We start from the raw sequence: 144179 nt of genomic DNA, 5'->3' as shown, positions 1-144179 counted from the left end.
AGCAACTAAAGCATCACGGAGTTGTTCAAATTCTGACTGAGCTTCCTCATCCCAACACCAATTAGATTTCTTTCCAGATAGTTCACATAAACGAGGTGTGGCCAAATCGTCCAATCTAACAAAGCGTCTAAGAAAATTACAGACACCAAGAAAACTACGAACATCACGTTTGGTAGTAGGAACAGCATAATTACGAATAGCGTCTAATTTTTTCTGGATCAGGAAGAATACCTTCTGTAGAAATAATGTGACCGAGAAATTTCACCTGAGAACGACCAAATTCAGATTTTTCTAAGTTCACAGTAATGCCAACTCTTGCAAAGATACGTAATAATGAATCCAAAATTTTGTTGTGTTCACTCCAAGAATGTTTAGCAATAAGAATGTCGTCAACATATGAAGTAATATTGTCACGAAGAGAAACAGGTAAAATTTCGTTTAAACTACAAATGAATGCTGCAGAAAATATAGTAAGTCCAAACGGTAAATTCCAAAGTCACTTTTGGGTAAAACAGTCATATCCGGTTATTGTTTACTTACAGTCTAGATAGATTGATAGTCGAAGAGTTGGTTTGACAGATGCAAAGAATAGTAAAAGAGTAGGCAGCGGTACAGAAAACTAAAAGAGAAATAGCACCACTACAGCTCGGGGCCCTATGCTCGCTACGACACATATTCACTTAGAGTAGTGAATCCCCTGAGGACCTTAATAGCCGCACATAATTTCCAGTTTGTGACTTAGTGGCACATCTGGCGGGAGTGCGTACATAAATTGATCTAACCATGCACATGGATATATGTCATTCTTAGAATTGCGGAAGATCTTAAATTTCCGAACAGTCAAAAAGTGTTTATAGTCAAAGTTTTCGCCTCGTGGCGACAAAGACCTACCGCGTCTGTCCCAGTCACAATGACGATTATTGTAAAGTTCGCGCGCCTGGCGCTCTCTTGTTGCATCCCGTAAATGAAACAAATTATTTTCTTCAAGCCCTTCTGGTATCTGTGATTCTAAATTTCCTTTGCCGTCTTTTCCTACGATTTCGCCTTCAATTTGTTTGACTTGCTTTTTTAAAACCTCAAATTCCCTTTTCACGCGTTCATTAAATTTTCCCTGATTTTCAACATGCTTATTTATATTCTGGTACTCTTCGGTTTCTGAAAATGGTAATGGAGCTGTATCATCCGAATCTCTGTCCCCATTTAAACTAAGATTTGTCAATTTATCTGAAATCTCCTCAACTCTTTCCGCTAAATCACCTATTTTTTCTTTCTGTTTATTTACGTCTTCCGTAAGTGTCGCGACTCGGGTTTCAGTATTGACACATTTGGTAGTTAACTGTTCATATTGTTGTGTTAGATTATTTATTCTGTCATTTGGTACGGATTCCTCGATTCTCTCAAATATTTCTTTCTTATCGTGTGCACGTTGTAAATTTAACTCTGAAAATTTCTGTACTATCACGCGATCTCTTTCCTCCTGTTCTCTATCCTGTTCCCTTTGTCTAATCTCTACTGCAACTAATCTATTATTATGAGAATTCCAAATCGGTTGTACTTCTTCTCTGATTTCTTTCTTTAACTCATCTTTCATATTTTTGAAACATGTCCCTATTCGTGAGTCTAACCGTGTTTCCAAAGTTCCCATCTCTGTTTTTAATTCAGATCGTAAAGTTCCCATCTCTGTTTTAATTGTTCCTATCTCTGTTTTAAATTCAGATCCTAACCGAGTTTCCATTGTTCCCATCCGTGAGTCTAACCGTGTTTCCATACGTGCTCCCAAATTTAATATAGCACTCATCAACTGCTCCATTTTAAATGGTTCAGAATTCTTTTCGCCCCTAACATTTCCCGTGAAACCAGCTTCCTTCGTCATAGCTGTAAAGCTATCTGTGTTCGATACTATTTCAGAATCTTCTATCGTTAATCTCGTATTCTGTGAATTTTCTGATTGAGAAAAATTTTGAAATGGTTCAGGACTGTCTTCCCGACTTATTAAATTGTTTTCAACTCCATTATTCATCATACTGTTGTCCTGTGTTGGCGAGTTCTCCATATCAACAATTTCGTCATTCTCACTATTCATCATTTTCGCCTTGTTCATTGATCGCGTAATCATTTACAAAATATACAAAAATTCGTCACTGTACGAAAATTACACACAATGACTTTTTATCTCCAACAGTACCATTTACATGAAATGTTTCCCTCAAACACGATTAATCGAACAATTGAAATAATTGCACTAAATTGTCAAACGCGTATACAAAACAACAAATCAAATTCTAAGAAAAAATACCATTAGAAGAATGACAATTACCAAATCTACACATGCAAAATAGACTACAATTACTAAACTAAAAATTACTACAACAATACTACTGTCTACTATTTTTACAATCAGAAGAATTCCAAGGGACGATCCGAAGCAGCGGTCGCCACGTGCATGGGGGCTTAATTAATTATGATTGAAAATATTTTTAGTAGCTGTATGTCCGATTACGCTGTTTCGTAATCGGTTGGCCCTGACCAGTATTATTACGCTATCTGACTGCAAAGAACAACAACAAAGAATGAAATGAAAATTTTCGTTGACACAATTAATTAATTAAGTCCCCAACAACTATAAAACCTACTAAACCAAAGCACAAGTGTAATTGTTCTGTGTGTGGGAGTGTGACTCAACGTACACATCTGGCACGGTTCTTCTTCACTAAGACAAGAAATTTTAACTATCATTTATACTGAAGTAATTAAAAAATAGAAATACTATAATTGCGTAAGGAAAGCAGAATTACACTCTAATACAAGAACACACGCCAGATGCTTTGTTGACTGAACCTGTAATGACGCATTATTTAGGACACTGAAATAATGAAAAAAAAGAAATGGAGTTTGTTACCTCATTTATATTGATGAAAATCACTCTAATCCTTACAATATATCTCACACCGACTCTCTACTATCACATCTCAACCAGAACTCTCCAATATCACATCTCAGCAAGCACTGCCTACAAACACTCTCTGCTACGAGTTCTTAACAAGTACTGACTACCACGAGACCTCGACAGGCACTGACTACTACAAGCTCTCGACAAGCACTGTGGAGGCGGCTTAATAATACTCTTTGGTGCAATCTCTGGCGCAGAGGCTCAGTGTAGCCACCTTTCAACGCATGTAACAGAATTCTCTTTCATTAAGAACATTTCTTCACAAAACGTATTTTCAGAGTTTCTTTACAATACAATCGTTTTGTATTTTAATAGGTAACTTGTATACATGTAGACATATCAGATGAACTCTATACACTACTGCATTTCCTGTTGGTTATTTACATACTTTTATAGAACGCATACAGTAAATGGGAAACTATACTAAGTGGTATGACTAGTTTCAGGTGAAAAAAGCCACAAACATGTACATAGTACACAACATACGCACACAAACACATACACACACACACACACACACACACACACACACACATTCATATGCATACACACACCCGTGACAAATGGTCCGTACCGCTATTCCAAACACATCCACTAATTTCAATTAATAAATACATCCACTCTCTCACTATCGTCCAAGCAAATAGTGTGAGAATGGGATGGTGCTCATAGTGTCCCCACAGACAAACTTTCTGTCATCATGGAGGTCGAGAAGGAGAACTTCAGACATTGCCAAGCACACACTCCCTGTAGTCTTCGTTCATTAAAGCTATTGAGATTAAGCTTAACTCGTCTTTGGGTGGCGTTTCTCTCTGTACAGTAGGCTTACATTTTACATCTGAGCCCCAAAAACATCACAATCTGCGACTCATTCGCCTCACCTTTCATTACACTGATAATTTTATTGTTACATGCGAATGCACCAGGACAGTCACTCATTACTTCCTTTACAATGAAACTTTTGATTGGCAAAGTGTGTTTTCGCAAACTCGTACTGATGTATGACATGTAGAGTTTGAAAAGGTCCAGTATTCAACTACCGACATACACATGTTTCATGAACTGCATCAAAACTTAAGCCATTTCCAGGACGACAAATCGTTCATGGAAAATAGTGTCCAGCTTATAATTTGGTCTGACAATGTAATCTCTGGAACCATAACACCCATGCGAACAGAAATCTACATGAATTTCACCACTTTCTCAATCTTTCTACAATTTTCTCGGAAGTTAGATTGTTCATTAATCAAAAAAATTCCTTTCTACATCACAATTCGTGAGAGCCCTCTTTCCGTTTTTTACGTCTATAACTCCATCTGCCAGCATACGTGAAGCAGATGGCGTAGGAGACTCTAGTAAGTTCCACTTCTTAAGTAAGCCGATGATGAAGAATTTTATAGCTCATTAAATTCCTCTGATTGTTCCAAAGCGTCGTCATCAGCTTGTGCATGGAACCATTGCATGTGACTAGCCGCTCCAGACACAGCGGCAGGTCACTGTGCGCGACATGAAAATGGGTTGTTGTTGTTGTTGTTGTTGTTGTTGTGGTCTGCTGCCCAGAGACTGGTTTGAAGCAGCTCTCCATGTTACTCTGTACCGTGCAAGCTTCATCATCTCCGAGTAACTACTGCAGCCTACATCCTTCTGAATCTGCTTAGTGTATTCATCTCTCGGTCTCCCTCTACGATTTTTGCCTTCCACAGTTCCCTCGAATGCTAAATTGGTGATCTCTTGATGCCTCATAACGTGTCCCAACAACCGATCAGCAATTCTATTCAGTACCTCCTCATTAGTTATGTAATATACCCATCTAATCTTCAGCATTCTTCGGTAGCACCATATTTCAAAAGCTTCTATTCTTTTCTTATCTAAACTGTTTATCGTCCATGTTTCACTTCCATACATGGCTACACTCCATACACATACTTTCAGAAAAGATTTGCTGACACTTAAATCTGCACTCGATGTTAAAAGATTTCTCTTCTTCAGAAACCCATTACTTGCAATAGTCAGTCTACATTTTTCTACTTCGACCATCATCAGTTATTTTGCTCCCCAAACATCAAAATTCATCTTCTACTTTAAGTGTCTCATTTTTTAATCTAATTCCCTCAGCTTCGCCTGGGTAGGTATGCCATTTAACATAGCATGACACATCCTTCAAGAGAATCAGCAGTTACATGTTTGAACTACCCCAGTGTGACGATTTGCTTTTTGGACAGTGATTGCATTCCTCCAACGGGCAGAGATTGCTGCATGGAGTGCCTGCGTCGGTTGGTTACAGCCGAATATAGGATTTAACTTCAATTGTCAGATGGCATGAAATCCTCCTTAGTCATTCGCAGGTTATTCACCTTGGTGTACTTACGCACTCACAGGAAAAGTCTCTCACAAAGTCGAGGTTCTTAAGAGAGCTGCATGTCGACACTGGATCATAGTTTGATGCTGAAACGTGTCCTGTTTAACGTTGCATCCCGCGAGTCCTGACATGGTGTGATAAAAGCTAGAATCCAGAGGATTTCTGTCCATGCATACACTCCGAAATTTCTCGCAAAAATCCACAAGGTGGTGTACAGTCATGTCCAAGTATGGGCGCAGAGTTTCTCTATCGTAGCGATGCTGAACTCCTGCCAAATGTGCATCACATGCCTATACATCGTCTCCGTTATGGCAGTGTCTGTAACTGTAATGGTGAATGCAGTTACGCCAGGCAGTGTGGTTCTCTGCAGCCTGTCCTTCGAATCATATTATTCGTGAGGAATGAGCCCCTTGCTCTTCACAAATCTAAACTTCGCTTTACCAAGATGTGGAGTTATATTGACGTGTATTTTGACCTGACGCATTGTCTCAGCTAATTTTTGAAGGTGTATGTGCATGAAACATTAGGATCTACGAAGTGGATAGTTACTTTTGGTGTGATTCATTTGAAAAATGGGATGTATTTTTAGAAGTTAATAAGCAGAGCGCATACATTGTCGCCTCTCGAATGAAATCACTCAAGTTCTCAACAATGAAATGAGCTTCGACCCATCTTTAATTTCAAAAGGAAACAGGTTTGTGTTGTGGCAGTTGCATGCATTGTGTATTGCACTGCAGAACTTCCCCATCACATGAGAATGGTCTCCACGTCATGTTTCTGCATTTCTATCCAATGACAGCTCACAAATACTACAATCAACTGGCTGCTTGTCAGAGGCACTATTCTCCCACAAGTTGGTCATGGGAATATCGTTGCGATAAATCACATCAACGTGCAGCACAAGCTTTTCGAGTTCAGTGAGCAATCATCTCGAAGATTTATACCTCATGCTTGCTTCCAGTTGCTTAAAAGTGGAATCATATGAGCAGGCAACTTGATACACAGCCACGTAAGGAAAATACACGGCGTTCTGTGAAGGTAGTCTGAGTCGCTGTGAGGTCATCTTCACAACGCACTAGAGGTTTTATCCCTAACGTATGATTCGAATTGCTTAAAGTAAATACATACCGTATTGTGAAGGTAGTACGAGCAAAAGTGAGGTCACAACACACAGTAGTACTAGCAAGCACTCGAAATCCTCAGAAACCTCAAAGATGCAGCGCTGCTGGAGATTGGAAGTCTTAAACATTAGAAATTAGTCCGGCAGATATTTCCACATGTAGCAGTTCGTGGATAGTGCAGTCAATAAGATGCTGTGCTAAGTACTCGCTCTTAGTAAATGAGTTTAGGTATCTATGAGAAATATGTTTTGCGCAGTTACATTTTGACACTTGGGCAATAAGTCGGCCAGTCATATGGTTGCGTCCAGCGTCAAAGAATATCAACCTATGTAAGTGGATGGTATGCTGGCCAGCTGCTTCTTGTTAATAGAAGTGTTTTACCCAGTATACCGTTGGTCTTCCTCTGGTTCGAAAATTACATGAATCTCCAGGCTGTTAACTTGCCTTATTTCTGATAGGTTCTGGTGTTAAATGGAGAATGAGATGCCAGTGAAATTTTAATGCTATTGTGAATTAGCCGTTAATGTGTTATGCTTCTGCTTACGTATCAAGCAACAAGGATTCTCAGCTATGGCGCTCACAGCATTTTTTTGAGTTAGATCAAATTTGAATACTAACTGCTGAGGGAGGAAGGAAGCGGTTTAAATGTTTTCTCATGCTCCCCCTCCGGTGTGGTGCGTTCATCTCTGCTGGCTCTGATGACCTAAATGTCTATGGCGTCATTATCAGTAGTGGCAGGGTGGATGACGGCCATGACACCGTGGTCTGGTGAATCGGCTCCAACGTTCGCAGAGTGGTCCATGGGCAAGATGCTGGGGCGGGGCGTTCTGAGCATAACAGCAACATCGGAATCTATTGTTGCTACAGTTAATCAGCAACAAAGTCATGGCTTCCACCCTCACTTTATTCTAATTTCCTGATGAAATAGCACGAATAACTAGGCTCTAGCTATAACATGCCCAAAGTAAATTGAAGTCAGACTTCAGTAACAAACTTTTGTGTTGTGTAGATGTTATACACATGAAACTCAATTGACTCTCTTGTTAATAACATGTCATAGAATATATTCAAATGGAGGCTTTATTGTAGCATTTATTAGTTAGTCTAAAGTTAGTGGGTTGGTTACCAACAACTACTATCGTTGTTGCTGAAAATAACATGAACTGGTAACCAAAGGCTTCCACTTCTAAAGGTCAGCCCCATCCCAATAGCTAGGTAATAGCGACAGGATGGTGACAGATGATCAGCAATCCGGATCGCCCTATGGTCAGGTATCTGGAGTTAGAGATAGAACGAAATGCAGTCACAAGGGTCTTCGAAATACATGAAGTAAATGAAACCAGGTAATTCATGATAAATGATGTATCCACGGCAAATTCGATCTTCTAGAACAATCACGTGAAGATTGTCGTATTTGCAGCAACTCCTTAAATGAACTAGTTCTCTGTTCAGATCATCTGTTCAGGTCACTACGTCACTACCTCATGTGATGTGGTTGATAATGGTGTTGTTGTGTCTTATCAATGACGTAATCAGATGACGTCATGCGACAACACTACAGGCGTCTCTTACCTATGATGTCATAAAAAAAAGGTATGCCTTTTGCTGACGTCGCAAGTTCTGGTCCCTGCATAATGTAGCTTATCGTCAGATATTTTTTATTGACGTTAGGAGACAAAATTTTGTACCCATCAGCAATGTGACGTAGTAGCGTTCTGGTTTCCTGTGTTGATACCATTTGTGTAGGCCGTTGAGTTCTTTAGCTCATATTATTGTTAAACAGATGGCTTTGACGCCATTGACAGTCCTCTCACCGCACTGTCTCACTGTAGGGTTTTGTTGCAAATCTTAGCAGGCCGCTGTGGCCGAATGGTTCTAGGCGCTACGCTACATTCCGGAACCGCGCGACTGCTACGGACACAGGTTCTAATCCTGCCTAGGGACCTGGATATGTGTCATGTCCTTAGGTTACTTAGATTTAAGTAGTTCTAGGTGACTGATGACCTCAGGCGTTAGGTCCCATAGTGTTCAGAGTAATTTGAACCATTTTTACATATATTACATCACGGTGACGTGCCTGTACGCCTTGTCGACATGTCCTTTCTCGCCTTGTTACCATGCCTCACATTTTATTTTTTCAATTACGTCGTCACATTTGGATTCTTTACGCCTGAAGTGTCTCGCTACCTTCTTTTAGTTTTGACGCTCTCTCTCTTCTCCCTCCCTCTCTTTCTGAAATACACACACACACACACACAGTTATGCTAGCAAAAAGGAACATGTTGTTTCTGTTTTGGTCTTCGCTCCAGAGACAGGTTTGATGTAGCTATCCATGCTACTCTATCCTGTGCAGGCTTCTTCATCCCCATGTACCTACTGCGACCCACATCCTTCTGTATCTGCTTAGTGTATTCATCTCTCGGTCTCCCTCTACGATTTTTACCCTCCACGCTTCTCTCCAATACTAAATCCGTGACTCCTTGATGCCTCAGAACGTGTCCTACCTACCGATCCCTTCTCCTAGTCAAGTTGTGCCACAAATTCCTCTTCACTCCAGTTCTATTCAGTACCTCCTTATTAGTTGTGTGATCTACCCATCTAATCTTTAGCATTCTTCTGTAGCACCACATTCCGAAAGTTTCTATTATATCGTCCATGTTTCACTTACATACATAGCTATAATACACACAAATACTTTCAGAAAAGCGTTCCTGACACTCAAATCTATACTCCATGTTAACAAAATTTCTCTTCTCCAGAACCGCTTTCATTGCCATTGCCAGTAGGCATTTTATATCGTCTCCCCTTCGACCATTTTCATTTATTTTGCTCCCCAAATAGCAAAACTGATCCACTACTTTATCTCCTTTCCTAATGTATTTCCCTCAGATTCATCTGATTTAATTCGACTACATTACATTTCCTCGTTTTGTATTTCTTCATGTTCATCTTATATCCTACTTTCAAGACACTGTCCATCCCGTTCAACTGCTCTTCCAGGTCCTTTGCTGTCTCTGCCAGAATTAGAATCTCATCGGTAAACCTCAAAGTTTTTACTTCTGCTCCGTGGATTTTAATTTCTATTCCGAATTTTTCTTTTGTTTCCTTTTGCTGCTTACTCAGTATTCAGATTGAATAACATCGGGGATAGGGTACAACCCTGCCTCACTCCATTCCTAACCACTGCTTGCCCTTCATCCACCGCGACTCTTATAACTGCCATCTGATTTCTGTACAAATTGTAAATACCCTTTCGCTCCCTGTATTTTACCCCTGCCACCTTCAGAATTTGTAAGAGAGTATTCCAGTCCACATTGTCAAAAGTTTTCTCTACAAATGCTAGAAACGTAGATTTGCCTTTCCTTAATCTATTTTCTAAGATAAGTCGTAGGGTCAGAATTCCCTCACGTGTTCCAACATTTCTACGGAATCCAAACCGATCTTTCCCGAGGTCAGCTTCTACCAGTTTTTCCATTCGACTGTGAAGAATTCGTGTTAGTATTTTGCAGCCGTGACTTATTATACTGATAGTTTATTTTCACATCTGTCAACACCTGCTTTCTTTGGGATTGGAATTATTATATTCTTCTTGAAGTCTGAGGGTATTTCACGTGTCTTGTACATCTTGCTCACCAGATGGAAGAGTTTTGTCAGGGCTGGCTCTCTCAAAGCTATCAGTTCTAATGGAATGTTGTCTACTCCCGGGGCCTTGTTTCGACCCAGGTCTTTCAATGCTCTTTCAAACTCTTCACGCAGTATCATATCTCTCGTTTCATCTTTATCTATGTCCTCTTCCCATTCCATAATGTTTCCTTCAAGTACATCGCTCTTGTATAGACCCTCTATGTACTCCTTCCGCCTTTGCTTTCCCTTCTTTGCTTAGAACTGGATTTACATCTGAGCTTTTGGTATTCATACATGTGGCTCTCTTTTTTCCAAAGGTCTCTTTAATTCTCCCGTAGGCAGTATCTATTTTACCACTAGCAATATATGCCTCTACATCCTTACATTTGTCCTCTAGCCATTCCGGCTTAGACGTTTTGCACTTCCTGTCGATCTCATTTTTGAGACGTTTGTATTCCTTTTCGCCTGCTTCATTTACTGCACTTTTATATTTTCTCCTTTCATCAATTTAATTCAATATCTCTCCTGTTACCCAAGGATTTCTACTAGACCTTGTCTTTTTACGTACTTGATCCTCTGCTGCCTTTACTATTTCATCTCTCAAAGTTACTCATTCTTCTTCTACTCTTTTTATTTCTTCCGTCCTTGTCAATCGTTCCCTAATGCTCTCTCTGAAACTCTCTACAACTTCTTGTTCTTTCAGTTTATTCAGGTCCCATTTCCTTAAATTCCCACCGTTATACAGTTTTTTTCAGTTTTAATCTACAGTTCATAACTAATAGAATGTGGTCAGAGTCCACATCTGCCCTTGGAAATATCTTACAATTTAAAACCTGATTCCTAAGTCTCTGTCTTATTGTTGTATAATCCATCTGAAATATTCCCGTGTCTCCAGGCCGCTTTCGCGTATACAACCTTCTTTCATGATTTTTAAACCAAGTGTTAGCTATGATTAAGTTACGCTCTGTGCAAAATTCTACCAGGCGGCTTCCTCTTTCATTCCTTACCCCCATTCCATATTCACCTACAACTCTTCATTATCTTTCTTTTCCAGCTGTAGAATTCCAGTCCCCCATGAGAATTAAATTTTCGTCCCCCTTCACTATCTGAATAATTTCTTTTATCTCCTTATACATTTATCATCTGCGGAGCTAGCTGCCATATAAACTTTTACTACTGTGGTAGGCGTGGGCTTCGTGTCTATCTTGGCTACAATAATGCGTTCACTATGCTATTGTATCATTCAACATTAAACCAACTTCTGCATTACCCATATTGGATTCTCTTTTTATAACCATGTATTCACAAGACCACAAGTCTTGTTCATCCTGCCACCAAACTACACTAATTCCCACTACAGCTAACTTTAACCTATGCATTTCCCTTTAATCGGGCAAGTAGGTTAGAAAATTTGCTTTCTAAAAAATGGTTCAAATGGCTCTGAGCACTACGGGACTTAACATCTATGGTCATCAGTCCCCTAGAACTTAGAACTACTTAAACCTAACTAACCTAAGGACATCACACAAAACCCAGTCATCACGAGGCAGAGAAAATCCCTGACCCCGCCGGGAATCGAACCCGGGAACCCGGGCGCGGGAAGCTAGAATGCTACCGCACGACCACGAGCTGCGGACGCTCCATAGTTTGACAATAATTGCAGTTGACAGTATCGTCATCATATCGGCCATGAGGTCTGTAGAAACCAGGGTGTGTTAGGTCTTCAGGTCTTAAACTATCTTTGCACAAGTTACTCCCTTAAAGGTATTTAGTTCTTAGGAAATATGAGGTCCATCATTGAGCTAGCTCCCAGTCGTGAATGAGCCTACACTGTTCAGGTGCTAGATCAGTGCTTGTAGTTTATATTTTACATGTACTCAGAAAACCTTCTCCTGGTATCTGATAACACGCACAATGCACAGTTACACAATTATTCCAGCACGTTGCAATTCTTCTTCAACAGAATTATTTTCGTTGTCATGAGGTAAAGTATCTGCAGCTCTTGAAATATTTCAAAAGTAAAATTCGACAAGTTGACTGCTATCATTTCAGTAAACGTAATCTACAACTAAAGTTTTTGTATATTTTCCATTGCTTTAAACTGTTTTCAGTGAACAGTGGGTTTACTTCATCACTCAGTTGACAACGTTTTCTAGCTATCGTTCTCTGGATGCTCCACCAACTCGTACTGTATCTGGTCCCATATATATATACAGCTCTTTCATTATTATTTTATACTTTTAACTGTCAATGGTATCTTTCTGAAGAGTATACTGTATATCCTCCGTCCTTTACCATTATACCTAACAGCTTGAATAACCATATAATTCTCATCAATTACCTCCTTCTTATTTCCAGTCATACGTCCATCAGCAGATTCATATCACATCCCAAACACATAATCACCTTCTCTATTAGAAATATTGATTAATATTAATGAACGAAGAGTTTCTGCTTTACAACAGCATTGGTTTTCACGTATCTTTCCTGGGACTCATTTAGTCCAGTTCATAGATGTGCATCATTCGAAAATATTTTTCTTTCGCTGAGAACCGCTTCCGGTTTAGAGAGAGGAAGATGAAATTTTCTTGAAGAAGCTATTAGGCAAAGTAAGTTTGCAGTCATGCGATACTCCTTACACTCGCATACCAAAAGACCTAAAGATTCATAAATTGGTCGTAAGTTTTTTATAGTTGTTCTTTTCTTTTATTTCCTTTATCGGTAGGGGACGAAAACTCTTCTGCGTCTATTTTCTACTGCACATAATTTTTTAACTTGACATTGTGATTAGCAACATTACATGGAAGCGTTTTATATCATCTGAGCTGGCCAAAAATACTGAGTAATTTGAAAAAGTTAATGAGGTTGTATCTTATCTGCGCAAGGTATCTTTAATCCTCTGCTTTTCCTCTAGTTCACACTCAGACCGTACATGAGGTTCGTACTTTCTCAGTTAAAATGGATGCTGTTGTTTGAAACTTGATTTATGCCCTTCCTTCGCACTAATTTGTATATGTGATGTAAGCTGATATTTTATTCAATTGTTTCTAACGTTTATTAGTTCTAAGTCAGATGTTACAGAGCACAGTGTCATACTACCTGTGTAACGTAGTTCACCTTCAAACCTTCGATTATGTAACAAGCACCTCATGTCATTAGGATTTGTGGATGGCATTCTGTCTCTCCACAAAAAGAAATTTTCATCGTATTTTGAGAATTCTTTTATCTAGATGCGCATAGTTGACTGCATCTGTTTCAGCTACCGGTTCTCATGTATAACAAGTATATTTTGCATACCAAACACTCTTCCTGTTACACAGAAAAGACCTAATAAACTCATATTCTACTGTGAATTTTCTTCGAATATCTTGTGTGCGAAAGGATCGGAAACATTTGCAATATGCGGTTGTTGTCGTTGTTGTGGTCTTCAGTCCTGAGACTGGTTTGATGCAGCTCTCCATGCTACCCTATCCTGTGCAAACTTCTTCATCTCCCAGTACCTACTGCAACCTACATCCTTCTGAATCTGCCTAGTGTATTCATCTCTTGGTCTCCCTCAACGATTTTTACCCTCCACGCTGCCCTCCAATGCTAAATTTGTGATCCCTTGATGCCTCAAAACATGTCCTACCAACCGATCCCTTCTTCTAGTCAAGTTGTGCCACAAACTTCTCTTCTCCCCAATCCTATTCAATACCTCCTCATTAGTTACGTGATCTACCCACCCTATCTTCAGCATTCTTCTGTAGCACCACATTTCGAAAGCTTCTATTATCTTCTTGTCCAAACTAGTTATCGTCCATGTTTCACTTCCATACATATGCGGTTATATTTTGTAAAATTGTGCGTCCTACTGTCATATGATTCGTAGCTGATGCTGCGAAATCCCTTGAGAATGTAGAGGACGTCGTAGTTTTAATTGTAATTGATTCCACAGACCATTTATATATTGTTGGTTGGCAGCATCACTCACAATTAATGGATCCACAACTCCATTCAGTTGCTTACCTTTTAGCTGTACTATGTTATTACCATTATTGGATCAATTTTCTGCTCAAGCTGGTTCTTAAGATTTTGACAGGGCTCATCCACATATTTATTTGCCCTCGCATGACTGTTTTCAGAAGGTGTAGCAATATTATTGATAAGTTTTGGATCAACGTTGAGAATACTATTACATATAAATCCAGAGTGTTCATTTCAACTGATGACATTGAAATATCTCGAAAACTAGACATGGGATCAAAAAACGATATAATTCCAATTTGTTCCTCTCGGAGAAATACCACACACGACCCACCAACCCCCGTGCGTAGGTGGCGGGGGGCATCTTTGAAATATTCAATACTAGGCCCTGCTTTTTATTGCGGATTATGATACTACGGCAAAATGTACATACGTTGTCGCTGAAGCATTTTCTAGGTTTCACCACAGATGGCGCTGTAATGGGAGGAATAGAAATTGGTACACAATCGTAATTTATGACATACTACTCAAAGCCCTTGAATATCTAATGACACGTGGGACCCCAGCTCCATGCTGCTTGGGTGGGACACGCCAGAATTTCATAACTTCTAATTGGAAATCCCATTCACAACGTTGTATTCCTCCGATATATCGAAAATGGGACCACCCGACTTTCCAATTAGAGTATGTGTTCATAGTTAGTACGGCCAACTTCAATACACTTAGTGATTCGTTTTTCAAATGACAGTACATTGGAGGAAGCAGATCTACGGGAATGTCAGCACAGGCGTTTTGCTGCGGTCGAGCAAGCTTCACGGCCTGTTGGCACTTCTTGGTACACCTTACGTTTTAAATGAAGAAATCCGGCAACCTAGCGAGCCATGTAATAGGCCTACCTCTTCCGATCCAAGGACCAGTGTAAACAGGGTCTAATACCTTCCTTGCTTCACTGAGTAACGCGCTTGGCAGCCATCATGCCGAAACGACGTAAGCTGTCGAACGTCCAGGGCAACATCCTGTAGTAGTACTGGTAGTTCCAAAAACGTTCGATATTTCTTCCATTCAACGTCCCATCGATAAAACACAGACCAATGAGTTCGTTCCCCATCATGCCACACAATACTGTAACCCACCAAGGACGCTGATGGTCAACTTGCAGTAATCAGTGCTGATTGCCTACACTCCAGTAATGCATGTTATGTCGGTTAACACTACCATGGTTTGTGAATGTAGACTCATTGGAAAATAGTTCCTCGGCAAAGGTGGTGGGAGTCGTTTATTGACTTCCCCATTTACCAAACACTACCCAGTTATGGATGCAGCGACACGTGCTATGGATGATATTTACGACGGTGCAGTACTGTGACTATGTAAATCAGCATCATTTGAGTTTCTTCTTCTTTGGTTGCAACATTCATGGTTCACTTGCACTCCTGTTCTCCAATTGATAATGTAACGCCCCAACGACCGCCCTAAAGCCAATTAAGAAAGAACATGAAGTAGGGAAAGTTATCTTGGCAGTTACGACATCTTTGCCGATGAGCTAACACCAAAGAGTTTTGTCAACAACTACATTGTACACCACTGAGCATATTTGTTAGCGAAAGAGAAAGAAGAAACATCGTATTTCAGCAATGGACAAATATCCATGTGACAAATGTAAAATTAATATATCAAAAGTTAAGTCCAAAGTAATATCATCAGAGATAACTTTTATGTGGAAGAGAGTTGTAAGCGCAACGAAGAAATTCAATGCGCCTACAATGCTCTTCCACAGAAGAAGTCGCTTGCTAGAACTCATCCAGTGCAGACGTACGAGAGCAGTTCTGATCTGAATTATTGAGATTGCGAATCGGGACGAGATTGTTTTCGAGTTTAGAAGTGTTTGTTGCGTGACGGGATTCACGGCTTAAGAAACTGATTTTATGAACTGATACAGGAACAGATAGACTCACTTAACCGTGCACTACGGGTTCATTGAAATCTAATAACGGAATTAGTGAATATTGGACTTGACTTTCAATTAGTTGGACCTTAAGGAGAAGTGAACATTCTGTGAAAGAATACACTCAATTAGTCTTGAGTAGGACCCAAGTACACTACATCACGAAGATAAAACAATTACGCTAAAGTGTTGAGTTGTGGTAATTGCCAAGAATCTATAACTCAATCGGACTGACTTAACTAAACTATTCCGTGTGCTTGTGGTGCGGGAGTTACATTATAAGTATTTAATGACAAAATAACAATAAACTGTTCGTTACCAGTTAAATACCCGGTGTGGACTACATCATTAAATAGTTTGATAAACGACTAAATCAACGACTAATCATGAAAGACTATTTCATTGAAGTGCAAATATTCACGTCATTAGTTGAGAACTGAACTTTAAAATATTTTCGTATTACGATGCAATCTTACAAAGACTGAATCAAAGAGTATCTCTGGATCTCGCTGCATACCTGCACAACAATTCCATAGCAACGAGACAACAGCGTAAGAAAAAACTGTTAACTAAAATATTTCCTCGCAATCTGTGGTGTGTGCTATGCGAACGAAAGAAGAACTAATAACTACTGCAAATCCGGGCAATTAACAATACAATATTAATAATAAAAAAGCATCAATTATACGAGTTCGCATAAGTGGAAACGCTGCGGACTTGTAATTGTGATACAACGACTACGGGAGGAACGCCTTTTCGGAAGTTTTTCAGGTTTTTTCACCCGCTAATCTACGGGTACTGCCGTTATATCGCATCGTGTCTCTACTCTGCCGCGAGAGCTGTGGCAGTAGCAGCTCTACGGCGTCGACTACATCAGCAGGCGGTTGGAGTCCAGGGCCCCCGCCACACACAGCATTTTGGCACCCAACGTGGGGCTCGAAGACGCCAGCTGTCGTCTCATCTGGGAGACAACGCAGCGCCTAACGACGTCAGTAGACGCCTCAACGAGAAGACGAAGCTAGACGGATCGTTGCAAGGACGAAGTGCTAGTTGTGAGCAACAGGACTTAACGACGCCGGACATCACACCGTCCGACGTTTCTTCTCAACGACAACTGCAGAGACGATGTGGGGGGTGACTCCTCCACAACGCAAACAACGCTCCACGACATCGATTGAGCTACAAGCAGAACGACGCAGCGCGTCGGACAACAGTCAACAGTGACCACACCCACGCCACGACAATCCATCACGACAGGGAAAAGTAAGCAATCCACAAAATAAGTGATCATTTGAGTATGTTAGAATAGATTTTGTACTATAGTGCTAATTGAAATTTCATTGTGGTTGTGTACAATAGTTACCATGATGCCTAAAAGAAGTTTAAAACTGCGCAGTGATGTAGATAAGAGAATTCCTGAATTAGAAGAGGAGATTAGTGATTTGCCAGAACAGGAAGAAAGGAATAGGAATATTGTCAATGTAGGAGGTGACACGTTTACTGAACAAGAGAAGGAAACGATACCAAGTGTATCGGGGATTAGAACAAGGGATAAAGTCGTAGAATTACCAGACAATAATTCTGATGTTAGAGAAGGTACCGATCGAGAATGTAGAATGCACGTCGCACCGAACGTCACTGGAGGTGTAGACATACTTAGTACTATATTGAAAGTTCCTGGCAGAATAAAACTGTGAGCCCGACCGAGACTCGAAGTCGGGACCTTTGCCTTTCGCGGGCAAGTGCTCTACCAACTGAGCTACCGAAGCACAACTTACGCCCGGTAGTCACAGCTTTACTTCTGCCAGTACCTCGTCTCCTACCTTCCTAACTTAGTACTATGTTATAAAAATTAAATATGATGAATGAGCAATTTTCAGAACAACAGGCATTTTTCAATAATAAAATTTCTGAAGTACTCGAACAGCAAGCTATTAAATTCTCAGAGCAGGAAACATCGTTTAATAGTAAATTTTCCGAATTAGCCGAAAAGGCAATATTACAGGCAACCGTAAATAGTAAAATTTCGGAAGTACAGAGTCGGGTGGAGGATGTTGAAGCTAGATTTGAGAATCAAAAAGTTGAAGTAGATAACAAATTTGAAGATGCTGAATGCAAGTTAACCAAACAAGAAAAACAGGATGTTAAAACTATCGATTGTATCGATAAATTGCAAGAAAACCTGAGTAATTCATCGGAGCAATGCGATGTGGTATCCTTATGGATAATTAACAGATAATTGTAATAATTAACAGGTAATTATAGTAATGTAGTAATATCACGGACCACCCGCATGAAATTGATTGAATAAAAGGCGGTTAAGAGGATCGATAATTATATAATCGCTCAAGGTAAACAATTTGAATAATTAACACAAATATGTTGATGAATTTGTTCAAATTAAAAATTCAACTAACAGGTAATTATAGTAATGTAATATCACGGACCACCCGCATGAAATTGATTGAATAAAAGGCGGTTAAGAGGATCGATAATTATGTAATCGCTCAGGGTAAACAAATTGAATAATTAACACAAATATGTTGATGAATTTGTTCAAATTAAAAATTCAAGTTCTTCATGTTTCTCATGTACAGCTGGCCTGCGTCAAACCTGCATTACGGTAAAGACGCAAGACCAGAAAAAGAACATATAGGTACTCAAATAAAATCCAACTGCGAAACAAAGCGTGCGTAAATGCAGTCTAACACCTTTACTAGTGATCCGTGGAAATTAAACTCACTTTGGGAAGTAGAGGATGACCCGTATGCCCAACATAGTTGTGTTTCTTCTTTAAAGATGGCACACAGCATATTTAAGAGCAAGCAATTTCCAACTTTCTCTACTGAGAAAAACAACATTAATCCCAAAGTGTTCATAAATTCATTTAAGAGAATATTTTCGCGCAGCTGGTCAGAATTTGATAAGATCCAATTTATCGTGTCTAAGATAACAGGAGAAGCTGCATTATGGGCCGTGGAAATTAGCGAAACGTGTAATACGTGTTCAGAATTTGAAAGGGTTTTCTTGGCGAAATATTGGTCCTTGAGTCGTCAAGAACGTTTACGGAAAGAAGTTTACCAACCCGAATTTTATAACCCTCCTGTTCTCCAATTGATAGGTGGTAGTGCAGGCAATAAGCTCAGCGCAAGTACTGTAATGTTTAGAGCCGCTATCTGTTCTAATTCTGTTCGGTACATCAGATCTGGTCACAGTGTACTGCCTGTTGTGGCAAGTCGCTGTTCGGTACAAGGCCACAGTTTAGCGTCGAATAGTCGGCTGTTCGATATGTCGGAGAAATATAACGTTACGAATCGAGTTTCCAATCAGAAGATATTAAATACTTGCCTGTCCTACCGTCGCAGCATGGAGGCCGGGTTCTACGTGCCATTAGATATTCAAGGCCATTTTATATTATGACGGAAATTGCGATTGTGAAAGAACTGTGGTTCCCACTGAAGAATTCAAAGTAGTCCCCTGCCTCCTTCACACGTGGTGGGATGGCGGATGGAGTGTGGTATCATTGGATGTCCCCCTCCGAAACAAACAAAATGGAATCAAAACTTCGTTTCATTCCATGTATAGTTTTCGAAATATTTCAATGTCTTCAGTTAAAATGGACACCCTATATATATATATATATATATATATATATATATATATATATATATATATATATATATATATAGACATATATGGAATTCACATGCTAAAGTAAGCTGTTATATTATCGTCATTGTCAGACCTGGCGTCATCAAACCAAAAACACCTGGTAAACCTTCCTCAGGGAAAGAACATGCGAAAATCTGGTTACCTTCCAGTCGAGATAAAATATGTGAATTTTGCTCTTATCGTGATACAATAATTTTGAATATACTTGTATGTAAAGATATTGAAATGTTAGATCATTTTCGAGGATCTTCAGATTTACAACGCCTCCTGTTTGTCTAGAGGTAAAAGGACAATAAGTAATTTGTCAAATGGAGTCTGTTAAAAACTGTCTTTTCTGTGTCTGTCATTTTCTAATATAATACTTTTAAGTGGTAGGTGGAAAGAACGTTTCTTGAAACGCGTGCTGATGAAAACTGCTGTATTTTTCCTCTTGGCTGAACGCATATCAAAGTCAATTTTCGCATCAAATTAGTCACTCACTCGATGGATGCAGACAGAGGAAGACTGGCAGACATTTATCCGACAAGACTATTAACAAACTGCCAATAGATTTCCACTTACATGGATATGGTTATTGTGGTCGTAGCACAGAACTTCAGAGGACACCTCCATGTGGTAGTTGTCATGATGCATTACATAATGTATGTAAAGTACGTGACAGATTTCCAGATGTTCTTCCTCAGAGAAATAAATTAGATGAAATACTAGTGAAAATAGCTTGGAAGTAAATGTAAGCTATAAAGGCTGAAACTGGACTGAAACTGTTAGCGTTAGTTATGGCTGGTAACATGGAGGCGTATGTTAAACTGGGAAAAGATGTTAAGAAGTGTGCAACAAAGGACATAAGTACATTGAAAAAAGTAATTATAAAAGTAGGAAGAGCCGTAAAAGGATTAAACAACAGAAGTAATCCTCCTAAAGCTACCAAATGGATATATTAACTGCCTATACACAGTGTTCAAAAGGCTTGAGTAAATGGTTTGAAGATAAAAGTCACTTCATCCCTATCCCAAAAAGTGGTGGTACGGCATATCATTAAACAAGTTGTACACTTTTGTGAGCCATCTGACGTCCTGTAGACGGAGCATTAGGAACAGGGTAGTATTTAACTGTGCAAAAAAGTACTTGAAATTCTTGGCAGGGATACCACTCCAGAATCAGATGACTAGGCTACAGTACTACACAGGGGCAAAGGGATGTATTTAACATCGCACAAGAGAAATTGTATGGGGAAAAATTTGAACAATAGCTCCAAATAAAAAGATTACCAAAACAGCCACATACTCACATGCCACATATACGTTTATTCAACAAAGCAGGAAAATACCGATTTTCATAGTGAGAACATATTTACCGAAAAGATCTAAGAAGGTGGAGTGCAGAATGGGAAACAGAAATAGATTAAATAAACCTTGCTCACACTGGGCTACAAGAAAAAAGGATAGTACTGCATATTATTGTAACAGATCCTGCAATCTACTGTCGCCTATTAGAATTTCGAAATATTTATGAAATTTTAATTTTAAATAAATCTGTCAATTTTCAAGCAATAAATGGATACCGTTGTGGTTATGTGTGTTCAAACTCTGTATCTTCAGTCTATTTGTCAGCACATAAATTTGTCTAATGGAACCGTAAAAAAGGCATACGTTAACTATAGCTGAGAAAAATTTAATTTTAGTATGGTGAGAAATTAGTTAGGTATCTAATTTAAACCGACATTTAAGCTATAAAATTGTGGATATGATATAGGGCTTCTAAACTATCTCTCATACACTTAAATTACTGTCGTCAGTCCATGAAACTGCAATATCTGTTTTTATCATCATCCTAAATACGCTTACATATTTCTGAAATTTAACTTGCCAACAGATTCTAATGAACAACATTATACTTTTGTTGAAATTTGGAGACAATATGATAAATATAATTGCAAACTTCCAAATAATCCTAAAGAGATTTTCCTTGAATTTGAGCATGGCAGAAAACTTCAACGTTGCAAAATTAAGCACAATGGCTCAGTTTTCGGATTTGGAAAGCAATTTACGGAACATACTGGTCTTATAATAGATACAACTACGATAGTAACAGAACATTGTGTTAATATTCAAACCATAAATGTTTTAACAGTAGAATGTGATATAACAGCATTTTCCTCCACTGGTGGTGAACGTACATGTGTTACACACTGAACAGCCAGAACATCATGACCACCGACCTACTATCGATATAAACCCGTCCAGACGACATCAGCGTCATCTCGCGAGGAGTAAACTGTCATTTAGACACACAGCATCTTTGAGCGTGGCGTCTGTGTGTAGAATGGGGAAGGGATGAAACCTATCCGAGTTTGACCGACGGCGCGTTGTGATGTCCCAGAGGCTCGGTACGAGCATTTCGGGAACTGCATGACTTGTCGGGTGTTCGAAGAATGCTATGGTGAGTGTCCTCAACGCGTGACGAAACCAAGGTGACACCATATCCAAAAGTCGTGTGTTTCTGGGTGATCACCCCTCATTGTAGATCTAGGACGTTCTTGGCAGAACGTTCAGGTAAAACAGAAAGGCAGCAAACTGTGGCGGAACTAACGTCAAACATTAATGCTGGGCTGAGGAGAAGTGTGTCTGAACACACAGTGTACTGAACACTCCTAACAAGAGGCCTTTGCAGCCGACGATCCATGCATGTGCCAATATTAACATTACGACATCGGCAACTAAGACTGGACGTTCCCACAGTGGCAGGGCTTTGTATGGTCTGATGAATGCCGATACCTTCTTCACCACGGCGATGGAAGGGCGCGAATCAGTAGACTTTCGTGGGAACAGTTTCTTGACACATGTACTGCAGGACGGAGACAAGCTGGTGGCGGCTCCATTACCCTCTCGAGATTATTCACGTGAGCATGCATGGGTCCATAGGAGCTCGTGCAAAGCACCATAGCGGCATCGGAGTATCGTACACTTGTTGCAGACCACGTAAGGCCCCTCATGAGGATCATGTTTCCCTACAGCAGTGAAGTTTTTCAACAAGATAATGTGTCATGTCACATGCCAGGACTGGTATGCAGTGGTTCGAAGAACACATTGGAGAGTTCCAACTGATGTTCTGGCCCACAAGTCTCCAGTTCTGGACCCGTTCGAAACATCTAGAATTTGATTGAAAGTGGCGTCAGAGTTCATTCCAACCCCCCCCCCCCCCCTCTCCGGATTTACGGGAGTAAGGCGACTTGTGTGTGCGGATGTGATGCCAGCTTCCGCCAGCGACATAAAATGGTCTCATTGTGTTCATCGTTTCCATGCCAACGTGCGTGGCGCGATAGGTAGCCGCGCGGTCTCGGGCATCTTGCCATGATCCGGACGGCTCCCCTTGTTGGAGGTTCGAGTCCTCCCTCGAGCATGGCTGTGTGTGTTGTCCTTAGCGTGAGTTAGTTTAAGTTAGATTAAGTAGTGCGTAAGTTTAGGGACCGATGACCTCAGCAATTTGGTCCCATAAGACATTATCAAAAATTTCCACTGCGCGTCGCTACTGTTATCTGTGCCGAAGGTGGATATAATCGCTGTTAGGTACGTGTTCATAATGTTGGGGTTCACCAGTGTACATTAATTCTAGCCAGCAGTAGCCCCTGGGTACAATATTGAGTAAACAGTTAATCATCCCATTTACATGTTAATAACTGCAGGATAAACAACGAATTTAGTAATATTTATGTGTTTCCAAGGTGGTCACATTTTACCACTAGATGAGGAAGAAGGGATTTGATTCACTATAAGTCTTGAAACTGCTGGGTACGTCATTCTAATATTTCAGGTTGTCTGATAAAAGTGAAAAAGACTCAATTCCATTCGATTTGAGAGACATTATTGATCAAAAAGTGTATCTGAAGTTCATCCAGTTTCCAGGAGAGAGGATCCTTTAATAGCTTATCTGTTTAACTCAGTACATGCAATGCATAACTGTCTGTGGATGAACGTTCCTAAAAGTTCCTTACATTCTGAGCTCAGTTTTGTGATTCACTGCCATCAAAAACAAGCTATAACTATAGAAAAATCCGTTGTGAGACAGTGGTTAGTGAGCTGAACGCAGACGAAAAGTTCTATCGCTCTACTAAGATCTTTACAAGTGACAAAATATAACGTTTCAACGCATTAGAAAGCATGGTTCAAATGGCTCTTAGCACTATGGGACTTAACACCTGAGGTCATCAGTCCCCTAGAATTTAGAACTACTTAAACCTAACTAACCTACGGACATCACACATATCCATGCCCGAGGCAGGATTCGAACCTGCGACCATAGCGGTCGCGTGGTTCCAGACTGTAGCGCCTAGAACCGCTCGGCCAAACGGCTGGCTAGAAAGCATGTTCATAACTAAAAAAATGTCAAATCCTTCATTATACAAGTACACTGTTACATTTGCTGATGAAATGTTTATCGCAGTAGTTAGATTTTCTGCACAGTTGATGAAATGCAATACTTCTCGAGAGTCAGATCCCTGTTTCAAATGAATGAGAATGGGTTATTATGCGGAGTGTACGCTGACGAAATGTGAGTCTGGGTCGTATTTACACGGTGATGCTGTGAGACACTATTTGATAAACGCTTAGTGCCGGTATCTACGTTCAGCGGAATGTATTCCATCATCTTCAGTTGTCAGAATTTTCATACCGCCAACAGTGTCTCCGTGATCGAGACGATTTCTTACTATGTGTTGTTTAACGGCAAATGTAATAGCATCACAATGCTATATGCATGATTGCAGAACATTACTTTTTAATTTGGATCTGGAAACAGCTGCGTGATTAACCAAGAATCATGATCACCTGACACCCACTCAGTTGACGTGCCGTTAGGAAGTGCTCTTTAGGTCATTAATTGGATACTACCCGTACACTCTACACTATGGTGACAAGTAATGCAAAGATATAAGGAGTAAGAAATCTCTTGCTAGAGTGCTGTATTTCGAGTGTGCAAAAGAAGCGTTGCCCCTCCCTTAATGCTGTTGGATGTAGGAAAAAATCATCGTACGACAGCAAAACTTAATGTCGAACTATTAAGGAAATGGTGAACACACTTCTACATGAAGGGTTTGCCTGACAGAACGTAGTCTGAGGATATCTGTTGCTTGACATGAATACTCTAACACCGCCTCATCGACGTCTGCTGCTCCTGAGTACTTTGCTGCAGATATTCTCCAGTGGCTTTTGCTGCTGTACGCTTTACTGTGTATAGCATCGTATTTTGAAGCGCAAAAGGAGTGAACACGGAGCTTCGTGTAAATTAGTATTGCAACTAGCACTTCACATTGAGAAATCTACAGGTATTTATAACTCATAGAGTGCAGCAATCAGATTTAATTATGTAAATCCAGATTTCAGCTAGTAGTTAGCCATTGTCAATGCACAATTTTCTATTCTCAATGCATGTAAGTCGCTGTTGTTCGGGCGTCAGTCACAGCTCTTTGAATTCTTTGTATTCAAAGAACTGTGACTCACGCCTGCTTCATGAGAGCGTTTACTACACGATATGTTTGTGGATAGTCGGTTTTCTGTAACTAGAGTTAGTAATGTTACGCAGTTGGATGATATCTATAATATATGTTCTTGTATTCATTTCTTGGACTTTTAATTACCTTAATTATTTGAAATAAGCTGTTTGGAGTTTAAAACTTATCAAATACTGCTTTGTACCTGCTTGTTCTTACAAACTATCCTCCTTAAATTTTTGTATTATATACCGCAAATAGTAGGTGATTATCATTTACCTCAAACGGACTCGTCTTAAAAGTAGAATACTTTGTCTCTTTATATTCTTCGATTAGATGTGGGAGGGATCAGACTATCGGGAAATTCTTTGAACATTCTTTGAACAAATATCCCTGAAAAGTTCTGTTAAATTGTTAAGCGAGAGAAGCCTTCTAGTTACAATACGCATAATAATAATAATAATAGGAATAATAAATAGTATTGTAATAATGGACATTCAGTTCATCCATTAAGGTTCTAAATTTAGAATTGTAAAATTCTTTACTCAAATCTGTTTCTAACTATTCAAGTAGTTCCTTATCATTTTTGTATAGATTTTTAGTACTTCATCTACATCTTCGTCTGCTTGCTGCCCAAGAGTATTCTGAATAAACAACTATTTCTGTAACTTTTATTGTGAGGCGTGTATAGAATATGATTTCATTCACTCAACAGCGCGTTGGAAGTCCTTTTGTAATAATTTTGTAGCACAACGATGCTGCTCCTTGGCGGTAAGCACGCTGGACCATAGCGACTGCCATAGTTTCGATATAGCAAACACCATCGTCGAGAAGGCTACAAATCAAATTGCAACAACATCAGAAGACAGCCAGTACAAGTCATAGCTTAAACAACATAAACTTAGAAATAATAAACAACAAATTGATACACAGAGTGACGGTAGTCAAACATTACATGAAAATGTACAGGGGAGGCTGAAATGACATAGTTTTAAGTGTGTGAATCCTGATCTCAAGATGCATGACATGATATTACTGAGATCACGTCGTCAGAGGCCAAACTTTAAAAAACGCAGTTCTTTTCACAGTTGCACATAACGTATCGTGTTCTCTAGAAGGATACAACTGATGCAGTATAACAGAAGATATTCGCTCTCTTCAAATCAAGGCAGCGTTCTGAACGGCTTAGAAAGAGAGTAAGAGTACAACCGCCAGTTCCACCACGACTTTATGTACTACCTAAGATCCATAAGGAAGGAGTTCCGCTTTCCCACATTGTGAACAATTTAGAAGCCCCAATATATTACCTAGAAAACATCTGGGGTCTTTCCTGAGTCCTTTGATAGGAAAATGTAAACTTCATGTACAGCAACTAAAGACATTTCGTCTCTAATGGGTTGACATATTAGAGAGATTCAATGTGGTCTCTTTGTTACACTAGTACCTCTTGTGGATTCATTAGAACTGATAGGCGTTTACTTGGAGGAGGACATCTTACATCTATTCAAATAGGTCCTGCCTAGAATTGCTTTTTGTTTAGTGAACAACATTTTGAGCAAACTGACAATGTTGCTATAGGCAGCTGATTATCTCCCATAGATGCTAAAGTTTTTATGGAATACTTCTAGGAAAAAGCACTTCAGTCAGAAGTGTTAATTCCTAAATGTTTCTGGAGATATATGGACGACCAAGTGAAGCAGCAACGGCTCCTGAATTTCTGGAACATCTTAACTCCCTCCACCGGAGCATTTGCTTCACATGGAAGAGCAGAAAAACGCAGACCTACCGTCCTCAGACGCCTTGCTCTACAGAAAAGATGTTTCCTTGAATCACAGTATTTTCCGTAAACCGACTCACACTGGCCTACATCTGCAAGTTACGAGCTGTCATCGACCATCTCAACACTGTGGCGTGTTACGGACTGTCGTTCGTAGGGTTAGAGTTATCCCAGCTGCAGGGAGCTTATGAGCAGAGCTTAGCCATCTGATTCGTAAAGGATTTGAACCTGCGCGCACTAAATCTCAAGAACAACCAGAAGAAATTCTACGCGTGATAAAATAGTTCCATGCTTACTTAGTCACAGGAGGAAGTTTCGTGATATGGAGTACACGGTGTTTTGCTCCTACGAGATATTACTGATATCACATCATCAGAGGCCAAACTTAAAAAACGCAGTTCTTTTCACAAATACACACAACGTATCGTCATAAACGATATAGCTAGTTCACCCATGAAGAAACCAGCACTTCAGCGCTCTCCCTCCACTTATGGTGCTAGAGGATTCATTACCCTGGGAGGCATCAGTGTCTGAATCAATAGCATCTTGCTGATGAAAAAGAGCTTCACTTTTAGATGACTCAGAAATAGTTGATTCAAATTTCTGACCACTAGTCGTAACTTCAAATAATTTTCTGTTGAAGATACAAAACCTATGTTCACCTGAAATAATTCTAGCATAAGGAAATATATTTACCTTCCAAAAGAATACTCAGCTGCAACTTTTTGCGCAACATCTGACTTTTCAGTACTGGATATGTGTCGAATTGTTAGTTGTTGTCAGTAATCTTCACATAAATTTGACATTCAGACAGAAGATTAACTAATTTTGTTCACTAAGGGGTCTAAAAGGCCCTCGTTATGTATTAGACATGTAGGACTGCAAAATTTAAAAAAAAATTAATTTGACTTCCATCAAATAATGTTTTTCCTAAAGAAAATCAATGAATTACTAAAGATTACACCGAATGTAAACCAAAATTGACAACTTTATAAGACAATGTATTGATGAAAGGCCTCTGTTATTCATCCAAAGTTTAAAAATTTTTCGCGTCACCAGTATGAAAAGCTGTGAAATGCAAACATATTTCTTGGATAGCGTTTCAGGAAGGTAACGAATCAGTGTGAACCTTATCCAAACAAACATTCTATGCTCACTGGTGAACGAAACATGTAACTGCAAATGTTTCAGAAGTAATAACACTAATTACAAAATTGTCCAAACCTAATAACCTCATCTCCCAGAAACAAATTGAAGAAACTGAAAGACCTGAATTCTGTTATCAGCAATCAGATATACCTGCAGGGATGTTGCATAGGGAAATCAAGAGTTATGTCGTTCCTCTGAGAAATCCTGTCGGTGTGTTCCAATATTATTGATGTTGGGTGATGCAGATATGTTACATGGGCATAATGAGAAAACATATAGCTTACTTACTACATATTTTTTATTGTGATTGCTAGTTTTTACTTGGTCCATATATCATCTCCAGATTGAAAATCAGAGTAACAAGATGCATTTTCAAATAGTAGACTGCGTAATTTGTCCATTTTGGAGAGCATTTTCGCTCTATTAAATGTGAAATGAAGTTGAAGTTATTTGAGGTATAGATGGCAAGCCGATGAACATGCTTGATAATATTTAGGAGAATCGTATAATGATATGAGTGACTGTAGTTCAACAACTTACCACTGGTAGTGTACAACGCACTTCGAAGTGAAATGACAGCAGTCTACAGCTGAAAGTTCAAACTTAGTGACAGAAAATATTTTCATTGTCTTTCATTGCTTTATTACTGCATTATTACATCAAAGATTTGTTTGTAAAGTCTACAAATTATATTCAAATACACAGGGTCTTTCAAAAAGAATGTAGGGGTTTAAAGTCTCTGTATCATTGATTACATTCAACTTACAATTGTAAATGATAAATCAAATGAAAGAGCAACTCAGACAGTTTTATTTTTATTCCTGTGCGCAAAGAGAAGTGTACAGAACGTCCAAGAGTTACTGAAGAGCGTACGGCTTTCTCGCGTAATGCCAAGAAATCAGTTTGGGAGGCTAGTCGTGAATTAGCAATTCCAGTGACATCTGTGAGAGATATTTAAGGGGTCGCTTACAACTCAGTTCTGGCAACCATTACAAGCTCTAAAGCTTACAGACTTCGGTTTCGAGCCAATTTTGCAAACTCATTGTTGCTGCACGACGATGAAGATTTTTGGATGGTGTCGGCTTCAGTGATGAATCTACATTTCACCTAAGTAGAAATGTTAACACACATCATGTACCCTAATGACGATCAACTAATCTCCTCAAGATGGTATAGTTGCCACGACACTAGCCTAAAGTTGATGTTTTTCGCCATATCCAGGCGGAATGTTTATTTTCAGTTCTTTTTCGGTGAAGCAACTGTAACTGATGTTTCTTATCTTGGTGCGCTAGAACTATGGCTCTTCCCTCAGTTGAAAGAAACTGAACCATAGAACTTTATTTGGCAGCAACATGGTGCGCCACCTCAGTGACATAACTCAGTACGAGATTGGTTAAATGGTGTTGTACCCTAAAGCGGGATTGGGTGCTAGGGGCCGAATGACAGAGCTTGTTTTGCATTACCTCCACGTTCACACACAGTTTCATTCCACTAGATTTTTACTTTTGGGTTTTCATAAAGGACCATCTGTATGTGACGCCGCCACCAGCTGATGTACCAGACATTATAAGCAGCATTGTTGCAAACATTACTCCAGTAACACTGACCGTGGTGTGTGAATAACTCGCCTGTCGACTTTGACATGTGACGATTGACTCACACTGGAAATTTGTAAAAAAATGCTCGAGTTACTCTTTCATTTGATACATTATTTATAATTGTAAGTTGAATGTAATGAAGGCTACAAAGCATTAAAATCCATATATGGATTTTGAAACACTCCGTGTACTAACAATAACGTGTAAAGCATTTCGTTAAAAGCAATATATACGTAACTTCACTGCGTGTGCCTAATTACAGTGGCATTACGCTGAAACGAACACAACTATGTATGCCTTGATTACCATAATTTGATTAAATACTTTATTTTGAAACAAAATATGCGATCATAATAACCAAATAACGGCATAACATGTGTGCTACGTGTGTACTCGCAGTGTCGCAGACTTCATTTGTTCATCTGGTTGAGCAGCGCGTAGTAAGAGTAGGACGCCTTCAACAGCTGAAACAAGAAAATTCAGATTCACCAACGAATGTAAAATATAACGACAAAAAGTATCCTAAATTAGGTTATAGCTGTGTGTGAAATTTCGTAATCTTTCCCTCGAAATTATTGTTAAGAGTATGATATGAGAAAAGTTCAGCTACAATAATTTTCATTTTAGTGCTTTGTATCGTCTAGTTACCATCTGACTTTAAACGTAGTAAGGCTTTGATAATTAAATTTATGTATCTTGGTTTAACAGTTGATGGCACACATGATGGGGGTTCATGGTGTCGCCAGGTTTGGCAGCTGAGGTACGAATGGGTGTGAACACTGCAGAGAAAAACCAAAGTGTGAATACAGCAACCAGGGTAAAAAGAATGTAGGTTCCAGCACTTATTCAGAGGGAAAGAGGTTTTATACAGGATAAAAGGAGCTTCAACAAACCAATCTTCTGACTGATGTCCACAACAAAAATAATGTTGTAATGCAACTAGCTAAGTGTAAACAACAGTAACAGGAAAGTATGTCTCTACCTGCCACTTTAGTTCATAACGACAGACACAGATATTACATTAACAGATTTTGAATCTATTTTATGTCCACTTCTATAAAATGAAATGACTCTTTTTAATCCCCAGTTCTTCAAAAAAGAATGATAACACGGAAAATGTGCAGTAATAAATGTAATCGAATATTTATAGATTTGTTATTATAGGTTAATATAGATGCTTCCTCTACATTCTCTACTTCAGAAATTTGTTTCGTTTCCTTTTTTTTGGAAACTGCCTGTGCTTGGAAAGGAAGTCAGTTGAAGTAACGCGGAGACTACCTGTGCCTGGAAAGGAAATCAGTTGAAGTAACGCATGGAATACATTTCGGTGTTAAAGTTATACTACGATACTTACATTACGAATAAAAGAAAAAAAATTTCCGGTTCGTAAATTTAGGGCGAACATTCCGCCTCCTTACTACAGGAAAGAAATTATGCAAACATGGGAAGACACAAGAGTGATAAGAGGCGAGGTCAGCTTCTTTATTTATCCACACCTAAATTTGGTAATATCAGCGTGTAGGAAGCTAGCAGAAACGCTACATTACGACAGATGTACGTGCAGGAAGAACATATGCTATATTGTAACAATGGCAATTCATGACCCCTTCGAAAAAGATAAGGCATAACAGATTTAATGTTATGTAAGTCATCTGAAAAATTACTGAACAGAGAGGCGAATAAGATGAACAGAGAGATGGGCTGATAATGGCAGCATATTTAGAGTTGAATGGAAGGTAACGAAAACTATACTTGTAATTCATGAAAACTGTGTTACTTTCAATGCGACTCGTATGGTTCCGATGAAACTTCATTCCAAAGCCAGAACAGTATCTTGTTGTTGTGGTCTTCAGTCCTGAGACTGGTTTGATGCCGCTCTCCATGCTACTCTATCCTGTGCAAGCTTCTTCATCTCCCAGTACCTACTGCAACCTACATCCTTCTGAATCAGCTTAGTGTATTCATCTCTTGGTCTCCCTCTTCGATTTTTACCATCCACGCTGCCCTCCAATACTAAATTGGTGATCCCTCGATGTCTCAGCACATGTCCTACCAACCGATCCCTTCTTCTAGTCAAGTTATGCCAAAAGCTCCTCTTCTCCCCAATTCTATTCAATACCTCCTCATTAGTTATGTGATCTACCCATCTACTCTTCAGCATTCTTCTATAGCATCACATTTCGAAAGCTTCTATTCTCTTCTTGTCTAAACTATTTATCGACCACGTTTCACTTCCATACATGGCTACACTCCATACAAATACTTTCAGAAACGACTTTCTGACATTTAAATCTATACTCGATGTTAACAAATTTTTCTTCTTCAGAAACGCTTTCCTTGGTATTGCCAGTCTACATTTTATATCCTCTCTACTTCGACCATCATCAGTTATATTGCTCCCCAAATAGCAATACTGTTTTACTACTTTAAGTGTCTCTTTTCCTAATCTAATTCCCTCAGCATCACCCGACTTAATTCGTCTACATTCCATTATCCTCGTTTTGCTTTCGTTGATGTTCATCTTATATCCTCATTTCAAGACAGTGTCCATTCCGTTCAACTGCTCTTCCAAGTCCTTTGCTGTCTCTGACAGAATTACAATGTCATCGGCGGACCTCAAAGTTTTTATTTCTTCTCCATGGAATTTAATACCTACTCCGAACATTTCTTTTGTTTTCTTTTTTGCTTGCTCAATATAAAGATTGAATAACATCGGGGAGAGGCTACAACCCTGTCTCACTCCCTTCCCAACCACTGCTTCCCTTTCATGCCCCTCGACTCTTATAACTGCCAGCTGCTATCTGTACAAATTGTAAATAGCCTTTCACTCCCTGTATTTTACCCCTGCCACCTTCACAATTTGAAAGAGAGTATTCCATTCTACATTGTCAAAAGCTTTCTCTAAATCTACAAATGCTGGAAACGTACTTTTGCCTTTCCTTAATCTTTCTCCTAAGATAGGTCGTAGGGTCAGTATTATCTCACGTGTTCCAATATTTCTACGGAATGCAAACTGATATTCCCCGAGGTCGGCTTCTATCAGTTTTTCCATTCGTCTGTAAAGAATTCGTGTTAGTATTTTGCAGCTGTGACTTATTAAACTGATAGTTCGGTAATTTTCACATCTATCAACACCTGCTTTCTTTGGAATCGGAATTATTAAGTTTTTCTTGAAGTCTGTCTCATACATCTTGCTCACCAGTTGCAGAGTTTTGTCAGGACTGGCTCTCCCAAGGCTGTCAGTAGTTCTAATGGAATGTTGTCTACTCTGGGGGCCTTGTTTCGACTCAGGTCTTTTAGTGCTCTGTCAAAGTCTTCACGCAGTATCGTATCTCTAATTTCGTCTTCATCTACATAATCTTCCATTTCCATAATATTGTCTTCAAGTACATCGCCCCTGTACAGACCCTCTATATACTCCTTCCACCTTTCTGCTTTCCCTGCTTTGCTTAGAACTGGGTTTCCATCAAAGCTCTTGATATTTATGCAAGTGGTTCTCCTTTCTCCAAAGGTCTCTTTAATTTTCCTGTAGGCAGTATCTATCTTACCCCTAGTGAGATAAGACTCTACGTCCTTACGTTTGTCCTCTAGCCATCCCTGCTTAGCCATTTTGCACTTCCTGTAGATCTCATTTTGAGTCGTTTGTATTCCTTTTTGCTTGCTTCATTTACTGCATTTTTATATTTTCTCCTTTCATCATTTAAATTCAATATTTATTCTGTTACTCAAGTGTTTCTACTAGCCCTCGTCTTTGTACCTATTTGATCCTCTGCAATATCTTATGAGTACAAAATAAAGCCATACAACATGTCAATAACGCAAACAGATGATGAAGAAGTAGAAGCGATGTAAGTCTAGTTTGTATCTAAATCACTTGAAACAAGAAACAAAACAAATGAACAACAAAGGAGACTGGATACACGTGTGATTGTTAAATGGTCTCCGTCTTTATTAGACTTTGATTTACATTCAAAACACTTCATAATTTGATGAGAGGGGATCTAAGTTTCTAAGACAAACTTGCAACGATTAACTATGTGAACAGTTTTTAAATTAGTAAATAAAAAGGGAAACGACTAAGCATGTAGTAGTTAAGAACAAATTATACGAAGAGAAAATAAACTGACGCTGTTAAAACTGCGATATGTACAGGTGTTCAGAGCTATTCCAGTGTAAGAGAGTGACTTATGACAAAGTATACAATAAATGTTAATTCTCATAGGTCAAGCATTAAAGTAATATTCCTTTGGGAATTTTAGTTCTCTGCTGTAAAATGCTAGTGAAATTACATGAATTGAATAAAAATACGACTGTATTAGAGCTTGTAAAAGGTGGAAGAAGTTTTATCGAAAACACATGATCGGTTTCAAACCTATGAATTGCAGATTTGAGCTCAGTGTCGGAAAGGTTTAATATTGTTTTAATAATATGATCACTGGAACAGAGCAGTGTACAAGATACGTAGCTACCGAGATATAACAACACAGTCGATCAGAAACTGGTACGCTAGCAATTTAGTCAAGGAATTAGATTTAGTTATGAGATCTCTGAAAGTCTCGATGTACATCTCTCTTGCAAGCTAGGTAATATATGTTAGTATCGTCCAATGAGATACTTTAATACATCTTATCTAATGAGAAAAATTTGATTTGAAAACATTATATATGATCTACAGACATGGTAAAGTCATCATCTGTTATATAAAAAGCAGTTAATCACAAGGATCTATAAAATCTTCGTCTGAGATGTTCTCGCTGTATTGAAAATGAGAAATCTAAGAGGCTGGAGTCCTTTATATGAACTCTTGTTCACCGGTGGATGTGAACTAACTATCAAAGAAGCGATAACACAGAAAAGAAATGTGGAAGGAATTGACAGAGGAGATTTGCAAGGGAAATGAATTTGAAGGAATATTATAGAAACGGAAGGGAGCGTACAGTTGGTGAAGATAAGAAGAGAGGTATATACTGCGAAAAGAATTTTGCAGAGCACTAAAAGACTTAAGTCTTTTAGTAGATGACAGTCTATCAGAACTACCAATATCCTTCGGGGAAGCAGCTATGAGATGAAGAAATATGTAATAACACAAATTTTGAAGAAATCAGGTGCTGATACTTGTGAATATTATCGAACTTTTAGTTTAACTAATCACGGCTGCAAAATACTGACTCGAATTATTTGAAGGAAAATGGAAAAACCGTTAGAAGCCTACCTCCGATAAGATCGGTTTGGCTTCCGTAGTGATGTAGTAACCCGCGACGAAATACTGATCCTACCACGTATCCTCGAAAATACGCTAAAGGAAGGAGAACTTGCGTTTATAGCATTTTTGCGTTTAGAGAAAGCTTCTGACAATGGCGACTGGAATAAATTCTCTGAATTTCTGAAGGCAGTGAGGATGAACCAAAGAGAGTGCAGTTTATTTACATCTTGTACAAAAATGAGACTGTTGTTTAAAGAGTCGACGAACATGACAGCCAGGGAGTGGTTGAGACATTACTGACATGCTATTCAATCTGCAAATCGAGCAAGTAGTAAAAAGAAGCAGAAATCTCGTAGGACTATTAAGGTGTAGAGAGAAGAAACAAAAAGCTTTGCGTTTTCCGATGACAATGTAATTCTGTCAGAGAAACCAAAGGACGTGGCAAAGCAGTTGGCCGGAATAGCGAACTGGAAGGAAGGCATAAGAGGAACAATAAAACAATAACTGAAGGAAAACAACGTTAATGAAGTGTACTCGAATTAAATTGGGTGTTGCAGTTTGGGTAGCAAAGCAATTGATGTAGCCCAAAATAGGGATCATAAAAATGCAAAGTTGCTTTAGGAATCAAAATATTTCTGTAAAACAGGAATTTGTTAAAACCTAAGTTATTTTACTGAAGGCAGTTGTCTGGAGCGTAAGCTTGTACGGATATGAAACGTAAATCATAATTTGTTCAGACAAGAACAGATTGGAAGCTTTTGGGTTTGCTGCTATCAATAACGCTTGTGATTAAATGGGTACATCGAATAACTGATGGAGACATACAATATGGGGAAAAAGGAATTTATGGTACAACATGAATAAAGGAATGGTCTGATTGATAGGAGGTACCGTGAAGTATGAAGCGATCATCATCTTGTTAATAGAGGAAAGAGTGTTTAGGATGGTGGGAAGGGGTGCGGAATTTAAAGTTTTTCCGTGCACTGTTCGAGAATGGAACCGTTGGTAAATAATATGAAGACACTGAAGTGTGAATTGAAGAGTAGTTATGTAGCTAAAGATATTTCTACGTCACACATTGCCTGCACTACGAATACACACTGATTGCTTGTTACAATATGGTACCCGTAGGACGGTTCTCTATGTACTAGTGACGGTACACAAAATATTAGTGAGCTTTATAATGTCACTGCAGGAACGCAGCACATCTGATAAACTGTGAGTTCATTAAGAATCCAGTCACACATATATGTGTTAGGAGAGCCTCAGGTACCACACTTGCGAAAGTTTCGTCCTCTTATCGCAACACCTACAGTCGGATTGTCGTCCCACCGTTAAGAGCAGTTTCTGAGATCACTACTGTGAGGTCCTGTTACATCGTGAGAAATTTCACCAAAGCTGACAAACAAAAAAATTATGCTCACATTCCCTACGCGAAGCTGCAGCGGAGCAAAGTGAGATGTCCTCAAATCTTTCAAGTCATTCGAGTGTCTCGGTCTCTGGAAGCTAATATGCTTACACTTCACGTGCATAGTGTCCGTTCACAGTAGCCCCCCAGTCACTACGCACCGGTGCTTGTGCTGCAGCCAAAGCGGCAACCATACACAAGCTTTTAGTCTTTCTTCTCGATGACACTTCACAAAACGGCTGCTACTTCACTGTGGAGAGGCATGTTAACCGACATGGCGTCTGAATGCCTATCTTAAACCAAGGTACTTTGCCCATTTTATACGAAACATTAAGTACTGACAATTAGTTTCCACCCACTTTCATCGAATATGCGAAAAGCACGTGGAAGTTCAACGAGTGGATACAGATACCTGTAAGGCCTTCCTAATTTAACCTTTCCGCAGTTTCCCTTACATCACTTTTGACAAATAGGGGGATGGTTGCTGTAAAAGTACTACCTTATCTCACCCTTGTCCAGTGAGACCTTATGCTCTGTCTAAAATGATGAAAATGTTGACTGGAACGTATCGAGCGAGGTGGCGTAGTGGTTAGCAAACTGGACTCGAGTTCGGTAGGACGACGATTCCAACAAGTGTCCGGCCATGCAGATTTATGTTTGCCGCGATTTCCCTAAACGGCTTCCTGCAAACGCCGGGATGATTTCTTTGAGAGGGCACGGTTGATTTTCTGCCGCATACTTAACACCATTGCAAGTTTGTGCTCCGCCTCTAATGACCACGGTGTCAGCTGGGTGTAAAACGTTAATCTTCCTTTTCTTTTTGAATGTTAAGTGAACTGACAGTTAGCTTTGAGGGTTGCGTGGCTCCCAATTCGACGCTGGTATTCCCCCAGAAAGCCTCAGTACACGCTACAGTTAACAGAAATCAGATACGGCACGAATGTTCGCTGTGCTAATGGCTTTCTGCTGTTGCCTTTTAGCTTTGTCCTGGCAGGCAAAAACTTCTGTTGGTAAGAACCATCCACCTACAGCAGTTCAGGAGATACGACCTCATAAACTGTGAGAAAAGTGAGAAACTCTCAACTCAGGCATGGTGTTTAAATTTATTACGTCTTTACTACTAACTCGATTCGCAACACGTTTCGTAGACAGTATCCATATATGCCGCTGAATGTGCCGACACATAATTTTTGAACGACAGAAAGCTCCAGACATATGACGTAAACACTGAGATGCATGATAAAGTGTCCCACACTGCATTTTGTTAAATGCATGTATTCTTTATTGTTAACACACTCCTATAGTGTAGTTAGCGTAAGGAAACTCGTTGAGAGTCTCCTGCAGAAACACTGAACCTTCTCCTAGCCCCCCCCCCCCCCTCACACCTGTCTCTACAGCGCGGAAGAGGTACCGGTGCAGGATTTTGTGCATGAACTAATCTCCCGATTATATCCCATACATGTTCGATGGGATTCATGTCGGACGATATAGGCGATCAAATCATTCTCTCGAACTGTCCAGAAGGTTTTTCAAACAAACCGTGAACAATTGTGGTCCGACGACATGGCGCACCACTTTTTAGAAACATGAAGTGCATGAATCGCTGTAAACGGTCTCCAAGAAGCTGAACAGAACCGTTTTCAGCCAATGATAAGTTCAATTTGAACAGAGTACATCGTAGATCCCATGTAAATACAGTCCGTACCATTTTGGAACCAACATCAGGTTACACAGTGCTTTGTTGATATTTGTGTCCACGGCTTCGTGTGGTCCGCGCCACACTCGAAAGCTACCATCAGCTCTTAGGAACTGAAATCGTTACTCATCCAACCAGGGTATGGTTTTCCAGTGGTTTAGGGTCCAACCGATACGGTCACGAGCCCACGACAGGTGCTGCAAGCGACGTCGAGCTGTTAGCAAAGACACTCACGTCGGTCGTCTGCTGTCGTAGACCATTAATGCCAAATTCATCCGCACTGTCCTAAGGAATACGTTCGTCGTAGGTCCGCGTTGATTTCTGCGGTTATTTCATGCAGTGTTGTTTGTTAGTGCTGACAACTCTACGCAAACGCCGCTTCTCTCGGTCCGTATGTGACGACTGTAGGCCATTGTGTTCTCCGTTGCGAAAAGTAAAGCCTGAAATTCGTTATTCTCACAACACTTTTGACATTGTGGATCTCGGAATATTGAGTTCCCTAAGTAGTTCCGAAATGGAATTTCCCTCGCATCTAGCTCTAACTACCATTCCATTTTCAAAATCTGTTATCCCCCGTAGTGCCGCCATAATCACATCGGAAAGCTTTTCACATTAATCAAAATAACAGCACCGCCAATTCATTGCCCTTTTATACCTTGTGTACCCGATACTACAGCCATGTGTATACAGGGTGGTCCATTGATCATGACCGTGCCAAATATCTCAAGAAATAAGCATCAAACGAAAAAACTGCAAAGAACGAAACTCGTCTAGCTTTCTAGCTTGAAGGGGGAAACCAGATGGCGCTATAGTTGGCCCGCTAGATGGCGCTGCCATAGGTCAAACGGACATCAACGTTTTTTTGAAATAGGAACCCTAATTTTTATTACATATTCGTGTAGTACGTAAAGAAATATTAATGTTTTAATTGGACAACTTTTTTCGTTTTGTGATAGATGGCGCTTTAATAGTCACAGACGAATAAGCACGTGGAATCACGTAACATACTACCAGTGTGGACGGTATTTGCTTCGTGATACATTACCCGTGTTAAAATGGACCGTTTACGAAATGCGGAAAAGGTCGATATCGTGTTGATGTATGGCTATTGTGATCAAAATACCCAAAGGGCGTGTGCTATGTATGGTGCTCGGTATCCTGGATGACATCATCCTAGTGTCAGGACCATCGCCGGATAGTTACGTTGTTTAAGGAAACAGGAAGACTTCAGCCACGTTAACCACGACCTGCAAAAAATGATGATGCCCAAGTAGGTGTTTAAGCTTCTGTCTCGGCTAATTTGCGCATCAGCAGTAGACAAATTGCACGAGAATCGGGAATCTCAAAAACGTCGGTGTTCAGAATGCTACATCAACATCGATTGCACCCGTACCATATTCCCATGCATCAGGAATTGCATGGCGACGAATTTGAACGTCGTGTACAGTTCTGCCACTGGGCACAAGAGAAATTATGGGACGAAGGCAGATTTTTTGCACTCTTTCAATTAAGCGACGAAGCCTCATTCACCAACAGTGGTAACGTAAACCGGTATAATAGCACTATAGGGCAACGGAAAATCCGCGATGGCTGCGACAAGTGGAACATCAGCGACGTTGGCGCGTTAATGTATGGTGCGGCATTATGGGAGGAAGGATAACTGGCCCCCATTTTATCGATGGTAATGTAAATGGTGCCATGTGTGCTGGTTTCCTACGTAAGGTTCTACTGAAGCTACTACAAGATGTTTCACAGCATGAGAGAATGGCGATGTACTTCGAACATGATGGATGTCCGGCACATAGCTCGCGTGCTGTTGAAGCGGTATTGAATAGCATATTTCATGACAGGTGGATTGGTCGTTGAAGCACTATACCATGGCCCACATGTTCACCGGATCTGACGTCCCCGGATTTCTTTCTGTGGGGAAAGTTGAACGATTTTTGCTATAGTAATCCACCGACAACACCTGACAACGTGCGTCAGCACATTGTCAATGCATGTGCGAACATTAAGGAAGGTGAACTATTCGCTGTTGTGAGGAATGTCGTTACACGTATTGCCAAATGCATTGAGGTTGACGGACATCATTTTGAGCATTTATTGCATTAATGTGGTATTTACAGGAAATCAAGCTGTAACAGCATGCGTTCTCGGAAATGATAAGTTCACAAAGGTACGTGTACCACAGTGGAACAACGTACCTACGTTCTGTATTTTAATTTGAAAAACCTACCTGTTACCAACAGTTCGTCTAAAGTTGTGAGCCATGTGTTTGTGACGATTACAGCGCCATCTATCACAAAGCAGAAAAAGTGGTCCAAGTAAAACATTCATATTTCTTTATGTACTACACGAATATGTAATAAGAATGGGGGTTCCTGTTTTAAAAAAACGTAGTTGATATCCGTTTGACCTATGGCAGCGCCATCTAGCGGGCCGACCATACCACCATCTGGTTTCCACCTTCAAGCTAGACAAGTTTCGTTCTTTGTAGTTTCTTCGTTTGACGTTTATTTCGTGAGATATTTAGCCCGGTCACGATCAGTGGACCACCATGTATGTGCATATCGCTATCCCAAGACTTTATCACCGCAGTGTAGAGTGCTATGGAAAGGGGTTGTCACAGAGACGTTTGCATTATCACACTGTAGACACGCTTATCAGATGCGCCCAAAGTACAGAACTGTTTGTTAGGTTCAAAGGTGTTTTCAGGAATATATGGAAATGAAATATTTTTGAAGTTGCACTGCCAAGAGTTTTATTTTCGTTTGTAATAAAAAAACTGACAAAATGATTACCCTGTAATGCCTGGTTTGTGAGCTAGTTAGCAAATAAAATAAAATCAATAGACAATAATGAAAGTTGATGATGGTGTTGGCCGCTTACTTATTTATCTCTCACTGTGCCACATTACTCTCAACTTGGCAGACAATTTGACCGTCCAGGAAATTCATTTCGTCGTTATTCTAGAAATATCTGGGACGCATTGGTATCTTTTTTCTGGAGAAACCGGAAGAAATCAGTTGGTATCATGTCAGGAGAAGACGTTAATGAGGCAATGTCTGATAGCACAGAGAAGCAGCATGTGTGGCAGTATCCGGGACGGGATGGGCGGCGGTGTTTCCTTGGACCAAACGCAACCCTCTGGACAGCTTCTTGGTGCTCTCCTTCTTGACAGGTTCCCGTAATCTCGTCAGGCGATTTCGGAAACACAGTTACCAGCACAATCTGATAGCACCACATTATGGCAATCTCATAAACCGCAGCATCATCTTGCCCGGTGATGATTGAGGTGTTCGTAAACTCAGGCAGTGGTGGATCCATATGTTTCTGTTTAGTTTTGTTTCCCCTGTTCTCACGGACGCAATGCTACACTCATCCATGGCGATTGAGCGACTAAATGTAAAGACAGCTGGTTTCACCCAACACACCTGCATCATTTCACCTGATACCTCGTTACTCTGAATAGGATCAAGCCTAGTAGAAAACGTGCTGATACAAAACTGAAGGCTTGCAGCAGTTTTAGCTCAATAAGAGTTGGAGGGCTGTCAAATGTGTAGAAAGGCTAATGACTTAATTTCGTCATACGTTACTGTTAACTTGAACAGGCAATACTGAAACAATGTTTTCGTCATAGCTTGTGAATGATACTCACGCTCACAAATGCCCTGCGTGAAACGTGGTAGAATTTTCCAGCCGTGACCCCAAGGGGCCTCTGAGCTCGCAGCAGAATAATTATGAGAGCCTTCTGCATCTTCTGTGGAGCGCCTGGCCACCCGCACATGTACACAGAATTCACCAGCCGGGAGTTCTGCAAATAAAAAGTCAGATTATGAAGGAGTTTTTCTCCACAGTAAATTAATACAGTCAATTTTTGTGATATCCGACTGAAAATCTGATTTAATGAAATTTGTCTCTTCTTTTGTTACATTAATCACGCAATTAATAACTGCCAGCTGCAAATGCTATGGCCCATATGGATTAAGAAATATCTCTGAAACTAAAAAAAAATCGGTGGAACCTGGAGATAAGTGCGTTCTTGTCGGTGTTACCTTCACGGAAGTTAAAGTTTGACAATTTGTGGGTGAATACCTCCAATTAATGTCAAATATTTACAGAAATCAGCAGAGTGATATTAGATGGAAAGAAGATTTTAAGAAGCAAGCAGACTGAGGCAGATTCCTGAGGATCACTGCAAGTGTAATGAAGAATATTCCACGAACTCAACGTGGCACCATTAGTGTACGATTAAATGCAAATTTCACATGGTCTTTTACATACATAAAACATTCAAACCTATAAGCATCAAATTAAGATATAAGATCACGAGGAGGAGACAGAATATTCATCGAGAGATTCCATGCTGAAGGTCATCAGCAAGAACGAAGATTTCAAGAAACCAAAAGAACGAGACGATCATTAGTTTCTGTCAAAGCAAATTGACAGTCCATAACAATAACAGTGATTGTGTGTAGACTGCACACTAACTCTAATTTTGACTAAGGGATGATGAGAGAGAAGGAGTTACAGTGGAGATGCATGTGGTGCAATATATCGTCATTATTTTTAGTACAGATGAACAAGAAACAAAATTGGCATGTAATAATTCCATGGAAACGTCTTGATCGTTAAAAACTATATTTATGATGCGTTAAAAGTCATCATCATCAGGTAAAATATGCTTAGAAAAGTTCATAAAAGTGAGCAATAGATGAGAAACGTACAGCAATGTAGGTTTTGTTTGTATTTCTCATTTAGATCTCCTATGTATATTTTATCTAATGATGATGACACGTCATAAAGTTCTTAGCGATCAAGACGTTTCCATGGAATTACTAAAGGCCAAGTCTGGATGAGCACATACCTTACAAATGAAAGACTACATCAATCAAATGGAAGAAATAACAAAGCATCAGAGAAGAAGAAAATGCGAACAAAAGACAAATAGGCAAAATTAGTTCTCAAAGAAACGCTCAAGGAACTACCCGAAGAAGCAGAAGAAACAGGCAAGCGAAAGAAAACAGGCACGTGGACAGAAAAATAGGGAGAGGAATATTTATTAAGAGAAGATGCATGCAGCACAGAAATTAATTGTAATTTTCAATCTTTAACAGAGATGAGTACAGACAACAGACGTCTTAGACAGCGGCAATGTAATTAGAGCAATATCAGAGATTCTGTTTTAGCACAAGACGCTGAAGAGCAAGATAGTGACAACGAGAGTATCAGAAAATGCAACTGAAAACCTCACAGGAATACTTAACTTATCCACTTACCAAGCAAACTTACGTAACTGTCAGTCTAGAAAACTGTGAAGTGGATCATGAAATTTCGGTAGAAATTGAAATTAATAAGGATTTTGTAGTTGGGGTAGACCTGCTAAGCAAGTGTGCAAACATAATTGACTGTGAAAAAGACTGTAATTTAGAAGAAATGTTAGGACAGAAAAAAACCTATTATGTCCTTTAAAACTCAAAGCATTGGAATGGAATGATTTACCAGTGGAAGAAACGTACCACAACTATCGGACAGCAGCCATGAGCAAGATGGTAGAGGAACAGATAACGGAGAAGTTGAACATCGGAATTGTTGTCAGTCAGCAAAAAGTGTTGTTGGAGTTATTTATAACCTAATATAAACACGTTTTCTCCAACCAACCAGGTCTCATACGCAGCTTTGGATATGAGTTCAAAGTAAAACTACACCAGTCTTTTGTAGCTTTCGCCTAGAATACAGCAGTAGAAGAAAGGTAAGATGAGTGGAGCAGTGGGATGTGAATGAGTGATCTAATTCAGCCTACAATAGTCCTTATCTAAATTCTTTTCTTTTTTCAATTTCTGTCTCAGTTGTATCCAAAAAAATGTATTTGTGGTGGGTAGTTTCGGACCATGTTGTCCATTTTCAAACAATAGCCAGCAAACAATATATCTTCGTTAATATAATTTAAAATAATTTTATTCTCAATTTTACAAATTAAGCAACTCTCACGCTGATTACTCTAATATTACATATCTTCGTCGTAAATGATAACTTACATATCCACCGACGCACACATATGGTGTAGCCATAGCTGGTATTTTTATAAATCTATAAAATAGTAATGCTGATACAAGATCAAATTTCTTCGCAAAGACAAGAAATGACAGCCTACTCCATTCGTATTTGGTATACTACTTGCGGCATCTTATGCGGTTTTAGGCAGTCTATTAAATAGTTTAAGTACTTTTAAAACTGTTCAAAGTAAGCACTCCGTCTTCAGGCCACGAGTGGCCTACCGGGACCATCCGACCGCCGTGTCATCCTCAGTGGAGGATGGGGATAGGAGGGGCGTGGGGTCAGCACACTGCTCTCCCTGGTGTTATGACGGTATTCTTGACCGAAGCCGCTACTATTCGGTCGAGTAGCTCCTCAATTGGCATCACGAGGCTGAGTGCACCCCGAAAAGTGGCAACAGCGCATGGCCTGGATGGTCACCCAACCAAGTGCCGATCACGGCCGACAGCGCTTAACTTCGGCGATCTCACGGGAACCGGTGTATCCACAGCGGCAAGGCTGTTCAAAGTAAGGAAGAATTAAAATCACAAAACGAGATCCTACGAAACATTTACAGTGGCTATATTCTGGGGTCAAAACCCAACTATAAGATAAATAACAAATTTAAAATGTCCCATGATCTGTAATGAATAACTGGCGTATTGCAATACGCTGTTATAATAGGATATTACTCATCTGCACCGAATAACAGCAATCGCTATATTATTTAATAAAATATTCAAAATCTAAATTGCGTAAGTGCGAATCATACGTAAAAAATATATATAAATATATATATTTTTTTAAATTTTGAATGCAACAGTTCCAGAAACAATAATAAACTAAGGTGTAGTAGTTCTAGTTGCTGGTCTTCGCTCCTACATTATGGTGGAACTTCACAAATTTGTGCCTTGTCAGGCGTTACAGGGCTCCCATGCGTACATGAGGAAGAAACAACTTATAAAAACGTGTGCCAGAATTAACTCGTAAGTATATTACAATGTCATACCGGCGTATGGAAGTGTTAAAATCTGTAACAGGCCGTGAAATGTAATAAATGTAAGGCGCGAAGTTGAGATACTGTGGGTTGAAAACGAGATAAGGGAGGCATATGGCTTCAAGGACGTGATAAATCGATGTATATATAAACTCCACTTGATACTACTTACTGCTATCACCATTTTACAGTTTTGAATTTTTAGTGAGATGACCGAAGTTAATAGTGTTTTACGTAATAAGTCGCATATGAAATATGACAGCGAAGTTAAACGTCCACGTAGGGATATTAATTTTGTGAAATGTAACAATATGAAGGTGGAGCAAAGTCACCGCTTTGTTGATAAAATTTTAAGTTCAATTAACACACAATATTCCAATGAGAAAACAACGTTACTGAACAAAGATTTAAGCTATATTCCCACAGTCCTATTGTCTAGTCCGAATTCAAAACACTTGGTAAGCGGCTAAATTTGGCTATCAAAGAAGAAGCCAGGACTGATGTTAAGAAATAAAGATTGCTATTTAGTGAAACACAGTGAGAGAGCACTGAAAATAGACAGTCAAGGCATATTGCCAGTATTAACCGAAAGTTACAAGAAAATAAAGCTTTGACAGTGAAAGGGATAAGGGAAACGCTAAATCTTGCACACGCCTGCACGTTCAGAGACCGTGAATAGTTACAATTGAAAGAAAATCAGCCCTCGGTCACTATTTTTAAACAGGTTAACCTGGGTTTGACACTGCTAGGAGTGTCTTCCACAGAATTTAAATCAAAGAATGGTTTATATTTTATAACATGGTTACAGGTTAATTTGTTAAAAATAGTGACCGAGGGCTGATTTTCTTTCAATTATAAGGGAAAGGGTTTGTTTGTAATACAAGAAAGTGAATACAGGACAAAGTCTCTGTAGGATTTTTGTGATGATGGCATAACTGAAGTTGATATTAGCGCCATCCATAAATTATGTCACACAAATTTCATGATTTTTGGATCCCTCCCTCTCCTTGTCACAGGTGGTAACGTTTGTGTGATCCGACCTTCCCCTGTTATGATGTACCATATTTTGCAGTTTTAAATTTAGAAAATATTACATTAAAACAGCACTTCCCAAATTATCAATGAAATCTTGCTTTCATGAAATCAAGAATGAATCAAATGTTTTAAAAAATTTATAAAAATAACAAGTCAAATGAAATATATAAATTTAATCGTCTTGTGTCCAACGACTTTGAAGCCATTGATTTATATTATTTATGACTGGCACAGGAATCACTTCGTTCTCGATCTGGATAATGTTAGTAACAGTCGATGTGTCCACACAATCTTCATCCAACCTTATAACATACTCATGATTTATCAAACACGGAACTTCCGTCTATTTGCAATTCTGTGTGGATGAAACTTTGTGGTGGTCAAAAAATTATTGTGTTGGCTCTTATGTAGTTGAATGTGTTCCTTAGTGGCTTGGTATGATCAAATTACAGGCCACAGATGGAATTTAAATAATATGCCTCGACACTGGGACAATAGACATCGTATAGAACTTGCTTCAAATGTGATGACGCTCGGAGATTCAAAGATAGCTGTAATAACACCGGAGCAACTTTGCCTTCTGAGTCATCATTACCTACGGGTACCGATCCGTCTGAAGTCTACTTGCTCAAAACAGGTGGTAGTAAACACGCCTCTCGTAGTAATCGCCCTAGGCTAGATCGTCGCAGACCGCAACACGCGACATCCTCGCATTTTACAATTTGTGAAAAATATTTTGAGTCACGTGGATGATTTGCGCACCAAGTAGCATCATTTTTCAATGCCTTAGCCTTTACGATACCCAGTTTGATACCTTTCGGTAGAATGTATTCGGCAACCCCAAGAAAATCGCCAATGACCAGCTGGTTCCAAGTATTAGGCAGCGAGAGGCATACTCTCTCGAAGTTCCGTTTTTCTAGCTCCTATTCAATACTTCAATTACTGGAATCGATATGTGAATCGAAACTATCATGTTCGTGACAAACAGGCGCCATTCTTCGCTCCACTCTGTTAAATGCACATCTTCTTGGACCATTTGTGGCATTGTAAATAGCAACTAAATGAAAATGTTTGTAGTGTTGTACAGTTGAAGTTACAGCTCACCCGATCGTGTATTTGCGTCGGGAAAATAAACACGTCCTTTACAAAACCATCTAGAGCTCTCATTAACTTTTCGTAAGCTGTAAATCGCAACGACTATGTATGTATGTATGTCACGTTAGAGGCAGAATGTGTTCCATTGTGAATCGTTATAAATGTGGGCCCAAGGTTTGTCGCAGCTACATGTTTCTTTTCACTATCTTCCTTTAATACAGTATCTGCATAAACGCATGAAATTAGTTTATGTCTTTCAGCGACCACCACATCATAATCCGGTAGTTTTACACGGTAGTCAAGACGCATTAATATTGGTTCTTGAGCATTTGCTGATGTAATACCTAACGGCATACTTGCTTTGTCATCCATAAATAAAAAGAGTACTTGACTAGGGCCAAAAACTCATGTTAAAAATTCAAGGTTTCTTATAGTAGTTGTACAGAATTAACCATCTTTGCGCTTTGCATGACGTGTATATTCTGGTTTGCATAGTTCATCAAGAACAGTTACCATGTTTCCAGAATGAGATTTTCACTCTGCAGCGGATTGTGCGCTGGTATGAAACTTCCTCTGCCAGTACCTCGTCTCCTACCTTCCAAACTTTACAGAAGCTCTCCTGCGAACCTAGCACAACTAGCGCTCCTGAAAGAAAGGATATTGCGGAGACATGTCTTAGCCACAGCCTGGCAGAAGTAAAGCTGTGAGGACGGGGCGTGAGTCGTGCTTGGGTAGCTCAGATGGTAGAGCACTTGCCCGCGAAAGGCAAAGGTCCCGAGTTCGAGTCTCGGTCCGGCACACAGTTTTAATCTGCCAGGAAGTTTCAGTTAAAATGTGTTTCTTTTTTCTTTCCTCTGTACTGACTCTTCTGGGAAAGAGTCTTAAATATGACTTGATCGTCTGATAGTCTAGCGTTGTTTACATTGTTCGGATTTGTAAGTCGTCCCATGTTTTGCAACAACTTATGATTTCAGTACGGCATCGATCATCACCTGCACCACAAGAAACTGAAATCTTCTTTATGACTTCAAGTAAACAGGGGAACTTTTCTTCTACTCTAGGTCAACCAATAGTATTTTTAATTTGAAGAGCTGCTACTAAATCGGTATAGAATGGCGACTTTTTTCTGTTGTTCGGCTATGCTGGTCTTTCACTGTAGTATGTTTCTTTCCTGTTGAAAGTCCTTTCCTAATGCTGTTACTCTTTTTCTTACTTCATCTGTCGCCATGCCAGGAACTCACGCTAACAACAAGCTGTTGAGCTCAGATTCTAGTACTACAATTTGGTTCCTGAAGTGCTCTTAATTGGAGTTGATTGAGGTGCTGCTTGAGGTACTTTGCTTCCAGTTGGTTTTATACTAATATCGTTAGTGTCTTCTGGCACTTCCTGTTCTGTTTCTTCCTGCAATTAAAGATAAGGATGTAACAAATTGAATACGGGCATTTCACACGATATGCGTGCAAAATCACCCTGAAGAATCCAGCTACACGACTGTGAGAACCTTTCGAGATTTCCTCGAACAGACAGTCAGAAAGATGCGGTTGGCGATTTTTCGTTATAATAAATAGTGAATAACAACTAAACATAAGTAACTGGGTTGCTGTGTTTTTCAGATTTCCACAGAACACACACTAAATTTTTTCGGCGATGAAGAACGAAATGTACAAATAATATAATACTGAAACCTAATTTTTATGCCCACCGATTCTAGTTTTTTTGGGTGTGTGGATCTGAGGACATATACATTCTCGAAAAAATCCATGTGTTGCTTCCTTTTCCGTCAGTTTTATTTGCTGTTCTTCGATTTGCGAATCCACTTCACTTTCAATACTGTCTCTTCTTTTCAAACCTCGCCATAAGAAGTTAACATCGAATCATTTATTTTGCTTATTTTATCACCATAAGCTCTACTGCTTACTTCGTATAGCTTGCGGTAAAGAGTACCTAAATCACTTTTTTGTAATCTTTTTAAATTTCTAGGACACACTGAAATTCAAAAAATAGTAGAAGCAAGAAAAGCACTTCCATAACTCAGCGGAAGTTAAATTTCGGCTTAATAATACAAACAATTCAACTTTGACGAAATCAGAGAGGTGGCGGTTTTGTCAAAGCCTCTAAGGCGGTATGGGCCTATCGCCGTATGTCAAAGCCGGCCCACGCGCCACACCGTACATACAGCGAGCGTGAACAACAGTCACATAGCGCAGCTGCCGCGCGCCACAAAGTGATACAAACTGATTCAAACCTTGGTAAATAACGATGATAGAATAGGTAATGATTGAAAGTTTCTCATTACATCTGACGTTAAGAGTCGTCACACGGTGACACATTTTATTGACCTCCTTCTTCCTCCTTAATGTGTGATGTAATTTATGGATGGTCGCTAAGGATCCAGTAAAACTCTTTCAGACACACCTCGAAGATTGGAAGTGAGCAGTTTTTGTTTCTCCCTTTCGAAAAACGTAAAGTAGTCAGTACGAAAGCCATGTTGCCAACTTTGAATGCATTAATTAAACTTCAGAAAGAAAGCAAAAGCATACTCGTAACTGTAAGTGGTAGAATTTTCTTATGGCTTATTTGAATAGATTGTTGTATAACAAACTAAATAATACATATGGATTTCCTGATAACTGTGGTGTGTCAAGCTGCATTGTTTCTGCAAATGAGCTTCAAGAAACTTAGATCACTGATGGTATGACGTTGGGGTCTTTCGATGCAAGGAACTAATACACTCCTGGAAATCGAAATAAGAACACCGTGAATTCATTGTCCCAGGAAGGGGAAACTTTATTGACACATTCCTGGGGTCAGATACATCACATGATCACACTGACAGAACCACAGGCACATAGACACAGGCAACAGAGCATGCACAATGTCGGCACTAGTACAGTGGATATCCACCTTTCGCAGCAATGCAGGCTGCTATTCTCCCATGGAGACGATCGTAGAGATGCTGGATGTAGTCCTGTGGAACGGCTTGCCATGCCATTTCCACCTGGCGCCTCAGTTGGACCAGCGTTAGTGCTGAACGTGCAGACCGCGTGAGACGACGCTTCATCCAGTCCCAAACATGCTCAATGGGGGACAGATCCGGAGATCTTGCTGGCCAGGGTAGTTGACTTACACCTTCTAGAGCACGTTGGGTGGCACGGGATACATGCGGACGTGCATTGTCCTGTTGGTACAGCAAGTTCCCTTGCCGGTCTAGGAATGGTAGAACGATGGGTTCGATGACGGTTTGGATGTACCGTGCACCATTCAATGTCCCCTCGACGATCACCAGTGGTGTACGGCCAGTGTAGGAGATCGCTCCCCACACCATGATGCCGGGTGTTGGCCCTGTGTGCCTCGGTCGTATGCAGTCCTGATTGTGGTGCTCACCTGCACGGCGCCAAACACGCATACGACCATCATTGGCACCAAGGCAGAAGCGACTCTCATCGCTGAAGACGACACGTCTCCATTCGTCCCTCCATTCACGCCTGTCGCGACACCACTGGAGGCGGGCTGCACGATGTTGGGGCGTGAGCGGAAGACGGCCTAACGGTGTGCGGGACCGTAGCCCAGCTTCATGGAGACGGTTGCGAATGGTCCTCGCCGATACCCCAGGAGCAACAGTGTCCCTAATTTGCTGGGAAGTGGCGGTGCGGTCCCCTACGGCACTGCGTAGGATCCTATGGTCTTGGCGTGCATCCGTGCGTCGCTGCGGTCCGGTCCCAGGTCGACGGGCACGTGCACCTTCCACCGACCACTGGCGACAACATCGATGTACTGTGGAGACCTCACGCCCCATGTGTTGAGCAATTCGGCTGTACGTCCACCCGGCCTCCCGCATGCCCACTATACGCCCTCGCTCAAAGTCCGTCAACTGCACATACGGTTCACGTCCACGCTGTCGCGGCATGCTACCAGTGTTAAAGACTGCGATGGAGCTCCGTATGCCACGGCAAACTGGCTGACACTGACGGCGGCGGTGCACAAATGCTGCGCAGCTAGCGCCATTCGACGGCCAACACCGCGGTTCCTGGTGTGTCCGCTGTGCCGTGCGTGTGATCATTGCTTGTACAGCCCTCTCGCAGTGTCCGGAGCAAGTATGGTGGGTCTGACACACCGGTGTCAATGTGTTCTTTTTTCCATTTCCAGGAGTGTACATGTATGTGACAACTCCTCATATTTTAAAAGTTACTGAGGATAATCTGATACATAACAAAACAGTAGAAAAGGATGATCTGATTGAGTTTTTCGAATTTTTAAATTTGAATTTGAATTTTAACAAGCTTGAGTTCGATGGTAAGGTGTAGCAATGAAACAAAAAAGTTGCTATGGGCAGTTGCCTATCAGGGGTACTAGCGGACATTTTCATAAATAACTTACAAAGGAAGGTGCACATAAATAACCTCAAGCTGGCACAGAGAATTATAGTTTATAAACGTTATGTCGATGATAATACGTTAATGATAATCAGGGGCCGGAAGGGAGGTGGGAAGAAACATATTTAGCAGTCGTTCAGCCTTTATTTAATCAACGACATGAGAATATAAGTCTTTGTAAATTACCGCTGGAAGACACAGAGATACAGCGAGTGTTTAGTATCCTCAAAACGTTGGCAGTAGCTAATTTTTATAACAGTAAAAAGGGTTATACTAATTCTTCGAATACATAAAAGTAGCAAATCACCGACAAAGACAGGAAATTTATTACTTTTCAGTATCGTGATCCGTTTACCGGGATATTATCACTTGCTGCATCTAAGAATTTCAGAAAATTTTTTAGACTGCAGGCCATTTCGGATATAGGTTCAAATATAATATTAGTGAAAGGAATAATGTAAATAACGTTAAGAAAAACGGTGCATCAGATATATATAAAGAGAAATGTATTTCATGTGATCGGTTGTACAGCAGCCAAAACGGACACAACATTGCGACAAGGTTTCTAAGGAGCATGTTGACGTTAATAACAGAACAGTTTTTGCTGGCACATGACACAAATCATGCTCCCGTTGAGCATGTATTTCGGCAGAATTAGAAGTTTATTAAAGTTAAGGAAACTAACTAAAGATCAAATAAGCAGTTAAATTATAATGGTGAGTTTGGCCTGTTCAAGAAAGGAATTTGCTATAACGCACGTTCTGTGGATGCATTTGATTCGCTTATGGTAAACTATTGCCTATACAGACATTCTCTCGAGTTTTTGGTGCATTAATACTGATATTGGTGGAAAAAGTACAGGAGAATAAAACAAATTCAGTACATGACAGTACAAGTTCATTGTAAACTTTTCTGTTCTCAGGCATTTTCTCCGGCAAGTAATTGTGGGTCACTGTGGCCGTGGTATGGACTTCGTGTAAGGTATTCGCTGGTACGGTTGAAATTATTGATTTTCGTTATGCATACGCCTGACTGCCTGAATAATACTGGAATACCACTGAATTACACGGGAATACTGTTCTTCTACTGTGCAGTGGCCAAGGATGGAGAGCTCCTACGCGGCGGTGAGTCTTCTATGAAGCGACGAGCACGCCCCGTTTAGCGCATGTCGTGGACGACCCTCGGTAGCCTGCTGAGGCCAAGTATTGGCCAGGACGCCAGTCTTGACGTCCGTGCCAGGAACACTATAAGACCCAGGAGGCAGTTAGGCGGTGGGAGCACCAGTTAGGTGCAGCGTGGCTGCTTGCGGTAGGTTCCCGTGGCGGGCAAGTCTGCCGCGATCCTTGCACGGGATGATAGCGTCCAGCAGTGCACTCGATGCTACAAACAGAAGAGGGTGGCGCCGGGACAGCAGCACAACCTGAGAAGGGCGAGCTCCTGTACTTCCCTCATCACTGCCTGTTGTTACAGAGGCTAGTGATGGGGCTGCTGCCGGAGTGAACCTGGAGGCGGCTAACCTGTATAAAACCACCAAGTACACGGGGGGAGCACTCAGCGGCAGAAGATAGTCCACCAGCGGTAGGAGCAAAAACTTGTGGCGGCAGCTTGCTGACCCATATCAGTCCGGCTCCTCGCGCAGCCCTCTCGTCTTGGTACACAGTGTCGTGAAAAATACTTAAGATAAAACAATGCGCTGTCTATTTCCGTTAAACAAAGTCAGTGATTTACCAAAAGTGAATCACTTGCATCCATAAATGCAGGTTAAACACTTTCATGGTACTATTGCAAGTACAAATGTCAAGGCATATAATTCAGTCCGCTAGGAAATAATGTATGAAGGATTTCTATGCACACTCAGAAAAATTACGATTACATTGCCATAATGATGTCTGATCAAACACTTTGACTATAAGCTGTGGTCAAAACCTAACCATAAAGGGCAAACCAACAAATATAAAATGACACATGATCGGTAACGAGTGAATGACGTGTCGCGATAATCGTGCTAATAGCATATTAATCATGTAATTGGATGCATGGGATAACAGAGTTGCAATTAGTATTTGAAAAAATTAAATTTAAAATTACAGTCATATAAAAAGAAATATGACATAAAATGCACAATCTGTTTCCAGTCTGTATAGGTAATAGTTTAACATAAGCGAATCAAATGCATCCACAGAACGTGCGTTATAGCAAATTCCTTTCTTGAACAGGCCAAACTCACCATTATAATTTAACTGCTTATTTGATCTTTAGTTAGTTTCCTTAACTTTAATAAACTTCTAATTCTGCCGAAATACATGCTCAACGGGACCATGATTTGTGTCATGTGCCAGCAAAAACTGTTCTGTTATTAACGTCAACATGCTCCTTAGAAACCTTGTCGCAATGTTGTGTCCGTTTTGGCTGCTGTACAACCGATCACATGAAACACATTTCCCATTATATATATCTGATGCACCGTTTTTCTTAACGTTATTTACATTATTCCTTTTACTAATATTATATTTGAACCTATATCCGAAATGGCCTGCAGTCTAAAAAATTTTCTGAAATTCTTAGATGCAGCAAGTGATAATTTCCCGGTAAACGGATCACGATACTGAAAAGTAATAAATTTCCTGTCTTTGTCGGTGATTTGCTACTTTTATGTATACGAAGAATTAGTATAACCCTTGTTACTCTTATAAAAATTAGCTACTGCCAACGTTTTGAGGATACTAAATCTTCCAGCGGTAATCTACAAAGACTTATATTCTCATGTCGTTGATTAAATAAAGGCTGAACGACTGCTAAATATGTTTCTTCCCACCTCCCTCCCGGCCCCTGATTATCATTAACGTATTATCATCGACATAACGTTTATAAACTATAATTCTCTGTGCCAGCTTGAGGTTATTTATGTGCACCTTCCTTTGTAAGTTATTTATGAAAATGTCCGCTAGTACCCCTGATAGGCAACTGCCCATAGCAACTTTTTTGTTTCATTGCTACACCTTACCATCGAACTCAAGCTTGTTAAAATTCAAATTCAAATTTAAAAATTCGAAAAACTCAATCAGATCATCCTTTTCTACTGTTTTGTTATGTATCAGATTATCCTCAGTAACTTTTAAAATATGAGGAGTTGTCACATACATGTATTAGTTCCTTGCATCGAAAGACCCCAACGTCATACCATCAGTGATCTAAGTTTCTTGAAGCTCATTTGCAGAAACAATGCAGCTTGACACACCACAGTTATCAGGAAATCCATATGTATTATTTAGTTTGTTATACAACAATCTATTCAAATAAGCCATAAGAAAATTCTACCACTTACAGTTACGAGTATGCTTTTGCTTTCTTTCTGAAGTTTAAATAATGCATTCAAAGTTGGCAACATGGCTTTCGTACTGACTACTTTACGTTTTTCGAAAGGGAGAAACAAAAACTGCTCACTTCCAATCTTCGAGGTGTGTCTGAAAAAGTTTTACTGGATCCTTAGCGGCCATCCATAAATTACATCGCACATTAAGGAGGAAGAAGGAGGTCAATAAAATGTGTCACCGTGTGACGACTCTTAACGTCAGATGTAATGAGAAACTTTCAATCGTTACCTATTCTATCATCGTTATTTACCAAGGTTTGAATCAGTTTGTATCACTTTATGGCGCGCGGCAGCTGCGCTATGTGACTTGTTCACGCTCGCTGTATGTGCGGTGTGGCGCGTGGGCCGGCTTTGACATACGGCGATAGGCCCATACCGCCTTAGAGGCTTTGACAAAACCGCCACCTCTCTGATTTCGTCAAAGTTGAATTGTTTGTATTATTAAGCCGAAATTTAACTTTCGCTGAGTTATGGACGTGCTTTTCTTGCTTCTACTATTTTTTGAATTTCAGTGTGTCCTAGAAATTTAAAAAGATTACAAAAAACTATAGTGGAAACTTTTCAATGAAAATACTTGAACGTTATTCAGCTCCAAAAACTTTATTTTCTGTTTCATTAGATGAAGATGCTATTCATTAATGAAACCCGCAACGTACGATCGTGCTGAGATGTTCTCAAATATTCATAAATGCACTCATTCGTTAGTGCTCTGAGCACTATGTGACTTAAATTCTGAGGTCATCAGTCGCTTAGAACTTAGAACTACTTAAAGCTAACTAACCTAAGGACATCACACACAACCATGCCCGAGGCAGGATTCGAACCTGCGACCATAGCGGTCGCTCGGCTCCAGACTGTAGTGACTAGAACCGCACGGCTACTCCGGCCGGCCCATTATTTCCAAACCTTCGGAATATGAAGTACAAATGGTATCACAGGCTGCCAGGTGCACTCTGTTAGAGACAGATAATCCAACAATTGCCATTGTTATCGTGAACGACTGTATTTTCTTCATCGTTGCTTCAAAATTCGGCAGACTGCTCACTTTCGCCATTATCCACATCTACTGCAGCAGCATCACCTTTAGAATCACTTTCATCACGAAAGTCACTTACACTTTTACCATTCAGTTCTTCTAACAGTGCTTTCGGTCTAACAACTTCCGTTAAGAAAATGTCGTTTCCACGTATCATTAAGGCATAAATGAACTTCGCACTCAGCTACTGATCAATGTATTCCAGGGCCACAGAGAACTTTCAAAAAAAATTTCTCTCAAATTAGTTAAACAACAATGTCTCACTACCTCGAACGTCCATCCTCTACAAGGTCTTACTCAGTGCTGAATTTACTTTGGAGGCAGCCGTCTGTGCAAGTGGCGCATGCACAGTAACAAACAGAAAGCACCAGGGTCATAGTGTCGCTGGTATACACTTCTAGGTTTAAGCTAATGAAAGCCCACAAATACGAGACGGTGCAAGCTCGCCCACTGGCGTGGCACACAAAAGAGTACATCTCCACCTGACTGTAACAACGTTCCTTGCAACCCTTTTCTTAGGCCTTCATAATACTAGTACAAAAGGCGCACACAGCACTCAAGAGAAAAGAATGGACAGAAGTAAGGAAAGCATGCCTATTCACAATGAATCGCATGTGGTTCTTAATTTCGTCAACATCATTTGTTTTTCCTGTTTCGATGCAAATGAAAAACAATATAAACATACCCTTATTTAAGCCGTAAAGGGTAATGTGACTTACTTCATATGTGGTGTCATGTCACTCCGGAAATCAGGAGTCTGTATGACTCACGCTTTCATTGATTGTGTAGGAATACTAGCAAATGTTGGGTCTAAAAAACAAACGCAACCCTGATGCTCCCGCTACGGTCGCAGGTTCGAATCCTACCTTGGGCATGGATGTGTGTGATGTCCTTTGGTTAGTTAGGTTCAAGTAGTTCTAAACTCTAGGGGACTGATGACCTCAGATGTTAAGTCCCATAGTGCTCAGAGCTGGTTCGAGGTCCTTGCCCATAGTACTCAAAACATTCCCAATTGGGGAGAGATCTGGCAACCTTGGTGGCCAAGATAAGGTCTGACAAGCAGGAAGGCCAGCACTCTGCTAACCCACTGCCGTCCAGGGCGTTTCCAGACACGACTCCACTGATCATCAAGACTCAGTTCGAAGCACTACTCTATCGCTAAAGATAATTCCTCTTCAGTTTATGAGATACCAGACTGAAGACGTGTCTGGAGACCCCCTAGACAGCGGTGAGGATATTGTTCGATAACCACGCATGATGTTACGGAGTGAAATTTCATTTGGTTATCATCTGCGGCACCCTTAGAGCACAGTGGAGCATTGATAATATTATACGGCCCGTTCTGTTGCTTTCCATGGAAGACCATCCATTGCTTTCATTTGAGCTAGATAATTCCCGCTCGCACAAGGCGAGTTTCTACTGGTTCTCCTCGTGCTTGCCAAATCCTGCTTTGTCCAGAAATGTCATTGCACCTCTCCGCAATTAACGTTCAAGCATTATGGATAGGGCTCTCCAATTATCTCGGGATTTTGGCCATCTAACGCGGCAGTTGGGCAGAATTTGGCACAATGTCCCTCAGGAGAACATCCAATAACTTTATAAATTAATATCAATCCGAAAAACTGCTTGCAGGAGGATCAGAGTTGGACTAAGACATTGCCTGCTCGCTCAATTGCTCTTTGTCTTGAATAAATCCTCTAATTTGTTTGAAACTGTAACCATTTGTCTGTACATGTATATCTCCGCTACTGATTTATGATCCACTCGGATAATTCCTTAGTGGTGCACTTTGTTTCTTCTTAGAGTCTATTACATTGAATCGGTAGCTGCCTTTTTGGAGTGTAGCTACTTGTTATTTTCTGATTGAAACAGGTTGCCATTTCTACATGGAGCCCAATATGTAGAGCATACTGGACTCGCATGCGGGAGGACGACGGTTCAATCCCACGTCCGGCCATCCTGATTTAGGTTTTCCGTGATTTCCCCAAATCGCTGCGGTCAAATTCCGGGATGGTTCCTTTCAAAGGGCACGGCCGACTTCCTTCCCTAATCCGATGACACCGATGACCTCGCTGTCTGGTCTCCTCCCCCAAAACAACTCAACCCCGCCCTCCCCCCTCCCCCCTCAACATCTAGCTTATATGGCTCGACGAAGATGACACGTATTTTATTAAAATGTTATAGGGACAAATCAAATGAAAAACGATCACCCATCACATCGGGACCTTGGAACGGTTCTATTCAAATGTAATCACCACAAGTGTAAAGACATTTATCCGACTTGCTTTCTGTCAGATGAGAAAGTTCAAGAACAGATGGGGTTGTCGATCCGTCAGTGTGCGACCGTGTCCTGTTTAACAGGAATTTATCATCTCTTCGCACCGTGGCATAAGTGTCTTAACGTCTTAACCAGTGTGGTGATTACTGTTGAACTGAATCATTCCAAGGTCTCATTGTGACAGGTGCTAGGTTTCCGTTTGACTGCCCTTTACATTTGAATGTGTCTGAGAATAAGTTCTGTTACATATTAAAGATGCCTACTTTGACTGAGAAGGGCAATAACTGCGTCTGAGTGTAACGCTGTTTTATTTCTAGTACAACCAGTTTCTTGAATCCATTGTTTGTGTTACTGAGCGCCGAAGTTTTAATTTACTTACCGAGTTAGACATTATAATATATTGTTTAACAGAAAAGATATTTGCTACATGCATATTCTCACACAACCCCCAGCCAAACTATGCTCCATCACAAACCAACACCACAGCTACAACAATATACAAAGCACTTGACACAAAGAAAGAAGCAGCCTATTTGATTGTTGTATAATTTTCAACTAGAGGAGGAGTGCAGTTAATTTGTAATTTGCACTTGACGTCTAGAAGATTATTGTGGCCAATCAAATGAAGTGCCACAATAATGTTTCGGCTCTAAATTGTTCTATACGAAGACACTTTACTCTGATTACATCATATATGCTGCTGTTAACTATCGACCAATCCATGTTAAGAAAGCTCCCTGTTGCTGCATCGGGAGATTATACTGAACACATTTTGTAAAGTGTGAGGATATCGAAAATGTGCCATTCCAACCCTTATCATGTGTTTGATCATTTCTCCCTTTTCGTGTATCCACACCAGAATCTGTCTCCCTATGGCGCCCCTCCCACCGTAGGTTCGAGACCTCCCTTGGGCATGGGTGTGCGCGTAGGTGTATTTGTGTTGTTCTTAGCATACGTTAGTTTACGTTGGTTTAAGTAGTGTGTAAGTGTAGGGACCGATGAGCAGTTTGGTCCCTTAGGAATTCACACTCACATTTGAACATTTGAACCTGTTGTTGTTGTGGCCATCAGCCCAGAGACTGGTTTGATGCAGCTCTCCATGCTACTCTACCCTGTGCAAGCTTTTCATCCCCAATTATCTACTGCAACCTAAATCCTTCTGAATCTGCCTAATGTATTCATCTCTTGGTCTCCTTCTACGATTTTTACTCTCCACACTGTCCTCCAATACTAAATTGATGATCTCTTGATGCCTCAGAACGTGTCTTCTTCTAGTCAAGTAGCGCCACAAGTTCCTCTTCTCCCCAATTCCTCACTAGCTACGCGATCTACCCATCTAATCTTCAGCATTCTTCTGTAGCATAACAATACGAAAGCTTCTATTCTCTTCTTGTTTACACTATGTAACGTCCATATTCCTCTTCCATACAGGGCTACACTCCGTACAAATACTTTCAGAAAAGACTTCCTGATTCTTAAATCTATACTCGATGTTAACAAATTTCTCTTCTTCAAAAACGCTTTCATTGCCATTGACAGTCTACATTTTATATCCTCTCTACTTCGACCTTCATCAGTTATTTTGCTCCCGAAATAACAAAACTCGTCTATTACTTTCAGTTCCTAATCTAATTCCTACAGCATCACCTGATTTAATTCGACTACATTTCCTTTTGCTGATGTTCATCTTATATTCTCCTTTCAAGACGCTGTCTTTCTGTTTAACTGCTCTTCCATGTACTTTGCTGTCTCTGACAGAGTTATAATGTCACCGGCAAACCTCAAAGTTTTTATTTCTTTTCCGTGGATTTTAATTCCTACGTCAAATTTTCTTTTGTTTCCTTTACTGCTTGCTCAATATACAGATTGAACAATATCTGGGAAGGATACAACCCTGTCTCACTCCCTTCCCAACCACTACTTCTCTTTCATGCCCCTCGACTCGTATAACTGCACCTGGTTTCTGTAGAAATTGTAAATAATCTTTCGCTACCTGTATTTCACGCGTGCCACCTTCAGAATTTGAAGGAGAGTATTCCAGTCAACATTGTCAAATGCTTCCTCTAAGTCTACAAATGCTAGAAACGTAGATTTGCCTTCCCTTAATCTAAGATAAGTGGTGGGGTCAGTATTGCCACACGTGTTCCAACATTTCTATAGAAGCCAAACTGACCTTCCCCGAGGTCGCCTTCTACCAGTTTTTCCACTCATCTGTAAAGAATTCGAGTTAGTATTTTGCAGCCGTGACTTATTAAACTGATAGTTCGGTAATTTTTACACAGTCAACACCTGCTTTATTTGGGATTGGAACTGTTACGTTCTTCTTGAAGTATGAAGGTATTTCTGCCTGTCTCCTACAGATGCTCACCAGATGGAACAGTTTTGTCATGGCTGACTCCCCCAATGCTATCAGTAGCTCTAACGGATTGTTGTCTACTCCCAGGGCCTTGTTTCGACTTAGCGCTTTCAGGCACTGCCAAACTCTTCACGCAGTATCACATCTCCCATTTCATCTTCATCTACGGTCTCTTCCATTTCCATAATACTGCCCTCAAGTACATCGCCGGTGTATAAACCCTCTATATATTCTTTCCACCTTTCTGCTTTCCCTTCTTTGCTTGGAACTGGTTTTCCATCCGACCTCTTGATATTCATACAGTTGGTTCTCTTTTCTTCAATGGTCTCTTTAATTTTCCTGTAGGCAGTAGCTACCTTACCCTTAATGATAGATGCCTCTACATGCTTACATTTGTCCTCTAGCCGTCCCCTCTAAGCCATTTTGCACTTCCTGTCGATTTCATTTTTGAGACATTTGTACTCCTTTTTGCCTGTTTCATTTGTTGTATTTTTATATTTTGTCCTTTCATCAATTAAATTCAGTATCTCTCCTGTTACCCAAGGATTTCTACTAGCCTTCGTTTTTTACCTCCTTGATACTCTGCTGCCTTCGCTATTTCATCTCTTAAAGCTACCCATTCTTATTCTACTGTATTTCTTTCCCCCATATTTGTCAATTGTTCCATAATGCTCTATCTGAAACTCTCTACAACCTCTGGTTCTTACAGTTTATCCAAGTCCCATCTCCTTAAATTACGGCCTTTTGCAGTACCTCATCCCACATTGCGTCACCTTTATGCTTCTTGCATCTCCACTGCCCTGGGAATAGGTTCCTGGAGCCAAATATGATGGCTGAATAAGCCAGAAATATTACAAACTACCTCTTTCATTCCTTTCCCCAGTTCCACATTTCTAAGGATTGGATAGTACTTAGAACTACTTAAGCTTAACTAACCTAGGGACACCACTCACATCCATGCTCGAGGCAGGATTCGAACCTGTGACCGTAGCGGTCGCACGGTTCCAGACTGAAGTGCCTAGAACCGCTTGGTCACACCGGCCGGCAGAAAATATTAAAAAACTGAACAAGTCAATAACGCAATGGTCAAACTCTGGTCCGTGTGCAAGCCGTCATTCGGATTGCCATTGATTGACAGAGTTGTTGGACGTCATCCTGAGAGATATCGTGTCAAATTATGTCCAATTGGCGCATTAGATTGTCAAAATCCCAAGATTGTTCGAGGGCCCTGTCAATAATGCTCGACACGTTGTCATTTGGAGGAAAGATCCGGCGACATTTCTGGCCAAGGTGTGATTTGGCAAGCAGGAAGACAACTAGTAGAAAACTCTCTCCTTGTGAGAGCGGGAATTTTTTGCTGAAATGTAAGCCCAGGATGACTTGCATTCAAGGGCAGCAAAGCGGGGTACACAAAATCATCGATGTACTGCTGTGCTGTATGGGTGCTGTGTATGACAGTGCGTATGGTCCTGCTGTGGAAAGAAATGACTCCTCAGACCATCATTTCTGCTTGTCAGACTGTATAGAAAGCTACAGCCATACTGGTTTCTAACCGTTGTCTGAGGCGTTCTCAGACGAGTCTTCGGCATGAAATGTCGTTAACTGAAGTAGAATTGTCTTCAGTGACCAGTTCCGTTTCGTAATGAGCTCTGATGACCAGCTAAGATGTGTCTAGAGAAGCGTTTCGTCTAATGTATGGCCCGTTAACCGGAGTGGTGGTCTGGAGTGACATTTCTTTTCGTAGCAGCCCGTTGGATTGTTATCCGCAGCACCGTTACTGTATAGCAATACATTCTACGCAGTTTTGTTGTCCTCCATCGCAAGCCATTGTGAGCCTCATTTCAGCAAGATTATGCCCACCGGCACACGGCCATTGATACTACAATGTGTCTTCGTGCTTGCCAAACCTTACGCTGACCACCTCGGTCGTCCGTTATCTCCCTAATTTCGAGCATTATGAGCGGGAGACCTCTAACTGTCTCCGTATTTTGACCGTCTAACATGGCAGCTGGACATAATTTGACACGATAACCCTCCAAATGACATCCAGCAATGCTATCAATCAATGACAAGCCGAATGACTGTTTGCGTAAGGACCAGAGGTGAATCAATCCGTTATTGGGTAGGTCAATATGCGATGTTTTTCTCTTGACTCAATAATCCAGTTTTTCTTAAATTGTAGACATATGTTTGTCTTTACGTTTACATAAAATCTGTCTGTTTATCCCCATTCGGACAATTCCTTCGTGGTGTCACGTTTTCGTTCTTTTTTTCTTTAATCTTATGGAATAGTTAAATTGTGACAATACAGTGTTGTGTGTTTCAAACTCTAAGTTTTTACGTTTTTTTTTAATAATGCAGACATTTTGTTTTGGTGCAAATACCTAAATGTCGCATGTGATGAGAGATCTGTAGTTAGTCTTGCGTATTGTGATACAGAACCTGCAAGAGTTTTGCATTTAGAGGCTTTATGTACTTTGATAAACAATTTTACTATTGTGGAAACGTCGCCTTTTGGAGCTGTTGACCTTTTCCCTCTTTGTGGACCATTTCCATATCTTCCTTCGATTATATGATGTTTACATTTCGTATCTGGAACTTTACGAAATTACACTTGTGTATTAAGAATATATGTAGTTTCAGCGGTACAATGCACTGATAATCTCGTCAAACGGCCCCATCTGTGTTATGGTTTGATGTGCTAAATGATCAGAAAAAATTCCTGTACTTAAAGATGCTACCTCACAAGTCCAAAAGAAAAGGAAACAAAATTACATTATTTATTCAGTAACGCTTATTATAGTTTTCTTGATGCATTACCTTCCTTCCTGCTGTAATGGTACTTGATCTGTTGGTATTTGTTTACAAGTAACATAGTCTCTTTTAGGTTTGGATGAACTGTCAAATATTATTTCATTGTCCGCTATAAGCATTTCAGAATGCAATGAAACAATTTATAGATGAAAATAATGTTATTGCATCTAATTTGAGAATCTACAGTGATGTTTTAGGCGTCAAGTCTAAGTTACACATTAATAGCACTCTTCCAGAGTCTGAATCATTATTTTAGCTAATATGTGTTTTATAGAACACTGCAACAACTTATAGATTCTAATAATATTGACTTGACCTCGTGTGTTTGCTCACATACTTTTGATAAATAATACATGATTTTTGTACTGACAGTAACACAGAATTATTTAGGCCTAGGTGGAACTCCGAAGTATTACTGTATTACATGGTTATAAAACTGGTGTCAGTAATGTTTGTGCTTACATTATCTGCACTTTTTGACATGAAAATCGTTAATTTTAACGTCGATTGTGTCTTGCAACAAGTGTGATTCGATGACTGAACTATTCTCATTGAGAAATGGGAGATGCGGTGAATAAAACGGGGGATACGTTGTTTCGTTTTAATGACAAGTAAAATACTGGAATGTTTCAATTTATTGCATTTTAAAAACCTGGGCTGGTATTGGTTGTCTCATTTTAATTGCTAATAAGACAATGGTCCGTGACTGACTGTTTCACGGGATTTTTAAAAATTTACTGCCAGTAATTTCCTGTAGTATATATGAATCTCCCACAGCAGGAACAAACATTTAGAGTTTCTCACCAGAGCCTTCTCCCACTTTTGAATATGATGCCAGCACTACTGGTATACTGATGTATCCCAGTGTCAAACCACTTTAAATACAAAGAAAATGGTTCAAATGGTTCTGAGCACTATGGGACTTAACATCTGTAGTCATCAGTCTCCTAGAACTTAGAACTACTTAAAACTAACTAACCTGAGGACATCACACACATCTATGCCTGACGCAGGATTCGAACCTGCGACCGTAGCGGTTCCAGACTGAAGCGCCTAGAACCGCACGGCCACACCGTCCTGCCTTTAAATACATATTCCTATCATTCTGTCCCTTCTTCTTATCAGTGTTTTCCACATATTCCTTTCCTCTCCGATTCTGCGTAGAACCTCCTCATTCCTTACCTTATCAGTCCACCTAATTTTCAACATTCGTCTATAGCACCACATCTCAAATGCTTCGATTCTCTTCTGTTCCGGTTTTCCCACAGTCCATGTTTCACTACCATACTATGCTGTACTCCAGACGTACATCCTCAGAAATTTCTTCCTCAAATTAAGGCCGGTATTTGATATTAGTAGACTTCTCTTGGCCAGAAATGCCTTTTTTGCCATAGCGAGTCTGCTTTTGATGTCCTCCTTGCTCCGTACGTCATTGGTTATTTTACTGCCTAGGTAGCAGAATTCCTTAACTTCATTAACTTTGTGACCGTCAATCCTGATGTTAAGTTTCTCGCTGTTCTCATTTCTACTACTTCTAATTACCTTCGTCTTTCTCCGATTTACTCTCAAACCATACTGTGTACTCATTAGACTATTCATTCCGTTCAGCAGATCATTTAATTCTTCTTCACTTTCAGTCAGGATAGCAATGTCATCAGCGAATCGTATCATTGATATCCTTTCACCTTGTATTTTAATTCCACTCCTGAACCTTTCTTTTATTTCCATCATTGCTTCCTCGATGTACAGATTGAAGAGTAGGGGCGAAAGGTTACAGCCTTGTCTTACACCCTTCTTAATACGAGCACTTCGTTCTTGATCGTTCACTCTTATTATTCCTTCTTGGTTGTTGTACATATTGTATATGACCCGTCTCTCCCTATAGCTTACCCCTACTTTTTTCAGAATCTCGAACAGCTTGCACCATTTTATATTGTCGAACGCTTTTTCTAGGTCGACAAATCCTATGAAAGTGTTTTGATTTTTCTTTAGCCTTGCTTCCATAATTAGCCGTAACGTCAGAATTGCCTCTCTCGTCCCTTTACTTTTCCTAAAGCCAAACTGATCGTCACCTAGCGCATTCTCAATTTTCTTTTCCATTCTTCTGTATATTATTCTTGTAAGCAGCTTCGATGCACGAGCTGTTAAGCTGATTGTGCCATAATTCTGGCACTTGTCAGCTCTTGCCGTCTTCGGAATTGTGTGGATGATGCTTTTCCGAAAGTCAGATTGTATCTCGCCAGACTCATATATTCTACACACCAACGTGAATAGACGTATTGTTGCCACTTCCCCCAATGATTTTAGAAATTCTAACTGAATGTTATCTATCCCTTCTGCCTTATTTGACCGTATGTCCTCCTAAGCTCTTTTAAATTCCGATTCTAATACTGGATTCTCTATCTCTTCTAAATCGACTCCTGTTTCTTCTTCTATCACATTAGACAAATCTTCACCCTCATAGAGGCTTTCAGTGTATTCTTTCCACCTACCTGCTCTCTCCTCTGCATTTAACAGTGGAATTCCCGTTGCACTCTTCATGTTACCACTGTTGCTTTTAATGTCACCAAAGGTTGTTTTGACTTTCCTGTATGCTGAGTCTGTCCTTCCGACAATCATATCTTTTTCGATCTCTTCACATTTTTCCTGCAGCCATTTCGTCTTAGCTTCTCTGCACTTCCTATTTATTTCATTCCTCAGCGACTTGTATTTCTGTATTCCTGATTTTCCCGGAACGTGTTTGTACTTCCTTCTTTCATCAATCAACTGAAGTACTTCTTCTGTTACCCATGGTTTCTTGGCAGCTACCTTCTTTGTACCTATGTTTTCCTTCCCAACTTCTGTGATGGCCCTTTTTAGAGAGGTCCATTCCTCTTCAACCTTACTGCCTACTGCGCTATTCCTTATTGCTGTATCTATAGCGTTAGAGAACTTCAAACGTATCTCGTCATTCCTTAGTACTTCCGTATCCCACTTCTTTGCGTATTGTTTCTTCTGGACTAATGTCTTGAACTTCAGCCTACTCTTCATCACTACTATATTGTGATCTGAGTGTATATCTGCTCCTGGGTACGCCTTACAGTCCAGTACCTGATTTCGGAATCTCTGTCTGACCGTGATGTAGTCTAATTGAAATCTTCCCGCATCTCCCGGCCTTTTCCAAGTATACCTCCTCCTCTTGTGATTCTTGAACGGGGTATTCGCTATTACCAGCTGAAACTTGTTACAGAACTCAATTAGTCTTTCTCCTCTTTCATTCCTTGTCCCAAGCAGATATTCTCCTGTAACCTTTTCTTCTACTCCTTCCCCTACAACTGCATTCCATTTCGTTTTACGTGATCAAAATACTGTACCGTCATGGGCGTCCACAAAGGATGGGGCCGGAAGGGGGGTGTGTGTGTCTCCACTCCCCCCCCTCCCCCCCTATGATGTGGAGCACAGTCCGTATTCACATCTGGATAACCATCGACTGCCTAGCATATAATAAGTTTCTTGTGTCAACTATAAAATTTACTTCCTGTAGAAACACAAATCTCGTCACTAACCAACTCATTTATTTTAAAAAATGGCCAGTGTTTAGTTTTGGACTTTCACCCACACCAATCCCAGGAAAAAGTTTGCCGATGCTTACGTTCTCTGCAGATGAATGTCCAAACAGAAAGAGTGAGAAATGGTCAATGTCTGTAAGAAAATGTCAGTTGCATAAGAGGTTACTTTGTAGCAGTATTTACATTTAAAGTTTATTACATATGTGAAGTAATATCCACTTTCACATCACAGAGATATCGGAAATATGACTCATGGAAGATATACACATCTGAACTAAGCCTAGATAATTGAAGGATAACGCTTATTTTTACATTTTTACATTTTCTGCGCAACATTTTCTGTGTCACAGTCATAGTTATCACAGTTCGTGCATTCTTGGGTTACAAGTGAAAAACATTCTGTCACATTCTGTTACTCGTCTTTCTTCGACACATTTTATCTGTTGCACCTAGTTTTCGTTGCAGTAATTTCGTTTTATAAAGTGGTCATTTGTAGCCAAACATTTTCTTCCTGTATTTTTAGTAGGAGATCCCACATACAGAAAAAATAGTCGATGTAGCTGAGTTTTTTCATAGTTTCCTGCATACGACTGTGTTCAGTAAGACTATAGCTAATATCAAGCCTTCATATTACACCAACGATTGCCAGTATTAAATCATATCAAACACCTTGATTACATCATGAGGGAAAGAGGAGAAAAATGCACTTTTACATCAGTTAGCAGTGCATACTTCAGCCTCCACTTAAGATTTAGTGTGTTTGTTGTTTGCTTGATTTTAGATATTGTTTCCAGTAAAAATTCAACAGTTACAGTGGGTGCACACCGGAAGCGGAGTGAATTCATTCTTCAGAGACAAACTGATCAGCTACTTCAGTAAAATAGTTAAGTCGTGCAACACTAATCTTAGAATAACTAGGGTTTCCCATGATATGGGATGAAAAGGGAACTTTTTGTAGCTGTTCAGATTGAAAAATCATAAGTGATCATTATAAGACGACAAATTGTTCGCCAAAATTTGCTGTAATGGATGTACTATCAGCAGTAAGTCCAAACACATAAATGTGACAAAAAGTATACGAGCAGTTCTACCTGGTACATAATATCGTCACCGAACCAGCAGTACATGAATATTTCGTACACGACCACCACAAGGTACCCGTCTAGTTTCACCAGGGCAGCGAAGTGTTGTTTGCTCTGCACAGACAGAAATTTACAATATATAATCATAGTAAGGACAAAAGAAAGTTAGAAAGGTTGCTGTTGTGTTTGCACCTCTACATGATCGTTATGTAAAAGATACAGTATCTACACCTACAAGAAAATGAGAACACTTACGGCTGTAATTACGAATAATGTCACACAGATGATAATTGTGGCTCCCATGAATTGGGAAAGAATAACAATATTTGCTAAGCCCTCCAAGTCGCCTACTAACCTGCAAGAGAATTAAAACAGAAGCTTAAGTCAAGAAGGTACAGTATACAAACACACATGTAAGTATAACAATCATTTTCCTAAACAATAGGATAACACCATTTACTCTACGGGAAGATAAAATTATCTCCCCACAAAGGCAGTTTATCTTTAAAGCAATTTAGTGCATTTTGTAACAGTTTATTATACTATACTCCGGTAATCGTTGTATAACTTTTAATTATAGTACCAGTATGCATTTATTTTTCAGATATATAATCAGTTCTGTATTTATGAAAGCCTGTGCAACCATGTGGAACAAATTATTCACATCGTTCCCGCATTAATAAGAGTAATAAATATAAATACGAACAATGCTGGCAGAATACTGTTCTTCATACAGGGTGTTTCAAAAATGACCGGTATATTTGAAACGGCAATAAAAACTAAACGAGCAGCGATAGAAATTCACCGTTTGTTGCAATATGCTTGGGACAACAGTACATTTTCAGGCACACAAACTTTCGAAATTACAGTAGTTACAATTTTCAACAACAGATGGCGCTGCGGTCTGGGAAACTCTATAGTACGATATTTTCCACATATCCACCATGCGTAGCAATAATATGGCGTAGTCTCTGAATGAAATTACCCGAAACCTTTGACAACGTGTCTGGCGGAATGGCTTCACATGCAGATGATATGTACTGCTTCAGCTGTTCAATTGTTTCTGGATTCTGGCGGTACACCTGGTCTTTCAAGTGTCCCCACAGAAAGAAGTCACAGGGGTTCATGTCTGGCGAATAGGGAGGCCAATCCACGCCGCCTCCTGTACGTTTCGGATAGCCCAAAGCAATCACACGATCATCGAAATATTCATTCAGGAAATTAAAGACGTCGGCCGTGCGATGTGGCCGGGCACCATCTTGCATAAACCACGAGGTGTTCGCAGTGTCGTCTAAGGCAGTTTGTACCGCCACAAATTCACGAAGAATGTCCAGATAGCGTGATGCAGTAATCGTTTCGGATCTGAAAAATGGGCCAATGATTCCTTTGGAAGAAATGGCGGCCCAGACCAGTACTTTTTGAGGATGCAGGGATGATGGGACTGCAACATGGGGCTTTTCGGTTCCCCATATGCGCCAGTTCTGTTTATTGACGAAGCCGTCCAGGTAAAAATAAGCTTCGTCAGTAAACCAAATGCTGCCCACATGCATATGGCCGTCATCAATCCTGTGCACTATATCGTTAGCGAATGTCTCTCGTGCAGCAATGGTAGCGGCGCTGAGGGATTGCCGCGTTTGAATTTTGTATGGATAGAGGTGTAAACTCTGGTGCATGAGACGATACGTGGACATTGGCGTCATTTGGACCGCAGCTGCAACACGGCGAATGGAAACCCGAGGCCGCTGTTGGATCACCTGCTGCACTAGCTGCGCGTTGCCCTCTGTGGTTGCCGTATGCAGTCGCCCTACCTTTCCAGCACGTTCATCCGTCACGTTCCCAGTCCATTGAAATTTTTCAAACAGATCCTTTATTGTATCGCTTTTCGGTCCTTTGGTTACATTAAACCTCCGTTGAAAACTTCGTCTTGTTGCAACAACACTGATTTCTAGGCGGTGGAATTCCAACACCAGAAAAATCCTCTGTTCTAAGGAATAAACCATGTTGTCTACAGCACACTTGCACGTTGTGAACAGCACACGCTTACAGCAGAAAGACGACGTACAGAATGGCGCACCCACAGACTGCGTTGTCTTCTATATCTTTCACATCACTTGCAGCGCCATCTGTTGTTGAAAATTGTAACTACTGTAATTTCGAAAGTTTGTCCGCCTGAAAATGTACTGTTGTCCCAAGCATATTGCAACAAACGGTGTATTTCTATCGCTGCTCGTTTAGTTTTTATTGCCGTTTCAAATATACCGGTCATTTTGGAAACACCCTGTATTATAAATCTTCGAGAACACTTTGCTAATCAATCAGAGTATGAAGGAAAACCCCCAGTGTAGCTTCATACACTTGATAAAGGCTACTGCGGGACTTAGGATCGGCGTAAATTGTGATTTGGGACTGACAAAACGCAAGTTCAGTTGGGCCGAGAACGGAAACGGTAACCGACACTTCCGTTTCAAAAGAACGATCTAGGAATTTGTCTCGAATGATCTAGAAGAACCACGTAATTTTCGTGGCTGGATAAGGATTAGCACTATGCTGTTCTCAAATTCGACCCCAGTCATTTGAACACTGGTGATATCTCTCTGGGAAATGAGGAAAAATTGGGGCTATACTTCTGGCTATGAAGTATCTTCGGATGGTTCTGTTGGTGGACCACTATCTTGAGAAGACGAAAGGCCGTGGTCATATTATCGTCCAGAAGTGAGGTTTCTCCGATTAAACATTCGGCACACAGTTTTAATCTGCCAGGAAGTTTCATATCACCGCACACTCCGCTGCAGAGTGAAAATCTCATTCCGAAAGCCGTCAGTTACTTGTCGGATTTAATCCAGTCTCAGTCTACAGGTTTACCCTGTACACCTCCCTCTTGACTTAACACATATCTCATTCTCCTGTTCCTTCTTCTTGTCAGTGTTTACACGTATGTTTGTACCTTCTCCGAATCTGCGGTGAACCTCGAAATTTCTTGTCTTATCTGTCCACCTAGTTTTCCGCATCCTGCTATCACCACACGTCAAAAGCTTGTATTCTCTTCTTCTCAGCGTCCTCCACAGTCCACGATTCACTTCCATAAAATTATTTGCTCCACACTAACACTGATCGAAAATTCTTCTTTGGCTATGTTTGAAACTAGTCGACTTGTATTGGCCGTCTTTTACTGTGCTTTCTATGCCGTCCTTGCTTCGTCCGCCGTACGCATTTTGCTTCCAACGTAACCGCATTCCATAACTTCGCCTACATTGCAGTCCCCAAATATGATGTTAATTTTATTATTAATCTCATTTCTGTTACTCCTCATCACTGTTACATTTTTGCTTTACCATCAGTCCACATTCTGCGTTCATTGGAATGTCCATTTCGTTCGTAAAATCCGGTTTTGCAGGACAGAGCGGATCAGGTTGTGGAAAGGGGCCAAGATCAGTTACTGTTACTTACACAAGAACACACAACTTTATTCCTCCAAAACACAATGCACAGTTTTCTCCTTAAAACATCAAGGACCAATTCATGGCTGAGGGCCCAAATAACTTCTCGATAATAAAGTTTAAATAATTACTTTTAATACACAAAGATTTAGACAAACGGCTGAAGGCCTTAAGTAAAATAAAATATCTTCTCCTCAAAAGGCCCAAAAAATAATATTTCAGATCATCAGAGGAAAATTCTTTAAACGGCGAGCATTTACAAATTTCGGCTAAACACCATATTAAGGAAAACTAAAGTTAATTCCTCGGCTGAAAGGCCAATAATATTTCAACCTAATAAAAGGGAACCTTAAAGACAAGCATTTACACAGTACAACAGAAAACCATGTTAAGAAGACTTCAGATATCTTGACGGCTGAAGGCCCAAACAATTATTCCAAAAATTAAAGACAAACCTTAAGATAAGCATTTTAAGAACTCAACATAATTAAAGATAAACTTTACAGACAGGGATTTACATATTACGGCTGAACGCCACAGATTTTAAAACAAATGCGGCTGAAGGCTTAAATACGTAGCAAACAACAATTTTAAATAAAACACGAATGAAGGCCTAATCTTAAAATACTTCACATGAGATTCGGCTGAAAGCCGTGTACTAAACATAGAGCAGACAAAATTAATACACAGTACCTGCAACCAAAGAAAATGCCAATTACTAACAACAAACAGTGGTGCTCAGAAGTGCCCCAATGGTCGGCCTGTGGAGGAAACTCTAACAACAGTTCAGATGAGACCGGCAGCCAAGCGTAACACTAAATAATCGGATGGAAACACGACCTAGTGACGCCTGAAGAATCAACGAACAAACTAATCAATTTCGTCTGTCGCAAGCGACCAACTGCCTACTCCAGTACGCAGACAGCATTCATCTGCTCAGTGGAAATTACAGAAGCTATACACAGTTCCACGTAAACACCCTTCCTCAAGGACTCGAACAGTCGTAAAAGCAATCACTGTGGAACAACGAGGACGGTCCATTCGACACACAGAGTTTCCACAAGCGGTCGGCGACCAAATACACGTCGTCCGATGAGACGACCGACAGAACGACCAACCCGGGTCGTTCCCACTCAAGTTACGCGTGTCGGCAACGGTCGGGTGAGTCTTGGCCGTCCGAACCTGACTGCAGCTCCAACCCGCCTCAACTCCATGTCCGTTCGGAACTCGGAGACACGGCGACCCGGGCCCACTGGCTCGAACCCACCCATGCAGAGGTAACTCCTCCCCATCGGCGACGACATCTCTGCACGAGGAAGGAACCGATACACGTCCTTCAAGATGACCAACTGACGAGGCCCAGAAACGGTCAAAAGACCAAATACACGTCGCCCGATGAGACGACCAACCGAACGTCCAACTAACTGGCGTCCCGCTCAAATCTCCTTCCTTCGGACAGATGACGTGTGTCGCCAGCGGTCGGCGAGCACTGGCTACACGCACCTCCCTGGCGCTCCGTCCCGACTGAAGTCCCGACGCACGACGACCTGGAAATACTAGCGGTCGTTCCAGACACAGTGCGACAGTGCACGTATCGATAAGCGCTGCTGCTGCCACACACGGGCAAGAAAAGTAGCAACCTAGTGACGCCAGTAAATCGAATTAAAAGAAAAACGAGGCGACAGAAGCATAAAAACGAGATGACGAGCAATAAACGGCACGACTGCAAGCCGCGCACGGCTCAGTTCGATATGCCCTGTAGTACTTTTTTCGCTTTCACTGTGTGTAGCAGTGTTTTAGTAGTGGTTTTCGTTGATATTCTGGCACCCTGAATTTTAGTCCCACTCTCCAAACATTTTTTTTATTTCTATTACGGCTTTTTAGAATTAGAGATTAAACAATGGGGGAAAATGCTGGATCCTGGCCCTATAACCTTTTTCATCCGTTATTGGTCTTCAATCATTATTATTGTTATTATTATTGCTATTACTATTCCTACTCTGTCTTTATACATATTGTATATTAAACATCTTTCCCTATAGTTTACACTTATAATTCTAAAAATTTCGAATATCTTGCTCCGTTTTTCACTGTCTAAAGTTTTTTATAGGTTGCAAAATCTTATGAAGGCGTCTTGATTTTTCTTCACTCTTGCTTCCGTTATCAAGTGTAACGTAAAATCTGCCTCTCTGGTGCCTATAGCTTTCATAAAGCCAGACTGATCATCATCCTGTAGATCTTCACTTTTTTTCGTTCTTCTGTATATTATTCTTGACAGAAACTTTGATGAATGAGCTGCTGAGCTGGCTGGACTACAGCTCTCTCAAGTATCCCACTTGCTCTCTTCGGGATTGCATGGATGATATTTTTCATACAGACTCATAGTACCTCTCCATTCTTCACACGAACTTCAATAGCCGTATGGTTGGTTGACACCTCGCCCACTGACTTTAGAAGTATAGGACGTATTGTATCTATTATCTTCTGCAATACTTCATCGCAAGACTTCCCAACCTTTGTTAATCTCTTTATTTAGTACCGAGTCGACAGTGTCTTCCATTTATACTCCCATTTCTTTCTCAGACAGTTCCTCCCCCCCCCCCCCCCTATCCTCCCCCCCAAGAGGTGTTCAGTGTACTGTTTCCAACTCTCCGCTCTCTTCTCTGCATTTAACAGTGGAATTCTTGAAAACTTATTGTTGAATCCTTTACTTTTCATTTCACCGGAGGTGGCTTTGGGTCTCCTATAAGTTGAGTCTGTCCTTCCGACGGTTATTTCTCTTTTTTTCTCTTCACGTTTTTCTTTCAGTCTCGTCGCCTTGGCTAATTTACACTTCCTATTTATATCGTTCCTAAGTGCCGTTCATTGCTGCATTTTTGTGCTTTCTTGGGGATGTGTGTACTTCCAACTTTCGTCGACTAGTTGAAGTACATCTTCTGTCAGCCAACGTTTCTTCGAAGTTATCTTCCTTACACCTATATTTGTCTCTCCAAGTTAGAAATAGCCACTCCTCTAAAGCTAAGCTGCGGTTTTAATTATCGCAGTATCTACACAATTAGTGAACTCCACTCGTACGTCATCATTCCTCTACTTTAGTATCCCAATTCTTGCAATATTGATTCTTCCCAAAGTGTTCCTTATACGCCGGCCTACTCATCGCTATTAAATTGTAATTCGAGTCTCTATCTGGTCCAGGACGCGTCTTACAGTGCAGTATCTGATTTCGGTACCTTAGTCTCACAATGATGTAGACCAGCTGGTAGCTTCCTGTGGCTCTAGGTATTTCCCAAGCGTATTTCCACCTCCTCCGCTTATTGTGAACAGTGTATATCCCATTTCCAGGTGAGGTATACTGCAGAGCGCTATTAGTCTTTATCTAATCTAATTTCTACTACCAAGTCCCCGTACACCTTCCTTGTGTTCCATCACCTACAACAGTGTTGCAATCACTCATAATTAGTAGATGTTCATCGCCCTTTACATACTGAATTACATGTTCCGAATCCTCATCTACTTGCTCAGTCTATTCATCTTGTGGTTGAGGTATCGGCATGTAAACTTCAGTTATTGTTGTTGGTGTTTCTTACCTTTCGATTATGATGACATTAATCCCATCCCTGAATGGTTCAAAGTAATTCACTCTCTGCGCTACCATCCTGTTCATAACGGGTCCTGCACCAGTTGTAGCTGCTTTTGACATTACTCAATATTTTCTGACCATATATTTTTCTATTTCACTTCACTGACCTCCTCAGTATCTAGATTGGAACTTTGCATTGGTCTTTCCGGGTTTCCACACTTCCCCACCACATTCAAACATCTGACATTCTACACTTGGTCTCGTACAATATTATTCTTTCAATTCTTATTGAATCTTCTTCTCACACCTCCCATCGCACCCCTCCCCACCCAACACCGCCCACTGTGGCGGAGGGGACTAATTCAGAACCTTTAGACAATGGCGATAGAAGGGTGACACTTTTACAATTACAGGACATCATTAAGTGATTTTAATGCAGTAGTTTTCTTTGCCGTCTGGTTCCTCATGCCGTTGATCATTGCTGATTCTTCCACCTTTCACAGTCAGATTCCCACTCCGAGGGTAAGAGGATGGCCTTGGTGTCTTTCAAAGTGATAATGCCGTTGCCATAACAAAGGTGTCATCTTACGCCAGAAGTTCTCCACCTCTGTTGTACACAGTTTGTACTCAAATTTAAGCAATAGCTCAAGTCGAACATGGGAACAAGAATCTTTTGCTTACATATTAAAGACGCTGTCCCTAGACCGCGCCGGTTGGTGTGACCGAGCGGTTCTAGGCGCTTCAGTCTCGAACCGCGCTACCGCTACGGTCGCAGGTTCGAATCCTGCCTCGGGCATGGATGTGTGTGTTGTCCTTAGGTTAGTTAGGTTTAAGTAGTTCTAAGTTCTAGGGGACTGATGACCTCAGCTGTTAAGTCCCATAGTGCTCGGAGCCATGTGAACCATTTGAACCCTAGACCGCAACAGGAACTGAAACTACTACACTCGTCCAATTTAATTACTACCAGCGCACTTCAGAGTGACAGGTATTTGGCTGGGCCATGTTTGTGTCAATGCACACACTTCCAGGCGCATTTCGCTGATTGTCTGCATAACAGCGAGGTCTAAAATCTTCTACGAGTTCGTTGAACTTGAAAACATCATCACTGAAACGGAAGAGAAAATAAAATAAGACGACATGGGATATACAATGTAATTAGGCTGTTTATGTTTTCTTATTGGCAATGTTACATAGCGCTCTGTGAGAGAATCACTGGCTGTGCTGTGTGCAGTCTGTGGCTAGTTTGCATTGTTGTCTGCCATTGTAGTGTTGGGCAGCGGCAGCTGGATGTGAACAGCGCATAGCGTTGCGCAGTTGGAGGTGAGCCGCCAGCAGTGGTGGATGTGGGGAGAGAGATGGCGGAGTTTTGTAATTTGTCATGAACTGCTACATATATTATGACTATTAAGGTAAATACATTGTTTGTTCTCTATTAATATCTTTCATTTGCTAACTATCCCTATCAGTAGTTAGTGCCTTCCCTAGTTTGAATCTTTTATTTAGCTGGCAGTAGTGGCGCTCGCTGTATTGCAGTAGTTCGAGTAATGAAGATTTTTGTGAGGTAAGTGATTTCTGGAAGGTATAGTTTAATGTTAGCCAGGGCCATTCTTTTGTAGGGATTTTTGAAAGTCAGATTGCGTTGCGCTAAAAATATTGTATGTCAGTTTAAGCACAGTCATGTATAATTTTTCAAAGGGGACGTTTCATATTGCATCGCAAATACGACACGCTCATAACTTGGAAACATTCTTACATCTGCACACCTGATTATAACAAGTGTCTATCTACGAGAATTGAGAGAATTTCTGCTAACTTATGAAATGCCTCCTGACTACTGAATGATTATTTTATGCTTTACTTTGTACATAGTTGCTTATTTAATTTGGTATCTGGTTTCCAGCTGTCTTGCAGCATTGGTTTCATAAAATAAAATTAAATGTATTTGCTAATGTGAACACTTTCTGTCAACAGATCTATTAAATAATTATTTTATGACCCACATTCTTCGAAAAAGGAGCTCTTGGAATGGAAAGAACAATAAGAAGGGACTTATAACAGTAACTGCATATATCATTTTCTTTTCAAGTACTTGGTAACTTTTTTGGTAGAATAACTTCTTGTGGTGCACCACTTTAATTACATAGACATTAAGATGTGAATATACATTTCTCTTATCTGCATTGTTATCTTTAGTGTACTATTTTTTCTACTTGAGCTATGTCATGTTTAGGTATTTCATTTTCTGCTGCTGTTTGCCAGGCATAGTGTTACTGAATTTGAATTTGTGTTACTCTGCTAAGCCAGTTTACTACTGATTTATTTTTCTTGTTTGCTGCGCATTGCCTCATATTAGTTGTAATGTTTAATTGCTTGGTAATTTAGATTTACTGTAGCTTGCTTTGCAAATTTGAATTTTTTTGTTCTTGCTGTTTGTGTTACTTGTTTTGTGCTGCTGCAATGCCTCGTCCCTTAGTTTAGTATCTGAGCTCAGTAGATTTAAATTAGCTTAAGAGGGGGTAGCCCATAAGAGAATGAGTTGCCATGAATTTGAAGAAATGCACTGAGAGGCTATATGAGAAAAGTACAGAAATCAGGTATAGATAGGACTTTTGGGAATAATGATGAACCAAGGGAGATCTCCATCCAAAATACTGCAGTAAAACAAACCCTGTCCTTTCCTTTTGTATTATTTTGCTATGTGTGTATGTACCATTGTGTATTTGTCTTTTTCCTGTCTTTAAGTGTTTAGCTAATAAGATTTATGTTGTAGAATTTTTCTAATACTATGTCATTTACTTTGTAAAGATGTTTAGACATTACTTGTTCTGTTTTATTTTAATGCTCATGTGTGAAATTGATGTTTCGAAAGTTATTCTGATCTTTTATGTATGTACTTATGTCATAATTCCTGTAACACTGATGTATATGTTTATTTCTATTCTTTTGTAAAGGCTGTGTTACTACAATTGTTATCTATATTGCTATGTTCTTTAATGATGTATTTTGTACCTTTGTAATTGTATTCTCATGTTATAATATTGTAATTGACACCAGTTCATCTAATTAAGTAACTTGTAAGCATTCATTTCACTGCACACATTTCTGTTGGTCATAGTAATGCACAATATGTAAGAAGTTGGGATTGATAGTGTTTGCACGTGTGTTAATAATTCAGCAAGGGACTGGCTAACAGCATTGCTGGTTCTAAGGACAATTCCAAAAACTTGGTGAGTGCACAAGTGGTGGTTATGGACTTGCGACATTATCCGCAAGACTCTTCAGTGGGTCTGCATCTTTGATGACCCATCAATACCATTATCTCTACAAGGACTACATTGGGGCTGCATCTTTGATGGCCCACCAATACCATTATTTCTACAAGGACTACAGTGGGTCTGCACCTCTGGTGGCCCACCAATATCGTAATCTCTACCAGGAATACAATGGGTATGCTCTGTGATGACCTACCTACCAATACTCTTCAAAACTTCGACTGACTCTGCTGTGGGTTTGCTCTGTTGTGGCCCATTACCTGTCTGCATGTCAAGAGTCAGCACTGCCTTTCCGTTGGAAGGACAACACTACATCTTCAAGATTGCATGGAAATCCTCTACTTCTGTGTGCAATTTCTTTTACTAATGAGACTTTGTGAAAAAAAAACTGTAATTGCTATTATGATGAATGATCAGGACTGTCTTTATGGACTGTGACAAAATTTTCGCTTTTGACCAACATTGTATCAATAATCGTGTGCCTTTAATTTCTTTGTTATTGTAATTATGAAAATTTTATCAAATCATTATTGGCCACTGCCCAAAACCATTTGTAAAATTTTTGTGGGGAGCATGGGGGCTATGTAAGTAGGCTGTTTATGTTTTCTTATTGCCAATGTTAAATAGCGCTCTGTGAGAGAATCACTGGCTGTGCTGTGTGCAGTCTGTGGCTAGTTTGCATTGTTGTCTGCCATTGTAGTGTTGGGCAGCGGCAGCTGAATGTGAACAGCGTGTAGCGTTGCGCAGTTGGAGGTGAGCCGCCAGCAGTGGTGGATGTGGGGAGAGAGATGGCGGAGTTTTGTAATTTGTCATGAACTGCTACATATATTGTGACTATTAAGGTAAATACATTGTTTGTTCTCTATTAATATCTTTCATTTGCTAACTATCCCTATCAGTAGTTAGTGCCTTCCCTAGTTTGAATCTTTTATTTAGCTGGCAGTAGTGGCGCTCGCTGTATTACAGTAGTTCGAGTAATGAAAATTTTTGTGAGGTAAGTGATTTCTGGAAGGTATAGTTTAATGTTAGTCAGGGCCATTCTTTTGTAGGGATTTTTGAAAGTCAGATTGCGTTGCGCTAAAAATATTGTATGTCAGTTTAAGCACAGTCATGTATAATTTTTCAAAGGGGACGTTTCAACAATACTGCGAGAATTATTTTACTGAACAGTTACCTGCAACTGGCACAGAAACGAGACTTCAGTTATACGGCACGGGGGCATGGAAAAAAGCAGTTGTTGCGAAGGGTGTGAGATGAAGAATTCAGGAAGAAGTAATATAAACCTTAAGTTTTCTATCAGAAAGGGCAAAGTACTTCAAAGAGAGGTTGGAAGAAATGGTCTTAAAAAGAGGTAAATCACCAAATGTAGACTAAAGGTAGTGGAATGTAGACGAAATAAATGAAGCGATCCTGAGGAAATTAAATTAAGAAATGAGGAAGATGTCCTAACAGAGGAGTTTTTGTATCTTGGCAGCACAATAACTCACTGTGATTGAGTTAGACGTGATATGCATACAGTCAAAAGCAAGGAACACACATTGACAAACAGTTCAGACAAGAGGAGCAAAGAAGCTTTTGAAATACAATATTACACGCGAGTTTGTGAGTATTAGAGCGACAGTTCGAGTAACTAGTGAGGACATACTCAACTGAATTGCGGAAAGAGAAATTTGTTGCAACACCTGACTAACAGAAGGCAGTTATTGACAGAAAATATCCTGCGGTATCCAATAATACACCATTCGGATATGGAGGAGAGAAAATTATTCCACGGGATGGAGAGCTTGGGGAGCTCAGCAGACTAGTTACGTAATGAAGGCCACAACAACTGCGTTTTGGAAAAGTTTTGTTTGATTCACGACTCTCCATACTGCGCTATTCGTATTATCTGTTATCCATTCTGTTGTCTAATCGCGGTCTGGAAAACAGGCTATTGTCTGCCGATAATGCGTCACCCCACTTCGTCGCTAACAAAGCAATGTTGTCTGTTAGTCAGTAGCTGGTCAGCCGTCACAGCCCGTTACTTTCAGGTGGTTGGTTCCGCTTTGTTCCGTGAATTTTCTGCTTTCGACACTCTGCCTCAGAAAAAAAAGTGAAGCATACAAAGGGCGTTAAGAAACGGAATAAAACTTCAAGGTTTTGGAGGAAATGTGACATTATTTCAACGGTTACAAAATCGAGTCAAAAGTAGAAAGAACTTGGCAGAACGAGTCCGCTTACCAATATGGCATTGCGCCCCCCTATAGCCTGAATATGTGAACTCCTTTGCGTTGTATCCTTCCATGAGGCGTGTTGGGGTTGGGTTGTTTGGGGAAGGAGACTAGACAGCAAAGTCATCGGTCTCTTCGGATTAGGGAAGGATTGGGAAGGAAGTCGGCCATGCCCTTTCAAAGGAACCATCCCGGCATTTGCCTGGAGAGATATAGGGAAATCACGGAAAACCTCAGTCAGGATAGCTGGACGCGGGGTTGAACCGTCGTCCTCCCGAATGCACGAGGCGAGGTGTAAGTTGTCCTTCATATGCTGTATACTGGCAATGAAACAGAGTTGCATGCGAGCTGGTCCAACATATGATATCTCGGGGACAGACGTGTGGATCTTGCTGCCAATGGGAGTACCTCATCTTCACACTGTTAATTGATACAGACACGTGTTATGCGTGGTGGAGCATTGCTGTGCTGAAAAATGGCAACAGAATTGCTTCGCATGAGGGATAAAACATGAGGATTCAGCATACCTGTGACGTACCTTTATACCGTCAGGGTTCCCTCAATCACTACCAACATTCATCTGAAGTCATACAAGGCGGCCTCCTATTCCAAGACGACAGAAGTAAAACTGCTTAGCCACGCAAAATCGAGCCGCGATCATTCTTGCCAACGATGGCTATTTGGGGTAGCGCAGAATTGCAGCAGTCACTGAACACAATGCAGTGCCATCGATCGACAGTCCATGCACATATGACAGAAATACTACAAATGCGGCCGCTTGTGTAGTGGTGTTAACAGCAGTCTACGCATAGGACGGTTATTTCCCAGTACGGCTGTTGCTAGTCTCTGACCTAAAGTGCAGGAAGACACAGAATATAGTAGAGAGTCTCTTAGCTGTTTTTGGGCGACAGGAACATATTTAAAGATATGCTTCCTAAATAAGACATTGATCTTTTCTTGTAGTTGCTCAGGCGTGGTCGAGTGAATCCTTCACTAGAAGTATGTCCACGGTCACGTTATCATGTGCAGAACAAAATCGAGCCACTGTAACATCCGAATGCCCTACGAGTCTGGATGTTATGCGATTAGACTAGCCGGCCTAACGGAGATCCACAATGGCGCCACTTTCAAATTCTGTCAGATCTCATAACAATGTCTTACCCGAGAACACGGCATCTCCGTATCCTTCACAAGCATCACACATCATCTGACTGTATTCATGTCGCTTACACTCCCTACCTGGCTGCGAACAACATTAAACGCGAGCAGTGCTAACGCTTTATAGTGGATCTTCTACCTCTCATAGCATCAGCTCTAATCACGTGCATACTATGTGAGAGAGCGCATATGCACGAAATCACATTGACATTACACCATATTTTCTGGATGCTTCATTTCTTTGTCGATCAACGTACTTGTGAGCGATACAGAAGAGCAAGGTTACATAGTATAGGTGGTAGCAACGTCCTCTTCGAGTTCATCAGCCCTGAAATGACGGTAGTCAACAAACAAAGTATGTAATATATAACAACTTAAAGATTTTCAACAAACCTTGTCATGATGAAGAAGCTAGGCTGAACACTAACTTTGAAGACGCGCGGAAATTGGCTGCAGAATGCTATAGAGTCTGAGAAAGAACAGTTCATTGTGTTCGTTGTATCGAAACTTTGTCAGAGGCTGTAGGTGCGTGTGTGCGTGTCGTCCTCGATTCATCATGGAAACGATGTAAACGGGAACGCAGTTTAACTGGAACGGACTATTTTAGTAAAGAAGTTGTCTTGAGAACTGTGTTAGAATACTACAACTAAGAAAGTTATATTGTGGACAGTAACGTCTCTGCGTACCGTAATGCAAGTGGTCAATAATTCACCATGTGCTACACATATACATTATGAAAAGAAATTTCTCATTCATTGTACTCCATAAATTTCCTAAATGATAAAAACAAGTTGGAAATTGTAATTTCACGTTCGGTATATCTTTAGCAACATCAGTAAAGTAGTTTTGTGTACTTCCACACAGAATATGCATTCTTGTACATGGATCCAACACACAAAAATATTAATTTTATAATTTTTCAAAACACTTAATTCCTTTTTATTGTTACATCTATTTCCAATTTATTTTTTCAAAATTAATTCCATTTGAAGTCGTTGACATTCAAAGATTATTCATGAGAAATTCATTCGTTATGTGAAAGAATTTCTTTGACACATGCTTTACATTTGTTCTCCTTGGCAGGCGGTTGCGAGAAATTGTTGCTGTATGAATCTGGCGATAAGTAGTTGTACTGTATGTATTTTGAGGCTGCGAGATATCTGAATGTTGAAATTGTAATGCCTCATAATAAGAAAATTAATTGTTCTATGTGAAACATAAAGCCCTCCAAAAAATTTTTCAACGTGTTCTTCTACCTGTTGAGCCAACAAAGAAGTCGAACTACATCGAATGGAGAAAACAAGTAATGAAAATTAGTAAATCTATTTTACCATATTTATTGTATTACGAATAATTTGATTGGTGGTGATATTTGTTCTCTGTTGCAGAACATATAACGCGAACAGATGCAAGGTTTGTTGCAAAATTAAGATGCTGTTTCTTGGAAAGTGGTTTGACCAACTACAACACGAAATTGAGTGCGAAGTCTCGGAAACGCCTCTCGAAGACATCAGTTGCACTGGTCAACAAAAATTTACTTTTTTCTGTAACTGGGATGAAAGCAACTAATATTTATGTTTTCGGGTGTGCTAATAACGAAATTGTTACTGAAAATTCAAGATTAGCTCTCGTTTTGAAGTTATGATATCTTTATGTTATTGCCCATATAAGCTTATACATGTATTTACCTTGTTGTTATCCCTCAGAGGAAGGTCAGTAAGGCCTAACCGCTCTGCCTCGAGTTCGTATTTTTCTGCTTGTGATTCCCTGATTAGTGGCCAGCAGTAGTCGGCTAACATCGACGCACTCCACTATCCCTGGTGTCTCATATCCATGACCGAAATTTGCTGGTGAAACAGTCGTCCGTGCTCGTCGGCTACAGCACCCGAGTTGTCAGGAGGTAAGTCCAAATGAGAATCTAGGAAATGTAACTTAAAGACATGTTGCAGCCCAGTCTGTAGAATCAGTGCAGAAGGTTTGCCACTAGATATTTACAGTTTTCTGCCCTCTTACTTCCTAGAATGTTTTTTGATACTGAACAAACGCATCCCAGGCTAACTTTCCGTCACCTGTGAGGATGGCGCTGAAATGCTGATCTTCATACAATATGCTTACCTGAGAACTAACGAAAATCCACTCTTTTATTTTCGCATCACAGAGACGTGGAAATTTCTCACACAAATAGAAAATGCTTCCCCAGTTTTGTCCAAGGCCTTAACGAGATTTTTCATTAGGTCCAAGTTTATAAGAAGTGCAGGGAGAATTATCTTCTGGGATTCGACATGTGTCTCGTGCGTTACATTGTGAGAACCTGGTTGATGTAGTTGACACTGAGACTAATCTTTCCTTTGTAATGAAGTGCTTTCGCGTGGCTATCCCAAAGTCACTAGAAGCAAAGGAATTTGATGTAGCCGTGTTGCAGCCCAAGTAATATGCCTATGACTTTCAGATCCCCTGTAATCTGCCTTTTAAAGTTGTCATAGTTTAATCGCCATAACAATTGCTTCGTGTTGTCATATGTTTCTTTCATGTAAGGTGCAGACCCAATCGGATTCGATGGTAGCACGTTGTCATTACGCAGTAGCACAAATTTGAGACTTACTCTGGAGTAGTCAATAAAGAACCTCGACTGATTACTTTTCTGCTCTATGCCCACAGTTGCCATTAGTCCCCGTACATCGCTATAAAATACCAATTTCTCTTCACATTCGAAACAATGGAAGAAATGGCATCGGGCTGTTATGGAATGCACTAACTAGACATCAGTAACACGTCTTGCAGCACACAAACAGAACACAACTCGTAACAGAATCAAACTACGCGTAAATGGAACATGCTCCTCTCCCCCCTTTTGCTCCCGTTTCTCCTTATTGCTACGACCCCGGGCTAAAATTAGTGTCAAAATACAGACAGATATTGTTGTTTTAAATTTCATTGGTCTATCTTCCATTAGCGGGATTTCCAAACCTATGTGGGAGGGTATCGACAATGAATGCTAACAAAATACGGTTAAATACACCTCCCTCAACATTGAAACGAGAGCTAATTCGAGTTTTTCATTGTCGTTTTCGTTATCAGCGTGGTCGATATAGTTGCCAAGCATTTAATTCATAAAAATTACATTTTAACCGTTGGCTGGTGTTATTGGTTGAGGCAGTGTAAAGATGGACATAAATTTATTAAGAAATTTAGGGATATTGCCCCTCTAGAGCTCCGTCTTTGCAAACTATGCATTTATAGCATATCTGTACCGAGTACAAAAGGCCTGTAGTTTATCTAGATGGATTTGGCGAAATCATAGGAAGAAGTCCTTTTGATGTGACTCCAAGGTAAGTGTTTTAGGTGATGGGTGCAGTGATGAAGAGTCTTTGAAAGATGGAAATACACTGCCTGAAAAAAAGAGAAGCACTAAGAAGACATTTCGGATGTACCGTAGCTTTCCCCAGGTATGTGAATGATATGGTTTCAATGCGCTCTGCAAAACAGAACAGCTTGATAGAGTGAATTGAAATCCTAATCATTTGCATACCAAGAATGCAATAGTGACGCTGCAGTTGTCGACTGGTCTAATCGTGCAATACTAAGATTCTTGGTGCATCGGATGTAACAGTAGCCTGATGTTGTACCGCATGGGAACGTGATACCAAGCATATAAAGGCTTCACTAGACCACGTCTGAGCAGCTCAAGAGAGCATCACCATTTTTGTGCACCGACCACGCCTCTGCGCGTGCCTTCTGACGATATATAATGGACTGGCCGCAACAGTCTACATCATTCCACGCAATCAGTCAGAGAGTAACTGCAGATGGACGCGGGAATTACCACCCCATTCATACGCTGCCGTTAGCATCGCAACACAAAGAGCTTCGCTTGGAGCTGTGCGATGACTGGGACGCATGGACTACTGATGGATGTTTCGCATTGTGTTCAGTGATGAATCACAGTTCTGCCATACCCAGTATGACTTCGCCAGGGGGTACCGAGACGACAGGAGGAGAAGTGCCGTTCTTCCAATGATTTGGAGAGACATATCAGTGTTCCTCCTGGGATCACGACGTAGGAGTCATCGGATATAGTTTCAGGTCGTGGGCAGTAGTGATTGATGGGACCTGACAGTACAACAGTGTGTCACGATCATCCTTCATCCTCATGTGATACTGTTCATGACACTATCACGGTGCCACGAATTAAATGTGCTTCTATGGACAGTGTACGTGATGCTGAGGCATTCCTATGTCCTGGGAGACCCTCAGACCTGTCCTGTTTGAAAACGAGTCGGAACAGCTCGGACGTCAAATCCATCCGCATGCTATTATCGAAGCTACTGGAACCAGGAGCCTTTACTGATATTAGTAAAGCACGTGGAGAAATCACGGCAGCTGCACAGTCCATAACCAAAAAAGTGAATTGAAATAAAAATCACACTTCCAGTCACAAATTCGTATTGCGTGTATAATGATAAGTTCAGTGACGCTAATAACTGACCTATAAATGAATTAATTAAAAAATCAATGAAAGTAATCGTTCATGGACGAAAACCAACTTTCTCCGATCCCATCTGACACCACTTATGGTGTACCTGTCTAGGAGATTCTCGAACGGTGGCAAAGGAGCAATTTTCATGCTCACCAATCAGTTTATTCAGAAAATTCATAGGACTGAAAAATTCTGTTGAAGCGGAGAGCCGTTATTTTCAAATTCAAGCTGTCGTCTCGCCGAGGCGTGTAGCTCCACCCATCAAGTTCGCAGAACTGGCAACCGTCACATGGTTACCTTCATGACCACAAGGAGGCCGAGCTGCATAGACTGACCCAGGCCTCCCTCCCTTCCTGCCCGACAGCAGTGGCAACCTTTCCCATTGCCACATTGCGCGGTGTTAGCTACAAGGACCTTTTCTATCAGAGGAGGCACACTGTGCCAAACTGCGATGTGACACTCTCCCAGTCCAGTTTCTTTGCAGCTTTTGGTCGCGTCCAGTTAGATGTCAGTAGTAGTGTGGGAAATGCCGCCATGTAGTTAAACCAGACGTAGAAGTATGAAACCGGAATTTGGTTGCAATAATTACACGTCTGCTGCTTGAAACTGATAAACAATATTTTATTCAAAATAATCTGCGTTACGAATACCACGCCAGAAAGAAGTTTTTTTTTTTTTTTTTTTTTTTTTTTTTTTTTTTTTTTTTTTTAAGCGAACCAGTCAGCGAGCCATTTTCGTACATCGTCATAGGAATCGAAGCATTGTTCCGCGAGAGTGTCTCCCAGTGATGCAAACAGATGATAATCGAACGGAACCAAGTCCGGAGAATAAGCCGCATGCCCTAGTATTTCCCAACTGAACGCCCCGATCGTTTCCCCGACCCATTTTTCTATGTGTGACCATGGGGAAATATGACTTTGTGTTGCCTTTTTCCATGTTCCATTGGTTTTTCAAGTAATGCTCGATTTAAATCGATCATTTGCCGTTGGCAGCACTCAGTGTTAACTGTTTAACCAGGTTTTAGCATCTCATAATAGAAGACACCTTTCTGATCCCACCAAACACAGAGCATTGTCTTCTTCCAAAGCGATTTGGTCGTGCAGTGGATGTCGACGGTTTGCCTGGATTCACCCTTGATTTACGACCCTTAGAATTCTAAAAATATATCCATTTTTCATCACCTGTCACTATTCGGCAGAGAGGCAACTTTCTTCTGTATCTGACGAGCAGCATTTCATAATTGGTTTTTCGATTTGCTTGCTGTCTTTCATTCAGTTGATGCGGAACCCATTTTCATACATTCTGCACCTTTCCCATAGCTTTCAACCAAATAGAAACGACTTTTGCGTCACATTCAGCTGTTCGGCGGATTCCTCTTGTGTCTGAGTATTATCTTTAGCCAATAAGGCCTGCAATTCGTTGCCTTCAAACTTCTTCGGTGGTTTTCCGCGCTCGTCGTTTCTCACGTCAAAATCACCGTGTTCGAATTATTTGAACCACTCGAAACCCTGTGTTTTCCCAAGAGCATTTTTGCCGAAAGCCCCGACAAGCATTCTATGTAATCCTGCAATAATTTTATTCAAATGATAACAGAAAAACCAATGCAGTCAGCACATAGTAGTTTGTAGGCACAAAACTCGACATATTTACGGGTTTGAAAGAGATGCAGATATATGGAACTGGGGTTACTGTGTGTTGACATTCATCACCAGCCGTTACAGGAAGCAGATGGCGCTGCAGACGCGGTCTCACGGGCCCTACACCGACGCCTAGCAAAAAATGGTTCAAATGGCTCTGAGCACTATGGGACTCAACTTCTGAGGTCATTAGTCCCCTAGAACTTAGAACTAGTTAAACCTAACTAACCTAAGGACATCACAAACATCCATGCCCGAGGCAGGATTCGAACCTGCGACCGTAGCGGTCTTGCGGTTCCAGACTGCAGCGCCTTTAACCGCACGGCCACTTCGGCCGGCGACGCCTAGCACCATCTGTAGGGAAATACTGGTTCCATACTTCTACACCTGGTACATTTAATCGCTTTAGTCAAGATGTTTCGCTGTAGAATGCTCGTATGAACTTCGGCCTTGATTAAGATGTAAATACGCTATTTGGACCACAAAGAAACAGAATTATGAATCTACCGGAGTTAAGGCGTTAAGCTTTGTCGCGTTGCCGCTGTCCATGTGTCCGCATTACGTGATTCCTGATGACTAACTACTTTCCGTGGTGATTCCCAGTTTCCAAAATTTACCTCAGGTTTTCTGATTATCACTCTCTCTAGGGACAGGAAAATGATTCGTTGATACTGTTTCAATCCCCGGCCGCGCGGGATTAGGCGCTGCAGTCATGGGCTGTGCGGCTGGTTCCGGTGATGGTTCGAGTCCTCCCTCGGGCATGGGTGTGTGTGTTTACCCGTACGATAATTATTTAGATTAAGTAGTGTGTAAGCTTAGGGACTGACGAACTTAGCAGTTAAGTCCTATAAGGTTTCACACACATTTGAACATTTTTTCAATCGCCGTTATTTGTCTTGTACGTTTTACGTCATTCAGTTAAACCAGTTTCACACTTCTTGCGTTATTTTATGTTTCATGGTGGATTAAATTTATGTTTTCAAGATCAAATTTATGTGACATGTATGTATTAAATATTTTAGTGTTTTTGGAATTTTCCACAGTTTGAAGAAAAAATTTTTCTTTAAAATACACTCCTGGAAATGGAAAAAAGAACACATTGACACCGGTGTGTCAGACCCACCATACTTGCTCCGGACACTGCGAGAGGGCTGTACAAGCAATGATCACACGCACGGCACAGCGGACACACCAGGAACCGCGGTGTTGGCCGTCGAATGGCGCTAGCTGCGCAGCATTTATGCACCGCCGCCGTCAGTGTCAGCCAGTTTGCCGTGGCATACGGAGCTCCATCGCAGTCTTTAACACTGGTAGCATGCCGCGACAGCGTGGACGTGAACCGTATGTGCAGTTGACGGACTTTGAGCGAGGGCGTATAGTGGGCATGCGGGAGGCCGGGTGGACGTACCGCCGAATTGCTCAACACGTGGGGCGTGAGGTCTCCACAGTACATCGATGTTGTCGCCAGTGGTCGGCGGAAGGTGCACGTGCCCGTCGACCTGGGACCGGACCGCAGCGACGCACGGATGCACGCCAAGACCGTAGGATCCTACGCAGTGCCGTAGGGGACCGCACCGTCACTTCCTAGCAAATTAGGGACACTGTTGCTCCTGGGGTATCGGTGAGGACCATTCGCAACCGTCTCCATGAAGCTGGGCTACGGTCCCGCACACCGTTAGGCCGTCTTCCGCTCACGTCCCAACATCGTGCAGCCCGCCTCCAGTGGTGTCGCGACAGGCGTGAATGGAGGGACGAATGGAGACGTGTCGTCTTCAGCGATGAGAGTCGCTTCTGCCTTGGTGCCAATGATGGTCGTATGCATGTTTGGCGCCGTGCAGGTGAGCGCCACAATCAGGACTGCATACGACCGAGGCACACAGGGCCAACACCCGGCATCATGGTGTGGGGAGCGATCTCCTACACTGGCCGTACACCACTGGTGATCGTCGAGGGGACACTGAATAGTGCACGGTACATCCAAACCGTCATCGAACCCATCGTTCTACCATTCCTAGACCGGCAAGGGAACTTGCTGTTCCAACAGGACAATGCACGTCCGCATGTATCCCGTGCCACCCAACGTGCTCTAGAAGGTGTAAGTCAACTACCCTGGCCAGCAAGATCTCCGGATCTGTCCCCCATTGAGCATGTTTGGGACTGGATGAAGCGTCGTCTCACGCGGTCTGCACGTCCAGCACGAACGCTGGTCCAACTGAGGCGCCAGGTGGAAATGGCATGGCAAGCCGTTCCACAGGACTACATCCAGCATCTCTACGATCGTCTCCATGGGAGAATAGCAGCCTGCATTGCTGCGAAAGGTGGATATACACTGTACTAGTGCCGACATTGTGATGCTCTGTTGCCTGTGTCTATGTGCCTGTGGTTCTGTCAGTGTGATCATGTGATGTATCTGACCCCAGTAATGTGTCAATAAAGTTTCCCCTTCCTGGGACAATGAATTCACGGTGTTCTTATTTCAATTTCCAGGAGTGTATCTTGTACCGTTAACTTTTACTTTCATTTTTAGCGACTGAAAAGAATACTCTTCTGGAAACAACTCCTTCATTTACTAGGCAGTTTACTGACATACATCATACGATTTCCGAAATTTTTACTGACATTAGAATCCGTTACGCGCTAACAATACTGTAAGTCGAAGAGATGACCAAAACCCGTCTAATAATTTTTTCATAATGTGGGACCACAGTCACAATGTATTTCTTTAAAGTCAGTACCGCCATTAGGCTGTTCTTTTATCTGCAGTTTCACATTCAGACGATCATGATTCCAGCTTTAAGTTGTCATTATCAAGTGTTTTAATGTTATACAGTGCCTAAGATGTCATACTATCCTACTTAAGCCGGCGGGGTGGCCGAGCGGTTCTAGGCACTTCAGCCTGGAACCGTGCGACCGTAAGGGTCCCAGGCTCGAATCCTGCCTCCGGCATGTATGTTTTTGATGTCCTTAGGATAGTTAGGTTTAAGTAGTTCTAAGTTCTAGGTGACTGATTGAGGTGCCACCGCCAGACACCACACTTTCTAGGTGGTAGCCTTTAAATCGGCCGCGGTCCGTTAGTATACACCGGACCCGCGTGTCGCCACTGTCAGTGATTGCTGACAGAGCGCCGCTACACGGCAGGTCTAAAGAGACTTACTAGCACTCAGCCCAGTTGTACAACCGACTTTGCTAGCGATGGTTCACTGACAAAATACGCTCTCATTTGCCGAGACGATAGTTTAGCATAGCCTTCAGCTACGTTATTTGCTGCGACCTAGCAAGGCGCCATATTCAGTTAGTATGTCTTCTAAAACAGATAATATTGTGAGTCATGTACCGTCAAGAGCGACGTTCATCATTAATGGATTAAAGTCAAATATCCAACTAATTACATCCGCGTTCTGAATTGCAATTCCTTGTCATGTTCCAGAGCTCACGTGAGTATAGTCCTTCCCTCCTCACGCCAGACTGTGTGAGCTAAAACGCGTGCATTTCGGCCTCCCCTCGTAAAACGGTGTTGGCTCTTCATCCAACCCAAAACTGATGACTTCAGCAGTTAAGTCCCATAGTGTCCAGAGCCATGTCGTATTTAAAATATACTATTAGACACATTGTATAATGGTCAATACGTCTGGTAAAAGCCTACTGCTTTGTTTTATCACCGAGTATACCATCTTGAGTCAAGATGAATAGAGTCAGATGAGTCTAATGGCGGTACTGAGTTTAAAGAAAAACCCGTCTAGTTTCGTGGCAACGAGTGTAGAATGCAGATTACAGCAGTAGACAACAACAGAAAGAAGGCCAACAAAGGTTATACTCACTTTATGACGTCTTTGTGGTGCTCCACGCACTCACACAGTTCTCTCCATGCGGAATCTTCCTCTGTTCCCTCATCCCTGGTGCCTGCTGGTGACTCACTTACATGTCCGTTACGGTAGATGTCCTCCCGAATTTGGGTGATCCTGACGTTGAGGACTTCCAACTGGGCAGCAACGTGGATGATGAGGCACGCGAAGAAGAGGTCGATGCACATGGCGGCGAAGTGCGAGTACTGCATGCTGAAGTACTGCAGCACGGAGAGCAGCTCGTAGATGGGGGTGACGGAGTCGCGGCCCGTGTACCACGCCGTGGCGGGCAGCTCGCGCTCCGGCGGGCCGACGCCGAAGGCTCGGATGATGGACGGCGTGATGGCGAAGACGACGGGCAGCCAGCCGCCGATGAGGGCCATGTGCACCGTGATCCTCGTGGCCGACCTGTACGACCTGGCCAGGATGGCCGCTATGCGGGGGTTCCCCAGCGCGCTCTGCTCGCGCCTGCGGTCGTCGATGGTGCGCACGATCTTGAAGACGTCCTCCTGCCTGACGACGAAGATGATGAACTTGATGATGCCCAGGATGGTCGTGACCAGTAGGCACACGTCCTGGATCACCTTGTTGGCGTCGCCCCAGAAGTAAAACACCCCTTGCACCTGGCCGTAGAGGAAGCTGAACTGCGTGAAGAGCACCCAGATCCGGTACAGGGTGAAGCCGGGAACCCCGGGTGGCCGCCAGGAACCACCCAGGGCCAGCACGCGGGCCACCAGCCACAGGGCCGTGTCTGACCAGGGGATGTCCTTGTCCTTCATACTCGTTGCCTCAAGCTGCACAAAAAGAGACACGTTCAAAATTTTACTACATGACTGGTCATGAAAAGGAGACATCCACAGTACCCAAGATGATCAGATTCTAACGTACTTGAATTCAAAAGCAGTCACATGATTATATCAACGGCAGACCGACGGATTCAGTGTCACCTGCAATCTTTTTGTGCACGTGAAGCAATAAGGAAAGTATACAGAGTCCTCCACAAAACCTCTTACAAACTTCTAGTAAATATAGAGAGGGCTGAGTAGACAGTACACTGATAAGATGAAACGTTATGACCTCCTGCCCAATACCCTACTGGCAATTAAAATTGCTACACCACAAAGATGACGTGCTACAGACGCGAAATTTAACTGACAGAAAGAGGATGCTGTGATATGCAAATGATTAGCTTGTCAGAGCATTCACACAAGGTTGGCGCCGGTGGCGACCCCTACAACGTGCTGACATGAGAAAAGTTTCCAACCGATTTCTCATACACAAATAGCAGTTGACCGGCGTTGCCTGGCGAAACGTTCTTGTGATGCCTCGGTTAAGGAGGAGAAACGCGTACCATCACGTTTACGACTTTGACAAAGGTCGGATTGTAGCCTATCACGATTGCGGTTTATCGTATCGCGACATTGCTGCTCGCGTTGGGCAAGATCCAATGGCTGTTAGCAGAATATGGAATCAGTGGGTTCAGGAGGGTAATACGGAACGCCGTTCTGGATCCCAACGGCCTCGTATCACTAGCAGTCGGGATGACAGGCATCTGGCTGTAACGGATCGTGCAGCAACGTCTCGATCTCTGAGTCAACAGATGGGGACGTTTGCGAGACAACAACCATCTGCACGAACAGTTCGACGACGTTTGCAGCAGCATGGACTATCAGCTCGGAGACCGTGGCTGCGGTTACCCTTGACGCTGCATCATAGACAGGAGCGCCTGCGGTGGTGTACTCAACGACGAACCTGGGTGCACGAATGGCAAAGCGTCATTTTTTCGGATGAATCCAGGTCCTGTTTACAGCATCCCGATGGTCGCATCCGTGTTTGGCGACATCGCGGTGAACGCACATTGGAAGCGTGTATTCGTCATAGCCATACTGGCGTATCACCCGGCGTGATGGTATGGGGTGCAATTGGTTACACGTCTCGGTCACCTCTTGTTCGCATTGACGGCACTTTGAACAGTGGAAGTTACATTTCAGATGTGTTACGACCCGTGGCTCTACCCTTCGTTCGATCCCTGCGAAACCCTACATTTCAGCAGGATAATGCACGACCGCTTGTTGCAGGTCCTGTACGGGCTTTTCTGGACACAGAAAATGTTCGACTTCTGCCCTGGCCAGCATATGCTCCAGATCTCTCACCAACTGAAAACGTCTGCTCACGGTGCCGAGCAACTGGCTCGTCACAGTACGCCAGTCACTATTGATATCGTGTTGAAGCTGCACGGGCAGCTGTAACTGTACACGCCATCCAAGCTCTGCAGGACTCAATGCCCAGACTTACCAAGGCCGTTATTACGGCCAAAGGTGGTTGTTCTGGATACTGATTTCTCAGGATATTTGCACCCAAATTGCGTGAAAAAGTAATCACATGACAGTTCTAGTATAATGTATTTGTCCATTTCTTCTTGGTGCAGCAATTTTAATGACCAGTAGTGTATTTCGAGCACACAGTTCAGCGCACATTTTTTAAAATGGGGCCCGGTAGCAGACTTACTTCTCCTCATGTTGACTCGATGGTATCGCGTATTACGATTACAGTGGGTGCGGTTTCGTCTACATGTGACCATAGATCAATGGAAACGTGACACCTGGATGGATGAATCGTGGTTCCTGTAGTACCAGGCAGATAATCGTGTCTGGATACGCCATCATCCAGGCGAACGGTGGCACGAAACAAGTACCACAACACGGACACTGGTCGGATGGGAACAGCGTTATGCTACAGACGACGTTCGCTTAAGTTTGTGTGGCACCAGTGGTACCCATCGTAACCACCAAAACATCTGCGGTATAGATGTACATTATTGAGGATCACCTGTATCCCTTCTTGTCTTCCCTGGCGGCAACGCCATCTTCCAGCAACATGACTATTGATATCACAAAACCATAATCACGATGCAGTGGTCTGAAGAACATGAGAAAGAAGTCACAGTCAAGTCTTCACCAAGAAATTCTCCCGAGCTAAACGCAATGGAACACACACGAGACATACGTGGCTGCCAGCTATGCGCCAAAAATGCACGAGCCTGTAATTTAGGGGAGTTAGTGCCACAAAAATCAAGAAATCTGTTACGCTGACTCGCTGGTGCATTGCATGCCAAAAGTGGTCCAACGTGTTATACGCAAGTTCAAATGGTTCAAATGGATCTAAGCACTATGGGACTTAACATCTGAGGTCATTAGTCCCCGAGACTAAGAACTACTTAAACCTAACTACCCTAAGGACACCACACACATCCATGCCCGATGCAGGATTCTAACCTGCGACCGTAGCAGCAGCGCGGTTCCGAATTGAAGCGCCTAGAACCTCTCGGTCACAGCGGCCGGCCTTATACGCAAGTGGTCAGAGTATTTTTACGACATTAACCTTCCCAAACAATTAGTAGCAGTAGTATCTAAAGCGTCAGCTGTCTTACCCTAATCACATAACATAGTTGATCCCCCTGTTTAATTACGGTTTTTAATTTAAATTTTAATCACTTAGATTTCTTAAGAGATATGCAAGCCGACTGAGAACAAAAGTGAATGAAACTGATATCGTAAAATTTAAGTTACGCCCTACAAAACATGAATTTGTAAAATAGTACCAACATAAATCACACTGCAGCATTCAGTATCTTAAAAATCGTGTACACCACTAACGTGTAGAGCAGTAGCTCGCTTCGGGAAAAGTCTACTTATGAAACACGAAATACCGTACAACATCTGTAAAACTGTTTGTATAATCATTTGTTAAGACATTGTTCAGATGAAAACAAACCGTCCATGATATATACTAATACTATGAATCAACGTTAATGCAGTGGAGTCATTCCACAAAACGAAGTAACTGCAGCACAAAGAAAGAAAAACACAGAAAAAACTATTTTAACAATGTACGTATTACTTCATTTGAAACTGCTGCAAAAGTTACTCAGAACAGAGCAGCGGGATTGTGTAGGGACAAAATAATGATTGTAAGGAATTTTAAATGAAAATAATTTGCATTTTTCTTTAATTTATTGTAAACAGTATTTCCCTATTCTTCAGGGAATAGAACTCCAGATATATGATTATGTTACAAATGAGTTAAATTGTTAAATGTCTCACGTTAAACATGTAACAGAGAAAATCACTAGGAAAGATTTTTAATTATCTTTAGAGTTCGTTAGAAGTTACTAAGTGCTCTCATTATCCAACAGTGGATGAGTATATTTTGGGTAACTTGGGCGTCATTTTGTGCAGAAGCTAGTTTCTCACGCATCCCACAGTTTATGACGTCCTATCGCCTGAACAATGAGTGATGCATTGATATAATTTTGCAGGTACATGCAGTGCTTTATTTGGATACTGTCTGCAGAATTGGTTCCGATTACAATTGGTAATAAAGAAGAAATAAATTCAAACGTAATGTCTCATATGGTAGTTTTAATGCAATAAAAATTGTAGTAAACGATATTTTCTTTTTCTTTCGTCATTTTGTGGGTGGCGTCAGAGGGAAAAACTTTCGTAAGCTTTGAATCTATGTTTCGTTCTTGTTGAAAGGCAGTAAGTGCTCTCACTATCAAATACTGGATGAATATAGTCAGGGTATTCGCACGCAGTGAGTTGAGGCTCCTCAAGATATAGACACAATTTATTAATGTGATGCTTGTCTGTGTGGAATTTTCATATAAGATTACACCTCTTAATGAGTAGAATACTTCGTTTGAAATTGGTAAATTCGGTCACTATATGTATGAAGTACTGAAATTCACGCCTTTGTTGCCTGTGGAAGCCGTTAGACCGACAACGTGCAAGTGCTTCCAGGTTCCTTGTAACAGGATAGTCGCTTAGTAAGGTAGATAGTGGTTTTCTGTTCAGATCATCCGGCGCCAACGAAGGCGGCATGTAATGTCGCTGACCTATTAACGCACTGCCACGAGATGGTACAGGCTGGTTTATTGATAACTGGAAAATGTAACAATGTTACAAATTCACTAACGCCCTCAGCCTGGATATTCACAGAACCAGCTGATTATTCATACGTGACATTTTACGTTCCTTTCGAAACCGGTGAGTAACTGTCAAAGATAATAAGAAAGTAAAATCACATTTTCTAGTCATAAGACAGATTACGTCTACTTACATATTTATGTGGAATTATATGGGGAACAATGGGAATGGAATTAAAGAGACATACACAACTGAAGAACTGCTCTATGGATGCGAAAACTACGTCTTTAAGAAGACAGATGAAAGGAGAATAGAAGCATCTGAAAAGAACTTCATTAAATTCGTGACTGGACGCACCGTAACGAATAAAGAGGGAATGATGACATCAGAGCTGAACTGAATTCGCAAAACACAAGTGATAAAATAAAAGAACATGAGATAAGACGAAAAGAACATAAATTCTAAGCCAAATGCAAGAATTACTGAAATAATATAGACCAAGAAACAAAAGATCTTTAGGGAGACCAATGAAGAGATGGCTTGACCAATTCTAGAGGAGACAGAACGGGCCAAAAGGCCAACGTCTGACGCAGATGATGGTAATTACCTTAGAAAATTACCCGCTTGTTTAGATTTTCGAGCATGTGACTTGGATCACGTGCAGTCAACTAACACTACAACTCAGATTAGTAATGGATCTAAATATGCTTGTTCCGATTTGTGCAAAACAAGTTGTATAGACTGTGACAATTGTTACTTCTGTGAAACGGGACAGATTACAGGAATCAGATTCAACGGACGTTATAAAGTTTATGAGGATGATTGGCGAGAAAGTAACTCAGACGTAAAATACTACAGAAATAATTCTTTGGACATTTTAGAAAAGGATCCTACTGTTCTCCATGAGATTCATGAGAGTATATGTACACCTCGTGGTGTTTGTTGTTATCCTCATTGCGTGTTTCCAAACTGCGAAATGACGCGCGTCTCCTGAAAGAAATGTATCGGGGCAGTCAGATGAATTCTGTATTTCTTGGCATCCGAAAAAGTGTTTGACTCGTTATCACACCGTCGGTGTTTATCGATACTGCGTACGATTAAATTGAGTATCAAACAAAATGTTTCATTGGTTTGTAAATTTCTTGATAGCGATAACACAACATGTTACAGCTGCAGAAGTAACTTACGGCGTGCCTCAGGAAAGTGTCCATCGACACTTGTTGGTCATGTTTTATACGAGCAATATGACGGGCAATACAAAATGATCCTCAGATTTCCGCTGATGAAGCAGTCATATATAATAAAGACCTGTCTCTAAAAAGGTTCAGAAATGTTCAATACATATACAGCTGATTTTAAAATGACGCAAGGATTTGAATCTTGCTTTGAATTTACAGAATGTCGAATTACGCGAGTACGTTGGCATTTTCAACCTGGAGGTACGCAACATATTGTAGTTTCTTTCTTTAACGTTACGTCTTGAGAACCCATGAAGCCAAAATCACACACGAAACCTTGTTCATGTGGACCAATTACTAGATTCGACTAACAGTCTAGCTATCTTCAGATCATAAAACATTCCCGGTTAGTCTTGGTACCATTACGCTTTCACACATCATTAAAACCTTTCTTAGAACGACAACAGCCATAGATAAGAATCAAAAAGAGCTTTTCATCGCTGTTGGCCAGTGTAACTAAACGATAGTCATAAAACAAAGGCTTTATTCCATTAGAACTTCGTAACTGTGGCAATCAATAGTTACATCATTTCTTAACAGAGATCATCATATCTATGTAGCTATACAACATTCAGTACATACATGGTAAACATATGTATGGCCGGTACTGTGTCGAAATTGATACCTACGACACCAGCATTAATCAAGATTTTGTCTTAATCTGAAGATGGCTAGATTGTTAGGCAACTAATAATCATTGCAAAGGTAGAAAAGCTCAAGTTCAATCTTGACTTCATAGATTTTCAATACCTACCATAAATAAAAGTAAATACATTAAATTATGCACTTCACAAAAGGGAAAAGCATCGTAATTTTTCCTGTGCCTACAATATCAGTTGTTCACAAACAGAAATAGCCAACTCAAACAAATATGTGACTATAACAACTTGTATAGATAAGAAGGGATGGTCACGAAGGCTCAAACGTAGATGGGGTGGATTGCACACATCCGTTCTTCGGTAGAGTAAGAGGAAAAAGTTGTCCCCATGCAAAAAAGACTGCTTATAAACCATTTCCGCATCCCATCCAAGAATCGATTTTCCTTGACTCAACTGAGAGCTTCGCTGAAATATTTGAAAACGGAATTGGCGGAATACTGAAGACAAATGGAAATTATGCTGTGAAAGAGTGATTATAAAATTTCAAGAACCAGAATTTCCCACTTTTCCTCGAGCACCGTTTGTATCTCTACCACAGGCCCCTAGATAACCGAACAACACTAATTACCGCTCCCATACACTTACTGTAGCCGTCATTCTTCCATACGTCACTGAAACCACAGAGTAAGCTCTCCCACGCAATTTACTTTTCACAATGGTTGGCAGACTATCTATGCAGACGTCTTCAATATTCAAGAAATATCTGGACATAATGCTTATCCCCAAACATTTTTCTGAAGAGTCATACGTTCTTGCATTCCTACACTGTGCATACTGAAGTGAGTGATACCGAATAAATATTGTATGCTGCAGCTGACACAAAATATATCAGAGTCCTTGTAGGATGCACTGGCCACTAAGATTACGAGACGGACATCACGCTCTGGAGGACAGACCTCCAAATCTCTTTCCAGACTGGAAGCTTTGTCCCTCCCATGGTCTCCTCAATTAATGTTGGACAAGTTGTTTGAACAGAACGCGGATGCCTTACATTGCTACTCTTGATCATTTAAACCAGTGTGGTTACTGAAATGTGTGGTTGAATACATGCTAAGAATAACGATACGCAGATATTTTTCTTGGCTAAGTAACGAGGCCAAAAGTCGATAAAGAAAAAAAAGAAAGAAAACGAAAGGATGTAATACACTGTTTCATCCCTCGTAGACTTTTTGTAACTACCTAAGTAACATTACACGAGATATGATGATAGATATTCGTATAGCAAATAGCGACGTATGCTTCTTTCACAGTGGTTATGCACAACATGACCAGTTGGCGACCTAGTAACGTCATTTTGTGTCTATACAGATAAGACAGCAAAGAATGAAACGAAAATACGCATGTGATTCAGTGTAAGAAGTGTAAAGAGACAATAAAACTATTTCGAGTCCCTGCTTCGTATCTTCTGAATCTAGGATTTTTAACGCTTACGGACACACGTTTCCAGAAAAAGAAATACCAGGAAATCTTTTGCAAGGGACCACTGTTCTTGTTACGTTGGGAACGAACACTCATTCTATCACCTTTGATAAATTGCGAAGCGAATACGTACTTTCTGAAGAGGGTCAGTCGAAGCGCTGGTTGAGACAGACAGGGCGTCCAGCAGTCGACTAACCGCCGTGAGGACGAGGACCAATCTATTTAGGAAAGCAAAACCGTCTGATTTATTTTATTTAAAGATTTTCTCTGCCTCTGACAGAGGAAAGGCTGCACAGGCGATTTAATTAATCAGTGGCAGCGCGTTTCTTCGTCGTCTAAAACAAATATGAGTATTTCTCCTGTCCTTGTCCGCATACTAACGGATATCAAAGACTGTAACCACTAGTTCCAATAAAAAAGGGAGTCACGCACTTCATATCTTGCCGTGTTCGAATGTTTTCCAGAGTATTTCTTCGTCTGCAGCAAAAGTGTGGTGGAGCTGGTCCCACGGGACTCTTTAATTTTCGTCGCAGGAAATATTTACAAAACTCGTGGAACATTTCCGTTACTTACGATCCTTGTCATTTATGTGCGATATCGTGAACGATGAGTGCGGTGGAATAAACTCCTAGTGCGACGGGCATCAGAAAGGAACAGACCGCTGTTGGCATTATGATAGTCTCTTCTGGCGCACCTGCACTCTAGATTATGATTCATGTATGCTGTAGGAGAAATGAAAGATCTGAGCGTTCAGTAAACAGAGATACAATCCTCAGACCTCTCGCTCTCGTCATCGATCATATCGACGGAATTTTTAGGTACTGAGTACAGTGTTGGCTTAAGTATCAACTGTGTCACGATTTTTGTACATCAGTGTCCTATTTCAGCTGGATAACAACAGAAATTTCACGGACGTACTGTAGTTGTCAGCTATTACAACACGATAATTTCTAATAAATCATACAAATAGTATGAGATTTACGAAAGTTTAATGTAGACACTTGAAATTTTTTACGTATATTGTGAAAAATGCTGTTAGTACAGTACAGCATTAACGTAGATATGGTAACGTCATCTGTTATTTATACTTACCGAATGGTTGTTACCCATGAAATATAACTCAGTAGCATGATTTTAAATAATAAATTGGTGCTCGTTACAACACAGCACATTCATAGTAAATTTAAGTCTTAGTGAATGAAATTTTCACTCTGTAGCGGAGTGTGCGCTGATATGAAACTTCCTAGCAGATTAAAACTGTGTGCCGGACCGAGACTTGAATTGAGGTCCTTTGCCTTTGGCGGACAAGTGCCCTGCTAGGAAGTTTCTTATCAGTTGACACTCCGCTGCACAGTGAAAATTTCATTCTGGAAACATCCCCCAGGCTATGGCAAAGACATGTCTCCACACTATCCCCTCTTTCAGGATTGCTAGTTCTGGAAGTTTCGCAGGAGAGCTTCTGTGAAGTTTAGAATGTGGGAGAAAAGGTACGGGTTGAAGCAAAGCTGTTAGTAGGGGTCGTGTGTCGTACTTAGGTAAATAAGTGGTAGATCACTTGGCCGCGAAAGGCAGAGGTCCCGAATTCGAGTATCGGCCCGGCACATAGTTTTAATCTGCTAGGAAGTTTCAATTTAAGTCATATTTTGCTAACAAACTTTTACGTTACCGATGTAAGATGTACAGAGAACTCATTAGAAGTTACTGCTGCTGGAATAACACCGAAAGTTATACAAGATGTGATCGAAAAGTAAGGAACCTATTGCCATTAGAACTACATTTATTGTTTTTGAGGTGCAGACACTCAGCCCACTTCCGAAAACATTTCTGAACCGAGGCTTTTGGAATAGTGATCAACAGTGGCATTGAATTCCCACAGCGTCACATCTTGATTCAAACTGTGTTCCTTTCACGGGCATTTTCAACTTGGGGAACAGCCAAAAGTCACATGGAGCAGTGCTGTGGATGTAGAGAGCCCGACTAACCCTGAATAAGATGCGCAGAATGGACGAGTGAGTTACCCTGATGGAGTTGCGAGCTTTTTCTGCTCAAGCATCCGGTCGTTTGCACAGCACGGCGCCACGAACGCGGCGAAGGACCTCCTGGTACTGGTTGGGTCGTGTGGTGCCCACTAGTGATGCACCATCCCATCAGAATTTAAGAGACTGAAAATCATAACTTCAAAACCTACTAAAAATAAACATAAGGTACATTTATTTAAAAAAAGCAAATAAAAGATGACGTGTCGCGCTTGTAACAGACAGTCTTTCAAATTGACTATGTAAGCGTAGACCAGTTGAGGCTTGCATTCAAGGAAATGATACTGACAGCTGTAGAGAGATTTATCCCAAATGGTTCAAATGGCTGTGAGCAGTATGGCACTTAACAGCTGAGGTCATCAGTCCCATGGAACTTAGAACTACTTAAACCAACTAACCTAAGGACATCACACACATCCATGCCCGAGGCAGGATTCAAACCTGCGTCTGTAGCAGTCGTGGGGTTCCGGACTGAAGCGCCTAGAACCGCCCGTCCACAGTGGCCGGCGATTTATCCCAAATATATAAATAAGAGAAAAAACTGATCCTGCATGGCACACAAAACTGGTCAGAAAACTGTTGGAGACTCAACGAAAGTAAAGCATCCCAAATTTAAAACAAGTAACGCGCAAACCGTGGCAAGGCGCCCGAGGCCACGCGGATACCCTGCGCGGCTTTAAAGTCTTCCTGACCAGACTGTATACCAGTTAAGTTCCTTTCTGATATACTTGGCAGTCCAATACAACCGCTCGCTGGACGATAGATCCGTACCTAAAGACACGGAAGTTGCACACTTCACACAAATACACGGGAAACGAAAATACAAGTTGGCCACTGAACTACAGTAGTGTTGGAACATATACTATATCACAACAATCTGAATTACCTCGAAGAAAACGACCTAGTGACATATTTTACGGATTCAGAAAAAATCGTTTTTATACAACAGGGATCGCACTATATTCTCATGAAGTGTATCTCAAAGTGGTTCCATATTTCTCGATTTCTAGAAGGTTTTTGACACCGTACCTGACAAGCGGCTTCTAACAAATTTCGTGTCTTTCATCGTAGTTGACTGATTGTTCTTGTGAGTTCCCGTCGGGAAGGTAAAAGTTACTGGTAACTGACAGAAAGCCACCGATTCAGACAGAAGTTATATCTGGCGTTCGTCAAGGAGTTTTATGGGCCCTCTGCTGTTTCTAATCTATATGAATTATTTAGTAGATAATCTGAGAAGATGTCTCAGACTGGTTGCACATAATGCTGACCTTTACCGTCTAGTGATGTCATCAGATGATCAAAACCAATAGCAAAATGCTTTAGACAAGACATCCGCATGGTACAAAATGTGGCACCCAACACTAAATAACGACAAGTGCAAAATCATTCAAGCACCTGAAACTAAATAATGACATGTGTAAAGTCATCCACATGAGTGCCACAAGGAATCCGTTTTCTTCCAGGCGAAACTATTTATGTACGCTGCAAATCCTTAACTAATAATAAATGGGCTATCGTTAACTATATGTGTGTATAATGATGTGTATTCTGTTGTACACTGACGTTTGAGTGCACCGTATAACGGACTCATTGCATGAGGAAGACTGGTAGTAGCATTTTATAGACTTTCTTGGGCCTGTTCTCTGATCAATCACGTGCCTGAATGCTTGACTTGGGAGACATACAGGAGGGCCATAATTTCATATACTGGTACAACACACATTCCATGAGTCAACAATCGAAAAGAGTAAATTATCACATAGGTATCTTCAATGCTCCACTGGGAATGTTCCAAATTCTCGTAGTTTCTCCCCGATGTGTGAGGCCAACTCAATTTGCCGTGTTATTTCAGTCGCCCAGTGTTGCTTTGCTGAATGTCCTTCACGAGGTTGCCCCAGTGAAGAAAGTAGAAACCGGGCGATCAACCCTAGTCATCTATTTCATGACTATGTACCATACGTCCAGAGCGCGCAGTTCTAGAAAGTACAGACGGCTAGAAGTGATCCTTATTGTCCTCAACCACTTGGAATTCTCACTCCTGTTCTTCAAGTCAAATGTAATATAGAAAAATGACTGTCCCAGACACTACTACCAAATAAAAGTGCGGAGAAGGGAAAACCATAGACCAATCCTTTTAGTTCTAGTTCCGACCCGCCTTCTCCACGAAGGCACGAAGGAAGATTGACTGCAGGTGGCTAAAGAAGCTCAAGTAGTTTACGATTTTCATCGACCATGACTCAATCTTCCATTCCATTAGACATCGACGAGTTCACTATGTGAAGATATCTGGATATGGATATTTCTTTCTAGCTGTTCATCAAACTTAAACACATTTCAAAATAATTGGAGACACTTGGTAATGAATGAAAAGTGTTGTTTTTTTCTATTCTGGAAAGTTAGTTCACGACCCCTAAAATCTGATCAAGAGGTGAAGAGGTGTGTAACCACTCTTATATGGCAGGAAAGATCAGCAGCAACGTCATCACAGAGCACGCCTCCCAGAGAGACGGCCCATTATACACAGAGTGGCGATGAATCTTCTTCCGAAACTCCGTGAAACTGAACCTGTACGGGCAAATATAGGATGTCAGGGGTCTAAGTGCAGATACGAGGGTCACTCCAAATGAAATGCACACTATTTTTTTTTAAATCCATCTTTTATTCTACATGTTTGAAAGTTTTACAGATACATCCTCTAGGAACAATATTTTCATTTCTCCACATAATTTCCATTCCTCTCAACTGCCTTACGCCATCATGGAACCAGCGCTTGTAACCCGCACGGTAAAATTCTGGACCAACCTGTTGGTGCTACTGTTTGGCAGTCAACATCTTCAAACCTTGTTCCACGAAGAGAGTATTTCAGTTTCCCAAAGAGATGATAGTCACATGGAGCCAGGTCAGGACTGTAAGGCGGGTGTTTCAGTGTTGTCCATGCGAGTTTTGTGATCACTTCCGTAGTTTTTTGACTGACATGTGGCCGCGCATTGTTGTGCAACAGCAAAACATCCTGCTTTTGCCAACGTGGTCGAACACGACTCAGTCAAACTTGAAGTTTCTTCAGTGTCGTCACATATGCATCAGAATTTATGATGGTTCCACTTGGCATGATGTCCACAAGCAAGAGTCGTTTGGAATCGAAAAACACCGTAGCCATAACTTTTCCAGCAGAAGGTATGGTTTTGAATTTTTTTCTTGGGTGAATTTGCATTATGTAACTCCATTGATTGCCTCTTTGTCTCTGGTGAAAAATGATGGAGCCATGTTTCATCACCTGTCACAATTCTTCCAAGAACTTCAACTCCACCATTCCCATACTGTTCCAAAAGTTCACTGCATTCAGTTTTTCTTGTTTCTTTGTGGGCCACTGTCAACATCCAGGGAACCCACCTGGCACAAAGCTTTCTTAACGCCAACACTTTCAGTATTCTGCAAACACTTTCTTCCCCTATCCCAACGTAGCGTGACAATTCGTTCACTGTGATGCGTCTGTCAGCAGTCACCAGTTCGTTAACTCTGAGCACATTGTCTGGACTGTTTGCAGTACGAGGCCTGCCGCTGCGAGGACAATCCTCAATATTGCCGTGCCCGCTTTCATCATGTAACCTGCTTGCCCATCGACAGCAGCATCTCCATACACCTTTTTCAACCTCTTGTGGATGTTTCCCACTGTCTCGTTTTCACAGCACAGGAATTCTATGACACCACGTTGCTTCTGACAAACGTCAAGTGAAGCAGCCATCTTGAAGACATGGTGCGACGGCGCCTCTCACGGGAACAGGTTGAACTAAGTTTGAAAACAAGCGGGAAGGATGTATCTACATACTGTAAAACTTTCACACATGCAGACTGAAAACAGGCGTGAATGGAGGGACGAATGGAGACGTGTCGTCTTCAGCGATGAGAGTCGCTTCTGCCTTGGTGCCAATGATGGTCGTATGCGTGTTTGGCGCCGTGCAGGTGAGCGCCACAATCAGGACTGCATACGACCGAGGCACACAGGGCCAACACCCGGCATCATGGTGTGGGGAGCGATCTCCTACACTGGCCGTACACCACTGGTGATCGTCGAGGGGACACTGAATAGTGCACGGTACATCCAAACCGTCATCGAACCCATCGTTCTACCATTCCTAGACCGGCAAGGGAACTTGCTGTTCCAACAGGACAATGCACGTCCGCATGTATCCCGTGCCACCCAACATGCTCTAGAAGGTGTAAGTCAACTACCCTGGCCAGCAAGATCTTCGGATCTGTCCCCCATTGAGCATGTTTGGGACTGGATGAAGCGTCGTCTCACGCGGTCTGCACGTCCAGCACGAACGCTGGTCCAACTGAGGCGCCAGGTGGAAATGGCATGGCAAGCCGTTCCACAGGACTACATCCAGCATCTCTACGATCGTCTCCATGGGAGAATAGCAGCCTGCATTGCTGCGAAAGGTGGATATACACTGTACTAGTGCCGACATTGTGCATGCTCTGTTGTCTGTGTCTATGTGCCTGTGGTTCTGTCAGTGTGATCATATGATGTACCTGACCCCAGGAATGTGTCAATAAAGTTTCCCCTTCCTGGGACAATGAATTCACGGTGTTCTTATTTCAATTTCCAGGAGTGTATTAAGAATACCATGTTTTTAGGTTGGCTAGTACCTCCTAGTAAATGTGACAGGAGCAAGCCACCAACGCTTATATCCCCCGCGACAGCACATCAGGTATCAAAGACTGGATACATAGACGCAAGACGGTTAGTCTGTGGTGACAAGTGTAGTCCACTTAGAGCTGCAGTTACGACCATGCAGAAATCATCAGGTAGTAAATTATGTGACGTGTTTGTGGGAAGACTGTTAGATGCACAGAGAAAAATAAACGAACAGTCTGAAGTGTGTATATATGATGAAACCAATGATCTCAACATCTGCGGTTATATCCCTAGCACCCTACATAGAAAGGTGATCATAAACAGTGTAAAAGCTTGTGTGGTGTTCCAGGGAATAGATGTTAAGAAAACAGTACGATTCGTTGCTCCGTATCCGACTTATTTAGCGCTGAAGTTAGCCAATCAGGCCATTGTGCGTGCAAATTTAAGTGGCTTGCAAGACTTAATAAGCGTCAGTTGTTTTCATAGCCTAGATGATAGCGCACGGGACTGTTCAGCCTTTGACTCTGGTTCGATTCTTACTACTGTCCAGTGTCCAATTCTTGCATCGTCCTACCTTCTGTTTTCAGGGAACCGTAAGAAGAATACGTTTGGTAACACAGCCTCTTGCAGGCAGCTTGATCTCGCTCCCGCAACGTGCTAATTGGCTAACTTCTAATTCTACTCACATCAGAAGTGGCGTGAACTATTAAATTTTATTTCTTAGCAATAGTTTCCACAACCTACCGTGCAACAAACTTAAAAGAGTTTGAGACAGTTTCCAAGAATCCGGTACATAAAACTGGTGGTTAAATAGATATCTAATGCCACGTAGTATGACATGGTGTGAGGAAGAAACCTGTGTCGCAATGCTACCAACATTGTTATTTTAGAGGTCGCAATCGTGGATGCAACTCGTAATTTTGGAATGAAAATGTGGTCATATACCATTTAAAAAAAAGAAAAACATATTTACACTAGAACAGATGCTGTCGTTCATATGACCGTAGCTTGTTTCATTCTTGAGTTACTTTGCATTATGTACAGAACAAGGCAAAGGGTGGTGATAACACTCTAAGGCGATGTAATGTGCTTGGCGTGTTGTCCAGCACGTTGTAGACTTCTTATTATCTACTTAAGCCATTTCGCACGGACTGTAGTTAACACATGTACGGGAATGAGAGCACAATCACCAGCCATCAAGTACTTCAGATGTTCAAGGTTTCTTGTCTTCGCTACACACAAATCCCATCAAAAATTACCTACTTTTAAAAGCAATCCCGACCGTCTGGATGGTCGTCGCTGAGATATTTAAACATGTGCGTTTTGTTTAAGTTATGTGTGCGCAAATACTTCATTTGTGGAAGCCTGATCCAGGCTTCCGGCAAAATATGGCGGACGAGTAATCCTTTATAAACGACACTTGAACAGAACTTGATGTTGTTTCATCTGAAACTGCTTTCGCTCGTCCAGCTGTCTGTTTGCCTGTACAGAGCGAGTTTCAAAGAGTTCTGGAAGAAGATTCACCGCCACTCTGTGAGCAATCGCTCCTCTCTCTGGGTGGCCTTGGCTTAAATCCCCTGTGGTAACGTAGCTCCGCAGATCTCTCCTGCTATCTAAAGGTCCTTAATACGTTCTGCTTATGTTAACGCCAGTAACTTCCCGCTCTACTGCAAAGGTCATGTTTCGATAATCAAATACTGAAATGAATGGCACCACTGTTGTTCTCGTGTAAGTCAACGTCAGTTTCAAATGTAGCATTACTCGTATTCCATTCGGAAATTAAGAGTTTCATCCAAGATGGCAGCTTCCAAAATGGCCACCACACTGATAAAATAGGCTCAAATATCCTTGCCCATCCATCCTCTACCAACTCATATGACATTCCTTTAATTTTCTGTTCACCCACTAAATTCTTGCTTCAGAAAAATGACTCCATAGCTATGGACTATCCTATAGTTAATGGCTTAGCAATCCTTAATGATCATAACATCAGATTTCATTCGGAAATCTCCACATCTGCTGATTAGCAGGTGTAAACCCTCCACCTCTTTCTCATGGACGTTGTAATAGTTCTTTATTTACGTGACCTTACGGAACTCCAACCCCAGTTCTCGATACCAGTAATATCGTACTACTTTTGTGCGAAGTAACATACACTCCTGGAAATTGAAATAAGAACACCGTGAATTCATTGTCCCAGGAAGGGGAACCTTTATTGACACATTCCTGGGGTCAGATACATCACATGATCACACTGACAGAACCACAGGCACATAGACACAGGCAACAGAGCATGCACAATGTCGGAACTAGTACAGTGTATATCCACCTTTCGCAGCAATGCAGGCTGCTATTCTCCCATGGAGACGATCGCAGAGATGCTGGATGTAGTCCTGTGGAACGGCTTGCCATGCCATTTCCACCTGGCGCCTCAGTTGGACCAGCGTTCGTGCTGGACGTGCAGACCGCGTGAGACGACGCTTCATCCAGTCCCAAACATGCTCAATGGGGGACAGATCCGAAGATCTTGCTGGCCAGGGTAGTTGACTTACACCTTCTAGAGCACGTTGGGTGGCACGGGATACATGCGGACGTGCATTGTCCTGTTGGAACAGCAAGTTCCCTTGCCGGTCTAGGAATGGTAGAACGATGGGTTCGATGACGGTTTGGATGTACCGTGCACTATTCAGTGTCCCCTCGATGATCACCAGTGGTGTAAGGCCAGTGTAGGAGATCGCTCCCCACACCATGATGCCGGGCGTTGGCCCTGTGTGCCTCGGTCGTATGCAGTCCTGATTGTGGCGCTCACCTGCACAGCGCCAAACACGCATACGACCATCATTGGCTCCAAGGCAGAAGCGACTCTCATCGCTGAAGACGACACGTCTCCATTCGTCCCTCCATTCACGCCTGTCGCGACACCACTGGAGGCGGGCTGCACGATGTTGGGGCGTGAGCGGAAGACGGCCTAACGGTGTGCGGGACCGTAGCCCCGCTTCATGGAGACTGTTGCGATGGTCCTCGCCGATACCCCAGGAGCAACAGTGTCCCTAATTTGCTGGGAAGTGGCGGTGGGGTCCCCTACGGCACTGCGTAGGATCCTACGGTCTTGGCGTGCATCCGTGCGTCGCTGCGGTCCGGTCCCAGGTCGACGGGCACGTGCACCTTCCGCCGACCACTGGCGACAACATCGCTGTACTGTGGAGACCTCACGCCCCACGTGTTGAGCAATTCGGCGGTACGTCCACCCTGCCTCCCGCATGCCCACTATACGCCCTCGCTCAAAGTCCGTCAACTGCACATACGGTTCACGTCCACGCTGTCGCGGCATGCTACCAGTGTTAAAGACTGCGATGGAGCTCCGTATGCCACGGCAAACTGGCTGACACTGACGGCGGCGGTGCACAAATGCTGCGCAGCTAGCTCCATTCGACGGCCAACACCGCGGTTCCTGGTGTGTCCGCTGTGCCGTGCGTGTGATCATTGCTTGTACAGCCCTCTCGCAGTGTCCGGAGCAAGTATGGTGGGTCTGACACACCGGTGTCAATGTGTTCTTTTTTCCATTTCCAGGAGTGTGCATATTTTTGTGACAATATTCACGTTTGGTATTATTAATGTATAGGTACTACTATGTATCGATATATTGCAGTGATATGGTTCTTGTGTGTATTCATTTCTGTGAGACTGTCATAATCATTGACTTACTTGTAAGAGTTTTGGCGCGAATGCTCACAGGGCAGTCTTTGTTTCACTTTGCAGAAGTTAAGTTGTTATTTCGCTTTGTAAAAGGACAGTCAAGTCTTGTGTTTGGTTAAAGTGGAAATTAAATATAAGAAGATTGATACAAAATTGATTTCTTGATGATGTGGCAATTAAGAAGTAGTATATATGAATTTACAAGAAGTTTAATAAAAATGTGGTTCGTGAACACCAAGTCAAAAATTATTTCTACCCTACCATTGTTCTGATCTGGGATTGTTTCATCATTAAGAAATTCCTGAAAAACGCGTTTGTTAGGTCTTCAAATATTGCTAAAATACAGATGTGGACTTTCTAGCAGTCAAAGTGGAATCACCCTAGAATCAACAAGATGAGTCATAACAACTTCGACAAAATCTACGTGGGAATCCATTCAAGATAAGTGCCAAAATTAATGACTTTTTTACAGTGACTTCATTATTTCCATTCTGACGATACCATCCACAGTCAAAAACATTGTTGTTGCCCGATAAAGCGAACATATGCTGCGTGAGCAACATTATTAATCTGATTCCTAACCTACTTTGCAAGTAGTGGTGTTGTTAGAACCTCCAAACACAGGCGAATATAATTTCATCCACTACCCTGATCCAAAGAGTCACGGAGACTCGGCTGACGGAGCGACTGCGATGGCTGCGTTAGAGCAGAAAAATACTGCAGTGGCCGCTGTGTGGAGAGCGCGGCCGGGCGCTCGCCCTCTCAGGCCAACTGCCGGAGCTCTGGGAGGAACGTTCACGTGAACGTGAACGGGCGAGCGGCGGCCCTTGGAGCTCGTCTGTATGCGCCGGCCGACCCGGGGCGGCGATATATGTGCGGCGGGCAGGCCGACTGCGGCCGCTGCAGGGGCGGCGATAATGCGGCCACCGCGGCGTCAGCCTCGTGTACCAACAGTGCGGGAGAGAGAGAAGGAGAAGTAACGCCCAGGTGCGGCCGGCCAAGTTACCCACTGTTGCCTCTACACCTGTACCGCACACTTATTACGCCTATGTCTCCCTCTCACACACCAAAGCCACCCTTTGGTGCGTGACGGTGGGTACCTTGTGCATTACTGACCCAGTTCTCTGTTAATTTCGTAACTTATCTCCGAAATGAACAACTACTGTCCTTTAATTCCTCTAATTTTACTTTAATGCTCCTTATCTATTTATTTAATCCGATCTGATAAGGGCCATCAGACCGTCTCTTACATCACACCAGAGTTCCACACGAGGGAGAGCCCAAAAGAAAACGAACTTATTTTTTCAAACTTGTTTATTAACATTTTAAGCACAAACCTGCACTTCCCTTCAAAGTACTCTCCACTTGCACTTACACACCTGTTTAATCTTTAATTACATTTTTTCAATCCGTGGTTTCAATTCGCTCTCTGTAACGCTTGACGGCGCCTCTTTAGCTTTCTTCTTCAGCTGAGCATAAACCGTAAAATGTTTTCCTTACATGTATCTTTCGACTTTAAGAAACAAGAAAAAGGTTGCATGTGATACGGTCGGGCGAGAGGATGAGGAACATGGATTATACCGTTTTGGGTCAAGAACAGTCGCACAGTCATGGTAATGTGAGCAGAGGCATTGTCATGATTGTCAGTCACCAAACTGTCACACACTGATGCTCAGTCTTTCAAAACTCCCGAGCAGAAAGTCTGATTAAATATCTGTCTCTGCAGAACAAACCCTGAATGGAACAATCCGATCACATCGGGAAAAAAACAAATAAACATTGTTTACTGTTGGATTTCACCTGACGGGCTCTCTTGGGACAAGGTGAATCTCAACTCTTCCACTGGCTTCATTGTTGCTATGATTCTGGATCGTAAGCGTGGCACCAAGTTTCGTCGCATGTGATAATTTTTGAGAAAAACTTTTAGATCATTTCGGGACTCTTATTTCAAAGCACAGCATGCTTCCAGACGACATTGTTTTTGTTCATCAGCCAACAATCGTCACCCGAATATGGCGGCCACCCTAAAAGTGGCTCAAATGGCTCTGAGCACCATGGGACTTAATATCTGAGGTCCCCTAGACTTGGAACTACTTAAACCTGACTAACCTAAAGACATCACACACATCCATGCCCGAGGCAGGATTCGAACCTGCGACCGTAGCAGCAGCGGACTGAGGCACCTAGAACCACTCGGGCACAGCGGCCGGAGCGGTCACCCTCTTCATTTCCAAAATCTCAGTTACAATCGCTGCACTGACCTCAGAGTTACGCCCGCCTGCTTTCTTCAGTGGCTCGTCATCTATGTTAGCTCATGACAGCCACGAATGTTTTCAACATTTTCATGTGTCCTATCCATTGAAGGACGACCAGAACCAGGTTTCTCTTCAATTGATGTTTCACCATTTTTGAAACGGCAAAACCACTCCAACACTTGAGCTTTCCTCATAGCATCACCCTTATACGCCGTTTTTGACATTCCAAGAGTTTCTGTTCCACATTTTCAGAGCAAAAATCTGAACTTCGCTGCCGCACGTTGTTCACGAAAATCAGCCAGTGCAAAAACCATAATCACACAAAACATTTGTCACTATAAACGCTGCCGAAACTAGTCCTGACATTGTTCAGCGATGGCAGTCGGCTTGCTGACTGGAATTATCCCTCATGCGCACCTATCGGCAAACGGCAGTACTACAAAAGCTCCACCCACCAAAAAATGAGTTCGGTTTATTTTGGATGCCTCCTCGTAACAGCACCTTTTTACATCACAGTTTCCCAAGAAATAACTATTTTAATATCACAAATAATCTTAAAATGACTTGAGTATCTAATGTGGCACTGTGAGTAAACGAAGCAGACTATGAACTTATTAATATTGGCAGTATTAATACTGCAGCTACTGCCATTAATACCGATAATAGTATCACTTATAATTATTGATAATATTATTGGCAATAATAACGATAATGATATTGGCAATAAAAAACAGTTCATAGGTGTGCACAGTAGATGTTTTCTTATACAGCGGCCGCCCGGGGTAGCTGCGCGGTCTAGCCGTCTTGCAGGGTGCGCGGGGCTCGCCCCGTCAGAGGTTCGAGTCTTCCCTCGGGCATGAGTATGTGTGCCGTCCTTAGCGTAAGTTAGATTAAGTAGTGTGTAAGCTTAGGGTCCGATGACCTCAGTAATTTGGTCCCATTAAGACCTTACCCCAAAAATCTTATACAGCGAGTTACGGGAAAGGAAGACTAAACCAGCTAAGATTACTAGGAAATGAAGATGATCTGGTTGGAAATAAAGATGTGCAAAGGTAAAGAGTGCTAAAGGTTCAACGGTAATACTCATTGTTGCTTTATCAGATCCGTTATTAACTGTCTTCCGAAACTCGAGATGTTATTCTGTTCTGTAATTTAATGCCGGAGGATATTTCCAGACCCGGATTCTAACCATTGAGAAGGACTTCCAGGGAGTGAATGAATAACGGACTGGGACAGAATGGATTTCGCTCTGATAGGAACCAGTGTTTCGGCCAAGTTGTTCGTAAAAGAGAGTAAAGGTCGAGGAGATATATTAGGGTCGATGCACATTGATAAGACAGTAGAGGAGACAGAGGATATGGAAATATCTGCTATTGTCTGTACATAGCATAGCTTTGCATATTATGGTGAAATGTGATCCAAGAGTCGAGCATCACAGATAAAACAAACACAGGTGTTCATAACCAGTTCTGCGCGCTGTAAACGTTCCTAAAAAACGGCTTCGAGGACAATACCGTTGTAATCAATAATTTTTAAGTATAAGCGTTCATAGAAATTTCTTTCTGAGGTCGAAATGGAACAGTTTTTTATACTTTTTAGGGCATATAGAGATGTTGATGCCTTCTTGCTAATTGCAGTCACGCGCTCATTCCAGTTGAGGTTTTCATCTACCTTCTAGCCTTTTGATAAAGTAGAGTAGTTGATGTTTTGTCCCACTTGAGGTTAATGATGTAGGGATTCCATATATATCGGCCTAATGATCCTAGAATGACCAACCAATAATGTTTTTATATACGTGGGTGGATAGCTGTGTGTCTCATCCCTCCAGTATGAAACAAGGGTGCAGTAGACCCCACGGACCATACTTTCGTGTATAACACCGAGATGGAAGCACGGGCACTGCTGAGGTCCTGAACAGCTGTCAATGGCATATACCGAAGTGCGCTTCACGCGTTTTCATCATTCGTGCGCTAGACCTTGACGAGCAAACATCTTTCTCTCCGTTGGGGTTTACTATACGCTACCTTTCTATGCTTGTTGCCTGGATTTTGAACACTACTGCGTCAGACGCTTTGTAGACAAGTAATACTGTACCATAATACATTATTATAACAGTCTCATACTGTCAGAAGTAAACAACAATTGCTGTTTTATAACTAGAGCATTGGTATTCGTCTGTTGCATTATAATTATTTGCGTATAGGACGAGGGTTGCCCAGAAAGTAATGCACCCCAGTTTTTTATTCAACAATTCTTTATTACACATAATGAGAATCACACACAGAAAAGAATGGTGTTTTATCTACACACCCAATTTTCCACGTAATCTCTACCCAGTTCTATCGCCTTCCTCCACCGCGAAAGAATGGCATGTATCCCCTGTCAGTACCAATCCTTGTCCTGGTGGCGTAGCCAGTGATTCATTGTGTGAATCACCTCCTCGTCGTCCTGAAAATGCCTTCTAGAGTCGTAATGGGCCTGTTCTCGCGAATCACATCAACTCACTGCAATATGTCAAGTGTGACAGCCGCAGATGGTCTCCTAGAACGCTGTAAAATTTGGAGCTCCGTCGAGCGGCCTTCTGATGACCTCACCCTCCATGCCCAGTGACTAACTGTAATTCCGTTGACAGCAGATGCTTCATAGACTTTGGATAAGGGTTGGTAATATTCCGCACAGTTTCTTTCTCTGCTGTGAGAAATTCAATGACGGCACGTTGCTTGTGACGTACGTCGCCTAAAGACGCCATTTTGAAACTGTCCTGCAGTTACGCTATCTGTCGGAAGGGACTGAATCCTGTCCCACTCACTCAAGAGACTTCAGATAATACATACGTAAAGTTTAGAGTTCGTCGCATTGCTTTCAGCTGAGAAAAAAAATGCGGTGCATTACTTTCTAGGAAACCCTCGTATATCGCAGTTATGGATACTGTATCATATTTCACAAGTCGTCATATTGATGGGAAAGTGCTAGGCTGAAGGAGCTACTGAAAAACTAGGAGGAACAGAAGGAGGAAGCCGAGAATGTGGAGGATCGCTAACCGCTCCCTGCTGATGATGGGGACAAGGAGTCTGGCGGTAAACCCGCTGAAAGTGAACACGACATCGACTCAAATAAAGATGCCAGCAATGATGGTGTCAATAGCCATATCAAATGTGAAGACTTATATCTTCGGAAAGGATGACGTCACAAAGTGGATGAGGAATCCCCCAGACCTGCAGAAGGTTAGGAGCAGGTGTTGGAATATCATCAATAATTCTCTTGGACCTGAGAGACACGCAAGCAATGCAAAGACTCCAGAGGGAGCCCTTACTCTTTTCTTGTACAAGAGATTGTCCATATCATCGTCGACAGCACCAACATGAAGATGCAGACATGCATCGAAAACTACAAGAATAAGGCAGATAGCTTGTATCGGAGGACGGAGAAACCTGAGATCATGGCTATTCTCGGACTTCTCTAACGGTGATTCGAAGCGGGACGAATGAGAGTGACAAGCTTCTGGGCCACCGGTGGGACTGGTGTTGACATCTTCCTCCTGATGATCATGAATGGAGTCAGATTCCTCCTAAGGTTGGACGATCTCAATATCCGACAGGCCCGGCGTGCACAGAATAAATTCTGCCCAATCCTTGAAGTCTTCAAGCAGTTCAAGAAGAACGGCAGGACACTTACATCCGCGGTAGCAACGTTACGATTGACGATAAAATCGAGATTTTCCGTGGCCCGTTCTCTTTCATTCAATATATCCCGAAAAAGTCGCTCAAATACGGCACCAATATCTTTGCCATGCGTGACACCGAGATGTTACACACTTCGATGCAGGAGCATGGGAAGCAACCTAACTGAGCTTTCCACAAGAGCAACTCCCCATCTGGTGTGATAGAAGCCTCGCAGCCAAGATATCTGGATCGGGAAGAAACCTAACAATGAACAACTGCTACATTAGCGTTCCACGGGCCACTACACTCCTAAACAAGCACAAAATTAACCTGGTAGGAACGGTTTGAAAAAAAACAAAAAGGACATTCCCAAGGCATTCACTGAGACCACTGGTCACCCAGTCTACAGCAGCATGTTCGGATTGAGTAATCAGATCACCTTGGCATCCTATGTTCCAGAAACGAAGAATCCACCTTTCACCACAACGATCAAACTGACGAATCGACTGGGGAACAGATGAAGCCTGAGGTGATTACCTTCTGCAAAAAGACCAAAAGCAGTAAAACTTTCGACGTGAGCCGAATGTGCAGAACAGGGCCACTCAGGATCTTCTTTTCGCTGCTCACCGTCGCTGTAATCAATGCGCAAGTCATCCACTTCTGCAAAAGGCCTCGGGCAACCCTTACACGTCCACAAATCCTCAAAATCCTCGCCATAGCCCTTCTTCGCAATCAGCTGTACATGCCCCACGAGGCATCCAGGCACCTTCCTAAACGGTTGCAGCAGCACATCAAGGACTTCGTCCCTAGCCGGCCTCGGTGGCCGAGCGGTTCTAAGCGCGTCAGTCCGGAACCGCGCGACTGCTAAGGTCGCAGGTTCGAATCCTACCTGGAGCGTGGATGTATGTGATGCCCTTAGGTTAGTTAGGTTTAAGTAGTTCTAGGGGACTGATGACCTCAGATGTTAAGTCCCATAATGCTCAGAGCCATTTGAACTTCCTCCCTAGTTCCAGTAGCCAAGCCGTGACAGCTCCTCCGCCAAGAAAGGAGAAAAAGACTTCAAGGTGTGGGCTGTGCTACCGCAAGAAGCACAGAGAGACGAACTACGTTATGCAAACCCTGCTGGCAGAACATTTTTCTCGCCGAATATGCGAATATGCGCCCCTCCTCTGTCCCGACTGGGTCCCTGAAGGTGAAGCACTTGCCAACTGACTCCACGACCGTTGTGACGGATGAATACAGGCACAGAGACAGAATTTAGACCTTTACTGTATGTTGGATTTGTTATGTAAGCGATAAGGCATTCATTGTCAATTGCTATAAAGATAAATGAGTTTTCATTGCAAAATGTTATCAAGATGCGTAATTTGTTTATTGTAAATGTACTAATGCGTTAATTATATGTGAAAAGGAAACGAAACGAAAAAAAAAATAGTGGAGGTCATACATCGACAATCACTGAGGCAGGGTAGTTGTGGTCATTGAGGAATACTGCACCCCACCTTTGTGTTGGTGGTATTGGATCCATTTTTCTAATGGATGATTAAAGCGTCGGCTGCCAGAACGGGCAGGCTCCCTGACTCCATTTCGAATCCTCCCGTCGGAAAAACGATGAGGGCCAGTGCGCCGACTGGCCTAGATGTGTTTTTTCCGATTTTCCAGACCATACTAAGTAAATACCAGGCTAGTGCCCGTGTCGCACCGCAGGTAGACGCTATGCAAACATTTGGAGATCTTCTCCACACTGGTAAATGGAATTTACTCTGGGAGCAGAAAATAGTGAACACTGATTCCGTCCTGGGGGAGTCGGGGGAGGGGGGGCTGATGGATTCCTGAGTAGGAGGCTGATTATCTTGGATGTTTAGTCTCCCTACATCAGCAATTCTTTTCGCGGACATGCGTATGAAGAAGCAATATATTAGCTGGAACTGTTAGTAACGTACAAATTGAGAAATTTATCAGCAAACTGTGGTGATTTATGTGTGTCTCGTAGCGCCTAACATGCTAGTAGATAGAGATGTAGATTGATGAGTATTTGCTTGGTGCTTACTAAATGCACCTGAGAGGAAAGTCACTTCTCTTCTTTGCACCTTCACTATTTCCTCGATGAATGCTATCTGGTACAGCTCCCACACCAAAAAAAAAAAAATGGCTCTGAGCACTATGGGACTTAACTACTGAGGTCATCAGTCCCCTAGAACTTAGAACTACTTAAACCTAACTAACCTAAGGACATCACACACATCCATGCCCGAGGCAGGATTCGAACCTGCGACCGTAGCGGTCCCGCGGTTCCTAACTGACGCGCTTAGAACCGCACGGCCACACCGGCCGGCCAGCTCCCACACAGATGAGCAGCACTCAAGAATAGGTCGAAGAAGGATTTTGTAAGCTAACTCCACTGTGGACAGACCCCACTTCCCGATAATTATTCTAATGAATCTCATTCTCGCACCTGCCTCATGGAACTTCCAACATTATCCACAAGGTCAGTTACACAGGAAAAAATAATATCAAGGTTGGCAACGCAACTTACATCGTCCGGCCCAGATGCATATGATGTAAATTTGGTTGCCTCTTTTAAGATTCATGAAATATTTTGCTCGCCAGTTCATGTTGTCTACCTTCCTCACTAGCTGATCCTAAGTGTTCGGACACCCCTATGTAATGCAGAATTCACCCTTAGATGTCTTGAGAGGCAGACCTGCCCGTCAGGGACTGTCGATAGTTGTGGAGGGTAGCTACAAGTAATCTCATGAGATTATGGAGACGAATCAGTCGTGACTTCCAAGAGTTACCAACAGTACATGTAGCACAATGACTGTGCATAAGCAACTAGTTATCAAGGTATTATCCAGCACACGTTGCACTTAAATGACTTTGTAAAGTGGAAATTAGATATATTCATCATAGCTCTACTACCGATGACGTCATATAGATGGAGGAATCTTAAATGCAGGAAAACTCAAAATAAAGCACTTATGAGAAATTAAAAAATGCCTAATGTCTGATTGTACACAATGGTACTTCCAATTAAATATTTTCATATTAAAATTTTCTGTGTAATTTATTAAAATACAAGGAAATCACTTATTGACTCTACTGAAATAAAAAATGTAATCATCCAAATGTGATTTGTACGATGGTCCTTCAATAAGTAATGACCCACATCTTTTTTTAAAAAAAGCCGTTAATATACATAGAAAAAATGTCCTTATTAGTGCTTCACATTTGATGTTTGTTCTGTGTACAGGTGAAGTTTCGAACCGTTCTGGCAGACGGCAGAACCGTAGTACAGAGTCAATGTGGCGTCTACATACGACTCACATTACATGCAACGTGCTGTTATTGAATTCTGGAGTTCAGAAAAAGAAACCGTGGTGAACATCCATAAACGTTTCCGTGCAGTGTATGGTGATGCTGCAGTTGACAGGATTACAGTTGGGCGTTGGGTGAAGTATGTTACAGCCTCAGGAAATGCAGAAACAGAGCTCCATGATCGGCTACGCTCGGGACGTCCTCTCACAGCCACTGTTGCAGACATGCTGAATCGTACGAATTCCATCATTCATGCCGACCGGCGTATCACAACTCGATAATTGGCTCTACGGTTGTCGGTCAGCACTGGAAGTGCTTCTCCTATGATCGAAACTTTCGGATTTTAAAGAGGTGCTCACAATGGGTTCCACGAGTGCTCACAGCGGATCGCAAGTTTCAAAGAAAGGTCATTTTATCTGAATTGTTGGAGCACCCTCAGATTTCCATCTTTTTGGGTTGCTTAAATATTCTCTACTGGAAAAACAACTTGAAAATGACGGGAGTGTCAGTAATGCAGTGAAAACATGGCCACGTCTACAGGACAAGAGCTTTTACCAGCAGGGAATACATGCTCTTCCAAAAACCTTGGCGTACGGTCACAGAACGTGATAAAGACTACGTAGAAAAATAGGACGTGGGCGAGACATGTTGATGTATATTGTCACCAAATTCTGACTCTTAACAATAAATTTGTTCGGAGAAAAAAAATGTGGATCATCACTTATTGAACCACCCTCGTATAATACGACTAACCGGTTTACCTGATTTCGACAACGACTAAGGGCGCCTTCATAAAAAAAAATCACCTATAAAAGATAACAATATCATTAATAAAAAGGAAAAACCAAGAGCAGGTGTATAAAATAGTAAACAAATCTATGAGATGAATATATACACATGAATAACAGTTCAAAACACATTTACGAGCAAAATTCTCTCGTCACATAAAAAAACTTCTTAAAATTATATTTAAAACCATATACAAATTACAGGTATTGGACGTATGGTATTTCCTAATAAAACGTATAGCTACATGACGTAGCACATTCAACCCAGTTACGGGCTGTATAACGAAACAGGCAGTGGAGGCGACAAAGCGGCTTCCAGCCCAAGGATTCCACACGAAGCAAGTAGCGCGATCTGTTGACAACCGAAGATATCAGTCGCTTACTTTAATAAATTGCTTACATTAACAGACAATAATTTAAATAGCATACAAATGTTAATCTTGCAAGTCTACAGCCACTATTATGCAAATCAAAAATTTATACAGGAGAATGCGACAGTAAATATTACATGCATTTTATGTGAAAAAGAATTACGATGTAATAAATTAAAAGGAGGGAGGAAGGTGATATTTTACGTAGAGTCTCTTCTGGGGAAAATAAGAAGTCAGTTCTAGAGATTTCTAAGTAAGAGTATTATACGATTAAAGTAGATCTTATTACGCAGCTGCAACCATCATTAAGAGAATTGTGTTTAAAAATTTCTATTTCTACAAGTACATCAAGTCTGAAGCCTTTTTGTTGTGTGTGCAGGTTACTGTCATGATCTTCTTAATGGCTATGGCCTATAATCAGCAAAGGACGAGTTATACATACTTGTACCTTTTTTTCTAAGAAATGGTCTTTAAATATAATAGCAATAGCCCGTCCTGTCTATCCTATGTACCACGTTGTACACGTCTCGCAGCTAATTTAATAGGCATGTGAGTTTTTTTAAGGAGCATTGCATTTATTATGAATAAGTTTCTTTTTGGAACTGTTGTTCTTAGAAAATGTTAATTTACAGTCGTTTTTGGTTTGCAGGACACGCTGAAACCAGTGAGATACAGGTCTTAGAAATGGTATAGAAAAGAATCCTTTCTTTTCATTACGTTCGTAGGTAGAAGTGCAAGGAAGGTGAGTCAAATATCGGTTTTATTTTTGAAATTATCGTCTACTATGGGTAGTTCCTATCCATTATTGTCTGCCATAGTTTTAATCATATTAATTTCAGCATCCAGTTTTTCATCAGATAATGGAATGGAAGGAGCTCTATGGATGGAAGACTGAAAAAAGGCGTTTTTGAGAGAATGAGGATTTGTTGAAGAGGACGGCACTATTTGCGAAAAATATTGAAAGAAATTTTGTTGTCAGCTCTTGCTAACGCTAGATCCAAAAACTTTAAGTGACGGAATCCGTTTTCGAGCTCACATGTGAAAGTAATTTTTTGGTGAACTTCGTTAAAGATTTTGAAAAGGTGATCAATGACAGAGTGGATCAGGTTGTGAAAAGGGGCTCAAATCAGTTGCTGCTAGTTGCACAAACATACAAACTTTATTTGCTGAAAACACGTAATCACACATGCCGTTAAAAGAATTCAGAAACAATACACCTGAAGGCCAGAACACAATTATTACAATTGCATTAAGGAATACACACGGCTGAAGGCCTTAGTTACAAAACAGAAGAACTGAGGGCTTAAGGCCTGGATAACAAGAACTCCAGTAAGGAGATTTTTTATTTAAGTAGGCTGAAGGCTTGATCTTAAAATATTTCACATAAGGTTCGGCTGAAGGCCATACAGTGAACATAGAACAACTCAAGGCTTAAGGTCTGGATAACAAATTATGATAGAAAGGAAAATTTTGAAATTTCAAAGAATGATTTCAAAGAATGATGGCTGAAGGCCATATCTTAAAATAATTTACATAAAATTTGGCTGAAGGCCATATACTGAACATAGAACAACTCAAGGCCTAAGACCTGTACAATAAATTAAGACAGAAAATTTTCAAATCATGACCTTTTACTTAAGATGGCTGAAGGCCGTATCTTAAAATATTTCACGTAAGGTTCGGCTGAAGGCCACATACTAAACATTAAAATAAACTAAATTAATACAGGGCTGAAGACCTTGCACAGTAATTGAGACAAAGAGAATCACAATCCCAAACAACAGAACAGTGGTGCTCTGAAGTGTTCCAAGGGTCGGCCAGAGGAGGAAACTCTAACAACACGTTATGTGTGACAGGCAGCCAAGCGTAACACTAAATAATCGGGTGGCAGCACGACCTACGGAAAGCTGAAGAACCTACCAACTACCTAATTAATTCCCTTCCACCCAACCAACGGCATGATAAAGATCGCAGCAGGACGACATCTTGATAATTGGCATCTAAACACAGTCAAGGCAAAATAACTACTCAAAGAAAAAAAAAGGAGAACAACATCTAGCTGTCGAACTACGCGCTGTGCTGGACAGCATCAACATGGCGAGGAAATACACTGCTGGAAAACTACAGTAATGACCAGGGCAGGTAACCGGAACGGTAATGGCCACAAGTCAGAGGATACCACTGGTGCACTTCACTAATAAGTTACACTCATTTCTATAGTTAAATACCATACAGGAAGACGGCTGCAAAATTTGTCGTCTGCAGCACACAACACATTGCTGCTTGCAGGAACGGCTGAGGAAGCAGCAACCGGCAATGAACGATGAGATGTCACAGCAACTGAGGTTTCATAATAGGTGAACTGATTACTCAAATCCAGTGTCTAGGTTCGGTGGGCGACGAACTTTGCAGCTCTCGCAGCTGGTGCCTCATAGCTCCGACCCCGTGTGCACGCCGCCAGCGGCCCCGGCCTGACTATACACTGTGGAGACTTCCTCGATGCTATCTCGCCACCGACCGACGACCCACACACACCACCTCATGGAAAATATAGCGGTCACACCAAAGATGGTACAGCAGTGCTTGTATCGATAAACGCTGTTGCTGCCACTGACAGAAGCAAGTGAGCAACTCGTTCAGGTAGTAACTGAGGGAGCAATAAGGCGCCACTCAATCGTGAGAAAATGCCAAAAACAAAAGAAACGGCATCAGCGCTAGCATGCCACGGCTCAGAACTGTCTGCAGTAACTACCAGTGCAGGGAGCTAATGGAAACAGAGTCACATTGTCTCCGTGCCGCCATGCTCGTCTTGCGACCTAAGGCAAGGGTAGTTCCTGGTTCAAACCTCGTCCAACTATCGATGTGTATTGCTCGTTTCTTTTCTATCTGCAAATAACCAGATCACAGAATTTAGTAACAAAATACGAAGAAAACTTCTGCATTGCGCCAGTTGAACTATCAGTCTATTTACGTCGATTTTTCTTTTTAATCGTTATTCGCCTTCCGTACTACACTAAAGTTCATTACTTTTCAGTTTTTTATTGTTGCAGTTATTATTCGCCCACAAGAGGTTTCTTATTTCTATCTGGTAACGATGCAGCTGACCAGCGAATCTGGAAGAACGGAATGTTGTATGTTTCGCCGTCTATAAGAGATACATTTACCTTGGTGTCTTGTTTACAGCGCAATGGTGAAAGCGAAACAGAAGATAACGGAACGTCGGGCAGGTGATGCAGGCAGAGCTCTGCAACAATTTCCGTTAATGAAACTCCATAATGGCAGATAAATTCATGTAAAGTATATTACTCGACAATCGAACATGTAACATGGGCTCTGTAACTTCTACAGATAGCTGTGAATTTCTTACCATGAACATGGTTTAAGACTGGCTCTGCTGCTGGTGATAATGTTACAACTGTACACGAAGGAATATATTTTATAAATGTCTTCTGCTGCTGTTCGAATGAGTTGTGTCAATGGATTAATTAAGGTTTCTTCCTACTTTTATTTACACAGCTCCGTAAACTAACACTGAAATTCCAGACAGTCAAGTGCATGTTTAACTTCTGACATTCAATTTCCTACCCAATCATAAGTCTTCTGGCAACCTTGATCCAATACTCCTTGGGGGCAGACAAAGGGGTCTGCTTTACGAGTATCGAGCCACATTACAAAGAAAATGTCGCCGGAAAGATTTGAAGAAGCTGTCATTGACGGATCTGGATTCTTTTCATTATTTAGGAACCAAAGAAGAATGGCACGTTACGAAAGCACTGGCACAGACTAGTCAGCATGCATTATATGAATACGCTAGAAGGTGAAAAACATATGAAGGCTTAGAACAGCACATTGTCCACATTCACAGTTTCTGTGTAAATGAGCATTATTTTCAGTTTCTTCACTTCTGACACTTCACATGAAAATATTAATGCTTTGCGTCGAATAACTAGTTAACTGCATTTCTTCCTGCTTCCATCGCCCCCACTCTACTTCTGCATTCCCTTGTTTCTCGGAGTAATCATAAAATTCAAGGCTTAATGTAGAGACTGTGGGTTTCTGGTGCAACTTGATGTTTCATGATGAGTGGGTAAGATTCATTTCAATTATGTTTTATTCTACTGAAGGGAACTGCCCTTCCAGACTATCAAAGTATGTGTTTCAATAGTTTCTATTTCAGGGAAATTGTAATCGTGATGGGAAGTTATGTACTTCAATATTTCAGATGTCATAAGCTGCACAAGTTGAACTAATATTAGTACTTTTGCTGTTCCTAAAACCCCGGCATTAACAGCCCCCTTCAGCAGTGGAAAGCACCATAAATAGGCAAATTCAGATTAAATCTAATCGAATGCCGTAAATTTAATTTCTGTTTCACGAGTTGAAGCGTCAACACCATCTATAGTAGTTGCAGCAAGTTCAATCTCATCAGCATTCAGTTGAATTTCATGAAGTGTTTTTGGTTGCAATTTGGACATTTTCCGTATCTCTATCATAAGACGCAAATTGATTGAAATCACGTTTTTGATATCACGTAATCCAAATTATTACCACCACACAAATGTTTAATATTGCTAAGCAGGATTGTTATGGAATACGACGTTACTGTGATGAAAAAGTAAAACATCCCTGTGGCATTATCCGAGCTTGCAACATAAAGTGAAACGTCCTTTACAGATTAAATTCTCACTATTGTTAATTACTATAAACATTTTAAATTGTAATCTACTAAGGAAATCTCAGTATGACAGGGCAGAGATGGTAAGTGACTTAACTGTACGTGCAGGCTACAGCAATACTCAATGTGGTAAACACCTTTTCTTTGACAATGCAGCGTAGACAACAGTTATACAATATCTTAAATTTCTCCTAGTTCGTCCGGTTATGAATTTGATCGTTTCTTTACGGTGTGATAATTATATTTTTCAACATTTCGTACTTGACAATTTTCTTCTGCAGTGCATGAAATGAAAAACCAGGAAATATTATAAGAAGGATTGATTGCTACTCACCATACATGCTGAAACGCGGAAAGGCACAGGAAGAAGCTAGATTTGAAATTTTGGCCAGAGGGCCTTCTTCTAAAGTAGAAAATGCACAAACATTCCATAAACACATCTTACACGGGTATAATCACTGTCCCTGATCACTGAGGAGAGCAGCTGTGTTTAATGAGAAAGCAATATGTGGGTCGGTGGTGGGTGTAAGGACGAGGCTGTGGTGAGGACGAGGCTTTCTCTTAGCCACGGTTTGTCAGTGGCCTTTTATGTGGACAGGCAGGTTGTTGGTTGCCATGCCCATCTAGAAAGCAGAGCTTCAGTGGTTTATAAACTAAGCTGCAGATAGCGTGCTGCTGTCCCAGCTTTTCTGAATTGCGCAGGTGGGAACACTCCCTGTAATATATCCTATGTCCCTGCAACCCTCCCACCCCCCCCCCCACCCCCACCCCCCCGCAACACACACTTGTCATCCAGCTTTGCTAGTCCGTGTTCTTCACCCATCTGTACCCTCCCCTGTTCCCACTGCTGCTTCTGCTCTACCAGGGAACCCACTACCCTTTATACCCTTCCTCAACTTCTCTCCTTTTCAGCTCTCCTTCTCTTCTCCCCACTCAGACCACCCAACTGCACCTAGCAGCTCTACCCTGTCCCCACCACATCTTTGCATATTCCATCCATCAGCGCTACACCTCCCCCAACCCTATCCAGCTGTTCTTCTGCCTTCCAGCCTCAGACTGCCCACAGACTGCCTTCCCATCAGGTGCAGTCTGATCATGTGTGTGTGAGCTGAAAATGTGTGTGTTTTCTACTTTAGAAGTCAGACTTGTGGCTAAAAGCTGAAATACATCCCAAAAAAGAAGGAATGGATTAGTATAAAAATAACTGAATTATTATACTATTACAAATTCTGCTTGGCCAAACATGGCTCCTTTACCCGCATTTTTGTGTTTTATTTTTGTACAAACTGCAGTCATCATTGCAGAGCCGAAAAGCTTTGTGACAGCTGGCTATGGATGTGGAATATAATGTACAGAATGATTTGCATATCCCAGAACGATAATCGGACTTCGTTATAAATTACTTTGCAAGGTACAGCTTGTAGAAAACCCAAAAGTGAATATTGTGCTGATAACTACTAAAAGGGCATGAGGGAACTTAAATGTCATCATTAACATTACTATAGTAACAAGTAAAGACAAAATGTGTCCTTACATGATGATGACAGAAGACCGAAGGCCACTGTCAATAGATAGATATTTTGTGTTTCATTTATTTAAAAAAAATGATAAAAGAAAGCACAGCAATAATTTCCAAAAATTAGTAGACATAAAAATTATGATTTCCTCATTGATGTAGCGAGAATTTTAATTTATTACAGATAGCAGTTTGTTACTATTTTGTTGTAGCGTGGGCAGTTTCTTACGATTTTACTGTAACATGAATGGTAATTTGTTACAATTTTGCTGAAACATGGGGCGATGTGTTACAATTTCACACAGAGAGTATTTCTGATAGTTTTGTTCTAACATAGGTGAAATTGTTACCTGGGGGGAATTTGAATGCAACTTTGTTGTAAAATGGAGAGGCAATTTGTTACACATTTTCTGTAATATGAGGAGCTAATTGTTACAGTTTTGCTGTAGGATCGATCGGTTTATTAAAGTACAGGTAATTTTTTCCATTTTTGCTGTAACATGGAGGACAACGTGTTACAGGTTTGTTGTAACATGGATTAGTGTTTTACATGTAGGGCAAATGGTTGCAGTTTCACTGGAACATGAACGGCAATTTGGCATAGTTTCATTGCAATGTGGCGGACAATTCGTAACAATAATGCTTAGTGATTAGTATTCCCAGTATTCCAAAATGTCAACTTATTGAGATTGGCTGGCCGGAGTGGCCGAGCGGTTCTGAGCGCTACAGTCTGGAACCGCGCGACCGCTACCGTCGCAGGTTTGAATCCTGCCTCGGGCATGGATGTGTGTGATGTCCTTAGGTTAGTTAGGTTTAAGTAGTTCTAAGTTCTAGGGGCTGATGCCCTCAGAAGTTAAGTCCCATAGTGCTCAGAGCCATTTGAACCTCTTCCTTTTTTTTTTTTTTTTTCGTGATTACCTGTTACCGAATACAAAAAGACGATGTGTGGTTAATTTGTTACATAATTTTAGAAGTTTTTATGGCGAAGCAACACGATTTTCCTCGATAAGACAACATAGGAAATTGCAGAAATTAGACAAAGACATAAAGCCACAGAAAACGTGTAAGCATATTGGCAAAGGAGGTAATACCTGACGGAGGCAATTTATCACTGTGGCATAAATATCGTGACACTTCAGTCATTCTGTTGCAGAATGAAATCTGATTCTCCTGGTAATAATACTTATAGTTATAGATTATTCTATTGTTATAATAGCTAGTAAAAATTAGGTTCTATAAAGAAATTAAGCGAATATTTCAATTTGAATTAATTTTCAGCTTTATTGGTACCACCCACAACGAATACAGTGAATCAATATAGAAAAAAATGTTAAATACGGTATTTATTTTGTCTGTTGTTGCCAATTAATGGATTTGTTGTATTACAGTCAACTTCAGACATTTGATGTTTGTCAGCTATTATTTATTTCATTGGTTTTAATAAATGAACTGAGTATCTGTAATACAGAGTATTTAATGCAGAAATATTGTTTGAAGGTCCATTTTACTCATGAAACGTGCTACAGGATCTGACTTTGATACAATTAATTTTTGCCGCAAAGTTAGAAATTAAATTTGGACAAGAAATCTGTGAGTCTACCTGCATGCAGACAGTTAGGGTTTTGTACTCGATAAATGATAAATAATTGAGTTTCAGTGTCAAATACATTATTGTTGAGATAACTACTTCTTATACTATGGCGTTGAGCAGGTTTTTATTTCTGTCTTGTTCTAGCGTTGTCTTTGATACAGTTTCGATGCATGTAAGCAAAGAAGTAGTTCTTGTGTACTTGAGAATTATGCAATTTTAGTGCTGCACTACAACAAAATCACTTCTGGACACCTTTTCCTTCTTTTCTAAAACAGAGTTTGCTAAGTTTGTTTCTCTTTTGGGTATATTGTGTGTGTGAGAACAGTGTTTTTACAACTTATATTATTATTAGATTTAGGTGTTACTTAGCAGCTGATTGTAGGAAATACAGTGTGTAGACATAGCAGAACACTTCCGATTGGTAACTTTTGCTGCTTTCCTACTAAGTTCGTTCTGTCCTTAATTAATAATACAGCTAGTCTAAACGCAAATATAGACAATATTATGCTGTGAACAAAATCTAATATGTTTTCTAGTGGAGAACATGATACAGTATCATTCTCCCTCCTAAATTTATGCTTGCTATTTTGAAACATTAGTGAAAAACTTGTAAAAAAGAGAGATTATGGGTGTATGTTTGATAATATTTCTTCAGAATGGAATGTGATCACCCTTGCATCTTTCAGATTGGAGATGTCGTTGTAACACTTGACAAGCATCATAAAACATTTTTTTTGTGAAAATATTTAATTTTTTGAGGCAAACTGTCTTATACGAAGAGTACATACTTACAGAAGATGTAATTTGTTAAGATTGTCTATTTCTTTAAGTATTCTTCTCTTAAGCTTAGTATTTTGGTTAAGAAGTATTTTCTGCAGTTATATGCTTCGTCTGGATATGTAACTACATCACTCTTTTAGGCCTAATTTTAAGTGTGTCTATTTAGGATGTTTTTGTAACTAATTCGGCATAGAAACAGCATTGGAGCATTTACTTTAGAGTACAAATTCATATTTTAGTCATCAATTTGACGGATATGCATGTGTGAAGAGAATATAAATACAATAATTAACATAAACATATCAATTTTTGTGTTGCTGACGTATTTTTCAGTCATTCTTGTTGTGGAAAGAACATTGTGACACTTGACAAGAATCACAGAAACCTTTAGATATGGAAAGTAACTAAATTGAGTGTCCGTTGTTCTAAATAACAATCACCTACATCTACGTGGATACTCTGAAAGTCACATTCAAGTGCCTGGCAGAGGGTTCATCGAGCCACCTTCACAATTCTCTATTATTCAAATGTAGTATAGCGTGCGGAAAGAATGAACACCTACATCTTTCCGTAAGAGGATTTCCCTTATTTTATCGAGGTGATCGTTCCTCCCTATGTAGGTCGGTATCAACAAAATATTTTCGCATTCGGAGGAGAAAGTTGGTGATTGTAATTTCGTGAGAAGATTCTGTCTGCAACGAAAAACGCCTTTCTTTTAATGATTTCCAACCCAAATCCTGTTTCATTTCTGTGACACTTTCTCCCATATTTCGCGCTAATGCAAAAGGTGCTGCCTTTCTTTGAATTTTTTCGACGTACTCCGTCAGTCTTATCTGGTATGGATCCCACACCGCTCAGCAGTATTCCGAAAGCGAACGGACAAGCGTAGTGTAGGCAGTCTCCTTAGTAGGCCCGTTACATTTTCTAAGTGTCCTGCCAATGAAACGCAGTCTTTGTTTGGCCTTCCCCACAACATACTCTATGTGTTGCTTCAAATTCAAGTTGGTCGTCATTGTAATACCTAGGTATTTAGTTGAATTTACGGCTTTTAGATTAGACTGATTTATCGTGTAACCGAAGTTTAACGAGTTTCTTTTAGCACTCATGTTGATGAACTCACACTTTTCGTTATTTACGGCCAACTGCCAATGTTAGCACCACTAAACTGACTGGGCATGCGCTGTGTTCTGGGCGTGTGGATCGCCGTTGGCCGCCGTACTGACGTGGCCAGATGGTGGCGCTCTCTCCGTGAGAGCACTGTGCTGCGCAGCTGCGGAGCACCTAACGGCTATCAGAACCCGTCTGCTATGGCGAGCATTCAGCCTTTGCAGTATCCGGTACCAGCCTTGAGTGCTTGAGAGAGGCGCGCCTGCAGTGGAGCGGCCAACGACACCACCGGACAGAGAATTTGCACCAAGTTGACTTTCCACCAGCCACACTGCATCCGTCGTTGCCGTACATTCCAAACACTTGGCGTCATAGAATGGGGTGCCATAGAATACACGACATGATCTCCAATCTACAGCAGGTAATTTGGACAGCAACCGCTTCATTCATAACATGCTAAGGCCAGTGTTTGAGGCCTATTTTAGATGCGTTTCTACAAGATAACGCAAGGCCGCGTGTTATCCTTGCTATCATGACCGACAGAAGACGTCCACTTTCACAGAGTCAGTACTTTCTTCAAATATATCATCCATTCAGACATCCAGTCAGATACTCGCACTGTAATTAATGAATTCTGTAATACAGCTAAAGCAACACTGGATGATGTACCTATGTCTGTCATCCAAATTTAGCTCAACCTCGGCGCCCAGAAGAAATGAAGCATTTGTTGCTGCCTGAGGTGGCATTCATTTTAGATCAATTTGGCACCCAGTATACCACAAACTCACCTACGAATTCATAAGCGCATTTTTCCCACAATACGTAAAACACCGTTATATGCTGTTCCTCTCGTTGCAGCAATTTGAATTAGCAGCAGTGTAATACGCCAACGGCCTTACCGCAGTGGTAACACGGGTTCCCGTCGTATCACTAAAGTTAAGCGCTGTCGGTCAGGCTAGCACTTGGATGGGTGACCATCCAGTCTGCGGAGCGCTGTTGGCAGCGGGTCGAAGTCAGCGCTTGCGAAGCAAACTGAGGAGCTACTTGATTGAGAAGTAGCGGCTGCGGTCTCGTAAGCTGACATACGGATGGGAGAGCGGCGTACTGACCACATACCCCTCCATGTCCGCATCCAGTCACGCCTGTGGGCTGAGCCTTAAGTCTCGTCTTCTCAGCCGCCGAATATTGTGCGCCGGTATGGCTAAACAGCCCCCACACCCATAGAATCGATGCACAGCTCAACAACACAATGAGAATGATCGCTGGTGTAATAAAGACTACACCCGTGGAATGGCTCCCAGTACTAAGCCACATACCACCCCCTAACCTACGCCGCACAAACGCTCTTAAAAGAGAGTACAAAAGGATAATGAGCAATCGGAATCTACCCATCCATGAGAATTTTGAAGATGCCACCCAAAGCCGCCTCCGCTCCAGAAGGTCACCCATCAGAACCGCAATAGCCACATCTGCAACAGAGGAAGAATTCAACATAACCAGCGCCTGGCACCAAGAATGGTCCTTAAAGAACATCAGCAAACTTCCATGTATCTCCCAGAAGCCTCCAGGTTTTGACTTATCACGCAAAACCTGGGCAACTTTAAACAGAATTAGAACTAAACATGGCAGATGCGCCTATTCCCTCTACCAGTGGGGCATGACAGAATCGCCGCTATGTCAATGTGGAGAAAATCAAACTATCCAGCACATAATAGAAGACTGCCCCAGGACAGCCTATGATGGGACTCCAGAAGATTTCCTGATGGCGACTCCAGAATCAATTGCATATATTAACTCATTAGATGTTTGTTTGTAATTACTTCCAAACTACTATAACTTTGTATAACTAAAGTAACATGTGTATTATGCGTAATTTTGTATAATTTTGTGTAATTCTGTATAACTATTGTAATAACTGTAAGAATATCTAATGCCAAACTATTACAATTTTGCATATTGATTGTAATAACAATTGTGTCTAAATGCCATACGCTAAATAAATGTGGGCTGAGCATAACACGGCGTCCGGCCGGTACTGTTCGGACAGAGTTAAGGATTTAAGGATTTTGCAGTATAATACAGTTATGCAACCAGTACTGAACATCTGCAATTTACTTTTCTCCTTTATGCCGAAAAACATTGGAGATTTTAAAGGGCTTCAGAAGAAAAATAAACTGCAGATTCAAACCCCATGCCACGGTTGCCACATAGCGGGAGACATATATAGGGAGCAGCTGGCTCCATCTTTCCACAGGCGGTCGCAACAGTCAGTTGCGAACACAATAACAAACAACATTGCGAGGCCTTTCGTCTACAGTCAATCAGCACACAAAATCACATTTTCTGCAGAGGGGTCGCATAGTGGCAGGCACTGGCGCCTGTAACTCTCATGTTGTGTAGAGTTGTTGGATCACGTTGTCGGACGTAGGTCCCATCCTAGAGCTACTCCTCAAGACAGCATCTACAACTACTACTCGAGACAGCTTCTACAACCCCTCGAAGTCTGATGCAACATTTCTGTGGCACCCTGTAAATTGTAATAACATGGAGTCACCTATCTGATACATCTTGTATGGGAGAATCCTGCTGAATATAATACGAGTTCAATAAGACGACATTTTGAAGGCTACGTATAGTGTCACCACCTATCGGAACTTCATGAAATTATAGGGGCTGAGGCGGGAATATTACCCGATCTCCCACAACTTTTCCGCATTTTTTTACCGAAACTGGCCGAGAGAAAATGTATTGCCTTTTTCATTGAACACCACTCGTATTTAATTACTGTACAGTAGATGCAAGCCAATGAAAGGAAATCAGGACTGCAGCGTAGAGCGCCTCATCTTCAATGAAGATTTGATATAACACCAAACATTCATTTTGGCAACATATTTACAACAACACATCAATGAATTTTTATGGTAACTGGATGGCCCAGTTATAACATGTTTACAGCTACAGAATATCTCATCCGAATCTGCAGCATTCGTTGGACGATTCGCCTAATATAGTGGTAGAATGTGAGAAGGAAAATACTGTCGGAGCTTTGTATCGGATCGACGGTCCTGTTGAACTTCTTTCCTTTGGCCCGTTTGGTATTATGACAGCATCTGCTGGAAAAAGTACAGCCATCAGACGCGCTCCCTGGTGGTAGGTAGCGAGGTGGAAAGCCGTACGGGTCTCTCTCTCGTCGGCGCAGCCAGAAATGGCGGAAAAAGTGTATCGGACTGCGGCAGGGACGACCGTGATAAATGATGCAGCCACCGCCTAGCGCGTTTTCTGCGGCACAATCTGACTCCCTGGAGCAGCTGAGAGCGAAGACTGCTAGCGGGTAATATTTTAGAGCGTGCATTCTCTATTCCATCGGATAACCGGATGAACTTGACATAAAAGCATAATATTCATTCCAGCCATATTCCAGATATTTTTCTTTGTGGACATGTATATTGCCCAACAGTTTATTTGAAAGTGATAAATGTTGCATTGGTAGGTTTCTTTTGTCATGAAATTCTTCTCTCTAAATGTGCATACCCACTCTGCACTGAGCGGTGTATGTTCCAAGGTACTCCACACCAGTGCAAAGGACTAGCTGAGCCCCTAGCGTTCCTGCAATTAGAAGTTTTTTGTACAAAGAAAAATAAATAATAAAAAATGAAAAGAATAGAATAAATGTACAGGTATGTATGTATACCAATCTTCCATTAGTGCATCTCCTCCTTGTGCCTCTGTCCATCACCTCCTTTCTCCCTTCTCTGTTCGTCTCCACCACCCATTCTGTCTCTGTCCACATCTTCCACCCTCATCCATCTCCTCCTGTCCCCTCTCTCTGTCCAAGTCCTCCTCCCCCTCTCTCTCACTCCTCCTACTCCCTCTTTCTGTGCATCTCCTCTTCCTGCTCTCCCTGTTCACCTCTCCCATGGACCTCTCGCTGTTCGATCCTCCTACCTCCTCTCTGTCTATATCCTCCTCTTTCCTTCTCTGTCCATTCCTTCTCTCGTAGCCGGCCGGGGTGGCCGAGCGGTTCTAGGCGCCACAGTCTGGAACCGCGCGACCGATACGGTCGCAGGTTCGAATCCTGCCTCGGGCATGGATGTTTGTGCTGTCCTTAGGTTGGTTAGGTTTAAGTAGTTCTAAGTTCTAGGGGACTGATGACCTCAGAAGTTAACCCCCGTAGTGCTCAGAGCCATTTGAACCAACCTTTTCTCCTATCTCCCTGGACAATTCCTCCTCTTCCCTTCCACTACTCAGTTCCTCCTCCAGTTCTCTCTTTACATCTCCTCCTTCCCCCTATCTCTGTCCATCTCCTCATTTCCCCTCATCTGTCCATCCTCACCAACTCCTTCTCTCTCCACGTTATCACCCCCACCGCAATAGGAGGTTGGTGATTCTTAATCCAGCCGCACTTCTTTCCATATCGCAACTAGAATGTTTACCAAATTTGGTTCGTACGGTTCCATCGGTTTAGAGTAAGCTGCTTACTAGTGGCTTTGCTGGCGTTCACACGCGTTAAATATATTTCACATGTATTTGTTCACATAGTGAAGCTGTGTCTCAGGCGAATTTCATCCTGTATTTCACTTTCATTCAGCTCAGTGTTTATAGCGTCGAGTCTCCTGAATTGCGTGTCGTATTATGATATCATTTCGTAGGTACACTACCTGCGAAATGTGTTGCTCATATAGTTTGTAGCAATAAAATAGGAAATAAAAACGTCTTACATGATGCCGCTGTTTCTCACGCCTCTCTTTACTTGACGAGATATCTCCTGAACTGTGTACCGTACAATGAAATATTTTTGTTTATAAACACAGCAGCATATGTAGGTACTATCCGCCAAAAGTTTTGAAGGAGGTGGCAGCTGAAACTCGAATTTATGAATGATTAAAGAGGCTAGAATTCAAGGACTGTATTGTGAAACTCTGATTCCGTAAAATTTACAACAATCTTTGTAAATGTTTTATAAAAATACAATACTTACTTGTCATCAGTTGCTTTAATCGCAATGGAATGGTGAACCTATAACTCTTGAGTGCGAATCATGTGCACGGATACTTTTGCTTAATCACGTTTCGACAATGAAACCAATTGCCCTGCACCAATAAAAAAAGTCATGCTAAAAATTTCCCACTTGATAAGCCATCATAAAACAAGTGCGATCATGCAATGAATTCCTTCACACTTCTCAAATCACTCTTCACGAGCTCATATTTCTTAAAAGCAACATTCTCTTCTTTTGCTTCTGCGTGTTCTGATAGTTACTTACAGGCCAATCAGCAGCATGACCAACAACCGACTCCTTCACTTACTGAATGCCACACTGAGAATGACAATGTTACTGACAACCAAACCACATTGCTTGTACTCAGAAACCCTGTGACGGGTATGTACTATTAAGGACTTCTTTTTGAAAAATGTCCACTTAATTTTTATCAAGTGTGACACATCGAGTGAAAAGAAAACTCACATGACTTTCACTCAATAGCAAAAATAAGCTATTAACTTTGCGTTTTGCCCAGATATTTGGAGCCATATACTTCCGGAAATATACCAAGGCCTTTCCGAATCCATGCTACACAGATTTGCTGCTCTACTGCGTTCCAAATGGAGACCAACAACAACAACCAAGCAAATGCTCATAACTGCTTGGGCTCATCATTGTAAATGTGGCAGAGTACTATATTTTCCAACAATTAGATATCGTCCTATATGATGTGTTGCACGGGCAGCCTATGGTTCTGCATCAGACCTAGGCTTTGGATCATTTTCACTTGTGAAAAGTTATTAAGTCGCTTCCATCCCTGCGAGCTATAGCGAACGAATAGTTATAAATTTGAAACACTACACTGCAAGTCGGCCATCTGTTCGTAACACAATAGAAGGTGTCCCATCTGCTCCTGATTCACACTGCTGAACAGGGTAATTACACTGACGGAAAATATCTTAACACCAAAAAATAATTAATGTAAAGCAACGAAATTCATGGAACATATCTGTCTAGGTAACATATTTAACTAATTGATATTACAGTCTCACAGGTTAATGTAAGTGCGAGATACGCCATTGCAAATGATACATTAATGCCCACTGTAACCGCCAGAGTGTTGAATGCAAGCATGGAAAAGTGTATCCATTACGTTGAACAGGAGCCGGATCAGTTTGTGGGATGGAGTTCCCTGACAGTTCCATTTGATCGGTCAATACACGGACGGTTAACGCTCTTTTTGGAGGACGCTGGGGTTTTCGTCCGATGATGTTCCATTTGTGCTTGACTGGAGTCAGATCTGGTGGTCGAACAGGCAAGGCAACAAGTCGCCACTCTGTAGAGCATGTTGGGTTGCAATAGCGGTTTATGGGCGAGCAGTATCCTGTTGGAAAGCACCCTCTGGAATATTGTTCGTGATTGAGATTGCTACAGGTCGAATCACCAGACTGACGTGCAAATTAGCAGTCAGCGTGCGTGGGATGATCACGAGAGTGGTCCCGCTCTCCTACGAGATCACACCCCAAACCATAACCCCAGGTACAGGTCCAATGCGCCTACCAACCAGACAGGTTGGTTGCAGGCCCTCAACTGTCCTCCTTCTAACCACCAGACAGTCGTCAAGGGGCACCGAGGCAGAACCATGTTTCAACCCAACAGCCGTCTACACCACCACCCTCCCCCCCCCCCCCCTCCCCAGTGAGCTCTTGGTTGACACAGCTGAAGTGTACTATGGACCAAACCAGGAAACAAAATGTCTAATAAACATGAGCTCTAGAATGGTTATATGAAAAGCTATTAGCACTTATTGATCTTCGATATTGTGAAACGCCTCTCTTCTACTGCAAGAGTTTTTGGTTTCGATACTTTTGGAGAACAAGAAACTCCGTACATATGGCCTCTCAAATGCATGGAAGGGCATAGAAGAGATGTGTTTCACTTTAGCGAAGATGAACGATAGCTCATAAGGTACGCGTTTGAAGCCCATATTTACTGGACCATATTTTCTTGTTATAATCCATACTACCTCCTCCGAAAATATAGAATCTAAAGAGTTTGCAGTAGAAGAGATGTGTTTCACTGTATGGAAGATGATCAATTGATCAAGGCTGTTAAAGTATGCATGTTTACGAATCGTTTTTCTTGTTTTGGTCATACTACCATCTGTGGTAGTTGACTACCTACAATATTATGAACAAAAGTATCGGTACACGTATTCTGCTGTCAGAAGTTTCAGAACCATATTCACTTATAACCTGGAGCTGGGTCGTTTCTGGACATGGATCCTCGCCTCAAATTGATACATTTATCACCCACTCTCCATCCTCTCAGAAAGATTGTAACATTATGATGAAATAATCTTGTAATATATGTTTCGTCTTCTACGTATTTACAATGGTCCACGACTCTCTCCCTTACAAAGCATGCTACAAACTGACACATTTAGGTAGGTATTTCTCGAGAAAATGTCGATAATCGATAAGAAACTCTCTTACAGATTGTTTCTCTTGCTCTAATGTACCTCTCACAGAATGTTTTATCCTAGGTAATGTTATTTGGGAGGTAGCATTAATTATTGAATTCTTTTACAACAATGCCACTCCCAAGTTTAGCCGTAAGAAAATGACTTTCTTTCTTTCTATCACTTTAAATCAGTTTGATTCAAATGGCTCTGAGCACTATGGAACTTAACATCTGTGGTCATCAGCCCCCTAGAACTTACAACTACTTAAACCTAACTAACCTAAGGACATCACACACATCCATGCCCGAGGCAGGATTCGAACCTGCGACCGTAGCAGTCGCGCGGAAATCAGTTGTGTCGCACCTCCGTATTTACTTAATTTACTTTCTGTACGAATCATGCATTCTGCACCACTTAGCAGATATGCGTTCTTTACTTTCTGCGGAAAGCGCTATGCATCCGCGAACCTTAAACTGATGGAGCAATATAGTAACAAATCAATGCTTCAAAGGCAGAAATTGGCTTCCATTTTTGGCGTTAGTTAAATAGCATTTCAGCTCGCGGTCTGAGTACATGTGTCCCTCCCATTCCGCAGATCCTCGAATCAATTTTCGGCGGCAAACCACTTAAGTATCGTTATTGGCCATTAAGTCTATGAATTAGCCATTAAGTGCACTTAGATTCATTGATGCTATCACAGCGGCCATTCCAGTGGCACAGAGGTCCCGCTAGATTCGGAGAGCGGCTGTACCCATTTGCATGTAGCTATAATTCATCGCGGGACGGAATTCTGAACCGGTATCTCACAAAGGAACAGTGCAAGTTCGGAACAATGGGTCCTTCGCTACCTGAATGTTACAAATGTCCGGCGAGCTACCCGCTGTCGTAATGCACGCTCAATTATTCAAAGGGACTGTCGATTACAGCTAAAATGGCTGTCATAAACACTACACAGCGTGATTGCACCGCCATACGCGGAAGTTCCGTTCGATTATCTCCCCATATGACTTTGCATTTCAGCGCAAATCGAACTGGAAGCGACTGCCTACCCTGAGTAAATTGCCCTGGACAACCTATGAGTATGTCGTGATTAACAACAACGGAATGAGAGCCTTGTTTTGAATGCAGGCAACACTTGCGTAAATAAACCATGGAAATGATGAGAAATATCCAAGGAAACACCGACCTGAAGAAGTCTGAAACTGTTGACAAGACTGTAGTTTTTACAGACAGAGTGTTACCACGTTATAGCCTACTTAGTGCTGAATAGATTTGTAGCAGAAGGGCTCTATGGCGGTAGCCATAAAAGTGGGGCAATCATTTCCACTTCTGCTATTTTTGTTAGGTGCTAGCTCAGTAGAACGCCTAAGCATCTAAGTCAGTTATAATCTGTCTCAAGTACTCCTCCATCTGTACTAACTTTTTTACACTCTCTGATTGCTCATTCCGTTCATAGTTTTTAGATATGTGTGGAACTGTGGTGGGTGTTTACTTCTTCTGTGCTTCACTTACTATTTATGCCAGTTTCTTCCTGATAAACCTGTGCTTGCCAAAGACAGTTAGTTTCACCATTTAATTCTTCTAAGTACTGCAAAATTTTCCTCATAGGTTCGATAAGATCTGCTCTTTAGACGCGCCCGTAAAAGTTCCGTATTTTCTTTACAATTCTAATTGTAGTTTATACGCGAAAATTTGCGGAGGAGTGGTAGAAAATATGGAAAAAAGCGAAAAATGCATGCTTGAACATAAATGCAGAAGCTAGCCAAGCCTGCAGGTTGCGCTGTTGTATATGACCGCGAAACGCACATGTGCAGTGTCCTCATATATTGCAAGTATCAGTTGTGTTCAGAACATTGTTCTGTTTAGTTGCGAGTGCAGTTGGTCGGAGCTAAATGAATTCGAGTGTGACCAGATCTTTGGTGATAGTATGGTGGCAGCTTCGATAACCAATGGAGCCTAAATTTTTGATGTTTCAAGACGCCCCGCATCGGAGAGTAAGAGGAAAAATATCGTCCGCTAAGTCGCAAGGCGGACGGAAGTGTATGTTGAGGGATCGCGGCTTATCATCCTTGAACAAAAATACAAGGACGACAGCTGCAAACATCACTAAAAAACGGAATTTCCAACTCGCTAACCTTCTCAGCACCGAGTGATGGCGGCCGGAATGGCCGAGCGGTTCTAGGCGCTACAGTCTGGAACCGGGCGACCGCTACGGTCGCAGGTTCGAGTCCTGCCTCGGGCATGGATGTGTGTGATGTCCTTAGGTTAGTTAGGTTTAAGTAGTTCGAAGTTCTAGGGGACTGATGACCTCAGAAGTTAAGTCCCATAGTGCTCAGAGCCATTTTTGAACCAAGCGATGGTCGCTCATTAGCTGGGAATTTCCGGGCGAGATGGAATTTCAGAACCACTCATCAGTAATGCTACTGCCCTTAACAGGAAAACTTGATGCAGAAGCTGCAGAACTTGGTCTATGAACCTATGGTAAGTAGTTCTTTGGTGGGATGAGTCTCATTTCACAATGTTTACGTATCCTAGCAGAGTTTTGGTCCAAGTAATGAAACATGACGGGGGTTTGGTAATGATTTTGGCAGCCATGTAAATGTATTTCATTGGTTCGTGGGTACTGTGCAAGGTCGAATTACTGCCAAGGAATATGTGACCATTTTGACTGACAGGTCCATCCAGTGGCACAATGTTAGTTCCCCAATGATGACGCTGCGTTCCAAGACGACATGAGCTCTGCTCATGAAGCTTGCATCAATGAGGACTGTTTTCTTGAGCAGGAGGATTAGTTTTCCCATTTCCCCTGGCCATTAATCTCATCAGCTTTGAGGTCTATTTTGGAGAAAAGTGTACGTGATGTCATCCACCTCCACCATCGTTACCTAAACTTGTAACTATTTTGCACAATAATGGTACAGGATTCCGTTAAAAGCTATTCAGAACGTACGCCATTCCGAGACCAATGAATCTGTTTTGAATGCCAACAGCTTCCCCACACCTTATTAGGCATGATAATGTCTTTTTGGTGTTTCCACATTGTTCTCCACCCCATGTATAAGACTGTGTCACTTCTTAAATTAAATGCTTTGCCGCCAGTTTATTCCCTATTACATCTAATTTTGTTCAATTCATACTTGAAATAATGTTTCTAATACAATCGTTCCTTTCGGCCAAATTACTGTTTTGTAATTTTTAGGGAATCATCGTCATTGTTCCTATTTTGTTCTCGAAATTTCAGAGTCTTTCTTCTCCGATCTTGCTCTAACAGCTTCCTCTTTCGCCCCATCACTCTGTTATGCACGTTATGTTACATATTCTATTTCCTTTTTTCACCTTATGAGTTTCATTGTTGTTGTGCATTGTCATTACAAATCACGTTCCTGTAAGTTTGCTTTATCTCATAGTCACACATATTTAGCTCTTCATCAAACACAACAATAGTGCGTCGTTATTGACGAAGCTGCCAAGTACGCAATTCGTATATCATGTGCCGGGTGATGGATCTTTATAAAGCTAGAAAATTTCAAAGCTAAACTGTAGGAATCAAAATATTTTCTGGAGTTAAAGGAACTCTCCGTTAACCATGCTTGTGGAAATGGAAAATATCGCATTTTCGATCGCGTCAGGTTATATTACTGTACAGTAATACCATTTTCTGCTAAAATTTGCTCTTGCAGGTACACCAAAATGGCCAACGGGTTCCGGTAATATCAAGGAGTTAGGTGCTTTGGGGCTTGGCTAGAATTTGAGTGGGTGACCATCCATCTGCTGAGCGCTGTTGGCAAGCACTCAGCCCTTGTGAGGCAAACTGAGGAGCTACTTGATTGAGAAGCACCATCTCCGGTCAGGAAAACTGACAACGGCCGGGAGAGAAGTGCGCTGACCACACGCCTCTCCATATCAGCATCCTGTGATGCCTCTCGGAGAGAGGTACACCAAAAAGTACCTTCCAGTACCGACTCCTGGTGACCCATGAACTGGTGGTTCATACTGTATATTAAAAGCCTATGTACGTAGGCTATAATTTTTTGTAAAAAATCTGTTACTGTTTCTTGCAGAATCTTTTCCAACACTAGGTTTTCTACTATTTGTTTCATATGCTCCATAATTAATTTCGATATCTGAATGCGTATATGAACGGTTGCTAATATTTGTCAAGATATTTCGAACATCTTCTGTTCTAGGGTCAGAAGTAACAGTTCTGATTTCATAGTCAAAATCGTCATGGCCGACTACATCGATGCGGGTGTTTTGAATTCTGTACGACCTCCTAAATCCCTTCGCATGTCATAATCCGTAGGCGCTGTATAAGCAGCGTCATCGACTATAGCAAATTCGTACATTGTACATGTAGGACAGTCTAATAACATAGAAACTTTTCCAAATGTTTCAGTAAATGGTTAAAAGTAATATTTGACGGAAGTGACTAGAAAGGTAAATCTATTGAAGTAATTGACCATGCGATATAGCTTGTCAATTTCGGCTATCTGAGCAAGCTTCCAGGACAGACCCAAACCTCTATATGTCATTGTGCTTTCACGTCCTTTATTGGAAAATTGCTGTGATTGGCGCACAGGGAGAAACTTTATTATTGCTGTCGCGACCTGTCTGGCTTGTAACACTATTTTCAGGGTCTGTGTTTTACAGCGTATTATGCAGTTGGGTAGTACACGGTAAAAGACAGACACTACAAATAGCATTTGATGTACGACCAGTTACCAGCATTGGTTTTGTGTGATAAGATATTAAAATCTACTTCATATTGTATTAGCATCCAGACTTTACAAATACATGTCTTTGGCAGAAGAAGGGCAGAGAAAGCGTGTCATATCCTAGTAGCTATAAGCAACATTATCATCCTTATGCTGGAAACTTACCTTCTCTCGTGAGTGTGTTTAATCATAATGAAATGTTTCTGAAGTACCCTTGTTGTATTAGTAGCAAGTGTGTCTGGAGGGATAGCATGTGAATGAAATAAGTAACATTGTACACCTTGACTCCTCGCTAACGATGCAGGTGTAATGGCGAAACTTCGGCACTGGAAAATATAATTTACATCATCTTGTTAAGCCTCTTTCACTTATTATATCCCTGGCTCGAACATAATGCGAACAAACTTCGCTGTAATTTCATTTCTGTTTTCAACCATCGTCGACAGTGCGTGTTAGAAATGCTTGCAATGGCAACCTTTTACGTATTTTCCTTTACGTATTTTCCACTTTTGAACAAACCACCTTATTCAGCAACATATTTGTTTGGAAAGAAATAATGCTTTTTTTGGTTTCTGACTCCTTGTCAAATAATTTCGCATCTAGATTTCAAAGAGGAAAACATGAAATTAATTAGAAACAAAGTTCAGTGTTTTGACAACTAATTTACTTACTTACACGCACCCAGTAACGAATTAGAAAACTGGCTGAAGTCCTTTGCAATGGCAGTATCCGAAGCCAACCTGCAACTCAAGAACCGTGATAAATCTAGTTTAGTTATGTCGGTGTAACGAAATAACTCTTTGTGACGATGCAACTGTAGAAACTGGGTTTCTTTGTTCATTCGAGAAATGAAATGTTATAGTGTTAAACAATTTTTATATCTATTGAAACAAAAAAGTATACAACTGAGTAGTATTTTATTAGGACTGCAGTATTATTTCGTGTTAACCGATTTGTCGTTCCCGTGGTTAAGGTTTTTTGTTGTAATTAAATTTGAAATGTTGTGTGCTGAAGATATAAGATCCCGTGTGTTATAAAGCAGCGAATTCAATTCAGACAGAGATTTATAAATGGCATGGACAGATTAATACGTAACCGCAAAAGTATTTCTGAACATTATTTTCGGAGTACGTCCTTGCTCTCATGGAAAACGCCATTTCGCTAATGCTCGGTCATTATTTAGGGAATGCAGAATATGTCCTAAAATTCTTCGTTGGTTAGAGGTGAGTGATATTAGGGCTTATTATGTTCTACTAGTAATCTTCATTCGCTCCACTCGGGTCCGATACTGTTACACATACAGCTGTGCACTGAAAACAATTGTTACTCATAATGGTATTTCATGTATAATTTCATTTCTGTTATTCCGATAAAGTCCTATACAATCTCTCTTCTTACTTACCTGCAACTACCTGATAGTCGCCTATTACTTTTCTCAACACAAAATTTCTCATGTTTTGCGTCAGTTGTGATAATTTATGGCCACTAGTCGATATCTGTGGTGCAGTTGTTGTTGTTATAATTTGGCTTTCACGATGCTCTTTGTGAGCAGTAAGGTTCCGCCAACAGAAATTCAACGTGATGGAGCACCATATCTGCGATATCCTATTGTCGCCATTGTACTCATTTCGTGTGAGGGCCACCAATACAAGAGCAGAGATATGAGGACTCGTACGGGGCATATAGACAGTCAGTTTTTTCCCTGCCTCCATTTGTGAACAGAGTAGGAATGGAAATGACTAGTACTGGTAC

At 41.5% G+C, this 144179-nt stretch overlaps 1 protein-coding gene across 1 annotated transcript; it reads right to left on the bottom strand.

Moving 5' to 3' along the window:
* Nucleotides 1–30056: 30056 nt before the first annotated feature.
* LOC126413223 (odorant receptor Or2-like) lies at nt 30057–91972 on the bottom strand. Its single transcript, XM_050083120.1, has 5 exons — nt 91566–91972; nt 68232–68331; nt 67986–68090; nt 41612–41767; nt 30057–30110 (listed from the first exon to the last, which is right to left on the bottom strand). The coding sequence occupies exons 1-5, from the start codon at nt 91970–91972 to the stop codon at nt 30057–30059; spliced, it is 822 nt and encodes a 273-aa protein (XP_049939077.1).
* Between the last annotated feature and the right edge of the window lie 52207 nt (nt 91973–144179).

The sequence above is a fragment of the Schistocerca serialis genome, chromosome 7 (genome assembly GCF_023864345.2).
Source record: "Schistocerca serialis cubense isolate TAMUIC-IGC-003099 chromosome 7, iqSchSeri2.2, whole genome shotgun sequence".
In the NCBI taxonomy this organism is placed as follows: domain Eukaryota; kingdom Metazoa; phylum Arthropoda; class Insecta; order Orthoptera; family Acrididae; genus Schistocerca; species Schistocerca serialis.
This window is presented reverse-complemented; position numbering and strand designations above follow the sequence as displayed.

What these genes read in the sequence shown, in the direction of transcription:
- LOC126413223 (XM_050083120.1), bottom strand. Translation starts at nt 91,972, where the DNA reads ATGGCCCTCATCGGCGGCTGGCTGCCCGTCGTCTTCGCCATCACGCCG. An exon ending in CATTATTCGTAATTACAGCC is followed by an intron (nt 68,091 to 68,231) that starts GTAAGTGTTCTC and finishes CTGTCTGTGCAG; the next exon opens with AGCAAACAACACTTCGCTGC. An exon ending in GTGACGATATTATGTACCAG is followed by an intron (nt 41,768 to 67,985) that starts GTAGAACTGCTC and finishes TTTTATTTGCAG; the next exon opens with AACTCCCGGCTGGTGAATTC.